Source organism: Dipodomys merriami, unplaced genomic scaffold (assembly GCF_024711535.1).
Source record: "Dipodomys merriami isolate MVZ:Mamm:240054 unplaced genomic scaffold, mDipMer1.0.p SCAF_2, whole genome shotgun sequence".
Classification (NCBI taxonomy): Eukaryota; Metazoa; Chordata; class Mammalia; order Rodentia; family Heteromyidae; genus Dipodomys; species Dipodomys merriami.
Window position 1 is genome coordinate 59,761,390 of NW_027203381.1, and position 123,607 is coordinate 59,884,996.

Sequence of the window (123,607 nt, forward strand, 5' to 3'; positions counted from 1 at the left end):
ATCACGTGAATATATCCTACATGTGAAACAGATATAAATTTCGGGAGGAAAAGAATCAGACTATATTGGGTTAGCTAGTGCGCCTCTCAAACTTACATTCTTTCCAGAACCTCAGACTATGACCTTATTTGGAAATAGGAAAGTTGTAAACATAGTCAAGGCATAAGTAAGATGAAGTTGTACTGGAGTAGTTTAGGATCTTATGCCAAGTTTGGTGTTGGCAACACCAAAAGCTAAGAGAAAGACATGGAACCAATTCTCCTCTAGACCCTCAGAGAGCACAGAGCATGATCCCACAGACAGCTTGACTTTGAGCTTATAGCAGTGAATTTCTGTTCTTTTATAAGCCACACAGTTATGGTACTCTGTTATGATTACCCTAAGAAACAAACACCATTGTAACTGAAACATCATATCTATATCTATATCTATATACATATATATTTAAAAGTACACAGAGGAAAATGGATGTTGGAAAATGTATAATAATGAAAGGTCAATATTAAAAAATAATTTTATCTTGTTTATAGTATACAGGATGCAATAGTTTTGAGTAACAATATGATTATGTATAATTTTTAAATTAAAACCTTTTATTTTAGAACACTTTTATGCTTATAAAAAAGTTGCAAAGATAGTACAAAGAGTTTTCTCTAGTCTTCCTTGGTGAGGATAGGAAGCAGATGGTACCTTCTAGATCTTCAGGTAGCTGTGATACTCAGGAGAGAGCTGTGGCTTGTCCTCAGGTTAAAGATTAACCTGCTACTTCCTGCCTCAGTTTCCGCATTTGAAAGTAAGGATGTGAAGATGAAGTGAGTCCTTGCACTAGTCCTGTTGAGGAAAGACATTTGAGTCTCTCAGGCAATGGAAGGCATTGTCAAGTGGGGAAAAATAATGCCTTCTCTACAAGATTATGAGTGGGAAAGAAGTTAAACAACTCTAGGCTTCAGGGTTGTCTGTTCTTCCATTTTTTTTACCCCTTAGCCACTTTTTCCAGTTTTTTCCTTGAGTTGAGTTTTTGATTGTACTTTTAAGAAGGCCCAAAGCAAACCAAATATCTACATTAGATGCTTCCTGAAAACTCCTTCTGAAATACACAGCTCCTCAGATTAATACTGGTGTGTGTGTGTGTGTGTTGTGGCAATGAAGAGATTGATGACCCCTTAGGGACCTTCCACTCTTGAGAGTCTTTGCATCAGGGGAAGCAGAATCTAAGCTGGATGCTTTTATGCTGGGAGTAGTCCTCAGCTCTGTCTGGAAAATTCCAGGAGGAGGCTTCTTTAGTACATATGTCTGAGAAGAACTGATTTGTTCTAAAACGAGCAAGTGCGTGGGTTGCAGTGCACCACTGCTCCTCAGCACCCTCCCCTCGCCCCCACTGCTGCCAACACCAGCTTTGCTTCAGCAAGGAACCTCTGCTCCCACCATCCTCCCTTCCAAGCTCCCTCCGCTCCTCTCTTATAATGACTAAGATCACAGAACACACACGTTAATGCTGGTTGTTCTTAGATCATTAGTCAATCTTTCTCAATCTTGGCAGGCAGGTAGGGGGCATGATTTTAAGCAGAAAGATTTATGGGTTCCTGTAATTTGCTGATTTAGGAGAGGCCTAATCATTGGTCTTTTTTTTTTTTTTTTTGGTTGGTTGTGGGGCTTGAACTCTGGGACTGGGTGCTGTCCCTCAGCCCTTCAGCTCAAGGTGAGCGCTCTATCACTTGAGCCACAGTGTCACTTCTGGTTTTCTGGTGGTTTATTGGAGATTAGAGTCTCATAGACTTTCCTGCCGGGTCTGACTTTGAACCCCGATCCTCAGATTTCAGCCTCCAAGCAAGATATGTGCTGAAGTGTGAATCTTAATGTCCCCCGAAATCCCACATGAAAGAGGCTTGGTCACCAGTGCAGTGTCATTGTGAGTGACAGAACCTTTAAGAGACAGGGCCTAATGGGGTGTCATTAGTCATTAGAGGTATGCACATACAAGGAATTGTGGCATCCAAGTGTCTTTCTCTTTTGCTTTGTGACCATGAGGTGAGCAGATGGTTCTGCCACACCCTCTCTGCCAGCAGAAGCTTAAAGCAATAGATCCATCTGACCTGCACTGGAACCTCCAACACAGAGAATTGGAATAAACCTTTTCTGTTTGCAAGCTGATCATCTCAGGTATTCGTCATAGTAACAAAGAAAGTAGACTAATACAATATGGAAACCCCTCATTATAGATATAGCAGGAGGGTTCTAGAACAGGAAAGTACAGGGAAAATTGCTTGGGCTATCACAGAAAAACAAGGAGCCCTGTGATAAAATATAATACATAATCATTAAAAAAACTAAGGTTTGTAGTTTATGAATTTAGAAGAGGATTTATAATATGTTGTTGAGTAGGAATGGGAAATTACCAAACTAATATGCATAATGAAGCAATTTATATATCATATATGTCAAACATCCAAGTTTTTATATATATGTATATGAAGTTATATATGTATAGACACATGTGCACATATGAAATATCCTGTAGGAGTTTTACAAATAAGTTATGAATTTATTTATTTTATTTTATTTTTTGGTGTTGGTACTAGGCTTCATCTTTGGGCCTGGGCATTGTTCCTGAGCTGTGCTCAAGGCTGGCACTCTACCACTTGAGTCACAGCTCTGCTTCTGGCTTTATGTTGGTTGGTTGGAAAAAAGAGTTTCACAGTCTTTTCTGCCTAGGCTAGCTTTGAACAATGATCCTCACATCTCAGCCTTCAGAGTAGCTAGGATTGCAGAAATGAGCCTCTGCTTCCTGGCTAAGTAATGGATTTTTAAACTTTCTTTTTTGTTTATTTCTTTCCCTTGTTCCTTTAGACTACATACTAAATACATAACAATGTTTTCAGAAAACTAGAATTTTTTTCTTGTGTTGGCACTAGGGCTTGAACTCAGGGCCTCCCACTCTTGCTTAGCCTTTTTACTCAAGGCTGGTGTTTTGCCACTTGAGTCACACCTCTACTTCCTGATTTTTGCTGGTTCATTGGAGATGAATCTTTTGGATTTATCTGCTTGGGCTGCCTCTGAATCAGGATTCTCAGACCTCAACCTCCTGATTAGCTAGGATTATAGATGTGAGCCAGCAGTACCCAGCAAAAAAATAAAGTTTTGAGGTGAAACATTTATTAAAAAATTGATAGTAACCAAGTAAGTTCCCTATCACCATGCAAATGCTTCGGGGGGGGTGCATACCTATGTGTACCCTCATGCCATGTGCATGTGTATATAATGTAGTCATATCCATAGTTTAGTACCTTATTCTTATATTGCATTTTTCCCTGTCTCACGACAGCCCTGGTTTTGAGACAAGGCATGAATTCTTGTGTATCTACTGGGACTGGAGGCTCAGAACCCAAATTCAACGACTGATACCTGGCTGAGCTGGATGTCATCCACAGGCCTCTGAACCAGAGGATTCTTTCCCATCGTAGACATGGCTCTGAGGAAGGCTAAAAACAGTCATGGTAAAACTCAGGGCTTTGCTTGACAATGTAACTTTTACAAATGATACTTGAGAAGAAAATTTGAAGATAAGCAAAGATGTCCATAAAAAGTAAACGAAACAAAACAAAACATGTTACAGAAATCTGGTCCAATGTTAGTTTAAAAAAACAAAAATATTTGCATAAGCACATGGAAAGAGCTGCAATAGGATACATTGTCAAGTGCAAAGAACAAAACGCACTGGATAAGAAAAGTGAAGCTGGGTGCTGGTAGCTCACATATGTAATCCTAGCTACTCAAGAGGCTGAGATCTGAGGATGGAGGTTTAAAGCCAGCCTAGGCAGACAAATCTATGAGACTCTTATCTCTAAATGACCAGAAAAAAAAAACAACAACTGGAAGTGGAGGTGTAGCTCATGTGGTAAAGTGCCAGCCTCGAGCAGAAAAGTCCAAATAAGAGCATGAAGTCCTGAGTTGGAACCCCAGTACCAACACATACAACAAAAATTTTTAAAGAAAGCAAGTGTTGGTGGCTCCCGCCTGTAATCCTAGCTACGTAGGAGATTGAGATCTGAGGATTGTGGTTCAAAGCCAGCCCAGCAGAAAAAGTCCGTGAGACTCATCTCCAATAAACCACCCGAAAACTGGAAGTGGTGCTGTGGCTCAAGTGGTAGAATGCTAGTCTTGAGGTGATTTGCCGAGGGACAGAGCCCAGGCCTAGAGTTCAAGCCCAACGACCAACAAATTAAATAAATAAATAAAAAATAAAGAGTGGGGACGTGAGAGAAAGAACTTACATTTGTACATGTTTTAAGAAATGTTAGGTAAGGTTGAGAAGAGGTTAGGAAGAATAATAGGGAGATTGTTTGGAATACATTGTATACACGTGTGGAAATATCACTATGAACCCTACCTTCTTATACAGCTAATGTATGTTAAAACAGAAAATAAATGAAGGGACAAAGGGCGAACAAATGCAGCAATGGGACACACTGGACACTGTTGAAAATGAACTATACAACTTGTGAGTGGGATGGGAGGGAAACACTGGGAGGGAGTGGGGGAAGGAGTCACATTGTCCAAAAAGAAAGACATTCTTTACCTGACTTATGTAACTTTAACCCCTCTATACATCACTTGCATAAGAACAAGAGGGGCCACTTGGGAGGGTGGGAATGAATGGGCGGGAGGTAATTTAGAGAGTATGGGTGAAGCAACATTTCTCAAAGATTGTCTCTTTTTTTTCCAGTCCTGGGCACTGTCCCTGAGCCTCTTTGTGCTCAAGGTGAGTACTCTACCACTTGAGCCACAGGGCCACTTGAAGTTTTTGTTTGTTTGTTTGTTTGAGTAGTTTATTGGAGATACGAATTTTAGATTTTAGAGGGACTTTTCTGTCTAGGCTGGCTTCAAACCCCGATCCTCAGAACTCAGCCTCCTGGGTAGCTAGGATTATAGACGTGAGCCACTGGTGCCTGGCTAGATTATCTTTTTAATGCTGCTTCAATTTCGAATCCTGGAAAAGTAAAAAAGAAATTAATGTAATAAACATATGCTTCTATTTGGGTGATGCAGAAATGGAATATTTATTTCCTTCTTTTAGTACATCTGTATTTTCTCAATGTTTTACAAGAAAGGAGTTCTTTGGAAACATTTTTTCAAACTTATTAAAGTCTTATTATTTATGAATGAGCAGAGGGGTTGAATGAGATTTCTAAAGGATTTTAGCAAAAAAAAAAAAAAAGGCATCATACAGGATACTGTAAAAATAAATCTGTTCTTCACCTGAAACTGTTTATTACTCTACCCTTGCCAGGCTGCAAAGATGAATTTTGGACCTGGTTTCCATTTTCAGGAAAGTGGCAGGCCCAGAATTCCCTGTGGAGCTGCATTCAGGATAGCACTCAGCTAAAGGTGAAAACAGGTTTCAACTTGGGTGCTAATCTTCCCTGGCCCATTGTTGGTTGTGATAATGATGAAAGCAGAATCTCATACCAGCTATTCTTTCAGAAAAAAAGAAAGAAAGAAAGAAAGAAGCTTAAAGTCCAAAGATAGTCTCTGGGCCTTTAGTGTGTTTGATTAATTGTGAATTTAATCTATTTTTAACTCAATTCAAGGACTTCTGTCTCTGGAGATGGCTCTTCCTTGGTTTCTCAGCTGAGTTGCCGGAGTTGTATCTGCACAGTCTGGCTGGGTGTTTTGTTGACACATTTTCTGGGCAAGGCTATTTGAGAAACACTGACATTTCCCTTAACTTCCTTTCTAGGCATCAGCCCAGTTTGTCTCCCTGTCTCTGTTGGGGCTCTAGTCTCTTTCTCAGAAGGGAAGAAGCTATGCCTTACTCTTTATAATTGACTTCAGATTTTTTTTTTCTGCTCTTTTCTTTGTTTCCTTCTCCTGATTTGACTCAGCCCAGACAGGTTCTCACCAAGCAAAAACACTGTATCCTCTGCTTTCTGATTTGAAGGGACCTTTTGTAATTTTCCAATAAGGAATCATCTCAACTGAGTCTTTGCCACCCAACAGCTGCAAGGTCACTGGTGACACCTTCCTACTGAGAGCAAGGGGATGGCCCTTTGTTAGTTTGTCTGTCTAAGCGAAAAAAGTGGCTTGAAGCAGAAGGAAGAAAAGGGAGAGAAGGAGGAGGTCTGTGCCACAGGCATTCATTCATTCTCTTTCTCTCTCTTTTGCTCAACTTCCTGTTCTCTCTTTCTCTTACTTCCTGGCCACCACCATGCTGTGAGCTGCTCTGCTATGTCCTCCTTGCCATGCTACCTTGAAACCTCTGAAACCACCTATTAAAATAAGTCTCTTCTTTAAAAAAAAATAAGCTGGAGAGAAGAAGGATGGGGATGAAAGGAGGCCATTATCCACCTGGACTAGAGGGAGCAGGTCTAAGACAGGCATTTACCCTACAGACAATGAAGATAGCTGTGTCCAGAAGTTTGCAGTTGGGCCTCAGAAGACAGAGTTTTGTCTCAATGAGGTAAGTTATTTGCATTCTGACTCTAGTTTCTCTCATTTGTACAACTGGTGTTTTAATAATGACTTTACAAGGCTGAATGATATAATGCCAGGAAATTGTTTTTACTTTGTTATCAACTACATGTCTAGCTTAGAACCTGTGAGTTCACCAAGTCCTGGGAGGTGATACCTACATCTACATGTATCTACATGCCTCTGGTGGGGCCAATACCTGATCATTGAGAGACCAGCCACAATGTTATGACAGAATCAGACAAAGCAGAGACTGAAGGATAAAGTTCCCATTTGTACACAATGCTCATTTTCAAGAAGAAGGAGAAGGACTGGTGTCTCAGTCTGTCACTTTGGCTCCACCAGTGATGGTGGCTTAGACTTTGTCCCAGATGCCTGATTTCTAGCCATAGCTCCTTTATTGATATATGCGATTTGAAAATATTTTCTCCTAGTCTTTGACTTGGTTTTTTCCATTTTGTTAATGATTTCTCTTACACAAAACTTGCTTAATTTTGGAAAGTTTGTGTATCATGTCTTCTTTCTTTCTTTTTCTGTTGCTGTTAGTAGTGGAGCTTGAACTCTGGGCCAGGGCGCTGTCCCTCAGCACTCTACCACTTGAGCCACAGTGCCACTTCCAGCTTTTTCTGCTTATGTGGTGCTGAGGAATCGAACCCAGGGCCTCATGCATGCAAAGCAAGCACTCTACCACTGAGCCACCTTCCCAGCCCCACCATGTGCAATTCTTATAAACAAAAGTATAAACCCGCTGTGGTGACATACATCAGTAATCCAGTTATTCAAGAAGCAGAGGAGAAGCATTGAGAGCCCGGGCTACATTTTGCTTTCTGTATCTTTTGTCTTGTAAGTGCATCTGTTTGGGGGAAAATAAGGGAGGGGGGATGCAGAAATGGTGGGACAAAGGGTAAACAAATATAACAGTGATACATGCTAGACACTATGTTGAAATGAACTTTACAACTTGGAGCGGGGGGGGGGGGTGGGAGGGAAAGACTGAGAATATCAGGGAAGAGGTGACACTATTCAAAAGGAAATGCATTCATCTGACTTATATAACTATAAACCCTCTCTACATCACGTTTACAATAAAAATAAAAATTTTTAAGGAAATATCAGAAATGGATAATTCCTCGATTTAGTTGTCTGGTTTTTCATTAATAAGTAGCATAAAGTTGTGCTTCTTTGGCAGAAACACATACAAATGGTGCTTTTCTCATTGTGTTATGCCAGGAGGCACACCATATTTGTTTGCCCTGTGTTAGTGCTAGCTACTTAAAATAGCCCCCACAAATTCATGCTGAAATTCTAGTTCTCAATGTGATGATATTAGGAGATGGGTCTTTGAGAAGTGATTAGGTCAAGAGGGTGAAACCTCATCAATAGGATTAGTGCCCTTATAAAAGATACTCCAGATACCTCTCTGACCCTCTTTTTGCCACAAGAAGAAGTTGACAATTTTGAGGATGGTCCTCACCACAACCTTACTATATTGGTGCCCCAATCACAGACTTTCAATCTCAAAAAAATATAATAAATTTCTGTTATTTAAAAAGCACTCAGGTAATGATATTTTGTTGTAGAGGCCTGACTTTTAGACAACCAATTACATTCTATTTGATCCCTTGGTGGTTAATTAGGTTTTTCCACCAAAAATTACTATTGTAATTTACCAGTATTTCTGTGGAGTTGTTCTGAGACTATAAAAAAACATATCCTGTAAGTCTTCAGACTTTTCACTGATTAGTTTTAGTGTCCCTTGATGATTCTTAGCTTGAACCACTCCTATTATAATGGATGCCAAATGATGATTTGTAAGTCATTCCTTCCACGTGATCTAAATGCCTGCTCTTCCACTCTTTTTAGTGTCTATGGAAATGCTATTATTTTCCTCCTTTACAATGAGTCAATTAATTAATTTTAATTAAGAAATTCATTCATTTGTTTTGATAGGGTCTTGCTATATAGCACCAACTGGTCTTGACCCTCCTGCATCATCCTCCTGAGTGCAGAGATCATAGGTACATGCTACTATACTTGGCTTTAAATTTACTAATAATGAAAGATTATACTGATGGATTTGTTTGTATTGAACCGTCCATGCATTCTTAAACTTCATATAGCTATTACTGTTGTAATTTTTTGTTGTTGTAATTTTTATAATGCTTTTGAAGTATAGCTTCTAGTTTTGCATCTATATTTATAAATTAAGTTGATATATAGTTTTTATGTGTGCTATCTTTATCAGTATCAATGTTATATTATGACACTTTTTTTCAAGGTTCCTTTTTCACAAGCTAGGGGTCAGTTAAATAACATAGGCATTACCAACTCTCAAAAGTGAAAAAAATTTTCCTTTGACATTATATGAGCTTGCTGCCTTTTGAGAGACTTGGTTCTTTGATAAATTTCTCAATTCTTTTTGTGTAATTGGCCTAGCTTTTTTTTTCTACCTCCTCTGGGCTGGGTATAGGGAGAGTATATGTTCCTAGATACCTCTTCTCATTTGGACTCTCAAAGTTAGTAAATTAATAGGGTTAGTAAATTAATCTTATGATTTTTTTTTTAATTTTTTTTATTGTAGAGATACTATACAGAGGGTTACAGTTACATGAGTGAGGTAATGAGTACACTTCCACTTCCTCTTGAACATTGTTACCCCCTCCATTGTTTTCCCCCTACCATCCCCTCCCTCCCTCCCTTCCCCAAGGTTCTTTTTTTTTTTTTTTTTTTTTGATCGTGATTAAGTGATTACTTAATTTCCGGAAATTCACAGTATTGTGGAATAATGATGCTCATTTAAAGTCACAAGTTCATTCTAACTTTCCTGGAGCAAATTGTCTATCACAGTCTGTAATATATAACGGTGCTCATATGTTATATACCATATATGTGATCAGCAGCATGGGGATATTTAGTAGTGGTTCAACCAGATGAGTGGGAGTTCTTTGTTTCTTAAGTCCTGTTAGTTTTGTCATATCACCTAACATTTTGGATTCATCATCCACTTATCAGGGAGACCATGTACTGTTTGTCTCTTCGTTCTTGGCTTACCTCGCTCAACATGATTCCTTCTAGCTCCATCCATTTCCCTGCAAATGCCATTATTTTGTCATTTCTAATGGCTGCATAATATTCCATTGTGTATAGATACCACAATTTTTGGATCCATTCATCTGTGGTGGGGCATCTAGGTTGTTTCCATATCCTAGCTATTGCGAACAGTGCTGCAATAAACATGGAGGTGCACGTGTCCTTGTATATTGGTTCCTGTTGTTCAGGGTAGATGCCTAGAAGTGGTATGACTGGGTCGTAAGGGAGGTCAATCTTTAGCTTTCTAAGGACCCTCCAGACTGCTTTCCAAAGTGGTTGTATGAGTGTACATTCCCACCAGCAGTGTAATAGCGTTCCTCGTTCTCCACATCCCCTCCAGCATTTGTCGTTGGCTGATTTGTGGATGTGGGACATTCTGACTGGGGTAAGGTGGTATCTCAGGGTTGTCTTTATTTGCATTTCCTTCACCACCAGGGATGATGAACATTTCCTCATGTGTTTCTTTGCCATTTTTATTTCTTCATTTGAGAAGTCCCTCTTTAGTTCCCTTGCCCATTTAGTAATTGGTGTGTTGGGTTTGGGAGGGATTAGTTTCTTGAGTTCCCTGTATATACAGGATGTTAACCCCTTGTCTGATATATTGCTGGTAAATATTTTTTCCCAATTAGTTGGTTGTCTTTCTAGCTTGGTTGCGATAGCTTTATCTGTGCAGAAGCTTTTTATTTTAAGGTAGTCCCATTTATCGAGTCTCTCTCCAATTTGTTGTGACCCTGGGACTCTGTTCAGGAAGTTCCTTCCTGTGCCTATTAGTTCAAGTGTCTCTCCTACTCTGTCCTGCAGTAGTTTCAGAGATTCAGGTTTAATGTTAAGGTCTTTAATCCATTTTGAGTTGATGTTGGTGCATGGTGATAGGCTGGGGTCCACTTTTAGTTTTCTGCATGTGGCTGCCCAGTTTTCCCAGCACCAGCGGTTGAAGAGGCTGTGTTTCTTCCATTGTATGTCTTTGGCTCCTTTGTCGAATATCAGCTGGCTGTAGGCCTGTGGATTTATTTCTGGATCTTCTATTCTGTTCCATTGGTCTTCGGGTCTGTTTTTGTGCCAGTACCATGCTGTCTTTGTTATTATAGCTCTGTAGTAGAGTTTGAAGTTCAGCATGGATAGCCCTCCCATATTGTCTTTATCCCCTAGAATTGTTTTGGCTATTCTAGGTCTTTTGTTGTTCCATATGAATTTTTGGACTGTTTTCTGTATTTCAGTGATGTACGTCATTGGGATTTTAATAGGAATTGCGTTGAATTTGTATATTAGTTTTGGAAGTATTACCATCTTTACTATATTAAGTCGGCCTATCCAGGAGCATGGGAGGTCTTTCCATTTCCTAGTGTCTTCTGCAATTTCTTTCTTTAACTTTTTATAGTTCTCATTAAATAGTTCTTTTACATCTTTGGTTAGGTTAATTCCTAAATATTTTATTTTTCGGGAGGTTATTGTGAATGGGGTTGCTCCCTTTATTTCCCTCTCTTCCTGTACATTATCAGTGTATAGGAAGGCAACTGATTTTTGTGGGTTTATTTTGTATCCTGCTATTTTGCCAAAGTGATTTATGATTTCTAAGAGTTTGGGGATGGAGTTTTTGGGATCTTGGAGGTATAGTATCATGTCGTCTGCAAAAAGGGATAGTTTAACTTCTTCTTTTCCTATGAGGATCCCTTTAATATCTTTTTCTTGCCTTATTGCCCTGGCTAAGGGTTCTAGGACTATATTGAAGAGGAGTGGAGACAGTGGGCATCCTTGCCTTGTTCCTGATTTTAGGAGAATTGGTTGTAGCTTTTCCCCATTAAGTATAATATTGGCTATTGGTCTGTCATAAATGGCTTTTATTGTTTTTAGAAATGTTCCTTCTATTCCTATTTTCTCCAGAGCTTTTAGCATGAATGAATGTTGAATTTTGTCAAAGGCCTTTTCTGCATCTGTAGCGATAATCATGTGATTCTTGACCTTGGCTCTGTTGATATGTTGGATTACATTTATTGACTTACGTATGTTAAACCATCCCTGTGTCTCTGGGATGAAGCCTACCTGGTCATAGTGAATTATTTTTTTTATGTGTTTCTGGATTCTGTTAGCTAGAATCTTGTTAAGGATCTTTGCATCTGTGTTCATCAAGGAGATTGGCCTGTAATTCTCCTTTTTGGTTGGGTCTTTGCCTGGTTTGGGGATGAGTGTGATATTGGCTTCGTAGAATGAGTTTGGGATAGCTCCTTCCTTCTCTGTTTCTCTGAAGAGCTTGAGGAGTATGGGTATTAGTTCTTGTTTAAAGGTCTTATAGAATTCTGCTGTGAATCCATCTGGTCCTGGGCTTTTTTTTGTTGGAAGACTTTTGATAGCTTCCTGTATCTCATTATAGGATATTGGCTTATTTAATTGGTTAACTTCTTCTTTGCTCAGTTTGGGCAACTTGTATTTCTCTAAAAATGCATCAATTTCTGCCCGATTTTCTTCCTTTAGAGAGTATAGCTTTTGAAAGTAGTCTGTTAGAATTGTTTGGATATCTTGGGTACGTGTGGTGATGTTTCCCGTGGCATCCCTAATCCTATTAATATGGGTTTCCTCTCTTCTTTTTTTAATTAATCTAGCCAATGGGCCATCAATTTTGTTTATTTTTTCAAAGAACCAGCTTTTTGTTTGGTTTATTTTGGTTATGGTTTTCTGATTTTCTAATTGGTTAATCTCTGCTTTTAATTTGGTTATCTGGCTTCTTCTAGTAGCTTTAGGTTCCATTTTTTCCTGTTTTTCTAGCTGTTTTAATTGCAACATGAGGTTATTTACTTGGTCTGTCTCCATTCTCTTGATGTGGGCACTGAGGGCAATAAATTTGCCCCTCAGGACTGCTTTTGCTGTGTCCCACAAGTTTCTTTGTGAGGTGTTTTCATTTTCATTGAGTTGTAGGAAGTGCTTTATTTCTTCTCTGATCTCTTCTGTTATCCAGGCATTGTTAAGGAGTGTGCTGTTCAATTTCCATGTATTGGAGAAATTTCTGCGGTATGCTTTGTTATTGAGAGCTAGCTTGATTCCACTGTGGTCAGATAGGATACAGGGGATTATGTCGATCCCTTTGTATTTGCTTAAGTTCCTTGCATGAACTATGATATGGTCTATTTTGGAGAAAGTTCCGTGAGCTGCTGAGAAGAATGTGTACTGTGTTGTTTTAGGGTGAAATACTCGGTAGATGTCAGTTAATTCCGCTTGAAGTATGGCCTCTCTTAATTCGGTAGCTTCTTTGCCAATCCTCTGGTTGGTAGACCTGTCCTTTGGTGAGAGTGGTGTGTTAAAGTCTCCTAGTATTATCGTATTGGGATCTATTTTATTCTGTAAGTTTGAGAGCATTTGTTTGACATATCTGGGTGCACCAATATTTGGGGCATATAAGTTGATGATGGTTATATCCTCCTCTTGGATTGTTCCCTTTATTAATATGTAGTGTCCGTCCTTGTCTTTCTGTACTGATTTTAATGAAAAGTTTATTTTGTCAGATATCAGGATAGCTACACCTGCTTTCTTACTGGGGGCGTTTGATTGGTAGATCCTTTTCCACCCCTTCACTCTGAGTTTGTTTGTATGTTTGGCTGAGAGGTGGGTCTCCTGAAGGCAACAGATGGATGGGTCTTGTTTTCTTATCCAGTCCTCAGTTCGTTTTCTTTTAATTGGCGAATTCAGCCCATTTATATTAAGAGAAAGTATAGAGAGATGCATTGTTGTCCCTGCCATTCCGTTTTCCTAAGTTTTTCTTTTTTCCTTTCCTCCTGTGCTTGCTCAGTTAGACTTTGAGTAATGCCTGTTTGGGGCAGGCCCCAGTTCCTGGCTGCTTTCTTCAGGTTGTGTCCCCCCTCTTAGAATTCTTTGTAATGCTGGCTTAATGTTTATGTATTCATTTAGTTTTTCTTTGCTATTAAAAGTTTTCAGTTCTCCATCAAATGTGAATGCTAGCTTTGCCGGGTAGATCAGTCTGGGTTGGCAGTTATTGGCTCTCAGGGCTCGTATGGTGCTTTCCCAGGCTTTTCTTGCATTCATTGTTTGTGTGGAGAGATCTGCAGTAATTCTTATTTTTTTCCCATTGTAGTATAGCTCCTTCTTCATTTTTGCTGCATGCAGGATTGTTTCCTTATTATTCAGATCTATCATTTTTACTATAATGTGTCTAGAAGTGTTTCTCCTGGGGTCTTGCTTGTTGGGTGTTCGATAAGCTTTTGTGATGTAGTTAAGATGGTCGTTTTTGAGGTGGGGAAAATTTTCATTGATTATCTTGTTAAATAGGTGTTGCATTCCCTTGCTCTGGAATTCCTCACCTTCGTCCACTCCAATTATGCGAAGGTTAAATTTTTTAGCATTATCTGCTTGCTCTTGAATATCCCTTTGGTTTAATTTGAGTAATTTTTCCATATCTGTCACTTTTTGGTCCAGTTGGTGTATTCTGTCTTCTGTATCTGACACTCGACCTTCCATTTCATTCACTCTGTTGACAGTGGCTTCTATTGTGGTTTGCATGGAGGAAATGGATCCCTTTATGGATTCAATGTTGGTTCTCAGAGTACTGATCTCACCTCTCAATGAGGTATGCATTACCTCTAATTTGGCGTTTATCTCACTTCTTATTGAGGTTTGTGCAGGTTCTATTTTTGCATGCATCTCTTGTTTGATACCCTGTATCTCTTTGGATAGTTCATCCTTGTGCTCTTTCAATTTCTGATAAATTTCTCGCTTTATTTCTTGAGTCATTGCCTCCAGCAACCCTTGGAAGTAGCCTTTGTCTTCCATTCCTGCTTTGCTCCCACTGGGGCTCTCCCCTGTGTGGCTGCTGGCTTTTGAGGTGAGCTTGCTGTCCTGGGTGGTAGTAAACCTTGTGATTTTTCTCTGTGATTTTCGCATGGAGGTTCAGGAGACTGCTCTTCAATTTTGTTTTGGTGTGTCTGTCTTTGCTTGGTTGCTGATTCTGTATTGGTAGAGAGAGTCTGTGCCTGATCTGGGTTCTGTTGGGAGCCTATTTCCAGCTGCTATTCTGACTTACTTAGGATTCTCAGCTCTCTGCTGTAGATTGCTGACAGTTCCCGCCTTTGGAAGGGTTGAGCAGCCTAGACTGCTTGTGTTTGCTCCTACGGGTGCTCTTGTGAAGAACAGATGCTCTGGATGCACTCTCCCAAATGCTGGAGTCTGCTATGGGCTCCTGATGTGTTTTTGTTTATTTGTTTTGGGCTGGTTGTGGGCTTGAACTCTAGGTTTGGGTGCTGTCCCTCAGCTTTTCAGCTCAAGGCTGGCACCCTACCGTTTGAGCCACAGCACCACTTCTGACCCTTTTTGCTTTTGTGATGCTGAGGAATCAGATCCAGGGCCTCATACATCCAAGACTATCACTCTATTGCTGAGCCGCCTTAACAGTCTGAGCTCCTGCTTACTATCAGGTGCTGGCAGCCTGTGTTGCCCAATTCCCAGTCTAGGGTATATGGGTGGAGTTTTGGTGGGGTTTGGGCTTCTCTTGTCCTGGGCCTCCAGGTCTTTTGTTGTCACAGGCGTGCTTCCCGGGGGAGTGTTGTTTCCTGGTTTTCTCCCCTCTGTTGAGGCGTATGCTCAGCTTTTTACTTCAATTGGGAGGAGTTGGTTGTGTTGTTCAGGTGCCGGATCCCCGGGCTTGGTTCCGGCCCCAGCCTGGAGCGCGCTTGTTAGGCCTGTGCTGATGTGTATACCCCCTAGGTTATACAGCCTGGGGGACACAGTTCAAATTTCTTCTACTGTTGGTAGTCTTGACCCAGGGGCGCTGTTCCTGGCTTGGGCATTTAAGCTCCCTTCCAGGGGTGCTCTTGCTCTAGCCTGGCCAGCTGAGTGTGCTCCACGGGCTGGTGGAGCTCTCAAACAGTTCCCAGTTTTAGTGGGTCCTGTGGTCCGGGTGCTGGGGTAGGGAGTCTAGGTCAGGGTCTGGGGATTCCCTCCAGCTCTGGTCTCCCTTGAGGGATACACTTCCCCTGTGGGGTACTCACCCTGGAGCTGGTTGTTTCTGTGTGGTGTAGGTCGTCAGTTGTTGTTGCAATCCGGGCTGGGTTGGGCGGTGGTGGCTCTGTGTGATTCTTTTCTGTCTCTGCCTCTGTCGAAGCTGTTGGGTCAAGAGTGTCCACGCTCAGGCAGCTTCTTCTCGGTACCTCTGGGGCCCAAGTGACCCCGCCGGGTTGTTGCGATCGTGATCGGGCGGGCGGGTGGTCTGCAGACAGGACCCTTTGTCGCGCCGAGCCGCTTTGGCGGGATGGAACCTCTCTGCTCGGGTGGAGAGTGCTGGATCGTTGCGATCGCGATCCGGTGGGCCGGGTGGTCTGCCGCAGGTCCTTTTGTCACTCTGCTGATGCCGAGCGACTTTAATCTTATGATTTTTAAAAAGTCTTCTAATTGTTTATTTTTTCCATGTTACTTACTATTTTGTGAAGTTGAATTTTTTTCTTATTACTTTTCTACTGCTGCTATGATAAATGATCACAAACTTGGTAGGTTGAACAGTATATGCTTATTATGCCACAATTCAGTGGGTGAGAAGTCTGACCTAAGTGTTGCCTAACATCATTCACCAGGGGAGCTCTGTTTCTTGTTTCTTTCTTTTTTTTTTTTTTTTGGTTGGTTATGGGGCTTGAACTCTGGGCTTGGGCGCTGTCTTCAGCTCAAGGTGAGCACTCTACTGCTTGAGCCACAGTGCCACTTCCAGTTTTCTAGTGGTTTATTGGTGATAAGAGTCTCACGGACTTTGCCACTTGGGCTAGCTTTTAACCATGATCCTTAGATCTCAGTCTCTTGAGTAGCTAGGATTACAGGTATGAGCCACCAGCACCGGGCTACTTTCTTTTCTTTCTAAGGCCATCTATGTTCTTTCACTTATATATGGCTCCTATTGTAATGTCCTGTGAGAGAGAAAATCCAGGGAGACACTGTTAAAGATGACAAGGGAGTTTTATTAGTTGCAAACAGGGTCTGCAACCCTGTCCTGAGTTACCTCAGGACTAGGAATAGCTACAACCTCCAAGGGGGCAAGTTTTTTCCCCCTTTTTCCTCCTTCCCACAGTCCTCTCCATTTCTGCAGGCCTTTCTGCTCTGCACAGGCCTTTCCACTGCTCAGCCTCTCCTCAGGCCTCTCTGCTCTCCATGGGCCTCTCCCTCTCTCCATGGGCCTCTCTTGCAGGCCTCTCCGATCTCCATAAGCCTCTCTGATCTTTGCAGGCCTCTCCACCTCGTCACAAGCCTCTCAGCTCTCTGCAGGCCTCTCTGCTCTTTATAGGCCTCTCTGCTTTGGGAGGAGCCTCTCTTGCTGGCTCTCTCAGCGTGTCTCTTTCTCTATCTTCCCCTCCTCTCCAGAACACGCAGCCTATATATATAGGGTGTCCACACCCCAAAGCTGCCCTTTGATGCCTCACCCTGTAGCAGCCCAGCGGGTGTGGTGGTGACATCAACATGGTGTAGGACTTCCCGCCCCTCTGGTTCTCATACTATTTCCATCATCAAGTCATCAAAGGCAGGTCAACTGTAACACCACAACTGTAACCCTTCATTCATTGCCATTGATTTTAAGGATTCAGAAAATTAAGTTGAGCCCACGTGTGTAATATCCCCATGATCTTGCACCTTAATCATAATAGCTAAGTTCTTTTTGTTATATAAGGTAGTATATTCACAGATTCTGGGAATTAGCAGGTAGACATTTAAGGCAAGCTGTTATTCTCCATCCATCTCTTTTTCTTTTGATGATAAGATCTGTTAAATTTTAATCAACTTAATTATTTTTATCTTACTTTACTCATAATGTCTTGATTTATTTTTGTTTTTACTACTTTTCTAGCACATTAAATTTATGCTTTTTTCCTTCTACCTTTCTTTGGTTTATTTATTTTCTAATTTTGCAATCAAATGCTTAATTAATTTCCTTGTCTTCTTTCTCTATATAAATAAAGATAGGAATTTCCTCTGCGTATTACTTTAGCTCTCTTTCACGGGTACTAAGATGTTGTTTTTGTTGTTTTTTCTAAATTAACCATAGCTTGTTATTTTCCACTTAACCCAAAAAATATGGAAGGCAGAGTTGTGCTTTTTCTGAAGGGTTGTTTTGGAAGGGTCTCCTAATTTCCTGACTTTTTCATTATTATTGTTTTTTATTTTGGTTGTTGGCTTGTTTGTGCCAAAACTGGTGGTGATTGAACTCAGAATCTCATGCTCTCCCTTGGCTTTTTCACTCAAGGATGGAGCTCTATCACTTGAACCACAGCTCTACTTCTCATGTTTTGGTGGTTAATTGAAATTAAGAGTCTTACAAGATTCCTTGTCCAGGCTGTCTTCAAACCTTGATTTTTAGATCTCTACCTCCTGAGTAGCTTGGATTACAGACATGAGCCACCCAGCTTCATTGTTACTGGTTCTATCACATATTAGACTTAGAATGTTTTCTTGTGGCCTAATAGTCAAGTTTAATGAATGTTTTATCATTTGGAAGTAGAAAGACTATATTATTTTCATAGTACAGTGTTAAAATTTTGCATGCCAGAACTCACTTACTAATACCTATATAAAAGGTTTTACCTTTTATATGTTCATGTGATTTGTCACAAACTGAGAAAATTAAAGTCTCCTACTAATGTGTTTCTTTACAACAATGTGTTTCTTTTTGTATCTTGTATAGATTATGGTATATTATTGTTGCTTTTACATTATTTGTTGTATGGATTTTCCTATTATTTCTTTCTTCTCTCTTTTGACATAGTATTTTCTATGGACAAAAGCTGTTAAGGTTTTATGTAGTCAAATTTTATCAATATTATCTTTTATTGTTTTTTATCTCATGTTGCTTTAGAGGCTTTCTTCACTCCCAGCCTTTATAATCATTTGTCCATGCTTTCTTCCAGTATTTTTGTGGTTTTGTTTTTTACATAAAAATGTTTGAATAATCAGAATATATTTTGTTGTAAAGAATGAGTAGATGCCTACCTTTATTCTCTGTCTCTCAAGCTTGGTCTTTTTACATGCTTTAAGAAATATTTAAACATTTTACTTGAGTAATCATTGGAGTACATATTTATCTATTGGTTTTAGCTTCTGCCTAAAATGTTTTTTGGGGGGGAGGGTCCGGTCGTGGGGCCTGAACTCTAGGCCTGGGCACTGCCCCTCAGTTCTTCAGCTCAAGGCTAGCGCTCTACCACTTGAGCCACAGCACCACTTCCGGCTTTTTTCTTTTTGCTTCTGTGGTGCTGAGGAATTGAACCCAGGGCCTCAGGCATGCAAGGCAAGTGCTCTACCACTGAGCCACCTTCCCAGCCCCCAAAATCTGTTTTTTCTTTCATTAACAATGCTTTCTTTTAATAACAATTCCTTTTTTTTGTGGGGGAAGAGGGGACTGTCTATCGGTCCATACTGCTGGTTTAGAACTGCCCCTAGTTCCTGATCCATGGTTAGATATATAAATCAACTTTAGAATCATCTCTCTAGCCACAGCAATTGGTTCAGGGATGAGGTATAATCCAAACTAAACCAATTTGAATCAAGATGACTGAACACTAAAATCTTTGTTGGCATATTGCAGAAGAGGTAGTCTTTTTCTGTGTGACTTGAAGCTATAAAAGCATAAATCTGGGCTTCTAGGAAACTATTACAGCAAAAGGCAGAGCCTCTGTGATAGAAAAGCAAAAGCAAAAGAAAAAAAAAAAAGAGACTAGGTACTGACAAAATTATCTTTGAATTCAATTATGTCCTACCCATGGCTTGCACTTGCAACCAATAGACACCTGACTAAAGAAAAAAAAGAAAATGAAACAATTTCCTGTTTCCAAATTGATTTGAAAATAATGCTTTTTGTTATATGTAGCATTCTGATATGAACTTGGCCCTTTAATCTGACCCATTGACCCATTTATCTCTTCCAATGGACATAAACTAGGGGAAATTGTTTTACAAATGTCTTATTTGCTTACCTCAATATTTAATTTAATTTTTTTTTATTGAACATGGGGCTTGAACTCAGGGCTTGGGCACTGTCCCTGAGCTCTTTTGTTCAAGGCTAGTGCTCTACCACTTGAGCAATAGTGCCACTTCTGGTTTTCTGGTGATTAATTAGAGATGAGTCTTATGGGCTTTCCCAGGCTGGCTTCAAACTGTAATCCTCAGATCTCAGTTTCCTGAGGAGCTAGCTTTATAGGCATGAGCCACCAGTGCTCAGCCTAGTATTTAAAATTTTTGATGTTGCTATGAGAATTGGCTGATAGCAGTTTTTAGTTGGTTCCTTTTTCAGAGAATTGTTCCTGGGCAATCAAGAGCTCTCCTATAAGAAAGGTAGAGTGTCCTTCAAACTCTGCTAATGCCTGATTTCCATGGGTGGAAAAGCCAGTCATGTAATCTCAAAGTAGAACTTTGGGTTTCAGAGCATTCTTGCTTAGCTTTTCCTATGATCCCACTTTATTACTTTTGAGAGCACTTTCCAATAAAACATTTGTGCAAAATTCTCAGCCCCAGGCTGAGGTCAGGGAACCTGACCTAGGAGAGAATGGAATTTTCTCTAGGTGTTCTCATTACTTACCACTAGGAGCTGTCACTAACTAGAAGTGGTTCTCTTCTCTCCCTCCAACCCCCCACCAAATTAAAAAAAAAAAAAAGAGTGCAGGCTAGTCATTTTTTTTAATACACTAGAGAGTCAACACTGGGCACCTACCAATGTGTAGCTATTCAGGCAAGATCCTCAGAAGAAGACAAAACCATTGGGTGATATTTATTTGGACTATTTACTAAGAGGAGAAAAGCTGTGGATTGTTTGTTTTTTATTTATTCTGCTCTTTTTAAACTGACAGAAATTATATTCATGAGTGTGGTATAATGTTTCAGAACATTTTTACATGTTTATTGACCAACTTAAGATACTTAAGTTATCCATTGTCTCATTTATCATTTCTTTGTGATGAATAGTCAATATCTTCTAATTATTTTAAATTATACAATGTTGCTGATTTTTTTCATCATTCTGTATAATAGAACACAGGAACTTACTCCTCATATCTAGATTTGTAACTGTTAACCAGTCCCCTGCCCTTTTCCTTGGTCTCTACTTCTATTCTGCTCTTTACTTCTATGAGATCAACTTTGTTAAATTCTATATGAGAGAAAATCATGCAATATGTATTCTTTTTTATCTGGCTTATTTCACTTAATGTTGCGATCTCCATTTGTGTTGCCAAAAATACAAGATATCATTTCTTTTAATGAACTAATAGTGTTCCATTGTGTTTCTTTACCATTCATCTGTCATTGGACATCTCAATCAATCCCCTAGGAAATGGTACTTTTGTAATCAAAACGACTGACACCTCCAACCAGGCATCAGTGGCTTATGCCTGTAATCATAGCTACTAAAGAGGCTGAGATCTGAGATTTGTGATTTGAAGCCAGCCTGGGCAAGAAAGTCTGTGAGATTCTTATTTCCAATGAACCACTCAAAAGCTGGAAGGGGAGGTGTGGTTCAAGTAGTAGAGTACAAGCCTTGAGTAAAAAAGATCAGGGATAGCATTCAGGCCTTGAGTTCAAACCCCAGTACCAGTACACACACACACACACACACACACACACACACACACACACAAACACACACACACAATCCATCATCAACAATATTGGTGCCAACTGGAATGTGATTTTTTTTGGGGGGGGGGTCTGGTCGTGGGGCCTGAACTTTGGGCCTGTGCACTGTCCCTCAGCTCTTCAGCTCAAGGCTAGCGCTCTACCACTTTAGCCACAGTGCCACTTCCAGCCTTTTTCTTTTTGCTTATGTGGTGCTGAGGAATCGAACCCAGGGCCTCATGCATGCAAGGCAAGCACTCTACCACTGAGCCACCTTCCTAGCCCCTGGAATGTGATTCTTGAGATGACATGATAAGGAAGTACAAAAAATATTTAACCTGAGCCGGGCGCTGGTGGCTCACGCCTGTAATCCTAGCTAATCAGGAGGCTGAGATCTGAGGATCGCGGTTCAAAGCCAGCCCGGGCAGGAGAGACCATGAGACTCCTATCTCCAATAAACCACCAGAAAACCGGAAGTGGCGCTGTAGCTCAAGTGGTAGAGCGCTCGCCTTGAGCTGAAGAGCTGAGGGACAGCGCCCAGGCCTGGAGTTCAAGCCCCATGACCGACAAAAAAAAAAAAAAAAAATTTTAACCTGAATATAACCATGGGAAAATACCAAATAAACACAGCTGTAACACATTCTATCAAACAAGCTTGGAGAAAGTCCTTGCACTTAGCAGCCAAATATCTGAGTATGGGGGGGAAGGGGTTAAGAGAAATTTAAGCCAAGTTTTTACAGGAGCTCATTATGTTATGTTCTATTTTTCATGGGTCTGAAATTGTTACAAAGAGAACTTTCAAACAAAATGTATACCCTTTATACATGTCCCCCAAGGTATATATTATGTAAAAACTCCCATGATTTCATTTAATGTGCATCATTCAGTTAAAATCTATGTTATCAAATCATATTATGAAATGCTCATCACAATTATGGTCAATACTCATCTTATTTCAGATTATAATAAGATTTTCAACCCCCTATTAACAAAAAACAAAATTATATGCTAGCTGCTGGATCAATTAGTTTTAGCAGTATACACCTTTCTTTTTCATTAAATACATGGAAATTTAATCATAATGTCATAATGGAGCTATTTTGGCCTTTTAAACACATTACTTAATTACATTATTCCCAAAAGCTGACAACCAGAATTCTTACATGAACACCCATTTGTCAAAGAAGTACCTTGCCTTCAGCAATACTCATCACATTAATAATAATTGGAAATTCGTCAATTTTATAATTTGGATAATTATAAAATAATGAAGAATACCATTATCACGTTGCTTTCTTATATCTGTGTTTGGTTTAATATTGGTTTGTTTGCTTTAGTAATCTTTCTTTCTTTCTGTCTTCCTCTTTTTCTTCTTTATGACAGTCTCATGCTTTATTATAGCCAATGCTGGCTTTGAAGCCCTCAATCTTCCCGCCCCAGCCTCCTGAATGCTGAAATTGCACCACCATACTTAGCTCTTTAGAAAGATTTCTTATGATACATGCTACAAAATTAGTTTTCTTAAGCTTCATCCCTTCAAATTTGTCGTAACAGACTTCTTTGAACTGAAAAATGACATCAGACTCTTCCTGACAGGAATTAAGTCTGATTTTGAGGATTGGCTTGACAATCAGCTTTGACAGAAAGGTTCCAATGAACATTTTCCAGAATCATATTATTGAATGATCAAAATGGAATCTTGGAGGTTTTGATAAATAGAGTTAAAACACACAGTAAGGCAAAGGTGTTTAAAAATTATTGAGTGATATGACAGACGGGTTCTAAGATCACCCCATAATCCTGGCTTTCTGATAGCCTGGCCTTTGTGTAGCCCCACTCCTTGAATCTGGTTGGGACTTAGGACTCACTTGGAGCTCAGAATTCTAGCAGAGAGACTCAGTTCTGGTTTTGAGGGAGCAAGTGGTTGCACTGGAAAGGCCCATATGGAAAAAAATTGAGAGAAGCCTTTAGCTGGCAGCCAGTAAAGAACTGATACTGTACTGCCAACAACGATGTGACTGAGAAGTAACTCCTCCCCGACATGCCTCAAGTATGACTGCACTCCCTGCCATACTTTGATTACATTCTTGGGGACTTGGGAGACTTGGCTAAGTCATTCTCAGACTCCTGACCCACAGAAATTGGGAGAACATGAATGTGTGGTGGTAAACTGCTAAGATTGTGGCAATATTTAAGTATAGCAACTGATAGCTAGTACAATGTCAAAAGTGTATTGAATATTTGAATGTCAATATTCAAATGTCAATATTTGAATGATTTGAATGATGAGTCAGGAGGAGCTACAGGTATAATGTTGGCAGTTGTTTGCAAACTTGAGCTGGCATTGGAAACACCTGAAGGAGTTGTTGGTAAAACTCAGCCTGCTGGGTCTTACTTGTGGAATTTCTGGTTTTAGGTGGGAACTGAAAATTCACATTTCTGACAAATTGCCAGTTGGTGTAGATGTGGCTTGTCTGGAATCCACACTTCGAAAGCCACTAATATAGTTATTTGGTAATTCAGTCTTAGAGAAGCTCCTTTGGTATATCTCTTAGAAATTGAGGAAGTTATAAGATTCTAATGACTAATATACTGTTTTACAATCTTCTTCTTTTCTTTCTTTCTTTTGTGTGGTGGTGGTGGTGGTGATGGTGTGTATGTGATCCTGCCAGTACTGGGGCTTGAACTAAGAACCTGCGTGCTGTCTTTTGGTTTTTATTTTTCTTTTTGCTCAGGGACACTACTCTATCCTTGAGCCAAAGCTCTACTTCTGGCTTTCTGATGGTTAATTGGAGATGAGAGTCTTATAGACTTTTCTGACCCAGCGGCTTCAAATTACAATCTTTAGATCTCAGACTCCTGAGTAGCTGAGATGATAGGTATGAGCCATCCATGTCCAGCAATCTTCTTCTTTTTTAAATTTATTTTTAATCTTTTAACATACACTTGTAATATGAGGGGTTTTTATTGTGATATTTCTATGCATGCACATAGCGCGCTTTGAACAAATTCACCAATATTCCCATTGCTCACTCTCTCCTCACTTTTCAAACAATATTTGGTGGGTTTCATTATGCTGTGTTGATATATATATATGTGCATATATATATGCACATATCTATCAGCATTTGATCCTCTTTGCTCCTCAGTATCCTCTCTTTAATCTCTCTAACTGATCACCTGTAGATAGCCTCCTTTATATTCATACCCCATTACCACTGCTGGTGTCATCATCATCATTCTAGTTCTTGATTCCACAGATGAATGAGAACACACAATAATCTGGATTTTCCAGTTTGACTTATTTTGATCAACATGATGATGTCCAGATCCATCCATTTTCCTTCAGTAACATGATTTCATTTTTCTTTTTGGCTAAGTAATATTACATAACATATATAAGATTTTATCTGTCTAATCTTTTTCCCCAACACTATTGAGAGAAGACTGATAAATCATTAAAATAGTTTTGGCTAGGTTCTGTTGGATCATGCCTTAATCTTAGCTACTCAAGACCCTGAGATTCAGAGGACCATACATAGTTCAAAGCCAGCCCAGGCAGAGAAATCTTCAAGATTTAATTTCCAAAATGGTTATCAAAAAGTCAGGGTGGAGGTATGGCTTAAGTGGTACAACACTCATCAAGTAAATAAGCTGAGAAAGCACAGGCCTTGAATTCAAACCCTGGTACTAGAAAAAATATGGATGAGCTGAGCATTGTGGCTCATACCTGTAATCATATCTACTTGAGGGGCTAAGATAGGGAGGACCACAGAGATATGTGCCTGTCATCTTAGTTACCCATATTGAGATGATCTTAGTCTACAGTAGCCCCTGCTTAAATGAGAGATCTTATTTGAAAAACAACAAAAGCAAAAAGGGTTGGCAGTGTTGTTCAAGTGATAGAGCACCTACCTAGCAAGCCCAAGGCTCTGAGTACAAACCCTCATTATACTCCACTAGTTTTTTTAAATGTAAATAGAATATGAATTTTGGCATATAATTTGTAAGTCTTTTCAAGAACGGAGTGGCATTTCTATTTTTTTATTTTTTTATAGTACAAGATCATTTATTTTCCTTGAATGTTTTGAGTGCATATAATCCTGATCCACACAAGGCATTTCTATTTTTTAACAACACTCTTCCATTCCTATTTATTTAAATAAACTTAGGGTCGTCTAAAAAAATGGTTACAAACAGATCAAAAAATGGTGCAAACATGATTGAAGTTTTTTTCTCAGTTGGTTCTTCAGCTTGTGATGATGAATCAGAGACCTAGGCTGCTTCTTCCTTGTGCCCCTCCTCCCCAGGGATTTGCCATCACTCATACACAGAAGAGCAAATGCACAAGGCACACCTGTTTATATATATATATATATATATATATATATATATATATATATATATATATATATATGTATATATACATATATAATATGGGCTATGCATAAATATATAAACATTACATATTTATATATAAATAAACATGTCACATGTATTATGTAAAAATGTGTTTGTATGTATATATATATATATATATATATATATATAAAACATTACTATTATTATTAAGGTGTAGACAGAGGGGTTACCAGTTCATAAGTTGGGTAATGAGTGTATTTCTTTTTTTAGACAGTGTCACCCCTTCCTTTACTTTCCTCCAGTTCTCACCTCCCCTGCTTCTTAATAGTCCTTACTCAGAGCTAATATATCATTTCTGCTTATATTTAACTATGGATAAATGAATAACATGACCATTACAATCATCTTGGTCCAAAAGTGAGAGAAACAAGAAAATGATTTGAATAAGGAACATTTATTATGAAGAATTATTAACAGAGAATTGGAATAACAACTGATCAGTAGTAAGAAGTAAAGATTTAAAGAAGGGATACTACCCTAGGGCAGAGACAGGGTTATCAAAAGAGAGTTCTACCTTTTCCTCTTCTAACCTCAGACTCCACTACAAAGATGTTTGAGGGTCTTAAGGAAACCATTAGGATCAATGATGATTTGTGAGGACTAAAAAACAAACCCAGAAAAGCTATTATTTTCAATGTAAATAGGCAGATTAAAATCAGAGTAAGAAAAAGGCAAAGTCTGGAAAACACTGGGCTCAAGCTTCTAATTCATCTGGAGGCAGATTTTCAGCACTGAATCCTTCCAGCAATGATGCATGAAAACACTAATGAAATATTGCCAGCTAGAGTTGCTTACCTGAGCTTAGATGTCCTGGGTGGTGGGAGGTGACCCCATAGGCGGAGCTGATTATCTACATGGTGACCTTAGTCTACAGCCCCTCCAAAGGCTCATTTATACCACGTGGCCTGAGTTCCCCAGCAGGAGCTAGCTGTTAGCACAGCTTAGTTGGCAAGGCTCAAGGCTGGAGTACATAGAAATCATCTTACCAAGAAGACTATTCCAAAAGTTTAAAGGTCATTTCTCAGGAGTTAGATAAGAACCAAACTATTTTGGAATGTGCAAGGTTTGGACGATATACACAAAGACCTGGAGATTGCTCACTGAAGGGCAGAGAGATTCTTGTTGGAGGAACTTGATAGAAACCCACCCTCTTATGCTGAAGAAGCGTAAGTGGTCTAGTGATCACAATAAAACTGCTGGAAGGGTGTGGTGTGGAACGAGAGTGCTACTGGCTGTTGGACACTGGAGGAGTCAGGCACTGGAGCCAAAATACCAGCTGTTCTTGTGCAATGACTGAGGTTGGAGGAGACATGCTCAGCGAAGCATCCTGTGCAAAGCAAGGGAAGTCTTGTCTCCTTCAGTATTACTCTGACACCCTCTTCTTACAAAATTATCAGAACCACCAGCCACCAAAGGCAAACTGTATATAGGACTGTGATCAGTTTCACAGAGCAAATAATAAAGGGTGCATTTGAGACTGGGTAATACATTGATCATGTGAGAGGCCATAATGCAAGGGATGCTGGGAAATAGAGTCCTGTTTATATTAGCCACTATCTTATGACTAGTGGAGAAGAAAAATGATCACATGGGCAGCTGTTAGCACTTAATTCAACATTGAAAAGTAGGCACAGAACTTATGGTAAATCCAATGTCATTCTTGAAGTGAACTAAGGAAAAAGTAAGAACTTATGGTAAATCCCGTGTCATTCTTGAAGTGAACTAAGGAAAAAGTAATAATTTTCTATGTATCTCATTGAGAAACCCATGTCTGGAAAAAATTCTACATTTTTGTTTAATAATGATGTATCAGATTTGGTTATAGGTTAAATGAACTATGAACAAATAGTTTACAATAACCATATAATACAAAATAAATTTCATGTGCAAGTATTAGGCTTGAATTCAAGGCCTCTCGCTTTTTTTGTTGTTGTCGTTGGTCGTGGGGCTTGAACTCTGGGTCTGGGCGCTGTCCCTGCACTTCAGCTCAAGGCAAGCACTCTACCGCTTGAGCCACAGCAGCACTTCCGGTTTATTGGAGATAAGAGTCTCATGGACTTTCTTGCTCGAGCTGGCTTTGAACTATGATCCTCAGATCTCAGCCTCCTGAGTAGCTAGGATTACAGGCGTGAGCCACCGGCGCCCGGCAAGGCCTCTCACTTTTGCTCAGCTTTCTCACTCATGGATGGCCATGCTGCCAGGTCCAGCTTTTTGCTGGTTAATTCAAGATTTTAACCCTGTAGATTTGTCCAGACTGGCTTCAAATCATGTTCTTAAAATCTCAGCCTCCTGAGTAGCTAATATTACAGGCATGAGCCACAAACTCCTTGCAATAATATAGAATAATCTCTCCTCCAGTGCTGGTGATTGAACCCATGGCTTCACATACATCAGACAAACCACGATATATTTTTATTTTTGGAAGTCTTTGTCTTACTTTTTAATTGTATCTTATCATATCTGCACACAGAAAAATATTTTAAACAAATTCATTAGACAATAAGGCCTTACACTTTTAAGAGTGACATAAAGTGTGTTACAGAAACTCTATTTGGCGACAATTAGTGGTGATATTTTGTGTTGCGGTAATTAAATTGCAAGTACATACAGAATCTGTTGCTAAATTAGAACAGTATTTTAAAATGTCAGAATTTATAATAAATTGGAAATCATATTCTTTCTATAATATGGCAGACAATATTAAATGTCAACTTAAAATAGTGCTAAAAGGTTCTTCGCTTTAAAAAAAAATCTTGTAGATTGTAAGTTAAAAAACATGAAATCTACTGTTTTTTTTTCATCATTGATCCTCAACACATAGCTTGGGATATGGCACATAATAGGTCCTTAGTAAATACTATTTGAGAAAATAATGAAGGACAGAGGTAAAAATGTAAACAATGCCCAAGGTGGAGAACCTTCTCTAACTAGAATAGGTATAGCTTCACACAATCTTTTGGGAGAGGTTTGTCATTCCCATAAATAGTTTAGAACTGTGCCTATTGGCCAAACAATCTAAGTCATTATTTACTATGTTTGTGCGTTCAGTAGATACTTTTAAATCTTCTAATCTATATTAGAGATAACAAGGGCTTAGCAAAATCGATATGGTCCTGCCTTCATGGAATTTATAGTCTAATTGGGAAAGACTAATCATACATATGAATGAATAAACCTTGTTAGAAGTTCTATAAAAAAAATGAGAGAAGCTGGGAAAATGAAACTTATTTCCCATTTTCCTCCTCCTCCTCCTCTTCGCCCTTCTCTCCCTCTGCCTTCTCCTTGGGTTTGATTCAGGGTCTCATGCTTAATATTCTCCCAGTTGAATCACATTTTACTTAAACATAAAATTTAAATATGTGCTAAAATGAAATCATTGGGATTGAACCCAGAACTTTCCAAATGTTAAGACAAGTGCTCTATTACTTTTGTGACACCCCCAGTTCATCTATTCATGCTTGTATGGAGGTTAAGATGGGGGGAGGTTGGGGATGGACTCCAAAGAGGTATCACATATTAAGTCCAGGGACCAGTTTGTGTCCAGGATGGAGTGGGAGGTAGGTAAGTACAATTGAGACACCGAACTCAGGTGTCAGCTTAGAGTGTGTTAACAAAGACATGCATCTCAAAAGAAGGATATGGACTATTTCCATTACCTGGACATGGTTACTCTTCCCTTTTCTAACCAGTACTTGTCCCCTCCCCAAACACGTGCTACTGCCGAAAGATTTCTGCCACCCCCCGCCCCCGCACCCCAATCCTGAGGCTTGAAGTTAGGGCCTAGGCACTATCTCTGAGATTCTTTTTCTCAAGGCTATTGTTTTACCACTAGAGTTACAGCTCTGTTTCCAGCTTTTTTAGTAGTTAATTGGAGATAAGAGTCTCATGGACTGCCAATTTGGCTTCCATCCATATCCTCACATCTCAGCCTCCTGAGTAGTTAGGATTATAAGTGTGAGCCACCAGTGCCCAGTTGTCACCATAGCTTAGGGTTTATCTATTTTAAGATTTCATGAGATGGAATTAGACATTATATATTCTTGTGTCATTTGTTTCTTACCCTAGAAATGATCATTTTGAGATGAAGCTGTATCTGTAGCTCACTCTCCCTTCCTCCTCCCCAGTTGTGAGGCTTGAACTCAGAGCCTGGGCACCGTCCCTGAGCCTCTTTGTGCTCAAGGCTAGCACTCTACCACTTGAGCCACAGGGCCACTTCTGGTTTTTGAGTGGTTAATTGGAGATAAGAGTCTCACAAGGACTTTTCTGCCTACGCTGGCATTGAACCATGATCCTCAGATCTCAGCCTCTTGCATAGCTAGGATTACAGCATGAGCCACCAGCATGTATCTAACTTTTTATATGGTTGAGTTGAATTTTGTTGTATGAATATCAATTGTCTATCTAACTTGTTAATGGAGACATTTTTTAGTGGCTGCTGTAATTAGAAGTTCTATTAATGTCCTTGCAAAAGTCTTTTTGTGGTCCATGCTTGTATTTCTCTTGAGTAAACATTTAGGATTGGAATCACTGAATCATAGACTTGATGCATGCTTTCTCTCAAAGAGGTGGCACCATTTCTCACTCAAACCAGTATCCTGTCCACTGTTGCAAGCTTTTTTACCCGAGTTATTTCAGTGGGTATTATTGAAAAGTCCCAAGCAGTTGGATGACTTAGGATGTTGGATGTGGTAGCACATGCCTTTTTTCCTAGCACTTGGGAAGCTGAGTCAGGAGGATTGAGTTTGCAGCCAGCCTAGGCTACATAGAAAGACCCCCCCCATCTTGGCTGGGAAGGTGGCTCAGTGGTAGAGTGCTTGCCTTGCATGTATGAGGCCCTGGTTCAATTCCTCAGCACCAGAAAAAGCTGGAAGGAAGTGATGTGGCTCAAATGGTAGAGTGTTAGCTAAAGAGCTGAGGGACAGTGCCCAGGCCCAGAGCTTAGCCCCCATGACCAACAAAAATAAAACAACAACAACAAAAAACACATCTCAAGCAAAAATAGCATCACTCTGACTACAACACAGAGAAGGGATTGGAGTAGGGCAAGAATGGATAGACTGTTTTCTTGTAGTCCAGGTGAGAGATACTGTGGATGGAGATACTAAAGATGAAGATGGATCAGAGAGATAATCCGAAGGCAAAATTAACATGTTAGCTACTGATTAAGACCACTAGAAAAGCCCACATTATTTTGTTGTTGTTGTTTGATTGTTGTTTTTTTTGTGTGTGTGTTTTGGTGCTGGTCCTGGGGCTTGAACTCAGGTCCTGGGTTCTATCTCTGATCAGTGCTTAAGGCTAGTGCTCTACCACTTTGAGCCACAGCTCCATTTCCAGTTTTGGGTAGTTAATTTGAAATAAAAGTCTCATAGACATTCTTGCTTAGGCTGACTTGTAACTGCTACTCTCAGATCCCAACCTCCTGAGTAGCTGTGATTACAGGAATGAGCCACAGACCCTTGACTTGTTTGTTTTTTAAGGGTGAATATCATTTGGTTTTAGATACAATGTGCCTAACAAATGTGACTGCTTTTCCATGTTACAGGTGTACTGTGGAATAGCATACAGTTATTAGAAACTGTTGTAGAGGGCCGGGCACCAGTGGTTCATACCTGTAATCCTAGCTACTCAGTAGGCTGAGATCTGAGGATTGCAGTTCAAAGCCAGCCCAGGCAGGAAAGTCCATGAGATTCTTATCTCCAATTAAATACCAGAAAACTAGAAGTGGCACTGTAGCTCAAGTGGTAGAACATTAGCCTTGAGCTGAAGAGCTGAGGGACAGCACCCAGGACCAGAGGTCAGTCCCATGACCGACTAAAACAATGAAACTGTTGTAGGGGAACATTTCTTGATATAGAAATATTTCCAGAAAAAAAGAAGTATTTCAAAATACATCACTCAAAAAGTTAAAAAAAATTGAATGCAGTTCAGTATGACTAGTTTGCAGTTAAAAAAAAAAATCAGTATCTAGGAAAGCCACCTGGAAAGACATACAGGGAAGTGTTAACTGATCTTTAGGCTGAGTTTTCAGAATCGTCCTTAATTTGAGCTACAGATTTGTTCCCCCACCATTTTTATACAAGGAACATATGCTAATTGTAGAATATGGGGGAAAGGGTGGGATTTTTTTTGAGAAAAAGCTTTTTTTTTAAATTAACATTTCAAAAATGAACATTTAGGAGCACAGAACAAGTGGAATCTCAGAGGATTGGGAAGACAACAATAAAAGCATCTTGCTTTTCTCCCTTCTTCTTGAATGGCTCCAGCAATCTTATACCTCGCAGATAGGGAACCTGGCAGGGATTCTAGTGTTCTTCAGATGTTGACAGACTGAGGGTTGAAGGGCTTATGAGAAAGGCTGTGCTGAACTCAAATCAGGGACTTTGAAATCTAGGTCCCCACTTTTCGATTTTTGATTGGTCCTCTTATGGCTCAGTCAGGCCATCCATGTCATCGGCGCTGCTACCCAACCCCAGTCCTCATCCTAGCTGACACATCGAAAGCATCTGCTGTAGTGATTTCTCCTTCTTCCCGCACACACCTTCCCAGTTATCTTTTCACTGGTCAGTCTTTTTCACTCTCCTTTGCTAGTTTTCTCTCCAATATCTTTGAGTGTCCCATGTTTTTCTTCTATTTATACTTATTCCCTTTGTGATTCTATCTTGTCTCATCTTTAAATATTGTGTGGTGTGTCTGTCTGTGTCTGTGTGCACGCACATGCAGGTAACATATTTGGGCTTGAACTCAGGGTATGGACACTGTTCCTTAGCTTTTTCACTCAAAGCAAAGCTGGCATTCTATCACTAGAGCCACAGCTCTACTTTTAGCTTTTGGGGGTTTCATTAGAGATAAGATCTTATAAACTTTCCTGCCTGGGTGGCTTTGAACTGTGATCCTCAGGTTTCAGCCTCCTGAGTGCCTAATATTATAGGTGTAAGCCACAGGTGCCTGGCCACACTAACATATTCTAATTTCTGTCTCCAGCCCAGAACTCTCCCTTGAACTCCAGACTCCTATATCCCAGTTGGTATTCCCACTTGATTCCCACTTCGGAGAATATGCCCCTCACACAATGCCTGTTCTTCTTCTTCTTTTTTTTTTTTTGTCGGTCGTGGAGCTTGAACTCTGGGCCTGGGCATTGTCCTTCAGCTCTTCAGCTCAAGGCGAGCGCTCTACCACTTGAGCTACAGCGCCACTTCCGGTTTTCTGGTGGTTTATTGGAGATAGGAGTCTCACGGTCTTTCCTGCCCGGGCTGGATTTGAACCGCGATCCTCAGATCTCAGCCTCCTGAGTAGCTAGGATTACAGGCGTGAGCCACCAGCGCCCGGCAATGCCTGTTCTTCCATCCAACACCAAAACACTCCATCTGAGACTTCTCTTAGTTAAAGGTAACTTCAACCTTCCTTGTGCTCAAGCCAAAAAACCCTGGAGCCATAATTGACTTTTCACCTCACTTTCTATGTCTATGTCCAAAACCTATTGGCTCTACTTTAAAAACATTATCCAGATATGTTCTCTTCATGCACTTGGTCTGAGTTACCCTCTTGCTCTGAGGATTACTGTAGCAACCTACAACTTGTCTTCGTGCTTCCTCTCCTGCTCCCTAGGTCTATTTCAATTTAGGAATCAAAGCAATCCTGGTTTAAAAACCAAGTGCTGGTGTCTCATGTCTGTAATCCTAGCTACTCAGCAGGCTGAGACCTAAGGATTTTAGTTCAAAGCCAGCCTGGGCAGGAAAATCTGTGAGACTTGGGGGGGGTCCGGTTGTGGGGCCTGAACTCTGGGCCTGGACGCTGTCCCTCAGCTCTTCAGCTGAAGGCTAGCACTCTACCACCTGAGCCACAGCGCCACTTCTGGCTTTTTTCTTTTTGCTTATGTGGTGCTGAGGAATCGAACCCAGGGCCTCAGGCATGCAAGGCAAGCGCTCTACCACTGAGCCACCTTCCCAGACCTCTGTGAGACTTTTTATCTCCAATTAACAAGCCAAGAACCAGAGTGGAGGTGTGGTGTAAATGATAGAGTGCCAAGCTTGAGCAAAAAAGCTAAGCGAGAGCCCAAGGCCTGAGTTCAAACCCTAACAGAGGCACTCACCCACACAAAAAGTGATTCCTTAATAGATGCATCAGATGATATCATTTCCAAGCTGTAAAGTCTGTAAAGGCTAAACGTGGACAGTGGCAAAGTCCTAAACCTCCTACCACCTCTGAGTGATACCACCTCAAGTTAATTTCCTGACTTCACATCTTACCACGTTCCACTTTCCTCTGACCCAGTTCCACAGCTCTTCCATAAACCAAGCGAGGATGTGCAGAGCTTTTCTTTTCTTTCAGATATCCATCCAGCAGCTTTTCCTGAGTCTTTGCTTAACTGGGTGGTGTTCTGACCTCCCTGTTTGTAACAGCCTTCCACCCCCACTCTTCACTGTCACTTTCCTTGTTTCTCCGTAGTACTTAGCACCTTCTAACAAATATCATTCTATGTTTTTTTCTTCCCCTCTTCCCTTACATGAGAATTGTATTTGCTTTTCCCTTCTACTAATTCTAGAGCAACACTTGGCATCAAATCGGCACTATTCTGTATTGGGTGACTAATCTTCAGTATGTTAGACCTTGTATTCTAGTTTTACATTTTGCCCAATTAGTCTATGAGCTACTTAGGGGCAGGACATTTCACTATGATTTCTCCCCAACTCCCAAATGTCTATCTAGCCCAGTCTTCCATGTAATGGGTGATTGATAAAATGATAACTGAATGATGAAATGAGACTCACCACCATAATTATGGAGACAAGGAAGCCTGGTCATCAGGAACATCCTGCTAATTGTTAAAGGTAAGTGAAGCCATCCCCATTGATGCCAGCTTCATGTTCACTGTAATCAATTGCACCTGTGAGCAGTTCCCAGCACGCCGATTCCTGCAGCACCTAACTTCCTCTCTTCCTGTCAGGAAGTTCACTGAGGAGTTAACATACCTAGGGCTAACCTTCGACCCACAGGGGTTAGTGGGTAAGTGGCCCCTGCCTCTGGTCAAGATGGCCAAAGAAAGATGAAACTGGTATTTAATTATGAGCTGGGAAGAGTGTTTTAAACACTTCACATGTATCGTGATGTTTGGAACAGATCTTTAATTCCCAAATGCTTTTTAGAGGGCCTCTAGCAGTGTTTGGCGTCTACTAGGTGCTCAGTGTATATATGGAAAGTAAATAAACTTACGTCTTGTACGTGGGATAGAGCTGTCTTCAGAGCTTGCTTAAAGGTAGTGAGGATATTCTTGCTCGTGCGGGTGGGTTGGTTATTGGGGCACTATTCCTAGATTTATCGCTTATCAATGGTCCTCTACCACTTGAGCCACACCTCAACTTCTGGCTTTTTGCTGGTTAATCGAAAAAAATCTCATGGACTTCCCTGCCCCAATTAGCTTCAAATTGCAATTTTCAGATCTTAGCCTCCTGAGTTAGCTAGGATTATGAGTATGAGCCACCAGGGCCCAGTGAGGATTATAAACTGGTCAAACTGTGCCCTTCCCCCCTCCCCCCAAATCCCACACACACCTCAAGTCTTTGGAGTCTTCTCTCCTTATCTCTTACTATGGGTCATGGGAGGTAGAACCTCATGGGGGCTTCACTTTGTCAGGAGGCCCTCAGACTGTGTGGTTAAATCCAGGCAATCAGCAAGATGGCACCAGCGTTCTGATGTCCCATTCAAAGAAAGTAATGGCCAATGGTCATGAATATTTTCAGATTCAATTTCAACCAATTGTACCATTTAAGAAAGCCTGCCAAAAAAGATAATGGAGATTTAAAAAAAATTGTGCTCGGTAAAGTGCTGAGGTTCACTGCCAAGGCTGATAAACCAAGGCCAGGGTATGTAGAGTCAGCTCTTAAGTTGAAAGAGCTAAGGAAGGGATGGCCAAAGGGCCCCTGTTGGACAGGATATGAATGAAATACACTGTGATCAAAAGTCAGCTAGGGGTTGGGGGCTGCCACTTGTAATCCTAGCTATTCAGGAGGCTGACATCTAAAAAAGCCAGCCCTGGTACAAACGTGTTTGAGAGTATTATATCTAATTAACCAGCAAAAAGACATAAAAAGTGAAGATGTAGCTCAAGAAGAGCCCCAGCCTTGAGTGAAAAAAACTAAGGGACTGTGCCTAGGCCAAGTTCAAGCCTCAGTACTGGCAAGTGTGTGTGGACACGAGCATGTGAGCATGCATAGACACATACACACTTTCCTCTGAGCCACACTGGTTTCTACCATCGATTTAAAGTACAATATACTTATATTGAAGAAAACTAATACTTGTGAGTTTGTTTGCATTAAAACCAGTGATTGTGCTAGACTTCTTCCTTTTTGCTTGGATTTGAGAGGTCACACATTGACCACCTGCCACTTGCAGGTGGGCCATGTACTATCTCTCCAAGGTTTCCAACCGTCTGAGTGCATGAGTGTCTTTCTTCCACATGAGTTTATGTTTGGCCAGGCTGCATTAGAATTTAGATTCTGCACATACTCTTGGCTTTCAAAACCACATTCTTTTGCCCTCACACTACCTCTTTGTTATCTAACAACTGAATAAGCATTGTCCCCTTGGCTTGGCTTATGAAAGGAGACCCTGATGAAGAATAAACTTCACATTTGTTGGCTTCCTTCCCCTAGCGCCCAGCACTAGCAGGGCAGCAGTTTGGTGACCTCCAGCATTAGGTTAACGATCTGGGACTGGGCCCAGGCTGGATAATGAGTCCATGAATAATGGGGAGCTGACTGTCAAAACCTTATCCTAGGGAAGCTAAGAGGAGAGCCCCTTTGTCCTGCACCCCCTAGCCCTTTCTCCCCAAGCATCTTTTCTTAATCTGTTGAAGCTAATGGGGTTTATGTGACAGACATTCATTCCCCACAAGCTCCAATTCAAGTGGCTGTGCACCAATTCAGTCTGGGATGTTTTTACACTTAAAGGCTTGTAAAACAGTAAAAGAAAGATAGGAGATAGCTTACAGAAAGCCTTCTGTTCTAGGCTTTTATAAGGATCTGCTTTACTTTTCTACTGTAATAGGAGTCTTGAAAAAGCCAAATTAAAGGTGCCGAAGGATGAAATAAGAATACTAAACGGCATAATAACGCACACAACTCTGCAAACTTCTGTTTCCTTCCACAAATTTCCCAAGTGATACAGTCAGGAGAATGACACTCAGAAAATAGGTACAGCCAGCCACACCTGAAGCTAAGGACTTTGTTTGCTTGTTTTTTAGGGCTCAACCATTAGTAAAAAAATTTTACTGTCAAAAAGCCAGACCTGTTGTTGGAAAACTATAGTATAGTCTTTGTTTTTACTGGTTTTCCAAGTATCCTTCTAAGCTAGAACAATTGTTCTAGCTGAGCTAGAACAATTCTAGAACTCCTAAGTCCTGTAATTAATTTTTTCAGACAACTAAAAATCAAAACAAGCTATGCCTAAAAGAAATAGTTACTAAGAGTTAGTAACTACATAGGGTCAGATGAATGACTAGAGACAGAAAAAGGCTCGCCATCTCCCCATCTTCCTGGACCAAAGTTCTGGGTAGAATTTCCAGGTATCATAGCCTTTACTTACTTCCAACTCCACCATTCATTGGTAAGGCTGCATAGCTAGATCACTGAGGGCATGAAAGAGACAGGATTTAGGTACTTGGTAAACGAAAAGCAAATATCTTTATTGTACACAGTACAGAATATAACGCAGCTTGTCAGGATGCACACAGCCCTGCGCAGAGGAAAGTATTTCAGATCAACTGGCAGGTTTAAAGCCTTTCTGCACTGTAGACTTTCCACACTCTGGAAAAGAAGCAAACAAAAAACAATCCCCCTGGAAACCCTGGGAAAACAACAACAACAACAAAAACTACCATCTGGGAGGTGGATGAGACCCATGGGAATGCAAGGGTGACAACTGCCATCCTAGGGCCGGTGACAGCACAGGCCACGTGGTTTCAGCAGGGGAGGGGCAGCTCAGCTACAGAAAGGTATTTTCATACTTGGTAAAAAGAATAAAGTCCCAAACCAGAGTAAGTAAAGAAAGGGAAAAAAAACCAAACCAAACCAAATCTATACAGCATTTACAACAAATAAATCTCTAGCCGGCTGGGGGTAAAATATGTATCTATGTATAGTCTATATGTAGATTAGAAAGCTATAAATATGGTTTAGAAAGAGTCCTTTGATTAGAGTACACAATGCTAATTAAGGCCCAAGCTTTAGGTTAGATACCTTTTTGGGCTAATTAGCTTCCAAAAGAGGAAATCTCGTGTTTTCATAGCTATCAAATGCACCCCCCCTCGTCCCGAAGAACATTGTCACAAATGTGCTGTTGGTCATACGAGGGACTGTGGAGAGCTCCATTAATAGAAAAGCAATTCAAAGCACATCTCACACTGGCATTGGGCATGAGGAGCAGCAGTGTAACAGGGGCACAATACCAGCAAGAAGTCAGCAAGGTGCTACTGTGTCCCAGTGACTTTTCCTCTACTCCAAGCTCACCTTTCACAGAGCTGTAGCTTACAACTTTCCCAATATAATACAGCAATCAAAAAAAATTTTTTTAAAGAAAAGGTGTGTAGGTATGGGAGAAAACCAGAACATTAGGGATGTTTTACTTGTCAGTGCCACACATAAATCTCAAACCCGACTGCAGCACTGTGATGCATGGTTTCAATTCTAAGATTTAAAGGAAAAAGTCAAACATAAGGGAAAAACAGAAAGGTCACTAGTCATGAGGTGAGAACCCTTGAGAAGAACTCTCGGGTTTACAACTAGGTGATATGGTTTCAAATGGACAGGGCATGTAGTATGTACATCTGCTTCCCAGAGAGGGCGTGAGTGAACACGGAGAACTGTATACAAGCTTGGGTCCAGGTTGCCCTGTACACGTCAGAAATTGTACCACTCAGGTGCAAATGCTCCATCAGGTTGTCTGTTACAGAAAGCACAAAAGCAGGCAACAAAAGCAGGTTTTTATGTGGGTACAGGGAGGCCCAGCAAAGCCTCTCAAGCTGCAGTCTTCATAGGTTGTCACTGCCCTGCCTAAGGGACACAGTGCAGTTACCAAAAGGTTGGATTTTTTTTTTGTGGGTTTTTTTTCCTTTAAATACCAAAACTACAAAAATCAGTTTATAAACTGTTTTTCCAAAACAACCACCAAAACAAAACAATCCCCTTGACTCAAAGCAAAACAAAATACTGTCAAAAGTATTGATCGCCCTTCTAAAATGAAAGTCATTCGCATTCAGCCACGTGACTGGGAAGAGGGGGGCTCCCTCTACTTGATGACCACATGGCTAGAAGGTTCCCGAGGTTTGAGAACAAGTGGGTAACAGCTGTTTTGACTTACTGCCCTCCCCTTCCTGCCCCCATCCCCACCACTTTGCTCAACCAAGGGGGAAGCATTTCAGCCTGAGCTCAAACACCTTGTGTAATTTCAAGTCTTAATGACCTGAGCCTCCCTGACACAGTTACCTACTTTTATATGAGCTTATGTTTTCTTTTTCAAAAAATTGTGCAAGTCATAGAGCCCTTCCATGTCAAGGCATTTAGTAGTCCATGATCAACGCAGATTGTCTCACACACAGTCCTGTTTTGTAGGTACTAACCTTAACAAGGTATTGCTTTGCATATATTGTCCATGGTGGTAAGGAGGCTCCATTTCCATCTCTTTCCAGAAATCTAGTCAGAATCAGAGAGTCGAGGTACCAGCCTTTTGTTTGGTGGCTGTCTCCCCCTCCCATTCCACTCTCCAGCCAAGGTATCTGTCTTTTAAGGGTGTCAACCCAGAGACGGCTTAGGTTCTCCAAATAATACTCAAAGGGCAAGCTTTAGGAACAGCCAAGAACACAAACAAAACCACTGCCCTCATTTTGCCTGAATGGGAACTGCTAGCTCTAGGGTTTGGCCGCTCAGCCACTCAAGAAATTTAGTAAGCAAAGCCTTCAGCATAGGGGAGGCTGTTACAGCGATCCATGTCCAGGAGGTAAGCAGGGTTGTCTTCAAAGTGGGTCAGTGGCAGAGTGTCCTCTTCGTTAAGGGGGCACTCGGACTCTGCCTTCAGGAATGGACGCTGGTTGTCCGGGAAGGCCATGGAGAAAAGGGCATCTGGGTCACAGACAAATTTGTAGACGTATCGTTCTCCAGCCACCTGTGTGAGAAAAACACCTTACAATGAGCTGCTGGAACAGAGCATGAAGATCAATGGAAGAAAATTCCTCTCACAACAACCTGTCTTAATCAAATTTCTAGCCCTACAAAATAACACATTCATCCTTTCAAGACTGTAAGCTTAAGACACAATGGAAAGTGTAATGTGGATTCTGCAGCCCATCTTTCAGTCCTCAGACACTAGAACCCCACACAACCAGATTCAGCGTATCCAGGCTTTTTAAGCTGTCAGTGTAGGTCCAAAAGTGAGAGTTTTCTCCTGAAAGTGCCTATCTGGTGTGAATTTGAAATTCAAATACTGTCTTTTTAACTGCTGAGCTATGGTGTCAACAAAACACTTTATAGGTAATAGGTCTTCAAGATTTCTCAAAGTAAATCTGAATGATTTGGCTAATCAGCTGCTAATGAGCTCAATTGGTTCTTGGCTCCCTGAGAAAATGGCGACTTAAAATTCTCATTACTGGTTCATGCCTGTAATTCTAACTTCTCAGAAGGCCAAGATCTGAGTTATCTAGTTTCAAAGCAGCCTGGCAGAAAAGTCTGTGAGACTCTTATCTCCAATTAACCAGCAAAAAGCCAGAATCATAGGTATTGTTCAAGTGGTAGAGCACCAGTTTTGTGTGGGAGATTTTTATGTTTCAACGTTATAGCAGAATTACTTTTGGATATACTTACAGTTTTGAATTATTCATTACATGGGTCTATTAGCTACACTGAAAGATCTAAATAACTATCTCTAGATGAATTTTATGCATTGCAACATATAATCAAGGTTTGATAATTCAAAGGCTTAGTCGTGTAGCTGACAAGCTATATGACACACTGTGTGTGTGTGTGTGTGTGTGTGTGTGTGTGTAAACCCTGTAAATCAACTGATCACCAGCTTCTATCAAGTAATGCAGAAGGAAAAGCAGCTACAATACCTGAAAAAATAATAATTTCAGGCTAAAAAATTGAAAATTTTGAGTTTAAACCTGTCCTTTCATCATTCTAAAAGTTCCTTTGAGGGAAAAAAAGGCTTTGCTTCCCACATCTGTTGCTACAATGGCTGTTTGTAGAAATAACAATGAAATTGTCCTGAAATTGTTCCCTCCCTCTCTTTCCAATAGGTCTTTTGTTTAGGGGAGGAAATGTTTAAAACAAGGTCTCCCTATGTAGCCTAGTTTGACCTTGAACTCATGATCCTCTAGCCTCAGCTAGAGAGTCATGTACCCACAGACTCAACTTATAGATTTTAGGTGACTTTTTTCACTTAATGTCTCCAGCTTTATGATGACACTTTCTGTGTTGCATCATCATAATATAATATCTGCACCAAAATTCCTAGGTATTCAAATGTCAGGAATCAGAGATTGTGTTTACAAGATTGGACAAGTGTCCAAACCAAAAAGCTGGTCTCATGGGCAGCAGATGTACACTTAGCTTTTCAACCTCCCCCCGCCCAAATCATTTCATGTAGTAGAGTGAGCAGGAGGGCACAGGAACAATATATAATATACTAAGAATACACTCTCAAGCTTTCCATCCAAAAAGTTAAGGTATGATATTACTCTTCCCACACCAAACTGGCCATCGTTTGCTTTTTAATTAGTTCTCATTCAGTCATAGGTCACAGAATTCATAAAACAACTACCTTCCATGGTATCATTTCTGGAACATTTACCAATATATTATCTTGTAATTCCCACATTTTTCCTGCAGAGGATTTGGGAGGTTGAGTGACTTTCCCCAAAGGATAGAACAGACACATTGCTGGCTCCACCTGTACTCTTTAACTGCATCAGTCTCAGAATTAATTTCTGTTCTATTTCCTTTGGACACCTAGGACAACTCATAACTCTCAGCTTCAAGTTATTGTTGTCGGCATTACATTTTCTCATGCTGGATCTGGAGTTGGACTAACAAAGGAATAATAACTCTTTTCTGGATTTAGGATTTGACCCACTGACATTAATATAGGAAGGGGTATGGAGAGGTGAGGTGGGTTCAGGGGTGGAATAATGGGAAGTTATGCTAATGGGCGTGGGTTTCTCTGAAGGCTAAGCCAGGTTCTAAAATTTATTATGGTGATGGTTGTACCAACTAACTGGCAAGTATATACAAATATTACAAAAAACTTTAACGAAGGGATACTCAACCTGTACCATGCAAGATAACATTTGGGGAGCTCTAATTTGGCTTTTCTTCTCAGGGCTAGCATAGCACTCTACCACTTGAGCCACACTTCCTCTTCCAGCTTTTGGCTGGTTAACTGGAGATAAGAGGCTCCTGGATTTGTCTGTTTATACCTCAATCCTCAGATCTCAGCCTGCTGAGAATCTAAAATCACAGGTGTGAGCCAGCAATACCCAGCACAGTATGTACTTTTTTTTAATTGGCACTCTCAAAATATGCCTTATTCTCTATTTTTAAAACAGCAACCTGCTACTGGATGATCATGACTGTCATTTTATAAGTCTGAGTGTTTTGAGTTCTATTTGTGTAAACTGGAAAGAGAAATAAGATTTTGTTATTCTTCTAATCTGTTCATTTTAGATGAGATATCACTGTTACCCAGGCTGCTCACCATTCTCTTGCCTCAGCTTTCTTTTTTGTTTTTGTTTTTTGGATCCGGTCATGGGGCCTGAACTCTGGGCCTGGGAGCTGTCCCTCAGCTCTTCAGCTCAAGGCCAGTGCTCTACCACTTGATCCACAGCGCCACTTCTGGCTTTTTTCTTTTTGCTTATGTGGTGCTGAGGAATCGAACCCAGGGCCTCATGCATGTAAGGCAAGCGCTCTACCACTGAGCCACCTTCCCAGCCCCTCTTGCCTCAGCCTTCTGAGTACTTGGGATTATAAGAGTGTGCCACTTTGCATTGCTCCTAACAGTTGTTTGTGTGCATACTAAACAGCCTCCAGCACTCCTCCGAACTCTTTGGAGCCTTGACTGACGTATACATACGTTCAGGTGTCATAGCAACTAAATACTTCTTCAATCAAATTCTTGAGGGAGTAGAACGTTCAACTTGGTTCCTTCCTGGGCTCCTTTATAGATACAGGTTTGGATATTTTTGTAACTAGATACAGTTTAGGTAAAACAGAAGAGGTCAGTTTTCCTAGTGTTTCTTCCACATGCAACTTCTGGTTTGCAACCAAGAACATTAAAACGTGTTCTTACTATTCCATTTCATTCTTGTCCTGTTTTTCCAGCTTTCTTCTGACCACAGAATTGCTTATAAGGCTAATATTTTCTCCTATTATAAAGGGTCTTGTTGCAGAAGCCTTGGACATTTTTTTGGTCTCTCATACATACTTACCTTCTGCATGATGCCCTTTTCATAGTAGTAGCGTAGAGAACGGCTCAGCTTGTCATAGTTCATGGCTGGCCGATTTTTCTGGATACCCCAACGTCGAGCAACCTGAAGAGACAAGGAAGCTAAGAATAATAGAAACACATTCCCTAGGCCTGCAGTTTTTCTCCATCCCAGGAATGCCAAATGTTGTATTTGGACTACTTTTGGCCAATGATCCATTTTTCTTATCTGGAAGGGAAACATTTAATTCCCTCAAGACCCAACACTGAACAATGGTGATGATTCAGTCACATGTTAGAAGGTATATATAACAGGAGGGTAGAAGAACCCAAGTACTTTAAGATAGTAGAGGGCTTGGCTACTATCCCAGAGGACTCGGGCTCCCAACTATTTCTCCACATATGAATTATTGACCAATACTCATGGACCATTAACATGTTGCCATTAAGTGCTATGGTTTCTGTAGCAGTCAATAAGGAATAATTAGAACGGTCATTCCTGAAACATTAGAAACACACTAGTGAGTTGCTAATGGGCCAGCGGAGCAAAAGTTCAATTCTAATAAGATTGTAGAGGGGCTGGGAGATGTTTACTTATTGCAGCTCATAGACTAAGGGGCAATCAGATCATTTCAGCCTACTGCCATCCAAATCCCCTGCTCCCAGCAGATTTGTAGAATGGACCTTAAAGCACATAGCACCATTATCCACTTAATGAAAAATTAACAGGGCTTCCCATACAGTTCTGAAGTACATTATATCCAACTCAGTCCACACAAGGTAGTGATGGGGAGATATAATGGGAGCTTTGGGCAAAGAAGCCTTACAGCCATACAACAAGGAACCTTTCTCATAGACTCTACCCCATTATCGGGGTAACCAAAAAATTTGTTCTCAAGCATCTCAATTGTCAAAATCCTACTTATGAAGGTGTCTACAAGGAAGCAGAATAACAACCCTGGAAATGTGGGTTTTCTGTCTTTAAATGTCTGCAAACTGAGACTCATATTCTGAACATTTTTGGACTTTTCCAAAACCTTTTTGTTTTGGAGACAAGGTCTCACTATATAATCCTGGCTGGCCTCAAACTTACAATGCCCCTGCCTCAGTGCCCCAATTATTGTAATTATATGCAGGTGTGTATCACAACACTCAACTCCCTTGATTTTTTTAAAAAAAATTTTGTTTACTGTTATTAGAAAGGCGATGTACAGAGGGGCTATAGTTACATAAGTCAGCTAAAGAGTGAATTTCTGTTTTTGGGTTTTGGGTTTGTTTTGTTTGTGGGTTTTTTTGTTTTTGTTTTGCCATTCCTGGGGCTTGAACTCTGGGTATGGGTGCTATCCCTGAGCTTTTATATGCTCAAGGTGAGTGCTCGATCACTTGAGCCACAGCTCTACTTCTGGCCCTTTTTGTAGTTTACTGTGGATAAGGGTTTTATGGACTTGCTTGCCTGGGCTGGCTTTGAACCACAATCCTCAGATCTCAACCTCCTGAGTAGTTAGGATTACAACACCTGCCAAGAGTATATTTCTTTTTGGACAATGTCACCCTTTCCCTCACTTTCTCCTAGTTTTTCCCTCCTGTCCCTATCTTGATTTTTTTTAAGCCAGAAGTTAAACATAGAATAAGAAAGAGAAAATAACATTTCATGAAGTTTTCCCTTAAAATACGTGGGCAGAATAAAAAATATTTTCTAAATTCAGAATTCTAAACTACTCTTTAATAATACCAGAGATGATCTGATAAGGACCCATGTGTCCTAAATATTGGAAGAATCCAGTATACCCCAGAGGCTACTCTGTCTTGCAAAAAACCCAGGGAAAGTTCTATTTCTATTTGTTTGCTCCATCCCCATCTGGCACATGCCTGCTTCTAAGTCTTCTTTTTCTTCATATTGCAACTATTCAACTGCCCCCCAAAACAAAATGAACCAAAAAAATAAATCCTTGTTAGAGAAACTTTTTTTTTTTTTGGGGGGGGGCAAGTCATGGGGCTTGAACTTAGGGCCTGTGCACTGTCCCTAAACTTCTTTTTGCGCAAGGCTAGCACTCTACCACTGACCCACAGTGCCACTTCCAGCTTTTTCTATTTATGTGGTACTTGAGGAATTGAACCCAGGGCTTCATGCATGCTAGGCAAGACCACCAAGCCACAGCCTGGAGAAATATTTTAAACTAGAGGAAATTGTAGTAAAAAGGGAAATCTGCTAAATCACTAACTCTAATTTAATTCTGCACTGTTCAAGAGAAATGACCTCCCCCCAAACTAATCTTTAACTACTACCCACCACAAATCACAAGACAGAATTCCCCCCCCCCCCAAAAAACATTCTCATCATTTTAGTGAGTGGTGGGAAAACACTTTTGAATATTCTTTAACTTTCAAGGATGACCTCTTTGCTGTCATTTGCATATGCAATGGTTTACTGGAGAGGTTTGTATATGCACAGATTTCAAAGCAGCTCTGGTAGCCATAGTTACTGACTCATCCTCCAGGGTCTGAGCCCTGTGATTTAGTAAGCCCTCACCAAGCGGCTCCCTCTATAGTAATGCAGGATGCGGCACAGCTCCAGAGCAGCTGGAGACTAGAGCTGCCCCTCTTCAGTGCTGTGCGGAGCAGGGTAGAAAAAACTGCCAGCTCCTCTTTCAATTCGCCCATTCGTTACTCAGAGAGCACACATCTTGGAGGCTAAAGCTGAAGGAGTTAACCCAAAAAAATCCACCTATTTCCTCCTCCCTTTTAAACAGAGAGCAGCCACAGCCCAAGGATCAGCTCTCTCTAGCAGCCCATCCTTGAAAACCTCCCATGGCATCAATGATCTGCCACATGTTCAACAAACAACCCTACCCCCAAAATATTCATTAATGCAGATTCACAGTTAAAATGGCTCCAGATTAAAGCCGAGTCAGTCATAATTGAGAGGGTGCTAAGCTGGATGACTATCAAAAGACATTTGATTAGGGGGCCTGCCAAAACGCAGTTCTAAAACCACAATTTCCATGCACAGTGTAATGGATATTATGGATAATTACCCAGAGTGCACTACTCAGCCACACAGCTGCCTACAATTACGTCCCCAACAGCTTCCTCCTCCGCTTCACCCTTCAAGCTCCCCCCCCATGACAACTTCTTACAGCTTTTTCCAGGAGTTGGCATCTTCCCGACATTCACAAGAACAGGGCCTTCACAGTTACACAAGGAGCGGAGGGGGAGATGTGAACAAATGTTATGGGTCCTAAGGCAGAAGCACACACAAGAAACCCAGCAGCTCTGGTTTAACAAAGCAGAACAAGAGGAGCCTAGCAGTTTTAGGGACCTCAAAGTAGGGTGAAAAGTAACACTTGCCCGTAAACATGGAGAGGCTCAAGGCCATCGCTGGCCTCATACACGTGACTTGGCTGCTTGGCATTTATGAGCATTCTGGGTTAATATTAGTTCCTTTATTAAAGTAAGGAAATAGGGGCCCTCTGCCATCTGTTCATCATTTTCTTTACCACTCATAGGACAGCAGAAGATTCAATAACAGTCTTACAAAGGGTCATAACCAGGTTTACCTGCAGCTGGACAGCCTGTGCTCAGGCCCGAGGCAGTGGCAATAAAGTAATAAAAGCTCCAGTTTGTGAAACAAGATAAATCAATAAGGGCTACCCACATGAAGGACTTAGTTTCAAAAAAGCCTCACGGAGTTGAGGCGACATGCTTTCTTCCAGCCTCACACAAACCAGGCTACATGATTAGGAAAGCAGAGAGGTGAAGAATGGACCTACATGGGGTGGGCAGCTCTCCAGTGGGGCTAGAAGCTGAAGACAACTTAGCCAGAAAGAAAACCTTAGGAAAACAGCAGCACCAAACACTGGCTTTGAAGGTAAACTGAGTTTAATTAGAGGTTGCCTATAGTACTTGATGTTGCCATGGATCCATTCACCTGACTGGGAAAATCATTCATACAATCTTCCTTTGTTGTTCTTTTTACCATTTTTAATAATCTGCCTTATTCTCCTACCATTACAAGATTCTTCACAGGTTTCCAATCTATACTTTCTCCTTTCCACTCTCAGAACATTTCCTCCTCCTTTCAAAGCAAGTACCCAACTGTTACCTCCTGCTGCTGACACAGCCCTGTGGTGATCCCTGGAGGTAAATGAACATCTAAAATTGCCGCCTGTGCTCCAATGCTTTCTAAGAGCACAGTTTCCATTTCAATTACACACACTCAATCCCAAGGTATTTGGGTATCTTTTGATCTGTTAGTTTAGCACACACATGCCTAAGTACAGGTTTCTGAAAGAAGTATATGTCAATTTGGGGAAACAGTTATTTCCTTTCCTCTTATAGAACTTTTTTTCCCCTTTGTGATGATATTAGGGCTTGCGCTCATAGCGTCCATCATGCTCTCTCTCTTGGCTTTTTTACTAAAGGCACTCTACCACTTGAGCCACACTTCCACTTCTGGTTTTGTACTAGTTAGTTGAATTTGTCTGCCCAGGATGACTTGTAACCATGATCCTCAGATGTCAGCCTCCTAGCTACTCACTTGTGGATTTTTTTATAGTGTTGACCAAACAGATCCTAGCTACTACTCCCTTGTAGATATTTTTATACAGTCTCAACCAAATAGAAACTAGAAGCATTCTTTTTTGAAATATGTTATACTGAAAGCATAACTTTATTTTCAGGAAAAATGTTCTTTGTTATGTCTTTTCAGGTGAAGAAATGACACTGATTCTATCCTGGGTCTGTCAATAGTTTTGAGCACAAAAATATAGTAACAATATTTATTTTCCTATCAACAGAATAATGGAGTTTGTATCACTTCTTCAAATACTGATGGTACATAAGATGCTTCAACGAATATTAAGTTCTTAAAATTAACTATCTTTTTTTTTGGGGGGGGGGGTGGCCATGGGACTTTTGAACTCAGGGCCTAGGCACTGTTCCTGAGCTCTTTTTTGCTGAAAACTAGTGCTCTACCACTTTGACCCACAGCACCACTTTTGGATTTCTAGTGGTAAATTGGAGATAAGAGTTTCATGCATTTTTCTGCAGAGGCTGGTTTTGAACTGTGAGCCTCAGATCTCAGCCTCCTAAGTGGCTAGGATTACAAGTATGAGCCACCTGAGCCCAGCAAGATTAACCAACTTTAATTGTTTTATTTCTCTTGGTCAGAGCCATGTGAAGTAGCAGAAGAGTAGCTGCATTATCAAAATGTCACACCAATGTGTTCCTTTCGTGTCAATGAATACTTGAAAAAGACTTCCCAAGAGGAGAACAGTATTCAGATGTAAGTCTGCATGGTCTCTCACTACCCACTTTCATCAGACCAAACTTATTTTTTTAGTGGCTTGCCCTTTATTTATTCCTATTTTCCCTCCTTTCTTTATCTTTCTTTTCGTGTTAGAGATCAGATGCTTTTTGCACATGGTATCAGCAAGTGCTCTACCACTGAGCTACCCTTCCCCCAGCCCTACTTTTTAATGTGTTCTATAGTGAAGCCCTCTGTCAGTCCTTATATTAAAAATTATCCTATTGGCCAGGCCAGAATGAGAGTGACAAGGAAGCGTGTATTTAATGTAGGACAAAGGCTTACAACATAAACATGTAACAACAAACCACATAGACAAATCAAAAATCCACAGAGTATAGCTTCCTCTGCCTACCTCCTCGGGTTCTATCAGCTTGAACTCCATGCCTCGACCCGTCCAGGCAATGAAGTGGGCATTGGCTGGATCATCAAGAAGGGTGACGAGGAACTGCCACAGCTGGAGGGAGCCCCGTCGCTGATATGGGGGGCCCTCCCGATACAGAGTAGGCTCCTGCTTGACTTTGCCTGTTTGGAAATGAAGACATGTCCATTAACTTAGTCTACAGTTGGGGAGGGAAGAAGGAGGTGTTACTGCTGTGTAATTTAGCTTGGTGAGACAGTGGAGTTCTGACATCACTGAGTATCAAACCTTGGATGAACATCTTACCTTCCAGTCTCTCAGGTACCACACAGGTGTCATCGAAGTATAACCGGGGATCTTTTTCATATGAAAAACCTGAAGGAGTTTAAAGAGAAAGATCACAATGCTTACTAGATCCTCTGTATTGTTGTAAAACTATGGACTGCAAGGCGGAAGCAGAATTCCATCATTTCAAGTTCTAAGACCTACAGCAGTATTTTCAGGGACTTCCAAAGGACTTGGACACCAGGTTCTGATACAATCACCATGTTTTGCTTAGGATAACATCAATTCCTGCTATCGGAGCCAGAGCTGCAGGAAGCACTGAATCACCCGTAGGTTCCTTCACATCTTGCTTATGCCGTCTGCGTAAGTCAGTGTGGCTGTGACTAAGCCTTACATCTGAAAAGACATCTTGTCTATTTCAGTTGACCTAGATGGATGATTTATTTGTTCTGCACATAATCTACCATTTTCTTTGATTTCAACCTTCTCAACAAACTTGTCCAGGTCACCTACATACCTCCTTTGATTATAAAAGAGCATGGAAGGTAAAGAACACTACCCGCCTGAGTCAGTCATGCTTGTAATCCTAGCTGCTCAAGAGGCTGAAATCTGAGAATCACAGCTCAAAGCCAGCCCAAGGCAGGAAAGTCCATGAAATGCTTATCTCCAATTAACTACCAAAAGAGCTGCAAGTAAAGATGTGACTCAAATGGTATAGAGTGCTAGCCTTGAGTAAAAGAAGCGTTAGGGACAGTGCCCAGTCCCTGCCTGGTGTGCAAACCAAAGCAGACAACAGACCTCCTGGCTAGGATCCCAAACTCCCTGCAGCCCAGCCTGTCTCAGAGGATGAGAGCTGCATGGATAGTCCTTTCTCAGATTACTTCTCAGGAAGTAGGCCTGACAAGCTACTGTCTAATAAATGAGGCCTCCTTGGGCTTGGGACTCAGTTGATTCACCTGGCTGTAGAGTAAAATTATTTGTGTACAGACACCTAGAAGGGGTTAGTTTCCTTAGAAACTAACAAGAATTTCCAGTGAATCAAAAAATACCCCCGAGTAAAAAAGTCAAGATCCTGCGATTTTCTTTACAACCAGCCCAGATCTACTAGACGCTCAGCAGGACCAGCATTATTTTAAGAGGCCTGAAAAAAAACCAGCCCTGTCTGGAGGACATGGAGATTGTTTTGAAGTTTGTATTACTCATCTTTCTCTGCTACTCAACTCTATCAAAGGAAGTCTACTTCACTGGCATTTGTTTATTATTGGATTCACTTTTTGAGATGAGGTACTGTGCTAGAAGAGCAGGTAGTTAGGAGAATATAGATTTGGTTGTTCTTCACTAAAGGAGTCACACAATAAAGGGGAAAGTGGCGCTGTAGCTCAAGTGATAGAACGCTAGCCTTGAGCTGAAGAGCTGAGGGACAGCGCCCAGGCCCAGAGTTCAAGCCCCACGACTGACAAAAAAATAATAATAATAAATAAATTAATTAATTAAAAAATAAAAATAAAGGGGAAAAGAAAGGAGACAAATGTAGTGTGGAAGTTAAAGAGGGTAGCCAGATGGACCTTAATTAACTGTGATTTTTGTTGATGTCGGTGCTGAGTGCCTGAGCACTGTCCCTGAGCTTTTTTGCTTGAAGCTCATACTCTACCACTTTGAATCTCAGTGCTACTTCTAGTTATCTGGTGGTAAACTGCAGATAAGAGTCTCACAGTGAGCCCTTGAAGGGCTGTTCCAACCGTAATCCTCAGCTCTCAGCCACTTGAGTAGCTAGGATTATAGTCATGAGCCACTAACTTTATTCCTCTGTACTCCAGTTTCCTCATCAGGGAGGACTAAGGAGAGAGTAATTCCTACTCATAATGTTGTCACCAGAATTTAATGGGTTAATTATATGGTGTGTTCCATTGATCAATTGCTGTATCTTTACAACTCAGTGCCAAGAATAGCTCCTGGTACTTTAGTGCCTAATAAATGATAGCTTAAAAAAAAACAAAACCCACAGTAATTGCTGTTGTGATAAGGACTATTAAGCAATTAACTGGAATATGAGAAGCCTTATTGCACATCCTGTCATGGAATCTGAATTCCTTGAGGATAAAGATCATACACTGTCCTTGAGTTTAGTAAGTCTGCCAGACACATTTGAATATATGAGATTCTGTAATTTCTATTTTAAAATATGTATTTAAACAAGACAGGCACCAGTGGCTCATGCCTATAATTCTAGCTACTCAGGAGGATGAGATCTGAGGATTGTAGTTCAAAAGCCAGCCTGGGCAGGAAAGGTGCTGAGACTCTTATCTCCAATTAACCACCAGAAAACTGGTGCTGTGGCTCAAGTGGTAGAGCATACAGCCTTGAGCTGAAGAGCTCAGGAACAGCACCCAGGCCCAGAGTTCAGGCCCTATAACCAACAAAATAAATAAATAAATTTTAAACAAAACAATGTTGCCAGGTACAAGTGACTCACACCTATAGCCCTACTTACTCAAGAGGCTGAGACCTGAGTATTGTGTTCAAACCCCAGTCTGGCAAGAAAGTCTGTGGGACCAAGTTCCAGCCTCAACACTGATTGGCATAAACAACAAATGCTAACTTAAGTAAAGGATTCAGTTAATTCCTGATAAATTTGTTTTCAAAGTTGGTGCTAGGCACTGATTTTAACAACAGTAGATACAACTCATATTCTCAATAAGACATTCCAGCCATGATCAAGTAGTAGGAAGGAAACCACTTCAAAGTGTACACACCTGTCAAACTTGCCATCTTTCTCTTTTGAGCTTTTTCTGCCTGAGGTAAGGATAAAACATTCACAGCCTCATGAATTGTGATTAAATCCTCAGTTTGGGTTTTCAAAACTAATCAAATGAAGGCCTGCTATGCGAAGTAAGGGTTTGGGTGCACTTTGTGATTTCTAGTTCACACCGCATGTGGTTCTCTAAAACATCTGGAAGATGCTACTGGTTTAAGTGAATTTTAGTCCGTTGAATTCACACCCAGCAGTTATTTCAGTTGTGGCCACAACCACCTCATCACCCACTCAAATAAGAGCGGCAGGAAGGAAGAACCTGCTTGTGGGTGAAGTAGAAATAAAGGATTCAAAACATTACGCAAGGACTCCAGGTGAACACCAGACAAGAAAGACTATCTTGGCAATCACAGATGCCAATCAGAAACATTTGTTTTGCTAACAGTTTTCATGGGTGTCTGTGGTCAAGCTCTATGAGGATAGAAAATCCATGCTAGAGCAATTTAGAGCAATTAAAAATGCTGGTCTCTTTCAAGCTAATGTCTTCAGTGTGTGGGGTGGGGGGGTGGGGAGGGGGCGGTCAGGGAAAGGGAAGGGAAAGAGTGTGGAAGAAAAATACACACAAACTCATCAGAGTCTGTGTATAGTAAGCAACCCGATGCCTTACTAAAAATATTTCCCTAAGAGCATGCTCCTTCCTAAATGTTGTAATTATGCAAAACGTTTTCCTCGCTCTCTTCTCCCACTCCCTCCTTGTTTGCCTGCTGCAGACATCAATTGCTTCTGTAGAAACATCCAGGAACCTGGAAGAGAGCCCCACACAGCTGTTTCTATCACAGATTCACAGCCGCGTCTACCATAGCCAGTGGTCCAGATCTGGACACTCCTCTTTTGAATATCATCTGGCAGCTTCCAGTCTTAGAGCCTCTCACCCTGGAATGTCTGATTATCGCACCAGGTGAAAACTGGACATTGCAAGGTTTTAAGACAGGTCCTGATGGTTCACTCCTATACTCCTACTACTACTCCATGCTACTCAGGAGGCATGGATCTAAAGATTATAGTTCAAAGCCAGCTCAGGCGGAAGTCCCTGAGACTCTTTATCTCCAACCAGCAAAAAGCTGGAAGTGGAAGTGTGGTGGCTCAATTGGTAGAGTCTTGAGTAAAAAGTCCAAGTGAGAGCACTGAGACCCTGATTTTAAGCCAAATGTCCTCTAAGTGATTCTAAGGAATAGTCAAAGTTGAGAATCTCTGCAGTACAGTGGCATCACATCTTCTGCAGGGCTTGAAAAATGGTGTACCGGGCTCTACACCTTGGAACTTCCGATTTTATAGGGCTAAACTGAGTCCTGAGAATCTGTACTTCCAACAAGTTACTGGTAAAGCTGATGCCACAGGCTTGGGGAATTCCACTGCCCTAAGATATTTAGGGACAGATGCATTTGGCAGCAAGTAAGATATTTATCTGGGGAAGCTATTCTAATGAAAAAAAAAACCGCCTTCCTGATTATAATGTTTAGAAGAGAAGTCCAAAACTTACCACATAGCCTACAAAGGTAACTTTTAAGCCCTAGCCTAACTCTTAAGGCCTTTTATATCTCACAAGTTTTATCTTAGTCCTCAATAGGGCTTGTTTTTGTCAAATGAGCTAACAGATTTGCTATTGTCATTCATTCACACAGGAGCTATTCATTCAGTAAATGTTCCTTGCAGCTCTGACAGCTCAATTATCCGCCCCCTATTCTCTGAATCCTCATCAAGTTAATTCTTTTAAGAGATCCTAAATTCTAAATATCTGCCATGATGCACAAAACATCGTGAAAAAAAAACCAGGACCCTCCTCACAAAGTAAAAGAAAAATAGTAGTAAATGCTTCAAAAATGTCATAACCCTGTTAACTCAGAAACTTTGGCAATTTAGCTTCGAGAATTAATCAAGGGCATGTGAAAAGGATTTAATTAGATAAACGCTTATTTCTCATTTTCTAATCACCTGGAAATATCTATATTTTCATTAAGAAGTAATCAGCTAAATGCATACCCATGCAGTGCAGCCACTAGGGAGGAAAGCACAGGAATATTGGATAGTATGGCTTACACGGTGTACAGTGTGGAGGGAGGGATACTATGGCCTGTCAGGTCCTGAGAGCTAAGCAACATCTCTGGTTCTCAAATTATACTAGATAGCTAACAGGAATTTCTATCTTATATGGCTTGTGGGAGGACTAAATGACTTAAAATACATGTGAAACATATTGGAAACTGAATGACTGTTGTTATTAAAAGAAATAGCCTATAAAATAATTTAAAATGATTGATATGAAACATTTATATATGCATAAGGAGGGGGGAAAAAAACCACAGAAGCTGGGTGCCAGTGGCTCACACCTATAATCCTAGCTATTCAGGAGGCTGAGATCTGAGAGCCACAGTTCAAAGACAGCCTGGGCAGGGAAGTCCATGAAACTCTTATCTCCAATAAACTACTCAGAAAAGGTCAAAGGTAGTGCTGTGGCTCAAGTGGTAGAGTGCTAGCTACCATTAAACAAAAAGTTGCTCAGGGACAGCGGCCAGGTCGGAGTTCAAGCCCCAGGACTGGCGCGCGTGCACACGCACTCTCTCTCTCTCTCTCTCTCTCTCTCTCTCTCTCTCTCTCTCTCTCTCTCTCAGACCATTACAGCAACTATATAGCAAATGAATGGATTATTTCTGAACAGTGATATTTCATTTTTATCTGTGCATGTAGGCATTTTCTAAATTTTGTATAATCAGTATGTATTGCTTATGGTAAGAACATAATAAAAGAAATTCATAGGCTAAACAAAACTAGCTCAAAAACAAGCTCCTCTAGGAAACAGATTCCAGCTCTGTTCTGGCTACTTCCTTGAAATCATATGCTGCAGAACAACTATGCATCTATTTGTTCTAAATTACCCTTACCCCAATTAGGTCAGTGCTAACGAAGGTGAAATCACAGACTCAACTCTGCCCACTGCTCTTGTTCCTAATTAGAGTAAGATTATCTTTGAGACTTGCTCAATTAGCGGGTTTCAAAGGGACTCGGCATAAGAACTTGAACCGACATAATGGCCTTAATATAAAACTATCATCTTTACATACAAATAAACATGAAGATGTAATTAATTCAGGCATGTGGGTAAACTGCCTTATATCCATTCTTATGTTTCTCCTTTGAGGTACTTTTAATTTATCCAATTAGCAAACATTTCTTTTGTGTCCACCTATACAGCATTTTGTCCACAAAATACCTCCAAACAGTCACATCAACCTACTTGCTCCATTCCCTACTTCCTTCCACCCATGGGCAGCTCAAAAACTTCCCATCATGGAATACCCAAAACCTATTTGCCATTTTAAAAGTTGAAACCATTCATTATATAATAATTACAATGAAGAGCTGCCCCAAGCTAAAACTTAGAACCATGTTTAAAAATTATTTGTTTTGGCCAAGTGTGGTGGTATGTCCTTGTAATTCTAGACACTCAAGAGGTAAAGATCAGGAGGATGGTTGTTTTAGGTCAATCCCAGGCAAAAAATTACTGAGAACCCCCACCTCAACCAAGTCAGGTGTGGTGATATATGCCTATAGTTCCAGCTACTGGGAAGAATAGGTAGGAGGGCAATCTAAGGCAAAACTTTAGTTAACAATGATTTAAAACAAAGAAGAGGTGGGAGTATGGTGAAAGTGACAGAGCACTTGTCTAGAAAATTTGGGGCCCTAAGTTAAGTCTAGTACCAATAAACAAATAAAATACTGTTTAGTTTTCTTTTTTTTTTGGTCGGTCATGGGGCTTGAACTCTGGGCCTGGGCGCTGTCCCTCAGCTCTTCAGCTCAAGGCTAGCGTTCTACTACTTGAGCCACAGCGCCACTTCCAGTTTTCTAGTGGTTTATCAGAGGTAAGGGTCTCATGGACTTTCCTGTCCAGACTGGCATTGAACCCCGATCTTCAGATCTCAGCCTCCTGAGTAGCTAGAAATTACAGACATGAGCCACCAGCATCCAGCTCTGTTTAGTCTTCTTTAGACAAGGTTTTACTAAGTAGTCCATACTTGACTTGAACTGTGATTTCTGATAAGTACTACTATACTCAGCTTTAATATTATTTTGTCAAGTGTTCCTTCAAAGCATATCAGACCACCCTCACTGACCTAATTCCCAATTCTAGTGTAGGCTGACATTATTTGGAAATGTGGGAACCAAGTGAGTGAGTTCCTTTTTCCTTCAAATTGTCCTAAAACTCATGAAGTTCAAGTCACTGCTATTAAAGATGAGGATGAAAACCAAGGTAACTCGGCAAAAATGCAAGACTCTACCTGAAAAACAAACTAAAAAAGCAAAAAGTTTGGGGACATGATACAACTGGTAGAGAGCTTGCCTACCAAGTAAGTATGAGGCCCTGAGTCCAAGCTCCAGTACTAGCAATGAAAGAAAAGGAAAGAAAGTAAAGAAAGAAAGAAAAAAAAGATAACCGCTCCTACAGTAGTTAAGAATATGCCTCAAAAATCTATGTGCAAAATATCTAAAATTACCATCAGTTAGCTCCATATTTATGAGCTAAGAAACTACATCCTATAATCTCAAATCTCAGTGTACAGACAGTAATTTTAAATTTGAACATTAAAAATCAACCAACCAACCAATCAACCAATCTCAAGCAAACAAATTCCTTACCTTCATGGCTGCTGGAGAAATAGCCCCCTCTCATGTAGGATGACTGGCAGTTAGGCACTTCTGAAAGAGAAACACAGGTGAACTCTCATCAATAATTTCTGAAGCAGCACACAGTCATCTTGGTAGGAAAGCCCTTAAACCTTCTCATTTCTCCTTTCTGGCTTTGTCCTAAGAAAGAGATACACCCCATAAGCTATGTGGAAATACTATAACCTGGAAAAGAAGATACTCCTTACCAAGAGTCTTGGGAGGAAATAAATGATGCCTATTCTCATAATTCACAAATCTTACTAATCAATGAACACCAAACCCATGACAAAGCTAATGGTAGGGGGAAAATTTTGGTTTTCAAAAATCCTTAGCTTCCCAGCGTTAGAATGAGGAAGAAGATGTTTCTTTACATCTTTCTCAACTTATTCTTTTACAGATGAGGGTTATATCCAATTCTGCTCCAAGGGGTGGGGCTATTTTCAGATCAAAGGGATTTGAAGATCTGAAATTCTGAAGCCAGGACAAGAACCAGCAGAGGTGAGGATTTGGCAAGCACAATTCCAATTTTTTTTTTTTGGGGGGGGGGGGTCAGTTGTAGGGCTTGAATTCTAGGTGCTATCCCTGCGCTCTTCAGCTCAAGGCAAGCACTCTACCGCTTTGAGCCACAGCACCACTTCAGGTTTTCTAATAGTTAACTGGAGATAAGAATGTCATGGACTTTCCTGCCTGGGCTAGCTTTGAACTGTGATCCTTAGATCTCAGCCCTCCTGAGTAGCTAGGATTATAGGCATGAGGCACCGACACCAGCCACATCTAATTTTTCTGTCATAAAACATCAGATGTATGTCTCCCTCAGCCTACCTTCTCAACCCCTCCCATGACCAGTTTTTTCCAGAATAGAGCAATTTATGTTACTTCAGAGAAAGCCCTGAGCAAATTCTATTCTGTTCCAACTGCAAAAACCATTCAAGTTCATACTATACCAACTTTTCCCATGATCTTAAGAAAAACCTTAAAAAAAAGGTTGAAAACCTACCAGCTACCCTCAGATTGCTTTAGCACTAAGGAGAGGGCAAGTTTTTTTTTTTAATCATTTCTGAAGGGTGAAAAGAAACCAAAAAAAAAGGCCAAATAGTTTCTAAATGTGTAAGGTGCCAAATTCCAATTCTCCTTTCTCTTAATTGTCCTATTTAATTAATGACCCTGGCCCTCGACTAGACATTATGAAGCAGTGAATGAGGTGGAGGAAAGTTGAGACTGCTTTACCTACTTCAAGTACTGAAGTTTCTAGGCAAGAGGCATCTCCCTAACGAAACAAGTGCTACACGTTACACCTCCAAGAGACAAGAACTTCTCCAACTGCAATGGCTGCAAAGACCTGTAAATTCCATGAAGTAAACAAGGAAGGCTTTTCAACCATATAGTCAGCACCCTGTAACAGCTAGAAAGTATGAGGTGCTTTCTCAGAACCAAGCTCATTTCCAGCAGAGAACTATGTCTTACACATGGGCTCTTTCTTTCAATCATACAGGGTGTTTTAAGGAATCTGTTATATTAAAAATCAAAGCCACCAAACAGTACAGGACAAAAGGAATGGCATTCCTTGTGTCCAGAGATAGAACACCAGCATTCTTCAGGCCAGATTCAGTGGTACTTTACACCAATTTGGATGCCTACTGCGCCTCCATCTGCGCTGCTTCTCTCTTTTGTTTTGTATTTAGCTATGCATAAATATGTCTGCTGTAACTAATTCATTTATTCTCGAAGGGCACTTTCCCTTTCACTTCTGGTGGTATAATTGAGGATGGAACCCCAGTACTTTCCATGCTATCCACCAACGTTCATATGCAGTTGGCTGGAGGCAAATCTGACATTACTCCACAAAGCCTGGCAGATAGAAGTCAGTACTGAGCTGAGAGATAGATGAGTGTAAGAATAAAGAAACGAGAACATGACTGAGCCAACCTGAATCAACGCAGTAATCCCGGGGCTCCTGCTTGATTCCCATTGGTGACTGGAACCCATGAGTGGGGGGACCTGGCATCCCAGTGACCCCATGTTCATACAGAGGGTCATGGTATTCCTGCTTGAATCCCTGAGGGGGTGGGGGAGCTGCAGGGACAATGGGCTCTGACATTTGCCGGTGGTAACTGGGGCGATTATCTCCAGGAACTCCTGACTGAGGAGGGTAGGGGTGGCAGGGTTCAGACAGCTGTCTCTGAAATCTGTAAGAAAACAGAAGTTATACTGTTTAAGGTATAATGAATAAATATGTCCGATGATCAGACTGAACATGAATATGGAAGGCCAAGTAATTGCAACTATCACTAAAATACATATACATTCTTTAGTAGTTATTTATTCTGTCACCTGTAGATAGGATTACAATTTTAAAAGTGAAGAATCTACATTCATTTTTTTTTACTTTTGCCAGCCCTGGGGTTTGAACTCAGAGCCTGGGCACTGTCCCTGAACTGCTTTTGCTCAAGGTTAACACTCTACTACCACTTCTGTCTTTTTTTCTGTTTATGTGTACTGAGGAATTGAACCCAGGGCTTCATGAATGCTAGGCAAGCACTCTACCACTAAACCACATTTCCAGCCCAGAATCTACATTCTTAACCAGTTAGAAGAAAAAAAAATTAAATCTTCAAGTTGCAATCAAAAAGATCCCAAAATTCTAGGAGTAAATGTGTAGGTCAAGTAAGAATAAAATCTTTGCTGAATATTAGCAGTTCATCCCCATAAGCCTAACTGCTCAGGAGGCTGAAACCTGAAGGGTCACCATTCCATGCCAGTCTGAGCAAAAAAGCCCAAGGCTCCATCTATAATCAATCAGGAAAAAGCCAGGCTAAGATGTGGCTCAAGTAGTAGACCACCAGCCATAAGCAATAAAACCAAGTGATAGAGTGCCTCAGTTGAAGACTCAGTAGTAGTAAAAAAAAATTTTTTTAAATATTAGAATATTAAAATTGTTTTATGAGGTTAGGTATTGTGGCACATTCCTGTAATATCAATATTCAGTAAGTGGAGGCAGAAGAACCTTGAATTTGAGGCTAACCTGGACTATATAGGCAAGATCCTATTAAAAAAAAAAAAACAGAAGGAAGGAAAGGAAAGTAAGGGAAGGAGGGAGGGAGGGAGAGAGAGAAAGAAGGAAGGAATGAAGGAATGAAGGAAGGAAGGAAGGAAGGAAGGAAAAAAGGAAGAAAAGGAAGAAAAGGAGGAAGGAAAAATTGTTTTCTGAGAAAAGAAAGCCATCTAAAGCAAAAACGTTTAGGGCTTTGAATTTGTTGTTTCACTGAAAATGTTTCTATAAAAGGAAGTGTCTTTTCAATCAACTTGACAAGATAATTCTACATTTTATTAATTTCTTTTCCTCTTTTGAGATAGGACTTTGCTATGTAACCCAGGCTGATGACAAATTTTTGATCTTTCTGCCTCTGCCTCCTGAGTGTTGATATTATAAATATATGCTACCACACTCAACTAAAAATATGAGATAATTTTTGTGAAGAAATAATGACCCATTAGGTATCGACACACATTATACAGCTGTAATTAAAAACTTAATACAAAGAAAGAAAAATGGATTGGCAAGTAACTAACTACACAAAGTTAAAAACTGTCAAGTATCAAGAGTATTCCAAAATTTAGTACTTATTCAAGTTAGTATTTCAAACTAGCAGGGGGAGAGGAGGAGTTAGACTGCATTTTACACCACATGCCAAACTCAATTCCATCTGAATTAAAGACTTCAATGTAAAAAGCAAAATTATAATGTGAAAATAAATACATACATATGAAAACTTACATAATTTTAGAATGAGAGAAAACCTTCCCAGTTATGTCAACAGCAGAAACCATGAAGATAAACATGGATATACCTCAGTGTATATATTTCTGAGTCAAAAAAACACCAGAAGGTATGTATATTTCTGAGTAAAAAAAACACCAGGTGGCTCATACCTGTAATCCTAGCTACTCAGGAGGCTGAGATCTGAGGACTGCGGTTCAAAGTCAACCGGGGCAGGAAAGTCCATGGGACTCTTATCTCCAATAAACCATTAGAAAACTGGAAGTAGTGCTGTGGTAGAGCACTCCCCTTAAGCTGAAGAGCTGAGGGACAGTGCCCAGGCCCAGAGTCAAGCCCCATGACTGACCAAAAAACAAAACAAAAAAAAACCCCAGAAAGAAAACCAAAAGGAACACATCAAAGTGGGAAGGGGGAGGGGGAAATATCTGCAATAGTCAGAAAATACCAGAAACAAAAGCCAAAGTAGGGGAAAAAAAGTATATAGTACAACAGAGTAACATTAATACTGATGGCTGAGCATTCTTCTAGATTTCTTTTTCTTTTTGAGACAAAGACTCCCTATGTAGTCCAGTCCAGAAAGGCTTCTTCAAACTCAAGATCTCCTTGTCTCTATCTTCAATTTCTGGGATTATAAGCATATACTACCATACTCTACTTGACAAAGCTTTTACATAACAAAGATTAACATTATGGTTTAAATAAATGGACACTTGCTGGGCGCCGGTGGCTCAAGCCTATAATCCTAGCTACTCAGGAGTTTGAGATCTGAGGATCATGGTTCAAGGCCAGCCTGGGCAGTAAAAGCTGTAAAACTCTTAATCTCCAATAAACCACCAGAAAACTGGAAGTGGTGCTGTGGCTCAAGCGACAGAGCACTAGCCTTGAGCTGAAGAGCTGAGGGACCGTGCCCAGGCAGTTCAAGCCGTGTGACTGACCAAAAAAAAAAGACACTTTTACAACAATAATAATAAAAAATGTAAAGGGTAAAACAAATAATTAAAGAATACTCATAAGTTTAAATGTTTGATTTCATCAGTAACCAAAAAAGTACGAGATGAAAAAAAGAATATTTTTTTCATCTTAACCCAGAGGATGATCAGGCAGCTAATAATTCTGGGTCTGTACATAAACAACACTTAAGTCACAGATGATACATACAAAGTCATCACTAATGCAAATGTCTAACAAGAGTACAAGGTACACAATCACTTTGATGAAACCAGTCATCAAATATAATGTAACCATACTTTTGATGATAGATTAGGCAGACTATTAATATATAGAGCATCAAAGTTTTGCAAAAGTAAGATACAACTATGGTAGTCAAACAAAATAACAAAGATTTATACTAAATAGTAACATTGTTTGTATACAAAGGTGATTTTCATCTATGGTTTAACAATAAATATTTTACAACAAAATAAAGCAAGATTAGTCCGTGAGTATCCTTAATATTCTTTTAAGTCAGATCCATCCAGATGCCTTCCAATTGCCCTTTACACGTCAGAGAAGTTTGAAACCTTCAGGTGATGCTATTTCCTAGAGAGGTGGTACTTGGGTTTGTTTACTTATCTGTGACAAGGGAATGTATTATCCTCTCAATGCTTCTGGAATGATGAACCACAATCATGTCTATGTATTGCTGTTGCTATGGCCCTAATTTTTGATATATTGAGATCTATTTCCAAGAGCAGGTGTGGAGGTTAGAGACAAATGACCCTCAATTTACAATGTATGCATTAGGCACTAACCTATGTGAATAAAGAAAAGCACTTGTAGCTAGGAACCAGTGGCCCACACCTGTAACCCTACCTTCTTAGGTAGGATCTGAGGATTGAAGTTCAAAGCTAACTAGGCAGGAAAACTGCTGAGACTCCCATCTCCAACTCCAAAGGGCCAGAAGGAAAGCTGTGGCTCAAGTGGTAGAGAGATAGCCTTGAACAAAAAAAAGCTCAAGGTGGAGCTGGGAAGGTGGCTCAGTGGTAGAGTACTTGCCTTGCATGCATGAGGCCCTGGGTTCGATTCCTCAGCACCACATAAGCAGAAAATAAAAAGCCAGGAGTGGTGCTGTGGCTCAAGTGGTAGAGCACTAGCCTTGAGCTGAAGGACAGTGCCCAGGCCCAGAGTTCAGGACCCACAACGCCCCCCTCCCCCAAAAAAGCTTAAGGACAGTACCCAGACCCTGAGGTTCAAGTCCCAAGACTGGTGTGTGTGTGCGCACGCGTGCGCGCGCGTGCGCGCGCACACACACACACACACACACACACACACACATTTGTGATCTCAAGCTGGAGCTAGAACTAGAGTTCAAGGGGAAAAAAAAAAAGCATTTAAAACATCTAATTTCAGTGAGTTTGAAAGCTTTCCTTTTTATTTTGATGCTGGAGATCAAACCTAGGGACTTCACCCATGCAAAGCAAACACAAAGTTGCTGCATTACATTTCTCAGACTCTCAATATGAAGGTTTTCTTTTTGCTAGGTTTTTTCTTTTGCACTTACTCGAGTGAAGCTCCTACCACTTGAGCTACACCTCTAGTTGACATTTTGCTGGTTATTCTAAAGATGGGCATCTTGAAGACTTTTCTTCATGGGCTGGCTTCAAACCTTGATCCTCCAGGTTTTAGCCTCCTGAGAAGCTATGATCACAGGTGTGAGCCACCAGCACCCAACTCTCAGTATGTTTTTTTTGAAAAATTACCAGTAAATATAGTCCCAGATCATTAAGGTCTTATTCTAGCTTTAGCTTGGCTCTTACTAATTACTTTCATCTAATAATCTATGACAACAGGTGAACAGATTTCTAGAACATCAAATTTCAAAATAAAATAGAGATCTTGGGGCAGACAAAACATGTTCTCAGGCTCCACTGCCAGCAGCACATGAGACCATGTTCCTATGTGATCTCTGAGCAATTTTACATATTCATATCCGTCAGTCCCAGACACAAAAGCCTATCAATCTGTCCAGCTAACATTTTAAACACATTTTATCAACTACATAAGGTCCAATGGGTTGGGAGCCCTTCCCTGGGGTGTAGTGTACACTTAAAACAGAGCTCGATTTTCAAGGTTGCTGTTATTTAAAGAAACTTTTCAAGGGTCTCTGAAGAAGTGTGAATTTGCAACTCAGGTTTAGGCTTGACATTTAGAATTCAGGCGCCAGCAGCATGCAGCAAACCTGAAGGGAATTTCTTTCAGAACAGAAACAGAAAGATAATCTTCAGGCTTTGTTTGTCTTAGGTGGCCCGACTTTATGCTACTTGGAAGGACAGTTAATAAGAGCACCCACCTCCCATGTTTGCTCTCCCTGTCCCCTCTGCCACCATCTCAGCATGTTCAAAGGTGACCTCCACAAGTCACTTCCTTTGATGGTTCTGCGATGGCTCAGTTCTGTAACCAGAGCCTCTGTAGCTGGCAGGACCCATGGTCCCACTTCTGCTTAGTTCTCATCTTCTCATCTTCCAGAATGAAACTCTAGCGTCAGCCTGGGATGGCCTCCTCAGGAAAAGGCACTTCCACATAGGCAAGGGCCGGCAGTCCTCTCTCTCTCTCTCTCTCTCTCTCTCTCTCTCTCTCTCTCTCTCTCTCTCTCTCTCTCTCTCTCTCTCTCTCTCTCTCTGTCTCCCTCTCTCTCTCCACTCCAAAGATGCAAGAAACTCAGAGGCCTGGGGTCTGCAGGCCACATTTTTGTCAGGGGGACTGCTTAGCCCTGGTTGGTTTTGAGAGTGGGAGTAGCAGAGGGGATCTTGAGGGTAGCTCCCTACACCAACATATTTGGAAGGAGGATTCTCAGCTAGCTGTTGTAATTGCTCCTATTTGTAGAGATTAGTAAAGTAATTCAGTTCTTGGTTCTCAAAATACACTCACTGACCTTCATTTGAACCCTCTTCTCTCAGCAATCCTTTTGAAGTATCTAAGAATGTGTCGTCCACACAAAACAGGGATGACAAAGATGCTGCTTCGTACTGGAGCCGGCCATCATTCCCACAGGAAGAGCAACTCAGCCCTGACTTCTTCCTACCCCCATCCCTGACCCTAATGAGCTGAGCCAATTGAACTCACATTGAGTGAGCAAAGGCAGACGCAATATCCAATAAGGGTTAGTTAGGTTTTTTTTTTTGGTGCCAGTTTATTTAAAGAGCCAGTTATTTATTTATTTGTGGGATTTTTATAGCCTTTCCTCCCAAAAGCTCACCCACGCCACCAACATTTGGTTTACGTTATGAAAAACCGTCCGATGCTTTTTCTGCATTTCCTTTTCAGCCTCTGCTGCCAACAACACAGAGTAAATACAATGCTTATGAGGGGGAAAAAGGGAAGAAAGTGCAGATTCAATGAAGACTGAACAGAAGCTATGGGTGCCAGGTGAAGTGGTAATGGGTCAGAGATTGGTTTGGAGGTGATCTGTAAAAGCTGACAAGGGCCACACCACACACTTAAAGCTTTCTACTGAGGCTAAGGGAAGAGAATAGGAATTGAGACGCGGCACAGTCATGGAAGGCTCTGGCTGAAGTCAGAACCTCGTAGGCTGAAACCCAACCCACCTCTTACTTAAACGTATGACCTTGGGAGAGCTCTTGTAACTGTTCTGAACCTCAGTTTTCCTCTGAAATAGAAGAAAACAACCAGAGCCGGGCACTGGTGGCTCACACCTGTAATCCGAAACTTAGATCTGAAGATAGCACTTCAAAGCTAGTCCAGGAAAGAAAGTCGGTGAGACTCCAATTAACTGCCAAAAAGCTGAAAGTAGAGCTGTGATTCAAATGGTAGAGGGCTTTGAGTGAAAAGCTAAACGGCAGCACCCAGGTCCTGAGTTCAAGCCCTAGTATGTGCAAACCAAACCAAGCCAAACCAAAAACCAGAGCAGGGTGCCGGTCGGTCCTGCCTATAAGACTAGCTACTTAGGAGGCTGAGATCTGAGGATCATGATTTAAAGCCAACTCAGGCAGGAGAGTCCATGAGACTCTTATCTACAATTAACCACTAGAAAAGCACAAGTGGAGCTGTAACTTACTAGCCTTGAGCACCAAGAGGCTTAAGGACAGTGCCCAGGCCCAGGGTTCAAGCCCCATGACTGACCCAAAAAAACCAGAACATTTGTCTCAAGATCTACTGTTAAAAGGACATAAAGTAATGAATTTAACAAAGCCCAGCACACCAGTCACATGACCTTCAACCACCCCCCCCTACAATACCCCAGTTAAAATCAGAAGGTGTTCAATACAAAGATCTACTGCATTTAAATAAGAGTTCATTGACTGTTGGTAACACCCAGTCTCCTTTTTCAGAAAGAATGCCATTTTATTCTTCAGTAGCTAGCTTTAAATGTTATGACAGGAAAATAAACATTAATGTGAAGAACTTGTGTGAAGCGATTGTTTATTTTCCTTCTGTGTAATAACCATCTAGACACTTCTACCTAAAAGCATACCAAGAACTCTGAAACAACCCTTAGAGCTCCTTCAAGCCTGTCAACAGTAAAGACTCGAACAGACTCATCTCAAGTATTATAAGACATTGAGAGGTGAGGAGCAACACACACTACATCCTTTCTAGGACCTCGATGATTGTCTTAATTCTAAACATCCTGAGAGAAAAAAAAACGGTGTTGTAAATAGGATATGCCTCTAAGATAGTATATGGTGAAAGTATTACCTGTACACATACAACTTTAACCAGTCTGATAATTAAAGGGAGCTTTAAATTTTACCATTAAACATAAGAACAACTACGGGGCTGGGAAGGTGGCTCAGTGGTAGAGGGCTTGCCTTGCATGCCTGAGGCCCCGGGTTCGATTCCTCAGCACCACATAAGCAAAAAGAAAAAAGCCAGAAGTGGCACTATGGCTCAAGTGGTAGAGCACTAGCCTTGAGCTGAAGAGCTGAGGGACAGCGCCCAGGCCCAGAGTTCAGGCCCCACGACCAGACACCCCCCCCCAAAAAAAAATAAAAAAACATAAGAGCAACTAAAGTTTCTTTTAAGCAAGTAAGGATTCTTGAAAGTATAGTTTATGGAAGTAAACGTAATGTTTAAAAGTCAAACTGTCCCCAAGTGATACTGTGGCTCAAGTGGTAGAGTGCTCCCTTGAGCTGAAGAGACCAAGAACAGCGCCCAGGCCCAGAGTTGAAGCCCCACGACTGACCCCCCAAAAATGTCAAACTGTCTTTAGAAGACAACCTTGACTAAACATCTTTGGTTCTGATGTGATTGTATTTAATCCATATATTGTTACTATATGACATCTACTATTCTTCCATTTTCAGACAAAGAAACCAAACTGAAAAAAAAGCAAAGTGCCTGCCTCGTGTCCCACACTAGCAGAGCTGGGATTCAGTCCCAGGTCTGTGAATCTGACTCCAGAATCTTAGGCCTATGTCTGTAAAAATAGTTAAAGACTCTGTTAATAACATTTGAAAAATCTCATTGATTCAATATCCTTTGTTTAAAAATTAAGAATGTAAGAACTCCAAGTCAGGGGTTGGGAAGGTGGCTCAGTGGTACTTGCATGCATGAGGCCCTGGGTTTGATTCCTCAGTACCACATAAGCAGAAAAAGCTGGAAGTGGCACTATGGCTCAAGTGGTAGAACACTAGCCTTGAGCTGAAGAGCTCAGGGACAGCACCCAGGCCCAGAGTTCAGGCCCCATGACCAACAAAAAAAAACAAAAACAAAAACAAAAACAAAAAAACTCCAAGGTCAAAAGAAATAACAGAAAATACTTAGAACTAAACTTGGAACTGAATCAGGACTTGAGTAAGGAGATCCAATATTGATTGTCCAAATAGGGATACATTCAGGGGAGGAAGGAGAAACTACTAGCAGACAATGTCTAAGCCTTGTGACCTTAGAAATTCTTAATGTATGGTCATCCCAGCCTTAAGGCTACTTGGTTATATCCTTACATAATAAGAAAAAAAAAAATGAGCCGGGCGCTGGTGGCTCACGCCTGTAATCCTAGCTACTCAGGAGGCTGAGATCTGAGGATCGCAGTTCAAAGCCAGCCCGGGCAGGAGAGACCGTGAGACTCCTATCTCCAATAAACCACCAGAAAACCGGAAGTGGCGCTGTAGCTCAAGTGGTAGAGCGCTCGCCTTGAGCTGAAGAGCTGAAGGACAGCGCCCAGGCCCAGAGTTCAAGCCCCACGACCGACAAAAAAAAAAAAAAAGAAAAAGAAAAAAAATGGGGGCTGGGAAGGTGGCTCAGTGGTAGAGCGCTTGCCTTGCATGCATGAGGCTCTGGGTTCTATTCCTCAGCACCACATAAGCAAAAAGAAAAAAGCCGGAAGTGGCGCTGTGGCTCAAGTGGTAAAGCGCTAGCCTTGAGCTGAAGAGCTGAGGGACAGTGCCCAGGCCCAGAGTTCAGGCCCCACGACCGGACCCCACCACCACCACCAAAAAAAAGAAAGAAAAAAAAATGTTAAAAATTCTGAACTAATTATCTAAACAAAGAAGTCAGAAAACCACAACAACAAAAAGAAAATATAGCCAGGCACAGTGGCTCATGCCTGTCAAACTAGCTACTCAGGAAGCTGAGATCTGAGGATCCCAATTCAAAGCCAGCCCAAGAAGGAAAGCCGATACAACTCTCATCTCCAATTAACCATCAGAAACCAGAAGTGTGGGGGTTGGGAAGGTGGCTCAGTGGTAGAGTGCTTGCCTTGCATGCATGAGGCCCTGGGTTCGATTCCTCAGCACCACATAAGCAAAAAGAAAAAAAAAGCGTAAGTGGTGCTGTGGCTCAAGTGGTAGAGCGCTAGCCTTGAGCTGAAGAGCTGAGAGACAGCGCCCAGGCCCAGAGTTCAGGCCCCACAACTGGACACCCCCCCCCCTCAATAAAAGAAACTAGAAGTGGCACTGTGGTTGAAAGTGGCAGAAGGCTAGCCTTGAGCAAAAGAGCTCAGGGACTGCGCCCAGACCCTGAGTTCAAGCCCCATGAATGACAAAACATCAATACTATAGTTTAGTAAAAGCATAAAACAATAAAATAGAAAATAGCCAACAGAGAAAATAAAGCAAGGCCAAACTAATCTGATGAAAAGATAAATGTTTGCCAATGAGCTGGGAAGGTGGCTCAGTGGTAGAGTGCTTGCCTTGCATGCCTGAGGCCCTCGGTTTGATTTCTCATTCTCAGCACCACATAAATAGAAAAGGACGGAAGTGGCGCTGTGGCTCCTAGTGGTAGAGCGCTAGCCTTGAGCTGAAGAGCTGATAGACAGTGTCCTGGCCCAGAGTTCAGGTCCCACGACCAACGACAACAACAACGAAGTCTGCCAAGACTAATAAAAGTAAAAAAGTGCTAAGTAATTAATATCAAGACATAAAATGAGGCTGGGTACAATGGTTTACAACTGTAATCCTAGCTACTCAGGAGGCTAAGATCTGAGGGTAGCAGTTGGAAGCCAACTTCAGGCAGGAAACTGCATGAGACTCTTATCTCCAATGAACTACTCAAAAAAAGCTGGAAGTGGTATTGTGGCTTAAGTGATAGATTGCTTGCTTTGAGCAAAAGAAGCTCAGGGACAGAGCCCTGGCCCTAAGTTCAAGGTCCCTTGCCTGTCCACCCCACCCCCCCAAAAAAAAAGTCAGACTGGAATACACTGGAAACATATTTAGGAATGTAACAAGATCCCAGACTGCAATAACTAAAGTAAGCTAATGAAAGAAATGAGACAACCTACAGATACTATAGAAAATTTTAAAATACTGTGAATAATTTTGTCAATCAATTTTAAAACTCACATGAAAAGCCAACACATTACTAGGAAAAAAAAATCTATTACTCAACTAGGTAACATCCAGGGAAAAACTAAATGATGAAGACACTGAGCCAGAAATTTTAAAATTCCCATTAAAAAAAAAAAGTTAAAGCCGGGCGCGGGTGGCTTATACCCGTAATCCTAGTTACTCAGGAGGTTGAAAAATGAGGGAGAGGTAATAAGTAGGAGAGGGAAGGGTGAGAATGTTGAAAGGAGTGACACTGATTAAGATGCACTTTTTTCAAAAATTGCTTTGTTGTTGAATGACAAGTCCTTTGTACAACTACCTAAAGATAATTTTAAAAAAACAATTGAAGAGCCGGCCATAGATGGCTCAAGCCTGTAACCCTAGCTACTCAGGAGGCTGAGATCTGAAGATTGTGGTTCAAAGCCAGCCCGGGCAGGAAAGTCCAGAAAACCGGAAGTGGCACTGTGGCTCCAGTGGCAGAGAGCTCACCTTGAGCTGAAGAGCTCAGGGACAGCGCCCAGGCCCAGAGTTCAAGCCCCACAACTGACAAAAACATAAAAACAATTTAAGGTTGGTTTTACATTATTGAAGGAGACAATCATTTGGAGATCTCAAGAGGGAAAGAAGTCATGTCTGACAAATGTTAATTTCAATACAGTAATATCTTTTTAGCTAATGAGGAGTAAAAGGAAATTTAGCTTGATAACAGGCAATAAAAACTTACAATGAACACTAAGGTGAAATGCTGAAAACTAACCTTAAGATTCAAAACTAATAAACAGGCCGGGCACCGGTGGCTCACGCTTATAATCCTAGCTACTCAAGAGGCTGAGATCTGAGGATCGTGGTTCAAAGCTAGCCCAGGCAGAAAAGTCCTTTAGACTCTTATCTGCAATAAACCACTCAGAAAATCAAAAGTGGCACTGTGGCTCAAGTGGTAGAGCATTTGCCTTGAGCTAAAGAGCTGAGGGACAGCACCCAAGCGGAGTTCAAGCCCCACAACCAACAACAACAAAAAGAAACTAATAAACATCCTACACTCAAACCAGAAATACCACTTCAAGAAGTGCATTATTCAGTCTGCAAGGAGGTTTCAGTGAGCATCTAAGAAACTCTGTTTTGGATCCCAAAGTGAATCTGTGCTGTCATGCATAACATGGTATTAACAGGGCATGTGGAAAGAAGCTACATCAGACACATCCACTTTTATTCCAGACCATGCTACACATGTGACTCAGTCAAATCCTTTCCACTAAAAGCCACAACATCTGAAGGGCGAAAATGAGCAGCAATTTATTAGGGAAGGAGTTTTTAAGAGAGGAAGCAGACACAGAGAAAAACTTGAGTCTATTAAATCTCTTAATTTATCTACCATCTTTAAGGAATGAGTAATTTCTAGTAAATTCCAGAAAACTTAGCTCATCCCTGTAAATTTTCAAGCCTGCATTATAATCCTGGAGGAAAAGAACTTTCTCAAACAGGTTAGGCAGTTTCCTGTTTCAGAAGGTACTGTACATAGCTGACCTCTTGCTGACTGGGATCTTGCTAATTGTCAATAACAGAATGATCACCCACTATAATACTGGTGTTCTTAAAACAATCTAGAAGCAGAGTGAGAGAGTGTGTGTGTGTGTGTGTGTGTGTGTGTGTGTGTGTGTGTGTGTGTGTGTGTGTGTGTGTGTGTGTGTGTGTGTGTGTGTGTGTGTGTGTGTGTGTGTGTGTGTGTGTGTGTGTGTGTGTGTGTGTGTGTGTGTGTGTGTCTGTCTCTAAGTACTGGGGTTTGAACCCAGAGCCTGGGAGCTAGCTGTCTCTTAGCTTTTTCTCTCAGGGCTGGCACTCTACCACTTGAGCCACAGCTGCACTTCTGGCTTACTGGTGGCAAACTTGATTATGAGTCTCACAGATTTTCCTGCCTGGGCTGGATTTCACTCAGCCTCCTAAGTAGCTTCAGGTAATTTTTCTTTCAGTGGTACTGAACCTCAAGCTTGCTTTACTGGCATTCAACCACTTAACCAACCCTCCAGCCCTGCTTTTTACTGATTAATTGGAGATGGAGGCAGTCTATTGAAATTTTGTGAGTTGGAATCTCAATCCTTCAGATCTCAGTTTCTTGAATAGTCTTTTCTACTACAGGAATGTTTTCTTAAATTTTGTCTTATTGACTTTTGCTTTTTTTTAAAAAATGTCAAGCGCAAGAGAACAGTATATCTCAAAATTCTTAGATAACCTATTTTTCCACTGGAGACCCTTCAGTTGAATTGTGGGACCTTCTTCAACTTGAGATGTAATAATATATGAAAATACGTGTGACCACACTATGGACCTGAATAGAAATAGCTTCTGCTCTACCCAGCACGTGTGACCACCTCCCACAGTCCCATGAAATTGGGTGGCTGAAGGAAAAGCACACTACTCTAAGGAGCAGCTGGTCTCTGGGGATAAATGGAACATGTCTGAACATGCCAAATTGCATGGTTTTCCCTTCCTTTCAGGGAGGAAATCACCAATATAAATCACAGCTTTCAAGCACAGTGTTTATCTTCTAAAAATAACCTGAGTTGTGAAGAATTATATACTAGAATTATATGAAACATTAAGAATGTACTTTGACAAGATTCTATTTTAGTTGTTTAAAGTATAATCCTTGCAAAATACCATCACTATCAACAAAATACATTGAGGTCAAATAAGATACAGAGATAAAATGTAATCTAAGGAAAGGGGTACTTAAATCAGTTTTTATCTAATCCATTTTTATCCTCAAAAAAAAACCAGACTGGAGCTGGGAAGGTGGCTCAGTGGTAGAGCACTTGCCTTGCATGCCTAAGGCTCTTGGTTTGGTTTGATTCCTCAGCACCACATAAACAAAAAGAAAAAAAGCCGGAAGTGGTGCTGTGGCTCAAGTGGTAGAGAGCTAGCCTTGAGCTGAAGAGCTGAGGAACAGCGCCCAGGCCCAGAGTTCAGGCTCCACGACCGGACCCAAAAAAAAAAGAAAAGAAAAAGCTAAGAGACAGTGCCCAGGTTCTGAGTTTAAACCCTAGTACTGCTACAAAAAAAAAAAAAAAAAGAGGGGGGGGAAGGGCCAGGTGCTGGTGGCTCAGACCTGTAATCTTAGCTACTTCAGAGGCTGAGATCTGAGGATTGCACTTTGAAGCCAGCATAGGCAGGGAAGTTCTTATCTCCAATTAACCACCAAAAAACCAGAAGTGGTGCTGTGGCTCAAAGTAGCAGAGTGCTAGCCTTAAGCACCAAATTTCAGGGACAGCTCCTAGGCCCTGAATTCAAGCCCCCATGACTGACCCCCCCCCCAAAAAAAAAGGCAAAGAAAGGAAGAAAAATAGAGTACTGAAGAATGTTTCTGTTTAACAAAAAAGGTACAGAAGAATAGGGGTGATGGTAGCAGAGATTGACCATGATTTTTCTCCACATGTGACAGTTACTTATATATTCAAATCCCCAACTCAGTAGTGGGTTGAGCATTTTGATTCTGCCTTTCCCACAGCCAGGGCCTCCTGTGTACTCTGATCTTTGACACAGTACTCTAATACTCTGGTACTCTGTACTATTTCTACTTTATTGATTCAGAAGCCTACAGAATACTTCCCCTTGGACTCCATTTCTATCTCAAGACTCTCCACATCATCCCAGTATGTGTGAAACCGTTCCATTCCCACAGGCAAAGACGTTTAGGAGGGAGTAAGTTCAAGATGACAGGCAGACTTCAAAAGAATAGCCCTGAGATAAGCTATATCCACATTCTGCTCTGGCCCTTCTCCCTTTAGACCCCTGAAGGCTGATGGCACAAATCTCAGAGACCCAAGCCTCTTCCTTTCTTGAGGAGGTTGAGCAGCCTGGAGGTAGATGACTCTATTGTCAGCCAGAGCTGCAAAAGGAAAAAAAATTCCAGTGGAATTAAGGTGTTTCCCCAGTTCAGCCAACCATTCATAAAATGTTACACTAGCCCTTTGGATATGTTATTAAAAAAAAAAAAAAAAAAAAAGGAGTGAATTGAGAGGGACATAATACTAAAACAGATTTAACAAAGAACAATTTTTCTTTATGGTATAAAAATACAAATGTGCTAAGTATTTCAAATGCTGAATACATCTACTACCTCACCCCTCTTCCTCAATTGATAACCCTATAGAAAATCAGCAAGATGCTGCTGTTTACAGGAAAAAAAAAAAAAAAAGACAAAAACCTACTGAAATAAAAATGGTATCTCAGCCAGAATTCATAAGCTGGCAGGTCTACAGGGTGATTTTTGCCCACAGAGTGATTTTATTTAGTCTATAAAGTATTGTTACTATTTTTAATTTAAATTAATTGCCAACTTAAAACAAATCTGTGCCTACTATATAAAAGTCGGGAGCTGGTGGCTCATGATTGTAATCCTAGCTAACAGGAAGCTGAAATCTGAAGCTCGAGGTTCAAAGCTAGCCTGGGCAGGAATGTCTGTAAGACTCTTATCTCCAATTAACCAAAAAAAAAAAAAAAAAAAAAAAAAAAGGAAGTGGCGCTGTGGCTCAAGTGGTAGATCACTTGCCTTGAGCTGAAGAGCTCAGGGACAGCACCCAGGCCCAGAGTTCAAACCCCATGACCAACAACAACAAAAAATCCAAATTTCCCAATTATCTGTCAAAGAGCAGCTTGTGACATAAAGTTAACAACTGGCTGCTGTCTCTTCAGTTGAGTTCCAGTCCCAAAGGCACCATCCCCCGCTACCCAATGCTCACTCCTTAGACCCCGTGCAATGCGGCAGATTAACAAACAACTAACCATAATACACAGCGCTACAGGGAAGCTGTCAAAGCAAGGGGACAGGGGAAATCAGAACCAACCAAAGTATATATACACAATGGAATTCTATGCCTCCATCAGAAAGAATGACATTGCCCCATTTGTTAGGAAATGGAAAGACTTGGAAAAAATTATATTAAGTGAAGTAAGCCAAGCCCAAAGAAACATAGGTCCCATGGTTTCTCTTATTTGCAATATCTAGTATAGGTATGAGTCAAGCGGAAAAGGTCAGATAATGTGAGGTCAGGAAAATGAACCCTTAGATATGTATTTTAATGTTTTTTTCTTTCATGCATGTGTTTCTAACGCATTTATAAGATTATCTTTGTTGCTTTGTATGTCCCTCCCCCACAGTATAACCCCTGCTTTCACTATATTTGATGTCAGTATAACTTGTGGAGGAGATGGGGAAAAACCAGTTGTTTAAGGATACAGGTGGACCTGTTGCAACAATGAGAAGTACAAGTTGTCATGTCCAAAACGAGCTTTACAACGTCGGTGGGGGGGGGGGGGGAAGGATTGGGATTGGGATTGGGGGGGAGGGGGGAGGCTGGGAAGGGATGTGAAGGGTAAACCAAAGGAGGAGGGTGCAATGCTTGGTAAGAAATGTACGCATTATCCTGCCCATGTAATTGTAACCCCTCTGTACAGTATGTTCACAAATAAAATTAAATTAAATTAAAAAAAAAAGAACCAACCAAAGGTGCTTTATTATTTCTGCATTTCATCTAGAAATAAGCCACAGTGACCTTCAAGTAAACACTGATGGTCATCCAGGTTGAACCAAACCTGGAGAAAGTCCACTCCCACATTCTTCCTTCTCCTTCTCCCTTACTCCACCCCTCCCCACACACAATGCAGTGAGACAGCCATGAACTGAAATGGTCGCCATCTTATTCTATCCCTTGGTTACATCACTGACAATCCATGACCTCACCATCCCAGAAACTTGAAATAGGGCAGGCTCCCAGGACATCCCACATAAAGGCCATAGTATCCAAAAATCTACACCTCAATAACGGACTTAGAAGAACGGGGGAGCCGGGCGCTGGTGGCTCACGCCTGTAATCCTAGCTACTCAGGAGGCTGAGATCTGAGGATCGTGGTTCAAAGCCAGCCCGGGCAGGAGAGACCGTGAGACTCCTATCTCCAATAAACCACCAGAAAACCGGAAGTGGCGCTGTAGCTCAAGTGGTAGAGCGCTCGCCTTGAGCTGAAGAGCTGAAGGACAGCGCCCAGGCCCAGAGTTCAAGCCCCACGACCGACAAAAAAAAAAAAAAAAAAAAAAAAAGAAGAACGGGGGATACCTAGATACCTTTACTTGGTGATTAAAAAAAAAAGTACCCTTAAAGCCTCAATTCCCTAATTAGGAGCACAACATATGTGGAGTATAACTAGGCAATTTCTATCTTCAAAACCCTGAGCTAATCTCTCAGTGATGAACTATGTTAAAAATAGATGAATAATGTCCCCTGTAACTCAGCTATCTTCTCTAATAGTTAGGTAAAATAGTAACAAATTAGTTATGAGAGGTATAAACCAAAGTTCAAGCTTATGGGTAGTCTCCAATGAGGAGCCAGGAAACTTGCCCTCAGTGAGGGTCCATAGACTTGTGTGTTCTGTGTAGCTTGTGTGTTTCCTGTAGCTTGGAAAGGAGGTTAGTAGCACCAAGTATCTCTCCCTTCCCTGCTTCATAAGGTTTAGTAATGTCTACAAATCTTATGGAGCACCCCACGGACAGCGTGGAATACAAGTAGGTTCTACTCATCTTATTATTAATCTTACCACCACAAGGTGCCTCAATAGCATAAGAACTTCTATAGGTACCAGATCAAACTGCTTTCCCTCTCCCAATGAGGACAGGAGTTGAGGAAGTCCAGAGCAGCCCAGCACCCACCTCTGTTCTGATGGATACTGGTTTTCAGGCATCATCTTTGGCATCTGCAGGGGCTGATGTGGTGGTCTAGGGACAGCAAATGTCTGCGGCTGTGGTCCAGGTTCTGGAAGTGAGTGAGGGGTGGGGGCAGGGCCCACACCTGGTACTGAGCCAGCTCCAGGGGCATGAGTTGAAGGGGGCAGAGTGGCTTGAGGTGGGGGAAATAGGGAATTCTGATGGGTGGGTGACAAAGGAGTGGTTGGAGGGGTTAATGGCTTGAACCCAGAGGGAGGCTTCCTATCATAGGCACTGCAAACAGAAAGAAAAGAAGGGACCATTAGGCTGCAATGAAGCCATTAGCATGGTTACCAGGTCCAGTTTTCAGCCCCTGGTTGCCAGGAAATAACAGCATTAACATAGTTAAATTGCTAGAAGCCCTGAGGGAATATTTGTACCTCAGAAAAGTGACAAACACACTGCGTCACAGGGACTTGTTTAACACATCTAGTGATTTTTCTCAAAGATAATTTTAGCCTCTGCTTCCGGTTTCCTTTTTTCCCTCCTTCTCAAAGAATTCTCTGTGCATGTGTAGAGAGGTAGAGGGTGAGGGGAGAATATACATCCGGGCATTTTCAGGTCCCATCTCCTACGTATTCCAGGGCTTTAGGGAATGAGTAAGAATCCTGGTGAAAGGTAAACTTCTGATATAACATCACTTGAATTAACAAACCTCAGCCTCCCCCTCTCAGGCAGATCTATGTTTACCTTCTAGAGCAAAGAATGGTTTAAAATTAAAGCTTCATTCCCGGAGCTTAGATATTCCTAGGTAAAGGGCACAAGAATGGGACCTTTTTTTTTTTTTTTGGTCTATTCTGATTTGAAGATTACTTCCTTGGTGCTTAAAGTTCACATTAACATATGATAGACATGAATAAGTATTCTCGGCCTGTCTCAAATCCACAGATCACAGATCAAATAACCCAGTATTCCAGGCTAATTTAGATCCCTATAGATCTATATTGTTTGTGGCTCTCAAACACATTTTTCTTTTTGTATATAGCCCCATAGTTCCAAATGGACTCGGGTACACCTAGCGGATTCTATTGGATAATACCTAGAACATTCAACTTGATGGCCACTTCCACTCTGGACAGCCTTCCTCTGGCTCCACTTACCAATAGTTGTAGAGGCACTTTTCTCCATAGTTAGCACCAAGAGCCTGCTCATGGCTACAGGACGACAGCTCAGAGGAGGGGCTATGCAGCTCCCTCTTGATCTTGGTTGGAGGTGGGGCATGAAGCACCACTGAAATCAGAAAAGAAAGAAAAAGAGGGAAAGCCAGTTAGTTTAGACCACAAGGCCTCCTTTCTCAAACCTTCCATCCACCTAATTGTTCTTAGAATTCAAGTCAAGTCACAAGTCAAGCAAGCAAGGCAAATCACTAAAAAGACACAACCTTGCAACAAAATCGAATTTAAATTCCTATTTAGAAGCTAAATAATTTCAGAGAGGGCCTTTTTACCCAAAGTAGAAAAAGCCCTAATAACAATGTTGTACCATCAGGGCTGTCTTCTAGTTGTGAGTTAAAATGGCTACTGTCTGTCCAGCTACCTTGGAGGGCAGGAAGGAAAAACAGAGTTCAACTTCTGTGCTGGCCACTTTCTACTACATTGAGGTCTTAGTAACAAGATAATCACACCAGTAAAAAGATAATCTGCCTGGTGCCAGTGGTTCATGCCTATAATCCTAGCTGCTAAGGAGGCTGAGATCTGAGGATCACAGTTCAAAGCTAGCTGAGGAAGGAAAGTCCTTAAGACTCTTATCCCCAATAAACCACCAGAAAACCAGAAGTGGTACTGTGGCTTAAGTGGTAGAACGCTAGCCTTGAGCTGAAGAGCTGAGGAACAGTGCCCAGGCCCAGAGTTCAAGCCCCATGACCTACAAAAAAAAAAAAAAAAGATAATCCCACTGGGAGCCAGTGGCTCCCATGTGTAATCCTAACTACTCAGAAAGCTGAGAGCTGAGGATTGCAGTTTAAAGCTAGCCCAGACAGAAGAAAGTCCATAAGACTCATTCCCAATTACCCACCAGAAAACCAAAGTATAGTTGTGGTTCAAAGTGGTAGAGTACTAGCCCAGGACCCTGAGTTCAAGCCTCATAATATATATGTGTTATACACACACACACACACACACACACACACACACACACACACACACACACACACACACACACACACACACACACACACACACATAAATAAAATCACAAGGCAAGATATAGTGGCTCATAGTCAAGAAGCTGAGATCTGAAGATCAGTTTGAAGCCAGACCTGACTTTTATCTCCAATTAACCACTCCTCTCCCCGCCCCCCCAAAAAATAAAAGCTGGAGTAGAGCAATGGCTCAAGTGGTAGAGCACCAGCCTTGAGCAAAAAAGGCCCAAGTCCCAGTATTATCACCAAAAAGAAAGAAAAGAAAATGTAACCCACTACAATTTTGTTTGACTCAATATTTATGCCTAAAATACTTTTAGGATTTTGGTTAATTTCCAGTGATTACACCAAGTAGAATTAGCCATCTCACCCCTTCCATGTGAGAAGACTAAATGACCTTCCTTCCAGCCAACAAGTCTTTTAAGTCTATATCCCCCGAGTTCTGGGCTCAGCTGTCAACACATTAGATGGAAACTATTACCAATGACAAGATATAAAGTTAAGTCATGGCAGTGACTGACTGAAGAGGACAAGTTTCCATCACTCTTACATAATGCCAACTGCTTTTCTTGAACACATGCAATAGAAGTTGAGAACAGATTATATTTAGAAGTCTAATATTAGAGTCTCGTGATTTTTTTGATGGTGACATCATGGCAGCCAACACAATTGTTATTAAATGTTTTCATATAGATAAATAGCTAAGTTTATACATGAATATTATTAGTAAATATGAGAAGGGAAAGTTGGACAAGATGATACAATTAGTGCATTGGCAACTAGCAGTATGGCCACTTGGTCACTGCTTCTCTTACCTATCTTCAATTATAAAAATTTTGGTGAAGTTATGAGGAAAGGTAATCAAATTTCAATTGAAACAAAAGTTACATGATCTAGCGACTCAGGGCTGAGATCTAAGGATCATGGTTCAAAGGCAGCAGTTTACCAAGCAGGAAACTCCATGAGATGCTAATCTCCAATTAACCACCAAAAAGCAGGAAGTAGAACTGTGCTCCAAATAATAGAGCACTAGCTTTGAGCAAAATAGCTCTGGGACAGTACCCAGAGGCTAAACAAACCCTAGTACTGGCACCAAAAAAAAAAAAAAATTGCAACCACTGCTTTACTGGAGTTTGGAAAAGTAAATAATTATAGTACTATTCAATTTCCTCATTTTGGGTTTTAGTAATATACAATATACAGTTCTGACAAGACTAACACTAGAGTATAAACCAAAGTTGTCCAGAAATAAAACTTCTATAATTGTCAGAGGAGAATCTAAACTGCTAGCTCACTCTTAATCTAGATTTCTGCAAATCTAAATAGAATGCTTAGTGTGTGCCACACCATTTTGGCTCTAAGTTAGGTAGTATCTTTTACCACAAAACTGTCTTGTACATGGAATCTTGTGTTCTTACTCAAAGAAGGAATTCAAGAAACATGGTAGAGGTATAACTCAGGTGGTAGAGTGCCAGCCAATGAGTGAAAGCAAGTGTCTGAGAGCAAGTTCAAAGTCCTGGTCTTACACAAAAAAGCAAGCAAGGAAGCAAGAAAGAAAGCCAAATGAGGGAATGATGAATTATATTATCAGTACCTCTAAGTAGGAAGCACATGGTCTTATATAAGGCTAACCACAATTTAGTCACACATAGATACCCCTAACCCCTGCTACAATCACGGAATCCCTCAATTAAGGGAATAAGAAAACAGAGAGCTGGGTGCCAGTGGCTCACCCCTGTAATCCTAGCTACTCAGAAGGCTAAGATCTGAGGATCGTGGTTCAAAGCCAGTCCATGCAAGAAAGTCTGTCAGACTGTCATCTCCAACTAATCACCAAAAAAAAACAGAAGTGGTGCTGTGGCTCAAGTGGTAGAGTGCTCACCTTGAGCTGAAGAGATCAGGGACAGATAGCACCCAGGCCCAGAGCTCAAGACCCACCAACTGACACCCCCCCCCAAAAAAAAGAAAAAAGAAAGAAAACAGAGAATGTCAGGAATAAGACTAGAAGTTTAACAGATATATGTGATGAACAGTAGAGCCATGGGAACCCTGTGAGTAGCAAGAGACAACCTCACCATCCAAAGTTTCACTGGTCTAGAGGACACATAGATGGTCGGACTATGTTGTATTATATTTAGGCAGAAACTCAAACCCAAGGAATTTTCCTTGTTTTCACTTGAGAAATAAAAGAAAATGGCACAGCACCTTGTAGATAGTGCTATGATGGTACACAATTACAACCTGTGCTTTCAAAAATAGGGTATTTACCTTGGCACAGAAGACTTACTAAAAGATGACAAAAAAAAAAGACAAAGACACAGGACCACAAAAGATAATTAATTAGAAATGAAAAAAAATATCACAGACTTTTAATAGAAATGAAAAGACTGAGAAAGTATTGACTAAGCTGATACACATCTACAATTTAGAAACTTTTGAGTTCAAGCTCAAGCTATACAAGATGAGCCCACAAAATCTATGGATCTTTGACAGTAATTCCTAATGGGTATAAGACCATCTTCTTTGTAATACATTTTTAAATTTCTTGCTTTCCTCCCTTTCTCTCATTTCCTTTCCTCCTCTGAGTACCTTCTATGAACCAATCAGTCTAAGATGTTGGGTATGAGTGTAAGCAAAACATAAAGTACATCATCAATGCATGACAATATATGCATAATTAGTGAGTTGATTTTGGGTGTTTTGTTGCTGGTTTTTGTTTTGTTTCATCCTGGTTCTAGGGCTTGAGCTCAGGGTCTGGTACCTGGTACCACTCAAGACCGGTATTCTACCACTTGAGCCACAACTCTACCTCTGGCTTTTTGCTGGTTAACTGGAGATAAGAGTTTCACAGTCTTTCTTGCCTGAGCTGGCTTCAAACTGTGATCCTCAGATCTCAGCCTCCTGAGTAGCTAGGATTATAGGCATGAGCCACAGTGCCCATCTGAGGGATTGGGTTTTGTTGTTTTTTGGAGTCCCGAGGCCTGAACTTTGGGCCTGGGCACTGTCCCTCAGTTCTTCAGCTCAAGGCTATCACTCTACCACCTGAGCCACAGCACCACTTCCAGCTTTTTCTACTTACGTGGTACTGAGGAATCGAACCTAGGGCCTTATATATGCAAGGCAAGCACTCTACCACTAGGCCACCTTCCCAGCCCTTGGTTTTTAATGTTTCCTCTTGGAAACAGTTTAGAAGTTGACTATGGCCTTAGTACACTTAATTCAAGCTTTCACGTTTATATACATACATTTGCTCATATGAACATGTTTATACTTCCTTGCTAGTCATGCCTCAGATACCTAAGTTCAAGAACATAGACCCCCACCCCGTCCACTATGTCTAGGACATCAGAATGTCCAGGATCAGCCAAGCAGTGAGGGCTCATGCCTGTAATCCTAGCTACTCAGGAGGCTAAGAACTGAGAATTGTGGTTAGAAGCCAGCGCAGGAAGGAAGGTCTATGAGACTCCTATCTCTTTATTAATCACCAAAAAAAATGGAAATGGAGCTGTGACTCAAAGTGGTAGAGGGCTAGCCTTGAGCACAAAAGCTCAGAGATACTGCCCAGACCCTGATTTCAAGCCCCACAATCAACAACAACAACAACAAAGAATGTCCAGGATCCACTTTCACCCCTGCTGGCAACAAACCTCTGAATCAGAAGCCTTCACACGTCTTTGCCATCCTTGCTTCCTATTCTAGGGTTCCCCTCAATGTCTCATTCTCCTTTCTACAAAGTAGAGTGTTTCAAAATCATCCAAGTTTCAATCTGCCACAGACTTTATTTCTGCACTGTGGAGGTTAAAGGAATTGCCAACCGGCTGTACTGAGGTCTGAAGAAGAGGCAGGCTTGCCTCTCCTGATCCACACGGGCTTTGTCTGCCTTCCACCAGTTGTCACTGTTTATGGCTTGTTTGGGGGTTTTCCTCCTCCCTTCTTCAGTTTCATGACTTTCATCTGGGACAGACTCATCTTTCCCAAATCAGCTGTGCAGGCCTGACTTTGACAGAGGGCCGTATTTGGTCATACTCAACAACCACAACTCTTACTTTACATGGAAAGTTGTCTCATGACAGAAGTTAAGCAGAACACTGACACCTGCTTCTGCATGGCAGGCCATGAGACTATTATCTCAGGTGGGCTACCTCTAATACAGAGGCTCCATAGCACTTCAGCACAACTGTGATATGGACTGTTTGCTAACAGTAATAGCCAGATATTCCTCAGAACTCAAGCCATCATCCTACAGCAAAGGCTTACTCTTAAGCTTACTACTCTATTGATAACCAGCTAGCTGTGTGTCATCATTCCTCACTTGGACCATTACCATTCTACCACATTTCCCTCTAGAAGACACAAGGGGGAATAAGTTGGCAATGCCTGAGACATCTGGCCACACATTTTCTGGTTGTGGTAAGTAATAAGAAGGCAGGCAGAAGCCAGTGTTGGTGGCTTATGCCTGTAATCGTAGCTACTCAGGAGGATGGCAGTTTGAAGCTAGCCAGGGCAGCAAAGTCAATGGGACTCTTATCTCCAGTTAACCAGAGGCGGCGCTGTGGCTAGCCTAATAAAACACACACACACACACACACACACAAATACAAATGCAGGCAGAGGAAAGACAATCAAATAAGGAACATGTGAATATAGAAATGACACTGCCAGTACAGAATTGAAGCTACTGTACCATTCTTCTTTGATTTACCCTTAACTTGTCTGTCTGACTGTCCCACTCATAAAATCCTGAAGCTTTTGAAGTCACCGGAGGGAATGTTTCCTGGGATCTGTGGTTTGAAAAGCCAAAAATGTCCCCAAGTCTTACTTTCTAATTCACTCTTGTCTTTTCTTAACTCTGGACATTTTTTGACAAACTGAAACAAAACTCATAGAGGTAATTAGTGAGGAGAAAAATTAAGGCTTTAAATTCTTTTTCTTCCTATTGTATTACCAGGAAGAGTCAGAAATATTTCCCATTTTAGGACTGAGTGGATTAGACTCATTTCAAGCATAAAATACATGATGATTATTATTTTTATTCCTTTTCATTGCTATAGTAGCAAAAATGAGTAATAACACCTCACCCTTGAGACAGGCAGTTCACAAGGAGATTAAGTAGGTAGCTGACCTCCTGGCACCTAAAAGAGTATCAAGGCAGACAACAGTGGCTTACACCTATAGTCCTAGCTTGTCAGGAGGCTGAGATATAAGGATTTGTGGTTGGAATCCAGCATATGTAGGAAAGTCTATGAGACTCTTATTTCCAATTTACCACCAAAATGACAAGACATGGAGCTATGGTATAAGTGTAGAGTGCTAGCCATAAGCACAAAAGCTCAAGGACAGCACCCAGGCACTGAGTTCAGACCCCAAGATCAGCACAAAACAAAAAACAAAAACAAACAAACCAACAAAAAGACAGTATTCAGAAAAAGAGATCCTCACTTAAGATTTCCAAATCTAGTAAGAAGCATACTTAAAAGTCAACTGAATGGTTAACATGGATCCTACCTGGCAAGTTTCCAAAGATAAAAATTGTCAATGTTAGCCGGGCGCTGGTGGCTCACGCCTGTAATCCTAGCTACTCAGGAGGCTGAGATCTGAGGATCGCGGTTCAAAGCCAGCCCGGGCAGGAGAGACCGTGAGACTCCTATCTCAAATAAACCACCAGAAAACCGGAAGTGGTGCTGTAGCTCAAGTGGTAGAGCACTCGCCTTGAGCTGAAGAGCTGAAGGACAGCGCCCAGGCCCAGAGTTCAAGCCCCACGACCGAAAAAAAAAAAAAAAAAATGTCAATGTTATCCATTTTATCTAGGGGGCACAAGTTTTAAAAGCAAGGATAGGTGAAGGTACAGGAGAATGCGCCATTTTAATATTTAGCACAGCTAAATCGCAGTAAGCAATAAGTTCTCAAATTTAAAACAGAAAAAAATCAACTACTGGACAATCTGTGCCAAAAAAACTTTAATGAGTCCCTGAAAAGCCCTCTCTTCAAACAAACTATTTCTGTGATGTAATTATAAACATCTGACCCTCACTCTTCTAAGGCCAACGAAGTAACACAGATGTGAGAGGCGAAAGAATGAACATGTTTAGACATCTATAATTCTATATATTCACTCTAGATGTAGCCTAAAAAAAGTCAACAACTTAAAAGAAAACGTTTGCCGGGTGCTGGTGGCTCATGCCTGTCATCCTAGCTACTCAGGAGGCTGAGATCTGAGGATCATGGTTTCAGGCAGGAAAGTCTGTGAGACTCTTATCTCCAATAAACCCCTAGAAAACCGGAAGTGGCGCTGTGGCTCAAGTGGTAGAGTGCTCATCTTGAGCTGAAGAGCTGAGGGACAGCACCCAGACCCAGAGTTCAGGCCCAAAAAAACCCCAACTTTTTAAAAGTCAATGCTATGGGAGAGGTGATAAGGAGACTGCTGTGGGTTAAAGATAAATAAGGCACAAACTTCAGCACATACACTAAGATTGGAATGATAGAGAACACTAGCAAGATCCTCGTGGAAGAATGACAAATTCATAACGAGCAAAGTATAAATCACACACATTATGAATGTATGAACCCTAACTTCATCTTAGATTTAAAAAACTATCAATATCAGCTATCCATGACAATTGGGGACAACTGGAAGATTATAAATATTACCAAAAGTGAAAGTTAATTTATAGGTATGGGGAACAGTGTTCTTTTTTTGAGCTTTGTACTGAAGTATGTGAGCAAATGTAACTTGCTTTCAAATGGCTAATTTGAAAAGTATATATTTATATATCTACATACAAATACATGCACGTAGCTAGACACATACATATACAGAAAACAATGCAAATGTAGCAATGTCTTAAAAATAAATCAGTAAAACAGATATTATATTCCATTTTCCCAAAGAAATGAACAATTCTTTTTGAGGAAAAAAGTCCTTTATGTATGACTGACAAAAGTGGGAACTTCAGCTGGGTGCTGGTGGCTCATACCTGTGCTCCTAGCCACTCAGGAGGCTGATCTGAGGATCCTGGTTCAAAGTCTGACTTTGATGGGAGTCTGTGAGACCCTTATCTCCAATTAACCACCAAAAGCTAAAGTGGAGCTGTGACTCAAGTGTTAAAGAGTGCTAGTCTTGAGCAAAAAAAGCTCAGGGACAGCACTCAAACCTTGAGTTCAAGCCCAGGACTGGCATGTGTGCACATTCACACCCATACACAAAGTGTCAACTTCAAATTCGTGTATTTGCACAAGAAGAAAGTCACCTTTTAGCTGGGCGCTGGTGGCTCACACCCGTAATCCTCGCTACTCAGGAGGCTGAGATCTGAGGATCGCAGTTCAAAGCCAGCCCAGGCAGGAAAGTCCGAGAGACTCTTATCTCCAATAAACCACTAGAAAACCAGAAACGGTGCTGTGGCTCAAGCGGTAGAGTGCTCACCTTGAGCTGAAGAGCACAGTGACAGCGCCCAAGCCCAGTTCAAGCCCCATCACTGACCAAAAAAAAAATAAAAAAAGAAAGTCACCTTTGGCTACTACCAAACTGGAAAGATAATAGAGCCTGGGAACCTCAAATTACACAAGAATAAATGTTGGTCATACTCTTAACATCTAAGTCTGTGATTCTCAAATATTTTATTGGCCTTGGCTCACTTAGAAAGGACAAGGGAAATACTCTAGAGCCCAAAACAAGAACAGCCACTAACATCACTGTGATTACTCCCAGCTGCCAACACTTCCACTGCTTCTACAAACAGACAGGGACTGACTTCACATACATATTAATGACATAGAACATAAATGTGTCCAACCAAGGCCGCAGTGCATTCTTGGGGGGAAAAATTGGGAGAATTTTCATTCTGTGTGACTACATATGCATAATAAGCTTAAAATGCTACCAGAACAGTGTGAGAATTAATTACATTTCATTAAAAGAGCACACAATGCAGCCAACACCAACTTATAGCGGTTAGTAAAATTAAAAAGAGTTCAATGTTTCTTCACTGAGGTTCTCCTCATACTATTACCATAAGCAGTTGTTTTGGCCACTTTTCCCCATAATGGCTAAACAGAGACAGAACCAGGGCAAGAAGGAAGCTGAATTGGGTAGCCTCAGTTTTTGCTGCTCAGAGCCTATGATGAGAGGAGAGAAAAGCAAAGACTGTGGGTAGGGCACATCTGGCCCCACCATCTTACCAGGCTAGGGCATCCAAAAGGAATACAAGGCTAAAGATCTAAATGGTGCTCAAGAAAATCTGCCTGCTTGGAGAAATCCCTGTGCATTTTTGACCTAGGAACGAAGGGCTGCAGGAGGATTTTGTTGTGGAACCAAGGCCCTCCAGACTATGGGAGACAAGCACCTAATACAGCTAATGCCTAGTCAGAGAAGCATCTTAAAGGGTTTGAGGGGAGGCTCATTCTGCAGTCTCAAACTGCAAGGACTGCATGTGTCATGGCAAAGTCCTACATCAAGAAAGCAAGGCTGGAAGCCAGCACTGGTGGCTCACACATATAATCCTAGCTACTCAGGAGGGCTGACACCCAAGGATCACGGTTCAAAGTCAACCCAGACAGGAAAGTCTGAGAGACTCTTATCTCCAATTAACCCACCAGAAAACCAGAAGTGGCACTGTGGCTCAAGTGATAGAGCACTAGCCTTGAGCTGAAGAGCTGAGAGACAGCACCCAGGCCCAGAGTTCACGCCCCATGACTGATGAAAGGGGGGGGGGGAGGGGAGGAGGAGGGAGGAAAGAGGGGAGGGAAGGAGAGAGAGGGAGGGAGGGAGGGAGGGAGGGGGAGGAAGAGAAGGCTGGGAATGGGGCTTAGTGGTAGAGTGCTTGCCTAGCATGAACAAGGCCCTGGATTCCATTTCTCAGTACCACATACACAGAAAAAGCCAGAAGTGGAGCTGTGGCTCAAGTGGTAGAGTGCCAGCCTTGAACAAAAAGAAGCTCAAGGACAGTACTCAGGCCCTGAGTTCAAGCCTTAAGACTAGTAAGAAAACAAAAAGAAAAGGCTTCTGCTCTGGATTAGGATTTGGTGTCGGTGTGTAAAAGGAAAGTTCCCTTCAGAATAGACACAGCTGGATCATCATTTAGGAGTTTAAATTGGTTGGTAGGAGGTGGCTAAATTGTTGATTAGTCCAAGTCATTTTTCTCCTGTTATTTGTCTAGTTTCTTGGCAAGGACTAAAGAACTGTCACTATGGTAGTCTATTTCAGAGTCCCAGGTGTAGGATCAACAATGAAGTAGCAGAATACATCAATGAACAATTACAGAAGGCCTTCTTATATGGCCAATATCATCTTCTGTGCAATAAATAATGTTAAGAGACAAATTAGAAACCAACAAAGCTAGTTCCTGGAACATTTGGCTCCAGGAATCAGATTTCTCCTATGCAGGGGGAAAAAAACCTACAGTCAGCAGAAGATGCTCCAGGAACTGATGTGTGGACCAAAAAAGAAAAAAAAAACAAAAACAAAACACTTTGTTGTTAGGACTTAGCTCCAGAAAAATTGGGCAATATAATCAACTAAAGAAAAATTGCTTTGAAGTTAAAATCATGACATGGCCCATGGGGAAAGGAAAATTGAACAAATAGGGTTTTTACATGGATACAGGAATAGGAACAACCAAAAATCACTATTGGGCTGGGAAGGTGGCTCAGGGGTAGAGTGCTTGCCTTGCATGCATGAGGTCTTGGGTTCGATTCCTTAGCATCACATAAGCAGAAAAAAAAAGCTGGAAATGGCTCTGTGGCTCAAGTGGTAGAGGGCTAGCCTTGCTCTGAAGAGTTGAAGGACAACACCCAGGCCAAGTTCAGGTCCATGACCAACAACAACAACAAAAATCACTATTAAGATTTTTAAGTTTGGCCAAGAACTGGTGCTTATGGCTGTAATGTTAGCTTACTCAGGAGGCTGAAATCTGAGGATCAGGGTTTGAAGTCAGCCTAGGCAGGAAAGTCTGTGAAACTCTTATCTCCTACCAGCAAAAAGCCAGACAAGGACTTATAGATCATGTGGTAGAGTGCCAGTCTTGAGCACAAAAGCCCAAGGACAGCACATAGGCCCTGAGTTCAAGCCCCAGGACTGGCACCAAAAAAAGAAAGAAAAAAAAAAAAAGATTAGGAAGATTAGGAAGTTTCATGAATACAGCTGGGGACTTACTAGAGTAAAATGACTAGAAAAGCCTTAGCACCAAATCATGCCAAAGCAGGCACAAACTGAGTTAAGAAGATACTGCTTGTTTATAAAAAGCAGATAAAGTTAGAGCAAATAATTGGAAATTCAAGAACCAGGACCTTTGGAGTCAGTTTTGTGGGATAAAGACCAGGAACTTAGTTGGTAAACTATGAAAAATTGTTCTGCACTTTGAGAGACAGGATCTTCACAGAATTGAGAAAATTTGTAAAGGGGGTGGCAATCACACACACTTGTCAGGAACACTGGAAAGCTGCTTTAGAAGTCTGAAAATGGAAACCCAGGGGCCTTGAATGTAGGAATTAGAAATCAAAGGAAAACAAGCTTAGAAAAAAATCTGGACTGGGCTGGGAAGGTAGCTCAGTGGTAGAGTGCTTGCCTTGCATGCATGAGGCCCTGGTTCCATTCCTCAGCACCACATAATCAGAAAAAGCCGGAAGTGGCGCTATGGCTCAAGTGGTAGAGTGCTAGCCTTGAGCTGAAGAGCTGAGGGGCAGCACCTAGGCCCAGAGTTCAGGCCTCATGACCAGCAAAAAAAAAATCTGGACCAATTATTTTTTTGGGGGGGGAGGGGGGGATGGTGCCAGGAGTGGGATCTTAAACTCAGGGCCTGGGAGCTGCCCCTTAGTTTTCTCACTCAAGGCTGATACCATACTACTTGAGTCACAGCTCCACTTTTAGCTTTTTAGTGGCTAATTAGACAACAGAAGTGATACCATTAAGAGTGTAAGACCTTGAAGCCATGCTCTGTAAAGCTTCTTTGCCATAAACCATTTCCCTCAGGTAACCAAAAATCTCTGCTGTGGACCAAGGCACAACAGCGCAGTGTATCAGGCTAAGGTGTATGCACTGGGCATGTAGGACATGCCTTCCTCTGGGAACTTGTTGGCTATGTATGAAACCATGCTTATTTGACAAGATGCTACCCCAAGGGCACACTGGCCGAGGAGAGGGAGATGTTTCAGAGCTTGGTTTTTAAAGGGTTAATGTTACGCTATTTTATGCCATTACTACTTTCTAGAAGGCAGACTAGAGATGAAAGATGGTTTCAGTCATGTTCTTGAGAAGCCCAGTTCTGAAGGTGCCAAAACTCCTGGGCAATGCCAGCTTAAGGAGCTCTGCCCTTTGATCCCAAAACAAAAGCCTTTCTGGTTAGGATAAAAGCAGGAAAAAATGAAAACAAGGGTTTTACGCTCATAAAAACCTCATAAGTTATTTGTAGGAAGAACTTGACTTGGTAGAGGCCTATGTTCTACAGGAAGAACTTTAGTTGGGGGCTTTCTTACACCGAAGGAATCGAATTTGAACTCTAACACTGATTTTATCTAGTGAATGAATGAATATAACACGAGGGTAAGGGGAGGCGGCTTGAAGGTTTTATTCTGCTAAGCTTCACTCAATGATTACAACATCTAGGAAGAAATTTTCTCCCTCCCCTTACCCATCCCCTAAGGCCTCTTCCAAGCAATGGTAGCAGCTGGCCAGAGCATGTGTTGTCTCCCAATTAAACTATCAGCTTAGAAGATGAAAAACAAAATTTTCCCATGAAAGCCAGCTTAGCAGATCATTGTAAGATATAGAACTTTAACCCAATAGATGACATAGGACTATTCAGGGTGGTTAAGTAAAATGGTGGGGGTGGGTGGGGTGGGGGAATGAACACTCCAAACACCATAGGAAGCTTGAGCTCCACCCCCACCCATTTACCTATCCTTTAGAGAGGAAAAAAATGTGGCTCAGAACAAGATGACACCCAAGTCTTCAAAGGGCAGTGAGACAGAAGAGGGGAATGCCTGGATAAGAAGAGAAGTGGTCCTCAAAGCCATTTACTGCTTCTATTGCAGGAGACTTTAACCCTCTACAGTCTGAGAGGGTCCAGGGAAAAACTCAGGGCAATGGGCCAGGACACAGGAACAGATCCACTGGCCTGTTGTACGCTTTCAGAGGCAAGAATCATCAAGATGCAGGGCATAATGATTTATGTCTGCAGTCCTAGCTATTTGAAGAGAATTTTCTTTCCTTTTTTCTTTCTTTCTTTTTGGTCAGTCCTGAAGATTAAACTCAGGGCCTGTGCACTGTCCCTCTGCTTTTTTTGCTCTGCTTCTGGCTTTTTGGTTGTTACTAGGAGAAAAGAGTCTCACACTTTCTTTCTTAATCTGGCTTTGAACCATGATCCTCAGATCTCAGCCTCCTGAGTAGCTAGAATTACAGGTGTAAGCACCCAGCTTAAATTCAACTTTTCAAAGAGTAATCTCCAAGCAGAAAATTTGTTATTAAATAAGGAAGAAAAGTGAATGCCAGTGTCTGCCATAACCAATGCCAAGGCCAATGGTAGCAGACTTTTTTTTGACCCAAATGATCTAGTTTTACATTTGCTTCCTTTAACACTCTCCACACTTCAGCTTTACTCTCAAAATAGCTTGGATCTGTGTAGCTCCTTTTCTTCAAATGCATTTATACCAACAATTTAAGATTGGTGTTTTATAGAATTCTAAAAATGGGAACGCAGGGACCTCAAGTCTAACAGCTAGAAATTAAAGGGGAAAGGAGCTTAGAAAAAAAACAGGACCGGGCTGGGAAGGTGAATCAGTGGTAGAGCATTCATGAGGCCCAGATAGTGGCAGTGCCTACTTGGGAGACAGACATAAAAGGATAATTTGATCCCAGGAGTTTAGGCCAGCCTGCACACATTGAGAGAACCCATCTCAAAAAGACAAAATGAGGGCTGGGAAGGTGGCTCAGTGGTAGAGCGCTTGCCTTGCACGCATGAGGCCCTGGGTTCAATTCCTCAGCACCACAAAAGCAGAAAAAGCTGGAAGTGGTGCTGTGGCTCAAGTGGTAGAGCACTAGCCTTGAGCTTAAGAGCACAGGGATAGCGTCCAGGCCCAGAGTTCAAGCCCCACAACCGACAAAAAAAAAGTGGAGATGTGGCTCAAGTGGTAGAGTGCCAGATTTAAGCAAAAAGGTAAGAAATAATGTCTAGGCCCTGAGTTCAAGACCCAGTACCAGCATACACACATGCGCACATGTATTCACATACACATATACACAAATGTGATGGTTGATTACACCAACAGATCTGAGTATCCTTTAAACCACTTTACTGCTTTCCCTTGACAAATATCTAAGGAATTTGAATATTTAATCTTACACAAGGTAATAAAACAATGGGCTTGTTTTCAGGATCTCATGGAGAAAGAGGCCTAAAAAAGCCCTGTTCTCATCCCAGTGTTATGTTGATAGTGTGGCTGTGTGGTAGACAAGATTTGGTGAAAGGCTGGCTATAAAGGGCTTCTCACAGTGTAACAAACCAGCTGGGGAAAGGAAAACAGGCTTTTTTTTTTTTGGTAATGATACTAGGCTTGAAGTCAGGGCTTGGCGTCCTTTAGTTTTTTCACTCAAGGCTAGTATCCTATCTATGTGAATCACAGCTCTAATTCCATTTCAGTGGTTAACTGGAGATAAAGAGTATCATGGAGCTGGGAAGGTGGCTCAGTGGTAGAGTGCTTACCTTGCATACATGAAGCCCTGGGTTCGATTCCTCAGCACCACATAAACAGAAAAAGCTAGAAGTGATGCTATGGCTCAAGTGGTAGAGTGCTAGCCTGGAGCTGAAGGGCTCAGGGACAGTGTCCACAAGCCCCACGACCAGGGTGAGGGATACACCTTCTTGGGTTACTTTCAACCGTGACTCCCCAGATCTCAGCTTCCTGAGTAGAGAGGAATACAGGTGGCTCACTGGCACCCAGCTGGTGCTTTTTTCTTGAGGGGAAAACAAAAACAACCCGCCTGTTCCCCCCTCAAAAAACCCCCTCTAAAATCTAAAAGCCTTATACCCTTCCTTTTATAATTCATTCCCAATTTATACAAGTGTCATCTAACCTGGCACTAAAGTGAAATGTTAACAGTACTTGAAATAGCCCGGTGGAAAATCTTATCTTCTACTTTAAATTTAAAATTCATCCTTAAAAATCTTGACAGGAGAAAATCTAAACTCTAGGGAATTCGTCTTCTTCACAGAACCATTCCCTTCTGTCTATAGCTTGCCCTTCTCCAAGCAGAAACTTGGCCAGGGCATCAGGGACTCTAGAAGCTGTTTAGTTCCCTAGCACATGCAGACACATATTGCAAAGCACGGCAGTAACTGTTCAGTCTACACAACTGAAGAACACTTGGTACTGTATATGTCCGAGAGACTAGTTTTCTTTTCAGATCTTCCTCCCAAGAACTCTTAATTTAGGTTTTTAGAAACTACACAATTATTTCCCTCCAAGTTAGAGGAGGCTGGTGTTGCCTTATTGGAAGATGGGGTGAGAAAAAACTATAACAGAGAATGTACTAATAAAGAAATAAACAAAAACACATCCACTGGTCTGGTATTATGGTTCATGCCAGCAATCCCAGTAATTTCAGAGATAGAAGGATAGAGGTTCAAGGCCAGCTGCAGCAAAAATTGAGACTCTATCTTCATGCCTGTAATCCTACTCAGGAGACTGAAATCTGAGGACCACAGTTCATAAGCCTCAGCCAGCCCAGTGGGTCTGTGAGACTTTTTTTTTTTTTTTGGTGGGTCATAGGGCTTGAACTCTGTCTGGGCTTGGGCGTAGTCCTTCAGCTCTTCAGCTCTTCAGCTCAAGACCAGCATTCTACCACTTAAGCCACAGAACCACTTCCGGTTTTCTAGTGGTTTATTGGAGGAAAGAGTCTCACGGACTTTCCTGCCAGGGCTGGCTTTGAACAGTGATCCTCAGATCTCAGCCTCCTGAGTAGCTAGGCTTACAGGAGTGAGCCACAGGCGCCCGACTTGTGAGACTCATATCTTCAACTAGCCACCAGAAAACCAGAAGTGGCACTGTGACTTAAAATGGCAGAATATTGGCCTTGAACAAAAGAGCTCAGGGACGGTGCCCAGGCCAAGTTCAAGCCCCAGGAAGGATAAAAACAAAAAACAAGATACTAGTTGCAATAGTACTTGCCTATAATCCTTCCAGCTACTTGACAGGTAGAAAGACAATTGTGTTCACAAGCCAACTTGGGGAAAAAGCAAGATACTCTCTTAAAAAAAAACAAAAAACATACAAAAAACTAAAAGCAAAAGGCTTTGTGTGTGGTTCAAGTTATAGAATGCTCAAGTTAAATCTCCAGTACTGAAAAACTAGTAAAAGTCCACATTTAGCCTTTTACTGACAGAGCAGAGCAGAGCAGAGAAGAACACTATGACCAGGAAAAGGGGGGAGGGGAGAATAAGGAAGCATGACATGCTTTACTTATGGAGTCAGTTGGAGCCTAAGGAAAATTATTGCCTATTTCAACAGGACTGGGAATTATGAAGCAGGGACTAATTTTAGTCACAAAATATAGAACATGTTAAAACCCTATTCTGTTTTCTCTGTATTTCTCAAGGAATAAAATCCCATGGCAAGAAAGAAAGAAAGAAAGAAAGAAAGAAAGAAAGAAAGAAAGAAAGAAAGAAAGAAAGAAAGAAAGAAAGAAAGAAAGGAAGAAAGGAAGAAAGAAAGAAAGAAAGAGAAAGGTACAGAGGGATAGAAATTTTCTAATTTAGATATCCCTTAGCATAGCACAATTATCTCCAATTATTCTGTATTAAAGTTCAGATTACAAACCAGGTGTTCATGGCTCAACCTGTAATCCTAACTACTCAGGAGACAGATCTGAGGACCACAGTTCAATGCCAGCCAGGGCAGGAAGTCTTATCTCCAAGTAACCACCAAAAAGCTAAATGTGGAATTGTGGTTCAAGTGAAACAGCACCAACCTTGAACATAAAAAAAGCTATGGGACAGTGCCTGGCCCCTGAGTTCAAATTCCAGGACCCCCTTACCCTCCAAAAAAGAAATTCAGATTAGGAAATTTCGAGTGGGCTTCACAATCCAATCTTACTAATTTCTCCCTCTTCATTCTGCCTATTTTGTAGAAAAGTATAAAAGACCCTGGTTAAGTGCTCTTTCAGTCTATTACAAAGCATTTGCAGGCACTCAGCTGAAAAGTGTTTATGTAAGCTGAAGTCCTCCTGAGCCTGCTGGAGGAGCCCCTATCAGCTCCCATTTCTCTCTGGTATCTTGGGTCACCTCTTGACAGGTTTCAAATTCTCACAAAGGACAATCTGCTCAGGCCTATTCTTTCTTTAATAGGAATGGGAAGGTGAATTTGTAAGACCGATTTATAGCAGGAGAAATAATGGGGGAAGAGGGAGGACATAACTCTTAAGAGAAAAACATAAATACAGTCATGTTTGTGAGGATGAAGAGCAGGCATGAAGAGCCTTTTGAAAATCCTGAAGAAACTGCATTAATCATTTACTATTGTTTTGTTTTAAACTGACTGTCCTTCTTTGGGCAAGACCACATAGCCATTGGGGGGTGTCCTCACAGCTAGCTGTGAGTCAAGATGTTGGAGGATGGTGATCTATTTGTGTACTCAGGGCCTCCAGTTGGCTCAGCTTCCTTGTTTACTGGTGCTCTAAAGACAGATGTACCTGTCCCTAGTACCTGTCCCACTTCCAGAAAGAGAAGGCCACTCTAGTGTGGGAGGTGTTCAGAGGCTACATTTTTTTTTCCTGAAACTTCTTGGGATATTCATTGTGGGAGGCAAACCATTTGATTAGTGCCTACCAGACCTCAGTAGGAAATGAAACAGGAGACAGAAGGGCAAGGAGTAAAGAAATTACAACTTTGTCATCCCACTGAAAGGCTAAACAACCTGCCCCTGGCAGGTAAACACCTGACCTTTCAGGTCGGCATGGAGGGGGGTGGGGGATGCAAGACAGCAAAAGAGCAGCAAAAGAGCTAGCAGCAACCTTCAGCAGCTGAAGCCACAACTTCAAGACAGCAGATAAAAGGGCAACATCCTCAGATCAAGTCTCAACAAATCTTTCCAGGGGAAGCTACACCACCTTTCTACTATTGCCTTTAGGCAGTTACAGTCTAAAAAGCAAGGGAGTTGGGGTAGACTCCTGGCTTTGTGGTGGATAGCAGCCCTTCCTCAGAAACCAGGCCAAGCATCTGGCAGCTTGAGAGTTAAAGACAGCACTTAAAAGAAAACTCAAACCCCATTAAGCCCAGGATTGGAGAACAGGGAGCAGCAGGGAAGCCAAAGGAAACTAATTCTGGAGGCTCTCCAAGCTGCCAATCACAAGCATATTTCTAACAGTCCCCACGTTGTTTGAGTTGGTTGTTTTTCCACAGGCTGCACAATGGGGTCTGGTTATTCATTGAAAAAGTCTGCAAGTGAGCCCCGCCCTCCATTCACAACCAATTTGGAATGCCCCATTCAAGCAAGGTGGGGGGAGGGGAGTCTGCAGTTCAGTTAGCTCAAGCAGACCTAGCGCCCAGCTGTCCCGGTAGGGATGCTTACTTGCCCAAAGCACTGGGTTTATGTAAGAAATTCAGACACTGCTGGGGCTCCTGTTCACTCTGCATCTACCCTAGAATCCAAATGGCCAGGACCGAGGCTGAATTCCGAAAGGGTGTGCAAATCTGCTAAAAGTGAGACTGCAAAGTACTCTCGGCCAAAAGGGGAAAGGCAAAAGAAGCACCGCCCAGTGTGGCTTCCAACTGAGAGAACAGACTTCACTGGGTTGGTTTTATTTTTTTTTTTGTTGCCCCAGGGCGAGGCTGATTTGCATTAGGGGACAGCTCTGGCTGGAAGCCTGCCACTCCAGACTTTTCTTTGCCATTCATCACTAGTAGCTACACCAGGAGCCACCTGGCTTCTTCCCCAGGGGAGAGGGCCTCCTGCATCACCAGGAGAGTCTGCTTGCAGAAGAGGTGACAAGCTAGCTAATCTCACTTTTCCTTGGCTCTGAGTGGTTTATAATACACTTCTGAAGGCCTAGGAGGTATCAAAAGGGAAGAACGTTCAAATCTAGGACTGAAGGGTAAAATTCATTCTAAGGCTTCATAGAGCACAAAGCTCTATGGTTTGGTTTCTTAGAGGATTTTAATAAACCTTCAATGACTACCAAGAGGGAGAACTGATAGAGCCGGTCTGACAACCAGACTTTATTTCAGGAAAAAAAAAAAGTGTTTTTCTTTAAGAAAAGAAAAGCCTGGAGATAACTCCAGCACATAGATTTGTTTTCTTCTTTTCAAACATATACTTGGTTGTTTACCTCTTTTCACTGCTGGCTCCATTCTCTGAGATCTTTCTGATCATAGCTGACCCCAATCTGTGCCTTGGCTGTTTGGCAGGTCAGCCTCCATCTCTAACCAAGCCCTTTAATACTAGATCTCAGTGTGTTGCATGGAATTTTTTTACCCTCTGCTCAATTTTTCCCTATAGTTTCCTCCTAAGCAGAAGAGCCTCCTTTATCTGCTAGGCATGGAGGGGTCTTTTATGTGGGGCTCTTCTTCCTTTAACACCTAGCTCATTGTCATCAACCTGCCAGGCCCAATGATGTACTTACATTGCAATTATGACTTACACACACACACACACACACACACACTCACTCACTCACTAGGGGCCTAGTGTCTTGCCACTCCTTCAGGAAAACCTGGAGGGGTAAGGACAATGGTAGAAACCGACGAGCAAAACCTCTGTTAAATGAGCTTGATGAGTTCACAAAATAAATTTTTTAAAAAGCAACCTAATCCGGTAATGGCATCAGCAGGGCTGGCCCTCGTCCAAGAACTGGGAGCTGCAACATGACAAGACTCTGAGCAACTTGGATTCCAAATGGAGAAGTACTGTGCGCCAGGGCACAGATGGGGCCCAAGCTGCCTCAAGGGCAGCCGTATGCCCAAGAGGGGGCTGTCAGTCTGAGGCTGGAAGTACTCTGCCACCATTAAACTGTGGAGCAAACAGTTTGTAGGCAAAATAATAGTAATAATAAGTAACAACAACAACAACATTACACCCCTAACTTACTCCAGCTCCAGTATCAATAACGAGGGTACACTAGATGTAGAACTGGCAGATAATGCAAACTGTCAGTTTTATCACGCTACCCAGGCCTTAACCTTGGAAAACTGAAGGATGCTGAAGAGCAGAGGGTGAATGCTGATTCCTGACTGATGGTGGGATTTTGCTACTTCTGGCACCTACACACGTGATCTGCTTGGCACAGATTAATCCTACCTCTAGTCCTAATCAAATACAAAAGAATGGAAATGGCTAGTGGACTTTAAGAGCAAAGAGACATAAAAGAATTAACACAAAAATCTGCTGCTTTGTTTTGTACCCATCCAGGCCTGGTTGCTGTCCCTTAAGCATTTTTACTCATGGCTGGCCCTCTACCATTTGAGCCGCAGCTTCACTTCCAGCTTTTTGGTGGTTAACTGGAGATGAGTCTTAGGGACTTTGCAGCCTGGCTGGCTTCAAACTGTGATCCTCAGATCTCAGCCTAATAAGTAGTTAGGATTACAGGGATGAGCTACCAGTCACCGGCTGCCATTGTTTCAAATACACATAGCTGAACCAAAATTAGGAGAAAGGTTTTGTTAAACACTTAGCTCTTTAAGATTAATAGCCACTGTAGTGCTTGGTCCCAAACTTGAAACTGTAAGTGCCTATCAACAACAGGAAGAATTGCAAATTATTTCACCTTCTCTGCAGTAAGCAAGTGGGCTAATTAACCAAAAATCACACTGCCAACCCTGGGGCCAAATCATCTCTCCATAACGTTTTCCTCACACTTTCTTCCCTTCCCTCTCCCTGTCTCAAGGACCACTTGTGCTCCTGAAAAGTAAAAACTGGAGCCCTGACTGTCATACCTCTTCTGTTCAAGTTCCTAAAGCTTTCTTTTTTTACCTTTGGACATGAAAAGACTTTAGGAACAACTTTAAAATAGAAATGGCCCTAGACCACAAAGCAAGGAAGTAGAGAGCTTTCTCAACCCCACTCGGGACCAGATGATGTTCTCTGTACAGAAGAAAAGCACTGGTTGCCACTATTATACCACCTCACAAAAGAAAGAGAAAGAAAGAAAGAAAGAAAGAAAGAAAGAAAGAAAGAAAGAAAGAAAGAAAGAAAGAAAGAAAGAAAGGAAGGAAGGAAGGAAGGAAGGAGGAAAAAGAAAGAAAGAAAGAAAGAAAAGAAGGAAGGAAGGAAGGAAGGAAGGAAAAAAAGAGAGAAAGAGAGAAAAAGAAAGAAAGAAAGAAAAGAAAGAAAGACCCGAACAAAAAACCACAGTGTACTAATCTTAGTCTAACAGGATTATATCAGCATGCTTTAGGCTCAAGGGCTATCTTACTTCCCCAACCATCTATTTATTGCAAAGAAGTTATGAAAAGTTGATTTTATCAGTTAATTAGCTAGTCCTTAGGAAATTACTTGTACTTCCTCTAATTTCTATTCTTTTTGAAAGAGCTCTAAAAAGAACATTCCCAGGGGAAAAGGAGGTCATTGGTATTTTAAAACAATTCTCTAAATTGTATTTTGATTCACCATCTTCACTCACAGGAGTGAACCCAGGGCCCCAAGCTGGCTAGACAAGCACTCTACCACCTGAGTCAAGTCCCAATACAAGGCTGTGATTTGAAGCTAAGATTTTGATCATGTTTTCTCAGCATAAAATATTTCAATTATTCAAGAAGCTGATTGTTCACAATACTACCACTACCCTGAGATAAATGACTGAGTTTTTTGGTCTTTTTTTTTGTTAACTCCAAAGCAAAATCTATACTAAGAACACAACTAACAGCAAGGCATGTAATCCTAGCTATTCCAGAGACTGGAGCTGAGGAGTTCAGTTTAAAGCCAACTCTGCCGTGGCAGGAAAGCCTTTTTTTTTTTTTGGTTGGTCGTGGGGCCTGAACTCTGGGCCTAGGCACTGTCCCTCAACTCTTCAGCTCAAGGTTAGTGCTCTACCACTTGAGCCACAGCGCCACTTGCAGATTTTTCTGCTTACGTGGTGCTGAGGAATCGAACCCAGGGCCTCATGTATGCAAAAGCATTCTACCACTGAGCCACCTTCCCAGCCCCCAGGAAAGTCTTTGAGAAAAGCCAGAAGTGGAACTTTGGCTAAAACACTAGACTTGAGCAGAAAATACTAAGAGACAGCACCCACAGAGCTCAACCCTCAGTGCCCCCACACATACACACACACACACACACACACACACACACACACACACACACAGACAACCAACACACACACAAAAAAACTGTAAATGTATACTAAAATCTGGTCATTCACTCTTAAATCCCTAAGCAGTCAGTTCTGAAAAATAAATGTAACATCTGTAACATCTACCCAATCCCCCACATTGACATGCTCCATTCCAGTTTTTACTCATGGCTTTGATTTGTTGTTAATTTTGTGAAAATATATAGTAAAGATGTGCATATGTCTATGTACTAACCCAGATTCCTTGGTTTGATAGCTCCATTGGTTTAATACATACTTATTTCTATAGGTATATATCACATCCACTTATTTCTATATATATGCACACATACACATGCTTTTATTTATACTGTATATGCAACTAACACCTTCAAGGAAACCAGTTTTCACCATTTTTTGTATTTTCTATCTCTTCCAAATTCTTAATGGAAAAACTCACAGCACCAAGATATATAACTTTCTCAGGTAGTTCAACTGGACAGCCAATAGACTCCCAAAGATTCCCTGAGCCATCCCCAGGTATTTCAAATGGTGAGAGCACCTTGAATCCAGCTGAGCATGCAGTAACCGACTGTGACTTTGTTGAGTACTTCTTTAAGGGTATTAGGGCAGAAACATTTTTCCCCACCTCAGCTAATCTTCCCCCTTTGTCCAAACCACTGGTTAGTTTCAAAGGACCTTTGGTAAGTTAGAAGGTGGGGCAATAGAGCCCTATCTCTACCAGGGATCTGCAGCTCAAACAAGCTGGGATCTTCAGAGATAATAAGAGAACTCATTAGGGATAATGATAAACAATGGCAAATTCACAGGGTACATTCTTCTGTTCTCCTGAATTTGACTTTTAATAATTTCCACATAAGGGATGGAGGCTCACGCCTCTATTAGTTACTCTGAAGGCTGAGATTTGAGAATCACAATTCAAAGCTAGCCTGGGCAGAAAAAATTCCTGAGATTCTTATCTCTAATTAACCACCAAAAAGCTAGAAGTAGAGCTGTGGCAAAAAAAGCTAAGGAACAGTACCTTCTAGAAGTGGAGCTGTGTCAAAAAAGCTAAAGAACAGTACCTTTTAGAAGTAGAGCTGTGGCAAAAAAGCTAAGGAACAGTACCAAAGCCCAGTGCTGGCACACACAAAAAAAAGGTATTTCCAAGTAAGAGATCCTTGATTACTGTGTGTGAGGAGTGTGCATGCCCATGCAGGTACTGGAGTTGGAACTGGGACCCCTGTATGCTTGCTTGGTAATTATTTCCCTCAAGGCAGGTTTTCTTCCACTGGAGCCACACCTCCACCCCCAGCCCATTGCTGGTAAATTAGAGATGAGTCTCAGATCTCAGCATCAGGAGTGGCTTGGTTATTGGTACCTGGCTATAGTCTATCTTTGCCAGGTAGAGGGAAAATCTGTACAGTTAGAGATAAGCTGCTCATTTCTGAGACTTATAATGGTTTCATTTGTTTAAGGACCACTTATACGATGGATTCCTATGGGTGGAAAACTTTCAAAATATAACCCCTTCAGAAGTTGGGTTTATTATGTTTACCAAAAAAGGGGGGGCATAATCTTCAAAATTAACATCAAGTCAGGCATCGGTGGCTCATGCTACTCAGGAGGCTGAGATCTGAGGATCGCTGTTCAAACCCAGCCGGGGCAGGAAAGTCCATGAGACTATGATCACCAATAAACCACTAGAAAACTGGAAATGGTGCTATAGCTCAAACCGTAGAACACTCATTTTGAGCTGAAGAGCACAGGGACAGCGCCCAAGCCCAGAGTTCAAGCCCCACCACTGACGACAACAACAACAAAAACATCAAACACCATTGCCCACATTACATAATATTTTTCCTTTCCTGCTTTTCATGCCCATCCAGTTTCAAGATGAAAATTTATTAAATCATTAATCATTAATACGATAGGCTATTACCGGTAAACCTTTGTTGAGAATGTGTTATAATTTTTCTGCTACTGCAAGAAAAAGATTTGTTTTCACTGATAAATTTAGTATATAACTCAATGATAGGATGATTCAAACCAGTATAAAGCTTCCTTAATACTGGTGGCTCACATCTGTAACCAGCAGGCTGAGATCCTTGCTGGAAGTGAAACCAGCCCAGACAGAAAAAAAGTCTGAGAGACTCTTTATCTTCAACTAACCACAAAAAGCCAGAAATGGAGCTATGGCTCAAATGGTAGAGTGCTAGTCTTGAGCAAAAAGAGCTCAGAGACAGAGCCCAGGCTCTGAGTTCAAGCCCCAGGACCAGCACAAAAAAAATGTAAAAATACGAATGCTTTCCTTCCCTCTGTGGAAGTCATGGGTTCGCCCAGGAGGATGTCTAGAGTGGAGCAGTTCTCCATGAGTCTGTAAAAAGTGTTCACAGAGAAGCTGTGGGCAAAGCTGACTCTTCCTGGGCTTCCCTGATAGTATGAACCCTGAACCCTGATCTACAGCCAAACACCAGCCTGAATAAGGACTCCAGGCTGCACCATTCCACACTTGGGCTCTTGCTTAATATCTGAAGAAACCACCTTATTTAAAACTAGCCTTCCTCACACTCTGCTTTCAGAAAATTCAAATGGGAAAGAATTATCAAAAGTTTTTTTTTTCTTTCTTTTTTTTTTTTTTGTGGGTCATAGGGCTTGAACTCTGGACTTGGGCGCTGTCCTTGTGCTCTTCAGCTCAAGGTGAGCGCTCTACTGCTTGAGCCCACAACACCATTTCCAGTTTTCTAGTGGTTTATTGGAGAAAAGAGTCTCACGGACTTTCCTGTCCAGGCTAGCTTTGAACCGTGATTCTCAGATCTCAGCCTCCTGAGTAGCTAGGATTACAGGCGGGAGCCACCAGGGCCTGGCTAAGGTGTTGTTTTTGCTTTTTTTTAAAATGTTATTCAACCATCCATTTTATCCTTAAAATACTGAAAAGCTCAATCTTAATCAGTTAAAGCAAAAAGCAAACACATACACATACATAGATAGACACACACACACACCACACAAAACATACTTAGTAAGCAGGTTCATCTCCTAAAGCACCTCCTTTTAAGGTACGGTATTTTAATTAAAAAACTTAGCACATTCTATCTGCTAAGCAGGAATTAAAAGAAGCCAACATACAGTTATTGATTTCTTCACTTTACCCTGTTCCCACAAATAAGTATCTCTTCAAATATAATGTATGTAAATGTCTTTCCCTGAAGACCACACAGGGCATGGGTTTCCGCATATGTAATCACTCTGAATGTGGCCATCTCACCTCCCTTTTAACTTTTGGGGTCACAAAGAAACATAAAAGCATTTCAAAGAAACTCTGCCAAGAAAGTCACCTCCCAAACAGACTCCAGCTTATGCTGCTCTGAGCAAGAACTAGAAAGGCTGGGCCAACCTGTCAACACAGAACCAAGTTAAGATTACAAGCACTGACTTTCATCTTGTGCACACGGCACAGGCGGCTTGAGCTCACACACTCACACACTCACACACACACACATTTGGGTTATCTTTAACCTTTCAATGGCAAGCTTCCCAATCACTTGAAAGCATCAAAGGGCAATAATTAACAAACATTTCCTTTCATACAGAAAAAATCTACAGCAAGCTGTGGCAAAGCTGAGGTAACCAAGTATCTGTGGGTTACAGTCTATTCCCTTTTAAAGTTTCATGGCATTGTGCCTTAGACATCAGGCCTATCATTAAAAAAAATGTTTAGCTGGTGCTTCTGTTCTTTCATTTAATTTTATAGATTTAGAATACATGGCTTTTACATTGACACAACATCTTCTCTTCCCCAGTGGCATTTTATACACACACACACACACACACACACACACACACACACACACACACACACACACACACACACACACACACAGAGATAAAACAAAGCTGGGAAGAATTAGTTGGTGCAAAATGAGAAATCAAATCCTTGCCTGGCTCAGGTGCTTGCTATTATAAACTATGACTAAGAGACATGAATTTCTCTATGATGCAACTCTCAAGAGAGGCAGCATTTTCTCCAGACCTCTCTTAAACCTGCTCATTCGTCAGTGACTAATGCTCTCTAGAGCAGTACTGTGCTGCTCAAATTTCATCAGCCAGCTTTGTCCTTGATAGCTCTGCCTGGTCCATAAAAGCTCTAAAACCTGTTGAGGACAGCCCCAAAAAAATCAGGGCAGAGCTAACTATGCCTTTGTCAGCACCACGGGCTACTTTTGGAACTCCTCATGGCATTTCATTATCTCAGGTAATGAGCACTTAATGAACATTTTAAGCAGAAGGTTCTACTCTACTCTGAACAGTAAAGTCATAGCAACTACATAAAAAAACAAGAGCATCAGGTCACCCTGTACCCACTCTCCCTTTGTTAGCTTGTAAGAAACAAAATTGAAAGTGGAGCTTTGGCTCAAATGGTAGAGCACTAGCCTTGTCAAGGACATTGCCCAGGCTCTGAGTTCAAGCACCAAGGCCAGGGAAAAAAGAAAAAGAAAAAGGAACAAAATTGATATATTGGGTATAACCACAATTAAATGGAATTTTCTATTAACTATCTTCTGGAAAACGTCAGATTTATTGTTTACATCAAAGACCAACCGCCAAATCATGGTAGGCATCAAACCCAAGCCCTTGTGTATGCTAAGCCAGAGCTCTAACACTGAACTACATACATCCCCAGCCCAAAGGCTTAACTTATCAAAACAAAGAAAAAAGGCTAAGAAAATGAATGAATAATATGTAAGATATTTGCTCCAACATCATACATATACATATATATGTGTGTATATATATACATATATATGTATGTATATACACACACACACACACACACACACACACACACACACACACACACACACACACACACACACACACACACACACACACACACACACACACACACACAGCTTTGTAATTTCAAGCTTCAAGCTTGGTAGTATTTTCAAGTAAAAAGAAATTTAACCGGTCATTACATTCAGTAAATCTTATCTATAGAGGTACGTTAGAAATAATTTCAATAAGGAACAAAAGTTTTCAGGATTAATACTGAATTGTTGAAGTAAATTACATGTACATCACTGTCCAAAGCTGTTGGCTATCACTGAAGGGTATCCGAGACACAATTAAGTGGAATTTTTATCCAAGGCCAACTTAAGAACAAGTATATCACCATTAGAAAGATACTTACAGTTATCAGACTGAAAATCTGGGACAAACTGTTCATCATCAGGAACTTGTGCTGGAAAAAGAGATTGTTTTTTAACTTTAGACCTTTAAGTTTTATTACAAAGCACAGTAAAAATGTTTTATATGGAAAATGGGATAGTCAAGAAACTTGCCTTCAGCTAACCAAGCCTCTTGAAGTTGACTGAGATCCTGAAACAATTCTGGAATTAAAAACAAAAACCCAAGAATGAGGAGATATGGTTCTGCTAGGGAAAAGAGAAGTCTAGAAGCTGCTAGGAGGGGAAAGCTTCCCTACCTTCAGAATCATGAGCCAGATCTGTGTCCAAAAACTTCCTCTTCCTGTCACTCACAGGTCGCCCTCGACATTCCTCTGATCGAGATTTCTGAAAGAGGCCAACAGACATAAAGACACAAGTGTGGTAAAGAGGCCCAAAGGAAGGGGGACTCACTAACCAGTAAGGAGAAGACTCAAACTATAGAGAGAAGACAAAAAAAAATTCAAAAGCCACAGAAACTTACCCCTGGGACCATAAAAGGGACTTGCTGATCATAAAACCCATCCATGGTGCTTTCAACGTCTCTTCTATCACTTTGAAAGGTTTCAGCATTGAGCAATTTCTGAGAGAAGAGAGATCCTCCTGCAATATGAATTTGGGAGATTTCAACTGAGTGGGGCTGAGAGGGAAATGAAGTGATTTTTGTACTGGTCACTCTTTAGGACCTACACATAACATCACTATCTTGGTGTAAAATAAAACCCACTCTTAAGTAAACATTTAATAAGCTTTCAGATCAACATTTGGCTTGATTAACGGTATCAAAGATTCAAATGTACTCAGGGTCAAGTTCATTCACTCATCTTTTTTTCTTTTTTCTTATCATTAAGATTGGTACTTATCATTTTCTTATCATTATGATATTGGTACTACATGTCTTCTACAAAAGAACAGCTCTCTCTCTCTCTCTCTCTCTCACACACACACACACACACACACACACACACACACAGGTACACACACACACAAACCCACAACTTATTTTCATAATAAAAAGGTGATGTCCAGCCAGTCTCCACAAAGTCTGTAATCCTAGCTACTCAGGAGGCTGAGATCTGAGGATCAGTTCAAAGCCAGCCCAAGTAAACAAATCCTTGAGATTCTATCTCCAAGTAACCAGTAAAAAGCCAGAAGTGGAGGTGTGGCTCAAGCAGATGAGTGCCAGCCTTGAATGAAAATACTAACAAGTATACAAGGTTCAAGCCTCATTACTGGGGGCGGCTGGAGAAACACACAAGTGATTTCTAGTTCTTGGTACAGAATATTTTCCAGGGCATCTTTAGTAGAGTTTTTGTAAAAAGGAGTTTAACCTTGACAGTGCAGTGACAGAAAGTAGAGAAACTGGGTTTAAGTATTCCAAGTTATTGGAAATTAAGAATATGACATAGGCGGGCACCCATGGCTCAAGGCTGCAATCCTAGCTACTCAGGAGGCTGAGATCTGAGGATCTTGGTTCAAAGCCAGCCCAGGCACCAGAAGTGGCGCTATGGCTTGAGCACTCACCTTGAGCTGAAGAGCTGAGAGACAGCTCCCAAGCCCAGAGTTCAAGCTCCCACAACTGAGAAATAAATAAATAAATAAATAAATAAATAAATAAATGACATATTGCTTCTAAGAGTATTTTTAGGTCAGTGGTAAAAATTGTGTATGATGCCAGGAAAAAAATGGCTCAGCATACTTTCATCACACATACCTCTTTATTAAAATCCTATACCTTCTGTCCAAACAGGTGTGTATGTCTATAATGTCACAAATATATCCATGGCAACTAGAGATATCTATGATATCCTCAACTTTCAAAAAGAGTATCTATGAAAAACAGCGAGTAAAGAAAACTAAATTCTACTGCACATATCTTAAATGCAACTGTACCAAAGACTTTCATTAAAAAGCATTAAAAGCAAAAGATGCATGGAAAGAAACTCAGTTTGTTTTTTCACAGTTAAATCAAACTTCCCAGACATAACTCCCCAAAGAAACATACATATCTGTATACTCATTTCAACACTGGTAAGTGTCCTGGTTGAAATCACAAGTGAGAGGAGAGTTTTTATTTGGGGAGAAATTAAGTAACCATTTTAGGAATGTACCACCTTCCTAAATACCTTTTAGTCTCCAAATGAAAACTTTAAGGCTAACAAAATGGAGAGTCTTACTCTCACCCCAGCTCTTAACAATACAAAATGCCTAAAGGATAATTTCTTTCACTTTGATACACACTTTAAACAGGGAACTTTTTCTTCCAGTGGACATTTCCACCCAATTTGTTTTTCACAGTGTGAAACATATCCAATTTTCATAAGCGAGCAGGATATAAGAAAACATTTCACTCTCTTGGCCCAAGTAATCAGATATTTTCAAAGTCAAAGGCGAGTGGAGCAAAATAGCACAGTTCATAACTTCCTAGAAAAACACTCCTGCCAGCCTGAATGCCTTCCAAATCGTGCAAAAACGGTTCGGAATAAAACTTCTCACAAAAATGTCACCCGACACGCACACAGAATCTCAGAAACCTTAGCACCGGGTGAAAGGGGGTTGATTCTCTATCCAAAAAAAAAAAAAAAAAAAAAAAGATTAAATCGTCGTCTCAGAAATTCCACGGGGGAAAGACGAGGAGACCCGAGGGTGAGCTACGTTCAGGCTCACGAGGAAGGATTTCACCCCCGAAGAGCAAAAACACCATCTCAAAAATGTAATAAAAGAAACTGCCGTAAGCAAATTCAAAAGCAGCTCCGTGGATCTTTGAAGGCAGCTCGGAGTGTAAGGGCTGGAAACAGTATGTTCAAAGTATTTACTTAAAGCCTAAAGGGAAGCCTCCGAGTTCAGCCAGGAGTTTAAACCACTTCCTTTGTGCTCCCCCCCCAACTCACCCCCCCCCCCGTTTCCCGGGTGCCCCCAGGAAAAACTTTAACACGCCGCCGCGCCGCGGTGGAAGCCCCTCCCCTGTGGCGCGCAGCGGGCCTGGTTTTATGAATGGGAGAGCGAGCCGCGGCCGCCACCTCAGGTAGAGGCTGTAACTGGATCCCTCGCGCAGGGCCCCATTCACAAAACAAGACACACTTCCACCCAATTCCCAGCCTTCCCCATTCATGAAAACTCCTTCAGCCGCGCCCCGCCCCCACCGCACGCCCAGCCTCCGAGCAGGCCCCTCACCCAGCGTTTTTTAGGAGCAAGCTCAATGCTTCATTCACAAAAAAGGGAGAAGGCGGGGGGGGGGGGGAGGAGTGAGCGGGGAGGGGGGGGGGAGGATAGAAGAAAAAGCCGCAGGGAGCTGCGAGCCAACCAAAGAAACCCGCTTCATTCATAAAAGTCATCCACATTCATAAAAACGAGGTGCGGCGCCAGGCGCGGCCAACCACTTCCAATCCCCCCCCCAATCCTGCCTGAACATCTTTCTGACACCACCACCCCCCCTCCTCCTCCTCGATCGGGAGTCCGGGCCCCACCCCCACCCACCCCCACCCCTGGAAACGCAGCCAGATCCTGAATCTGGCGACGGAGCGGCTCGGCATCCATCCGTCCAGCTCCACGCCCCGTTTTCGTCCCCCAACCATCCCCAGGCCGCGGTGGTAACGCTCCCCGTTTGCTCTCCAGAGTCGCCGCCCGCTGCCCTCAGCCTGCTGGCGGTGGGAGCGAGGGGCTGGATGTCCACTTTCCCCGATTGGAAACTTGCAAGACCTGAGTTAAGTTCCTGGCCGACCCTCCGCCCGGAGACTGCACATGCTAGCATCATTCACCTCTCCTGATGGCGGGGGGAGGGTGCAGCACCTAGCCAGTACGCCCCCCCTTCGACCTGCTTCCCGCCCCCTCCTCCCAGCTGCAAAGCTCCGCCGAGCGTCTCTTCTCGCGAGCCTCCCAAGTCCCTCCGGGGTTCTCGGATCTCCAGAGACTAATAAAGCCCCACAACTCCGCTCCCCCCCCCCATCTCCACCCGGAGCCCCGCACCCCCGCACCCTGCGCTCCGGCGTGCCTCCCCCGCGAGGTGCGGAAACCCGCTCTCCTGGAGGTCTGGAACCGTTAGCCCGACGCCTCCCGGGAACCGGACCGAACCCGGCCCTGGGGGGAGGGGGCGATTGTTGACTCCGGCGGGGCTCAACCCAGATGTGCAACCCGACTTTGAGGATGTCGAATTAGCCCGTGAACTCGCGTTACCTGGGCCTTCGGACCCGTCGCGGAACGTCTTCCCTACGGTCCCCCGGCTCCCGCAACGCCCCCTCACCTGAGGCAGCAGCTCTCCTCTCCTCGCAGCTGCCCGGGCGGCGCAAGCGCGCTCACGCGCGTGCACCGGGCCTGGGCGCCTAGGCGACTGGCCGGACCGAACCGCTCCGGAGACCAAGAACCGCTCCGCGCACCAGCGGCTGGACTCTGCGCCTCAGCTGCCAACCAGGCTGGAGCGCTGGCCCGGCCCCCCCCCCCTCGCAGTCTTCGGCTCCGTCCGTCGCCATTGGCCCGCGGCCCTAGCCCAGACTCGTTCCCATTGGCTCGAAACTGTTCCCGCGGCTGTCCATCACTTCTTGTTTACCCTGTCTTCGGACAAATCCAACCAAGCCGCCCCATCAACTCCGGCCCCCATTGGTATACGGTAGGTCTTTCTCCACCCACCCAGGGGTCTGTTTTACATAATTTATGCACCGGGGGGCCATTGGCCAATCAGCACAAACTTGTTTATATAATGAATGTAAGGACGTTTTTCATTCATAAAAAACGCGACCTGAGGGGGAAGCTTAGCTGAGTCAGTGAAGCACTTAAAGGGGCCGGGGCTGAGTGGAGCCGCTGTTGCTCCCCCCTCCCCACACCTCGTTGCTCTCTCCACTTCACCATAAAACGGCTCTTTCCCCTTCCTTACTTGCCCCTGCTTCTCCCTCAGCCACGCCACGGGCCAGGATCGGGTCGCTTGGCGCCAGACGTTCGCAGCTGCAGCACCAAGCAAACTTATCATTTTAGAATTCAGGCGAGAGGAATTCGTCATTCCACAGAGAAACTCGCTGACCGACCCGGGCGTTCGGCCCACGGAAACAACAGAAAACGGAAACGGAGCCCTCTAATCTTAGTTACCTTTGAGAGAGGCCTTAATTTCTCTTCACCAGGTTTCCAGTGGAAAGAATCAGCAGTTATCTTCCTGGAAAATCGAAGCTCGCCCAGATTATAGTTCCCATTTTACACTGGCAAGGCCTGAGGCCCAGCCAGATCCCCTGCTTCCCTGTTCAACTGCAGCCTGCAATCAAACCCACTCCTCGGCAGTGCGTTCTGGAGAGACGAAGGGGTCGCTGCTCAATGAGCAGCGGAGCCAGGGCCAGAGAACTTAGGAAATGTAACATCCCTCTCAAAGCAGTGTGCTTAGACCTTCCTTCCCGGCTGCTTGTTTTCCCTTTAAGTGCTGAATGCAAGATGGTGTATTTGCGAATTAGCTCGCGCGCAGCTGGGAACGAGGAGACGCCAGCCCCGTTTGCCAAACGAGAGGACACTAACGACCATTGCTGAAATTCTTAACAGGGTGTTCCGGGAAACAAGCAAGCAATCCCCCCTTCCCCCCCCCCCTCGCCTCCCTCCCCCCTGCGCCCCTTTCTTCTCTACTCCTTCCCGTGAAGGTCTTAGAGTGGCTTTCTCCTCTACCCTAGGATGCTGGACTTGAGAGAGTTCGGCCCTCACCCCATGTGTCCTGCCACTCATCTCCCTGGGTGTCAGAGTTGTGGAGAAAAAAAAATGCCAAACATTAGGAGAGCCCCTAGCTAGCAAAGGGTAGCTAACCCTGGGGACTGCTTCATGCCTCCAGGTGGAGAATACAGGCAGGGTGTATTTTTAGGGAGAAAAAAAAAAAAGGAAAGGAAAGAAATTAAATCAATCTGGACACCAGTGTCTCACACTTGTAATCCTAGCTACTCAGGAGGCTGAGGTCTGGGGGAAATCAAGGTTCAAGCCCAGGTGGAGTAAGAATGTTTGCTAGATTCAATCTCTAAAATAATCAGGAAAAAAAAAAAAGCAGGACTGGAGGCATAGCTAAAGTGGTAGGGTACTAGCTAAGGAAGCAAAAGGCTCTGAGCTTGAACCCCAATAATGTTCTCCAGTTGTAGATCAGACATTGGATGTTTAGCCCTTTGTTTCGGGAGTTACTAGGGATTGAACTCAGGGCCAAGTACATAGGAGGCACCCTGTACCCTTGAGGCATGCCTGATCATTTTTATTTATATTTTGTCTTTGAAGTGGGGTTTTTCTAGCCCTGTACAGGTTAGCCTGGCTTCCAGCTTGTGATCTTCCAGCCTCCAACTCTGGAGTAGCTGGGATTGCAGGTGATGCTTTGAACTTTGAACCAGCACTTCTTTGATATTTAATTTCCTAGTTAAGCACTATGCTTTCTACTCAAACTTTTCTGTATTTCTTTCCTTATTCCCCAGGCAGCACCAAGCAGTGTTTGGTGGCCGGAGATCTTATTCTAGTCCACTTGTGCCTTCAGGTTTTTGCTGAAATCTCACCTAGATGCAGGGCCCAGGTTAGCTTCCAAATCCTTCTTTCCTAGCTTTGTCTACTCCATCATCAGCTGTCCTCCTTCCCATATGTCACCCATAGCTTCTCCAACAGACCTTACTCTAAGTATCTCAGGTTTCAGTCCTCTTGATATATGTTATAGCCCATGGGCCAGTAGTCCTCGCCATGTGAGCCAGAGCAAATCAACCACACTTTAGAACTTTGGCTAGGGGAAAACACACACACACAAGCACACACACACAAGCAAGCGCACACACACAGAGCCCATGTGTGGGATACCTAGCACATCACGAGAAAACAACATCTGAAACCATAGTAGTAGAGGACACAACTAGTTTAAGTCAGGTGTTGGTGACTCATGCCTGTAATCCTAGCACCTCAGGAGGCTGAGATTTGAGGATCGAAGTTCAAAACCAGGTTGGACAGAAAGATCCAAGAAACTCTTATCTCTTATCTCCAGAAGTAGAGGTACAGCTCAAGTGGCTGAGTGTTAGCCCTGAGAAGGGAAAAAAACTAAGGGACAGTGCTCAGATTGTGAGTTCAAGCCTCAGTTCAGACACAAAACATACGAAAGAAAGAAAGAGAGAGAGAGAGAGAAAAAAAAAAGATTCCAAGACACAGAGAAACAGACTTTAAATCACGAGTGTTAGGACATTGTTCCAACAAAACAATGCTGTAGTTGATAATGGGTCTCCCATTTCAGGAGGCATTTATGCAGTTTTTTGTTTTGTTTTGTTTGTAGGTGGTGGAGCTTGAAATTCTGGGCCAGGGCCCTGTCTCTCAGCTCTTCAGCTTAAGGCAAGCGCTCTACCACTTGAGCTACAATGCCACTTCCAGTTTTCTGGTGGTTTATTGGAGATAAGACTTTCCTGCCCAGGCTGGCTTTGAACCTTGATTCTCAGATCTCAGCCTTCGGCATAGCTAGGGTTACAGGCATGAACCACCAATACCTGGACTCTGAAGATGGTTCCAACTTCCAATGTCTGTGATTCTGGAGAGTTGGAGCTATGTGTTGGGCCAGGACGACCATAGTCACTTTGTCCCTTGAAAAACACTTCTTTATCTTTTGAATCCTAACTTAAAGTTCCTCCCTTGGTGTAACCACCTTGGCTCTAGTGCAGGAAGAGAGAAATGGTGCATAGTTGCCAAAGGGACCCAGGATTGGTTTCTTCTTATTAAATATTTACTAATGTCTTCTCTCCACAGCTCTTCCTTCCTATCTCATGACTACCTCTCATTCCCATTCCTGTCCCAAACTCCTCTTATCTGTGCCTCCATTAAGAGTTGAGGGTCAGTGTTTAGACGTTCTTTGTGTAGTGTGTAGAGTCTTTCCTCCTGAGAGCAGTATTTACATAGGAGGTTTTGTAGAGCACGTGTTCTCATTATCATTCCTTCTGCAGGAGAGAAACAGAATCGGAAAAGAAAACAAAAAGTGGGAGCTGCCTCTCTGGAACATTCATCTAGTGTCAATGTAGCCTTTTGTCCTCAGGCAGGAGCAAAATTCAATCGCAATAAGAGAAGTAGACCCTTGTTCTTTACAAAGAAGGAGAGTATAAAAGAAAAAGTGTCCTGTCCCAAGTACAGGATCTTGTTGTCCTTTAAGGGATTGCTCTTACAGTGTCCCCTAAAATGCTTTCAAAGCAAGCAAAGGTTTACCGCAGACAACATGCCTGGAGCCCAGCCTTAGCCAAGTGGTAGCAAATGGGGCTGGGTCCTGATCTTGGCCCCTTGTACTGAACTCAGCCCTTCTTAGAAATCCTAAGGTGTGTTTGGCCTTGTATAGAGACTAGAGTTTGGGTACATAGCCCTCGTTTCTTTTCCATTTTTTTTTGGAGGGTGGGGATTGAACCCAGCTTTGAGCACAGTAAGCATAGCTCTACTAGAACCATGCCCCAGCCATTAAAAAAAGAATCAGTGAACTTTGTCCAAGTCCAGCTTCCAACTCACGGATCCCCTTTCCTCTGTCTCCCACATAGCTGGGATTACAGGTATGAGCTGTGGAGCCTGGCTCTTATTCTAATATAATGTGGAAGAAAGGACTTAGGACATGATCACAAAGGTACAGGTGTTTTTCGTATCTTCAGAGGAGAAAGAATTCAACCTTCCGTACTAGAACTCAGAAATAAATGCCCTAAAAAACAGAGGAGTGAAGAAAAGTCTTACACAAGACTTTCACCAATTAATGTTTCTTTAAACAAATAGGGGCCATGTTGCCTCTTGGGAATAGCCATAGCTAACAGTTCCAGGGAACTTAATAGGAGCTAGACTGGGCCAAATGTTTCATGTGTATTAACACACTAAACCCCAGCAACAGCTCTCTGAGGTCTGGGTGGGGTGAGAGGGTGGGGGCCGCTATTATGATCACCTCCCTTTTGCCCAGATGAAGAGGTATAGACTAGAAAGGGCCACTAAATTGCTTCAGGTCACAGAGCTAGCACAAAGAAAAGAGAAAGGTACAGACCAGGCTTCTCCCCAAGCCTGCAGAGGAGTCTCAGGCTGTGCAGACTTCTCTTCTGGAAGCTGTGTGTGCGCTTCAGGACACAGCAACACCCAAGGAGCCAGGCTTTTGCTGTCTTAGCTCATTTAACTCTCCTAACAACCTGGAGGTGTCAGACCAGGAGACAAAGGGAGACACAGAGGTTTAGAAATTTGCTGCAGGTGATACAGCTAGAAAGAACTGGAGCCAGATCTGAATGCAGATCCTAAAACAGAGCCCTTGCTCTGCAGCACTGTGACATTTCCTGTTGTGGCAATCTCTCACTCTATCATCTTATCTTGTCTCATCTTGCCTTTGGGGCTCACTCTGGTTGTTTACCTGCTACTCCCAACACCAGTGTTTCCTGGGAACTTGCTCTACCAACTCCAGGCAGACTTCTGAATTTCTTCGTTGTTGTTGTTGTTTCTTATTTGTTTTATACCTGTACTCTGGACCTGGGCACTGTCCTTTAGCTTTTTTGCTCAAGGTTGGTGTTCTACCACTTGAGTTACATCTCCATTTCATGCTTTTTGCTAGTTAATTGGAAATATGGGTCTCTTGGATTTTTCTGCCCCAGCTGGCTTTGAACCTTGATTCTCACATCTTCCTAAGTAAGCAGGTTTGGCAGCAGGATCTTTACTGTATCTCAGTGATCCTGAAGTCTCTCTCAAGCCCCCAGGATCCCAGTCTGGTCACAGATACAGTTGTTTGCTCCTGGAGCCAGTCATATCCCAGCATCCTCTGAGGCCCACAGAGAACTGTCTGCCCCAAATGAGGGACCCTTGGGTACTGGGTGGAATGGGGGGTTTGGAGGAGATATCTGACCTTTAGAGTTTCCTTATTTCCCAATCTTAGACTGTCAAGCAGAACTTCTCAGTGCTCGATGAGCTCAACTTCTTCAGCCCCTCCTGTCTACCTTCAGTTTTGGGACTTGTATGCCAAATAAGCATGAATAAGCTTAGAGAAGGCCTTGGGAGGGACTGAGAGCTGAAGGGCCCTCACCAATAAGGAAGTAGAGGAATTGGAATATGTAGACTTGGCAAAATCTATTTTGACCCATCAGAGTCCCCTTTTTTGTTTTGCTTCCTTTTTATGCTGTTGATGGTGAGTTTCAGATGACCTCGCAAGGGTTAACCCGTACTGCAACCTCTTCTGACTTTACTCTAGATAAAGAAGTATGCTAACTCACCACTTCTATGCCTTGAGCTATGAAAGGCCTTGTTTTGGGTGTCTCCCCACAACCCCACTAGAAGCTCAGCTAAGTGGGTTGGTGGAGCTGGGATGTGGCTTTTCTCCTGGGCCTGCTTCAGGATGGCAGCTGGAGAGAGGGTGGAAAGGAAGGCGGTTCTTTCAGCTCTTGGCTTGGTCTATAAGTACCCACCTCCGCTGAGGTTCTACTGGGCCTGCCTATGGAGGGGCTGAATTTATTTTGAATTGGTCAAAGGAAAGATCAACCATAGTCTAGTGGTTCTTGAGCCCCTAGATAAAATGCCTCATGAATGGATTTGATCACTTTATTTCAAATGAGACATTCAGCCTGCCTAGTTCTATCTAAGGCTGCTTGAAATTGAGCCACCAGTTCCTATTTAAAGACAAGTAGACATGCCTTCCCTCCCTCCATTCTCATTGTTGTTTTTGCTAATACTCTGCCTGCCTTTTTCCCCTTCTCAATATTTGCATGGGCAGTGCATGCTTGTGATATGAACACTTGGGTGACTGTGGAAAGAGCTAAATGTAGGACCAGCCTTGACTACCTAGTCTATGACCCTATCTCCAAAAAAAAAAAAAAAAAAAAAAAGACAAAAGAAGAAGGAGGAAAAGATGCCAAAAATGAAAGAGGAAATGGAAGAAAAGAGGAAGAAGCAATTGCCAGATGATGCCTAAAAATGCAAACAGGAAGTTAGACACTGGTAGCTCATGTCTACAATCCTAGCTATTCAGGAGGCTGAGATCTGAGGATCACAGTTCGAAGCCATCCAGGGTGGAAAGACCTCGAGAGTTTTATCTCCAATTAACTAGCACAAAAGCCGTAAGTGGAGATGTGGCACAAATGGTAGAACACCAGACTTGACCAAGTAAGTTAAGCATAGTGCAAGGCAGTTTAAGACCCAGAACTGGCATGCACACACACATACATGCAGGCATGTGCACACGTGCAAGTACACACACACACACACACACACACACACACACACACAGAGCAAACAAGATCCAAGGCTGGGATAGACCTAACCTCTTGATACATGGAGATGCTCAGATGCTGCAAGGCGTGGTACAGGTACTCACAAAACCATTAGGATCCTGGGCTGGGAAGGTGGCTCAGTGGTAGAGCGCTTGCCTTGCATGCCTGAGGCCCTGGGTTCAATTCCTCAGCACCACATAAGCAAAAAGAAAAAAAGCCGGAAGTGGCACTATGGCTCAGGTGGTAGAGTGCTAGCCTTGAGCTGAAGAGCTGAGGGATAGTACCCAGGCCCAGAGTTCAGGCCCCATGACCGGACCCAAAACAAACAAACAAACAAAAACAAAAAACCATTAGGATCCAAAGTTTAGCTCTATCTCTACACTCAGCCATTGCTGGATCAAGGAGGCTGAAAGGTTAGTATTGCACTTTGAGGAGGGATTTCAGCCCCATGTAAGGGAATGCTCAGACATTTCAATGTTGGCTTGTCTTGTGTGTTTGCTTTTTATTGTTGTCTAGCACAGAGGAAAGTATACAACAGGGAAGTGTAGACCTTAATGAGTTTTCACAGAATAAGCACATCTGGGTATTCAGTACAAGATTAAGAAACAGAATTGGAGCCACGTACTTGGTGGCTCATGCCTGTAACCCTAGCCACTCAGAGCTCTGAGGATCTCAGTTGGAAGTCAGCCCAGGCAGGAAGTACATGAGATACTTATCTCCAAAAAAACTACGGAAAGACTGGAAGTAGATCTGTGGCTCAAGTGGTAAAATCCTAACCTTGAATAAAACAAAGCTCTGGGACATGCTCAGGCCCTCCCTGACTCTAAGCCTCAGGACTGGCACAAAAAAGAAAAGAAAAGAAAAGAAATAAAAGAAACACAACCAGGTCCTGGTAGTGGCTCATGTCTGTAATCCTTACAAGTCAGTAGGCTGAGATCTGAGTATAGAGATTCAAAGACAGGCTGGGCAGTCAAAAACATAAGATTCAACTCCAAGTGACCAGCAAAAAATTAGAAGTGAGCCAGGCACCAGTGGCTCACGCCTGTAATCCTAGTTACTCAGGAGGCTGAGATCTGAGGATCACGGTTCAAATCCAGCCCAGGAAGGAAAGACCATGAGATTTTATTTTATTTTATTTTTTTGTCAGTCATGGGGCTTAAACTCTGGGCCTGGGCGCTGTCCCTGCGCTCTTCAGCTCAAGGCTAGCGCTCTACCACTTGAGCCATAGCACCACTTCCAGTTTTCCAATGGTTTATTGGAGATTAGAGTCCCATGGATTTTCCTGCCTGGGCTGGCTTTGTTTGAACTTTGATCCTCAGATCTCAGCCTTCTGAGTAGCTAGGATTACAGGCGTGAGCCACTGGCCCTAGGCCAACCGCGAGACTCTAATCTCCAATAAACCACCAAGAAACCAGAAGTGGTGCTGTGGCTCAAGTAGTAGAGTGGTAGCCTTGAGCTGAAGAGCACTGAGACAGTGCCCAGGCCAGTAGCTCAAACTACTGTGGCCACACCAAATTCAGATGTGACCTCAGCAGATGCAGATGTGACCTCTTCCAGTTGTGCCAGTTGCCTAGGTAATGCAGGCACTGGGCGGAGACTTTGCTGCGAGGAGAGTGGAGTCTGCTCACCATCCAGGTACGGACCTTACAGTGCCTAGCAACATAAATTGGATTTTATTTATGCTGTCTTTCTGTCCCCTGGTCCTGTCTACTCCCACCATAACACTATACCATAAACACTATAGAATCTTGGAATCTAAGCCTCTGCTAAGAGCCTTGGTAAGAGCCTCTGGCCATGGCAGGTGAATGACCCTTTCCTTCCTCCACCAGAGGAGCCTGGGCCATCTCTTTCATCGGCCCTTCTTTTTTCTTTTGTGTGTTATGGGGCTTGAACTCTGGGCCTGCACGCTGTCCCTCAGGTCTTTTGCTCAAGGAGAGCACTCTACCTACCACAGCTCCACTTCCTCATAGGCCCTTCTTAAGGTAAGATGCATGGGAGTTTATAGAGCAGTAAACTTGATTTCTACCCTCATAAACATTTGTTGAGTTGCCGGTGTCCTCAGTTTGGGGCTTGTCCCAGAAGAAATCTTTCTCATGGGAGGCAGGAGAAGGGCACAGGAACAAGTAGTTATTGTTCAGTGTCTACAGGTATTGTAATAGACATAAGCAAATAGGTTCTGGGAGTACAAATGAAGGAGCAGTAAGTACTTCCTGTGACAGTCAAGGAAGGTTCCAGAGAGAATTGACATTTGGGCCAGCCCTTGAGTGATTTATTACTGGAGTTTTCTGAGCAAAGTGGGAAGAGTTTTCCTTAAAAAGATAACAGTGGACACTTGCATGTGCACATGCATGCGCATGCGCATACACACACACACACACACACACACACACACGTTTGATAATAGACATCTGGTCCAGGGCCCATACATTGCTCATGTGTGGATCCAGTAAGATCTCAAGCAAGGAGAAGTGACAGAGAGAGGATTAGAATGGGAATTTTGAGAACCGGATATCAGGGACCTAATTACAGTCATTAGAGAGATGACCATGTTTTGAAATCATGGGATACATGTCATATGTGCTTCAAAACTATCAACCAAAACACACAGAGGCTGAGTTACACATGTCATCTCTGATGCTCCTCATGAAAGTATATTTTAATTGGACTCCCATGGCTCACGCCCATAATCCTAGCTACTTAGAAGGCTGAGATCTGAGGAACATTCAAAATTAGCCCCAGCAGAAAAGTCTATGGGACTCTTTTTTTTTTTTTTTGTCTGTAATGGGGCCTGAACTCTGGACCTAGACACTCTTCAGCTTAGGGCTGGCAGACTACGACTTGAGCCGTAGCACCACTTCTGGCTTTTTCTGCTTATGTGGTGCTGAGGAATCAAACTCAGGGCTTCATGCATGCAAGGCAAGCACTCTACCCTTGAGCCACCTTCCCAGCCCTAATCTATGGGACTCTTATCTCCAATTAACCACCAAAAAGCCAGAAGTGGAGTTGTGGCTCAAGGGGTAGAGTTCCAGATGTGAGCAAAAAAAAAAAAAAAAAAAAAAAAGCCAAGTGAGAGTATAAAGCCCTGAATTCAAGCCCTGATACTGGCACATGTGCACACTCATGCATGCATGCATGTGCATGCACATACACAGAGTTATGTTATTAACGCATCTGTGTGACCCATGGCACACATTCCTTCAACAGGAAGACTCTCAGATGATCATCTGAATCATCTAGCCCCAAACATATTACTTGTTACTTTGCAAGTGGTCACCAAAAAGTTGATTACTACTGGGCATGATAAAGGGAGCAGTGAGTAGCCCTTTGTAGGTTTCACATGCCTTGCCCACAGAATGGGACAGGAAGGAGGCTGGAAACCTGGCATCTTAAGAGCTCAAGAGAAAGCCGGGCACTAGTGGCTCACTCCTATAATCCTAGCTACTCAGGAGGCTGAGATTTGAGGATCAAGGTTCAAAGCCAGCCTGGGTAGGAAAGTCTGTGAGACTCTTATCTCCAATAAACCACTCAGAAAACCAGAAATGGCACTGTGGCTCAAGTGGTAGAGGGCTAACCTTGAGCTGAAGAGCTGAAGGACAGCGCCCAGGCCCAGAGTTCAAGCCCCATGACCGGCAAAAAAAAAAAAAAAAGGGCTCAAGAGATATATCCAGAGAAGTAGCAAGACGCTGGCCCTGAGACACTGTGTGTGTGTGTGTGTGTGTGTGTGTGTGTGTGTGTGTGTGTGTGTGGAAAAGGGCTCAAGAGATATATCCAGAGAAGTAGCAAGACGCTGGCCCTGAGACAGTGTGTGTGTGTGTGTGTGTGTGTGTGTGTGTGTGTGTGTGTGTGTGTGTGTGTGTGTGTGTGTGTGTGTGTGTGTGTGTGTGTGTGTGTGTGTGTGTGTGTGTGTGTGTTCCAGAGTCCAAAAGGAGAGTGTCTTCCTTTCTCCACCCTGGCTTCTTCCTCTGGGACGTCCCCTGGGATAAAATCCAGCACCTAGATAGCTCCTTCAGGCAGCCAGGAGAGAGATCAACATTCTGCTTATCCATCGAGGAATTTCCTTCAAGTAGCATCCGGGCTGGGAAAATTTCATCTCCCCTCTGACTTAAGCCACCTTTGACATTTTTCTACACTCCTGTTGTTTCTTGTTTCTTCATCTAATTGCTTGGTCTATTTATCTAGGTTTCATGTGAACCTTCTCACTTAGGAATGTTGGTCTGGAACCTGGAGGAGGCTGACCTCTCTCCAGGCCTGCTCTAACAGGGTCTGTCTGTATCCCAACAGACTATAAATGCTAAATATGGTCTTCCTCTTCCTGCCCCATATGTTAAACCACCTCCAATGACAAGGTGTGATTTTTCTTTTTAATCATATAATCCATGTTTTAGTCATTCCAGACCCTCCCCCACATTCCAACTAGAATGTGAGTAGCATTCATTTACATCTCTATGTATACCCTGTAAATGGTAATCAGGTCAGGTGATCTATATGGTAATGTAATAGCTCCACAGAGTCACATCTGGTTGTTGCTCTTTCTGTGTTCAAAGACCTCCAGTAGGCTGAACTACTTCCATATTTCTCAGATTGATTGACCTCCCTCTCTCCAAGCTACTAAATTTGCAACTGGGGTGTGGTGAAAACAGGATAAACTTGAAGCTAGAGCCCCACTTCATGTTTCAGTTCTATCATTGACTTTTTCAAGGACAACACTCCATGTGAGCCACAGCTGTACTTCTTCTATCATTAACTTATTAGGGGAGTAGTGGTATAGGACATTTTAATTTCTCCACATATCAATTGCCTATCTAAAAAACAAAAACAAAAAACAAATAAATGGGGTGCTGGTGGCTCATGCCTATAATCTTAGCTACTTAGGAAGCCTGAGATCTGAGGATTGCAGTTTGAAGCCAGTCCACTTAACCAGCCAAAAACTGGAAGTAGAGATGTGGCTCAAGTAGTTGAGTGCCAGCTTTGAGCAAAAAAAGCTTAAGGGAGTTGGGCATTGGTGCCGGTAATCCTAGCTCCTCAGGAGGCTAAGATTTGAGGATTGTAATTCAAAGCTAGCCCAGGCGGAAAAGTCCATAAGACTCTTATTTCCAATTAACCACTTAAAAACTGGAAGTGGAGCTATGGCTCAAAGTGGTAGAGGGCTAGCCTTGAGCAAAAAAAGCTTAGGGACAGTGCCTAGGCTCTGAGTTCAAGCCCCATGATTGACAAAAAAAAAAAAAAAAAAAAAAAAAAAAAAAAAAAAAAAAAACTTCAAGGGACAGTGCTCAGGTCCTTAATTGAAGCCCCAATACTGGCACAAGAATTAGTAAAGAAAGGTATAAATAAAGTCATAAATATGCACAAGTGCTTGACATGTTGGGGGAGGAGGGGATTTTAGGTATTTGATGCAAATATTTCTAAATTTCCTAAGAAAATTTCATTTTCTTAGTAGAAGCCGATAATTAAAAAAAAAAAAGATTATCACAAAGACGTGTATTTAGGTTACATGAACCTAGGACAACTGAATTAACACAACACAGCACTGACACAGGGATGGGCTGTCCCTGACACTTTCCATGAATATCCCCCAGGGATTTGTTCATTCCCTTTACCATCTGTGGGTTCCCACGGGAGATAGGAAGGAAAAAAAACAACAACAAAACATTGAGAAAATTGTATCTTTGAGCACAGTTGGACAAGGTTCCATTATTTTAGCTCAGTGAAGGAACAGTTCTTTCCAACTGGAGGAATTTGTGAGAGCTGCTTCTCATAAATGTATGGGGGGGAGGGTGGGGGAGGAGCTTGGGAAAGAGCAAAGGGAGGAGCCTGGGCAGGACCCGGCTAGACGTTGGGGGTGGGGGAAGATAGATGGGCTGCAGTGGGTCTAGTGGTGGTTAGGCAGGGAAAGGCTAGTCTGGAGGGAGTTGGGTAGGTTGGTGATCTGAAGAATATGGATCGAATTCTGCCAGCAGGTGGATGCTTTACTAAGTTCTAGGTTAGCTGAGTGACAAGAGCCAAGGGGAAATCTGGGAAAGACAAACTTGATGAGTGCGGAGAGTGGATTGGTGTACAATAAAGCACAGCACAGCGTACTGGGCACCAGTAACTCACCTCTGTAATGATAGCTACTCAGGAGGCTGAGATCTGAGGATCACAACTTGAAGGCAGCCTGGGCAAAGAAGACTTTTTTTTTTTTTTTGCAAAGAAGACTTTTATCTCCAGTTAACCTGAAAAAAACTGAAGTAGAGCTGTGGCTCAACTGGTAGAGCAACAGCTTTGAGGGAAAGAGCTGTGCCCAGGCCTCAAATTCAAGTCCCAGTACTGGTACACATGCACGCACGCGCACACACACACACACACACACACACACACACACACACACACAGCAGAGCAGAGCATAGAGTGAGAGACATAGAGGGGCCAGAAAAAGTGTTCTCCTATGTCTCCTTTGACCTGGCCCCAAAACACCCAAAGGGAACAGGACAGAGTGCCCAAGATGGGAAAGGGCCATCTGCAGGCTCCCAGCACTGGTGAATGAACAGGCCAGCATATCCTCTTGCTGAGACTTTCTGCCCCAACTAGCTGGCTCAGACTGAGGAAGAGAACAGAGCTGAAGACTCCTATGAGTAATTCACCTTGCTCCACACAAGAGGTGGGAGGGGGTGGGAGGCTCCTCTTTTCTTTCTCTACCTCTGACTCCTGGCCCCACCCCCAACCAGGGACTTCTCCCAACAATCCCTCATCTGGACAGATCGGAGTGGTAAGGATTTGTTCAAGCCATTTTGAGCCAGAGCCCAAGTCCAAGTCTAATCCCTGACAAGTAGCAGAATCCTGCAGAATGTTACATTTGTTATTTTAAAATACTTTTGGTACAGTACTTGTAAGGGAGTGGGATCGGAAGTAAAAATTGTTCTTTCAACTGGCAGGCATGCCTAGTTATGATACTTGAAAAAATTTCCAGTTTATGGCCTCATCCCAGGCAGAGGTATCAGACATTTAATAATCTCACTTTTTAACCATTTCTCCAATATTACTTAGATCACTGAAAAAAGCACCCCCAAAACAAACAAAAACAGGTCTTCTTAATTCCTCTATACAGGGAGTTTGGGCTTTGAAAAGTAAAAAACAAAACATCAACAAAAAACAAAACAACAAAAAACAAAACAGCAAAAAAAACCCAAAAAATCCAGAACATTTCAAACTACAAAATCATTCTATACCTGTGTACAATTAGAAAAATAAACAAAAAGATTAAAAACAAACCAGCAAGCATCTATCATCCTCAGAATGAATGCCGTTAACATTTAAACATTTCCTCCCTGTTTTTTTTTTCTGTGCTGTTTTACATAATGGAGATTTAAAAAAAACACATAACTTTGCATTCTGCCTTACATTATATCACAGGCAGGCCTCCAAGGATTTAAACATTCTTTATAAGCTCCATTTTTCAAATTTGCCTAATATGCCTTCTCTTGACTGTAGTATATTTTCTTAATTGTTTGTCTAGTGTTGAGTATCAGGCTGTTACCAGTGGACTATGGTGGTGCACATCTTCTGCAAGTCTGTGCATGCATGGGTTGATATAGTCCTGGCTGCAGAAGGTCAGGCCAGACCCCAGTTACCTATTTAAGATGAGGGTAAATTTGTCCTGCTTTTGTCACTGGCTAGTCAGGGCTGCTTCAGAGATTGTCACTCTGGCTAGAAAAGGGATAACACTTGACTAAGAATGTTGTAAACTCATTAGAGAGGTATTGTAATTCTACTTTGTAATGGAGGAACTTAAGAGACAATCTACTTTTAAAGGAAACAGAACCTTTCAAAAAACCTTTTGAATTGAGGAGGCTAGGGCAGTGTGGTTTACAAGTTAAATTACAGGAGATTTAAAAAAAAAAAAAACGCGGGATGCCGGGAGGTGGAGGACAAGCAGTTACTTTGAATAACAAAACTAGTGGGAATGTTATTCTAAAGTTCTATACGGGCAGGCTTCCTTAGGTGGAGCAGTTCCCAGAATAACAGAAGGAACTCGGAACTCAACAAAATAGAATTCTGAACCTAGCTGAGGCATCTTGAGCAAGTTGCTTGGCCTCTCTGAGCCTCAGATGCCCTACTTACAAAATAAGGCAAGTGGGAGCTGGCTATGAG

The 123,607-nt window shown here is 42.1% G+C and overlaps 1 protein-coding gene across 3 annotated transcripts; it reads right to left on the reverse strand.

The window, feature by feature from the left end:
• Positions 1 to 37,219: 37,219 nt before the first annotated feature.
• On the reverse strand, positions 37,220 to 109,534 carry Etv5 (ETS variant transcription factor 5). Of its 3 annotated transcripts, none has more exons than XM_070029772.1 (13): positions 109,395 to 109,534; positions 104,803 to 104,921; positions 104,579 to 104,666; positions 104,436 to 104,483; positions 104,285 to 104,335; positions 76,804 to 76,933; positions 75,650 to 75,937; positions 58,378 to 58,637; positions 56,422 to 56,481; positions 48,999 to 49,067; positions 48,687 to 48,856; positions 43,031 to 43,132; positions 37,220 to 39,714 (listed from the first exon to the last, which is right to left on the reverse strand). In XM_070029772.1, the coding sequence occupies exons 2-13, from the start codon at positions 104,845 to 104,847 to the stop codon at positions 39,493 to 39,495; spliced, it is 1,533 nt and encodes a 510-aa protein (XP_069885873.1). In that variant the 5' UTR covers positions 104,848 to 104,921; positions 109,395 to 109,534; the 3' UTR covers positions 37,220 to 39,492. The 3 variants fall into 3 exon arrangements, with proteins under 3 accessions (XP_069885873.1, XP_069885871.1, XP_069885872.1); XM_070029770.1 differs by lacking the exon at positions 109,395 to 109,534 and adding an exon at positions 108,559 to 108,693; XM_070029771.1 differs by lacking the exon at positions 109,395 to 109,534 and adding an exon at positions 108,492 to 108,532.
• Between the last annotated feature and the right edge of the window lie 14,073 nt (positions 109,535 to 123,607).

Excerpts from the sequence above, each read along its gene's own strand:
- Etv5 (XM_070029772.1), bottom strand. The coding sequence starts at position 104,847 with ATGGATGGGTTTTATGATCAGCAAGTCCCTTTTATGGTCCCAGGG. Across the intron at positions 104,336-104,435 it reads AGAGGCTTGGTTAGCTGAAG|CACAAGTTCCTGATGATGAA; the intron begins GCAAGTTTCTTG and ends CTCTTTTTCCAG. Across the intron at positions 39,715-43,030 it reads AAAAGGGCATCATGCAGAAG|GTGGCTGGAGAACGATACGT; the intron begins GTAAGTATGTAT and ends TTTCTCACACAG.